Source organism: Ziziphus jujuba, chromosome 8 (assembly GCF_031755915.1).
Source record: "Ziziphus jujuba cultivar Dongzao chromosome 8, ASM3175591v1".
Lineage (NCBI taxonomy): Eukaryota > Viridiplantae > Streptophyta > Magnoliopsida > Rosales > Rhamnaceae > Ziziphus > Ziziphus jujuba.
This window is the reverse complement of record NC_083386.1, coordinates 25,400,906-25,537,350: the sequence shown is the minus strand read 5'-3', so window position 1 is coordinate 25,537,350 and position 136,445 is coordinate 25,400,906. Positions and strand designations below refer to the sequence as shown.

Here is a 136,445-nt window from a genome sequence, read left to right as displayed (position 1 = left end):
ATTTATTTCCTTGGCATCATTGCGCTTCTTAGCAAGATTTTCAAATGATTGTTTGTTTTCAACCTCTAACTTTGCGGATTTTAACTTGCTGGAAAGATCAGATATTTCTTTATTTCTTTTCTCCAACATATCTTCCAGATCTTTCACTACAAGGATTAACTCAGAGTTTGAGTCCTGTGTCTTCTGTAGTTGCAACTGAAGATTGCCATTTAATTTTTTTTCATGGTTAATCTCTTGTCTCATTGATTCTAACTGAGACCTTTTATCCTCAATCTCAGGCTGCAATCTTTTAGGAGCCTCAGCCTCATCAATTCTTGTCTGCAATGACTTTAGTTGTTCACATTGTGATTTAAATGCATCTCTCTCGTCTTCAAGACTAATTATTTGTCTTGTTAGACTCTGCCCTTGTTTGGTCTCCTTTGCAATCTGTTTCCGAAGAGACTGTAGCTCAAGTTCCGAAAGTTCCACCTGCCTCCTTAACATAGTAATTTCATTTTTATCAGTGGAATCATCTGAAGCATCTTGCAATCTTTGTCTTGGACGGCTATTTTCAATGCTGCTTGGTGAGTCAACTAAGCTTCCATCTGAAACTGAATCTGCAGACAAATCTGTGTTTGACCTGTGAAGCATATAATTGTTTGTCACAGGGGCATCTACTGTTCCTTTATGAGACGTGGTACTTGGTCTGAAGTGCGAGAGAAAGCTAGAAGCATCCTGACGGGCAGTAGTTGTTTTGTCATAGGCTCCATACTCATCATTCTTAAATGTGTAACCGGCTAGGTTCCCATCCTGAGAGAAAGTAAGATAATGTTCAACTATAGCTTTATAGAAGAGGCCTTTCTTTCTTACAATATCATGTTTCAGTTATAAGAAAACTGTTTCAAAAGAATATACTAGAATAATTATTACTTCTGTACGGTTGAGGTTTTCCTCATCTATGTTCCAAATGCTCTCTTGATTCTCTGAGCTTCTATCACTCAGAAGCCCTGGTGCTCCATTTTCTTCAAGATCTCTGGAATTCGACACTAAATTTATTCGTAACTGACAAAGCAAAAATGGAAATGGAGAAAAACAAGCCAAAAAAAGGAAAGTAATGCAGACTAAAAGTAAATAGAACTGACTGGTAATGTTCATTTATCACCTTTGATCATCAGCTCCCTGCACTCTCTGAATTGTTACCTGTCTCAATAATTGCATTGTATGAGGAAATGATGACAAATTTTTAAATAAACTGAAACTGAAGCTGTATTGGATGTTTAAATTAATAAAATTTGGATTGCAATGTGATGAAATATGAGAAAATTACTTGTGCTAGTGTGTGCATGGAATGTGTGATAAAGAGTACTGACATGTAAAATTGCCCCAGAATTTGCAAATTTAAGAGGCAGAGAGACAGTTAATGGTTCGGTCACCGCTGCAAAATCTGAGAAGTCAATGGCAGCTTCACCAAGATATCCAGATTTTGAAGAACCCTGCAAGAATCCAGTTAAAATTATAAGGCAACAAGAAGAAACCACACCACAGGAAAAGAGAAAAACTGAAACGCTTTGGAAAATTATTCCATACAGTTGAGACAATAAAGTGGTAAAGTTTCTCGTTGATTTTTCCAGTTTTTGGCTCCCTTGTAAGTTTCATTGATTCATATACAGGATTTTCCCATGTACATGTTCCATCCTGAACCGGAACTTTCTGTAATTTTACCGTCGGTTTCCCAACGTCCTCTGGCACCAAAGATATCATCACCGCAGGTTTTTTCAATTTTGGTACCTGAAAATGGAGATACAGAACAAGGTATGAACTTGTCTCTTAAGAAAATCTTTATATTACCAGATCACATTAGAAATTTGACACACTTTAGTCTCAGTTTAGCTCATTTTTCATTAATCAAAAAATTGAAAAAACTGGGTACAACTCAAATCAGTTAGAAACCCCATTTGAAGCCGAAGCGATATAACAGGGAGACAAAAAACCAAAAAAAACAAAAAAAGAAGGTTTCAGTTTTTTCAGTATAATACCTCAGTAGCATAAAACTGCAATTGGAATACTGCTTTGATCTTGTTCTTCTTGCTCCATGACTTGAACATGTTGTCTGTCTAGTAGTTGTTTGGATCCCAGAAAAAACCTTTGTTCCAGTTCTCTCTAACCTCTTTGGGATTTCGTCAAACAATGCAGCATTTTAGAACTCTTTTCTGTATTAGCTTTAGCGTAATTTCGGTAGAAAACGAGCTGTATTTGAAAGAAAAGAATCTTATGAAAGCAACAAAAAAGTAATGGGCCAGTTGAATTTCGTTTTCTTCTTGACTGAAGATAATACATACGACTACGAGGAGCGAGAGGAGAATTTAGAAAGGAAGACGATTATAGAAACGAAGACGATTATAGTAATGAACTTAAAAAATTAGCCTTTTTTCCCCACAGAACGGAAAAATACAGGAAAAAAAAATTGTTTTTTTTTGCTAAATAAAAAAAATCTTTTGTTTAATACTTCAGTCGACTTGTACATGGATGAAATGAGCAACAGTGAATGGTCATTACTGCTTACTTTTTGCTTTCATAAGGAGCCAGACCCATAGATTTATTTTTTAAATGACATAAACAACCCTGACTTCAGTGGTACAACTTTCGCTATATTTCTCAAAAGACAGCTTTCATCTTTTAGGTTAGAATTCCAATAGAGATGGCCCCGTCCACGACTTGTGAGATTGACTTTCATTTTCATCCAATTATATATTATATAGAGGGTAAAAGATTATATAAGAAAATGATCGTTCATCAATATGATGATTTTTGTCATTTTACTGCCCATAATTATTCTAGCCTCGACTATTAATTGAAATCCAAACTGTGATCAAGAGTATAGGACATGATAACAGATCAACTTCTTAATCTGTAGCAGCGACAATAAATTAATAAAAGCGCAATTTGACCAAAATTGTCATCATGGAAGTTGGAAAATGCTTTGGGCTGATTAATGGTTAATTAGTTGCATTTCAATAATCGCTTTCAAATAATGGTGGACCGAAACTTCCTTTAGCGTCCTTATATTGCCCCATCTGTTAAATACAGCCTTATCATGTTTCCTTCCAGCAGTGCTGAAAATGCAAAAAGATGCTATGAAATTGTAATGTCTGGAAACCTTTCTGGCTGTCAAACACCACGCAATTTGCCTATTAAAATAATCATCAAAACACATGGAGGCATGTTCTTTGTTTTCTCGCTCAGTCGTTCTTATCATGAAACATAATTTCATGACCTTTTTTTTTTTTTTTTTTTTTTGGTGAGAGACTTCGTGAACATAAAAAAAAGTTTAGGATGTATTTGTAAATTAATTAATAGGGATCGAATTTTTTAAACAAACCTATCGTTATGATCCCATTAATTGACAGATAAAAAAATAATATAATATTGTCTATACAAATTACGTAAATAAACTATTACTTTTTTCCTTTGGAAAAAAAAATTATACATTAATTTTCTATAAGCAGTGCTAGATGTCTTGTCAAACTCAAGGGAAACTTTTGGGTTTGATATAATAAATTATAATTTTGCCTTAGACTTTGGTGGTTATTATGTCATTTTCTTGGAAGAAGGAGAGCGGCAATATTCAAGTCTTGCCGTGGTCAGTGGTACGTTGGACACTTCACGTGTTTTAACGCATCGTGCGAAAACAAATTATAGCTAAATTCGTAAAATAGTACTTTTTTTGCTTTTAAAGTGAAAAACTGTGAAATTTCAAAAAAAAAAAAAAAAAAAGTGAAAAACTGTGAAACCGTTAAGCTTAATTTTTTTTTAATTTGTTAATTAAAAAATTCCATCTTTGATTTTTATTTTATAAATTTTTAGTAAAATAAAACCAAATCAAATCAAATCCTCTTTAAACAATTGGCTTAATTGGATATAAAACAGAGCCTTGCCGTGTTAAAAATGATTTAGCTTTTCACATAAGCCCAATTGAATCTCTTTGGTGCCACATAAGGATCAATGAATGCTTGAGGTAGGTGCATTTGCTTCAAAGAGCTTTTAAGGCATTGAATTGAAGGACTGGTGCTACTGCGTTAAAGTGGTCCATCTAATTCTCATGTCTTTGTCTGAAAGGGTATTTCATGTCCTTGCCATTCTTCATAAATCAATGGGTTGTCCCCCATTGGTTAGCTAATTCCTTTCTGTGAACCACATTTCTTGAAGAATCACTTCAGCAAATAAATAAATTGCTCAGCCTTATCTAAACAAATGACAAAAATCACGTACTTATCTCTTGCTCTCTAGATTATATATATATATATATATTTTTTTTTTTTTTGGCTAAAGTTGCTCTCTAGATTATATTGTGAAAACGAAAAACTGCTTATTGTATTTTCTTTTCTTTAGGGTTCCTTCCGTAAACTCGACTCTCAAGTTCATTTCTTTAAACCCAAAAAGTATTGAGTTCCTCTGGCTTCTTTTGACTGGATCCAATTCGCTGCTGACTTATAAAATGATGGAATCTTGGAACTTTCAATGACAACCAGGGTATCACAATGTCATAATTAGCTAAGTTCTTGAAGAAAAATTTAAAAGAATAAAATATTTTAGTCAATTAATTAAAAATAGTATGTGATTTCAGTTGTAATAGGCAATTTAGTACATCTGCACAGTGAGGATCCTTTCATTTTATAACTAGTATGAGCATCAGTCGGTGGGGAGCGCCAATAGAAAACAATGATAATAATGAAAAAAAAAATCATCTTCCTTTTTTTTTTTTTTTTTTTTTCCTTATAATTGAAAATACATCTACCTGTAACTAAAAAAGTAACCCAATGGACGGTATCTGGCACTGGCAAGGCATATTGGGATTTCCATAAAGGAAAAGATAATATAATATATATATATATATATATTTTACTTTCTTACCGTGCTAAAGCTTATTGATGCCCAAATGTGCTCTCGGACTTTACAATTTGTAACAATTAAATGGATCTACTAGTGATGTCTGGTGATTGGCTAATTTGATCCCAAATCTTTCAAGACCTAATTTATTGATTGGAATTCTATATTCTACGTACTGCTACTTTATTATATCTTCAATCTTCAATAGCATTCGAGGAAATAAAGCAGTTGGTTATTGTTCAATCATAAATTTATATCTTTGGCTGTACCTTTTTTTTTTTTTTTTTTTCAAATCCGGACGGTTGGCTACGTTGCCAATCCACTTGCAACATTAATAATAACACAGCCTAGTTACCACGCCCTGCAAATCGAATTTAGGAGATATTACCAAAAAAAAAAAAAAAAAAAAAAAAGGAATTTAGGAGACCCAAAGCATTTTTTTTAATGTATATTTTTTAAAATTTTCCTCCTCCCATTATGTTGACATCGAAAATCAAAGAATTCAATCTTTCCTACTATTATTTGTATTAGTACATTTGTGGCCTCACTAGTTCATGTCTGCACTAGATTGGGCCTTCTTCGCTCTTTTAATTCTTGGTAAGTTAGAAAGGACTTGGGCTGTGTCAAGTCTGAACCAATGATGAGAATGACTCTGACAATGTTGAAATCACCGAAGAATCATCATACACATGAACATGATGAACTTTTTCTTCTCATTTATATTATTCTCGTTTGATAGTCAAATCATCGTCGCTAATGAATAACACTTTGTGCCCATTTCAATTCAGCAGAAGTAAACATTTTTCGAAGTTCTGTTCAGTAGTAACTGGTCTTTATTAAGCCATTATACATTTTTTGTTTTTAATTTAGTAATTTGCACTCAAAGTGGTCAAAATTGAGTAAGTATTAATCTCTGTCATCATATCTGGACATGTTGTAACTTTGGGTGCATAGACGGATAACTGTTTTTACATACAATCTTTATGAATTAGAAAACAAATTGATCATTGTGATTCTTAATGGGATGCATCCAATTAACAAGAGAGCTTCATGTACACATTCAATACGATGTCTCACCATTTATATCACATCATTATTAATCACATTCAAACACTCATAATAATAATCTGAAAACATCATAAATAGCCATGGAAATAGAAGCAAAAGGGTATGTCATGGATTCCTGAATATCCTGATTTTTTTGCTTTTGAACAAATCACTTAATTTACAAACTAATCAAAATTCCTCCTTATCTCGAATGTTCTTATAGGTATATCTATTGAAGCTACCAAGATGCTAATATTTAATTGAGGATTTGAAAATCATTGTACACAACTAATTTATAGGAGATTGCATCAGCTACAATTTGTTTGGCACTCAATATGGTTGGGCTTGAATTGGGTTCCAGTCACCGTTTGGGTCATCTTGTATATGTTGTTTAGTTGGGCTTGTTAGCACGAAATCAGTGATCAATGATATCACTTTGCAAACACCGGGGACGCTAAGTACCTGGACGAATCACGGGGAAAGGGATAGATGGGTCCCATATCTTAAAAATCTGACGTCACGGATGACTTCATATGCAAATCTGGGTAGCTGGGAGAAGACCCGGATCCAAGTATACAACTGATAGTACTTTATGTGAAATTACCATCATTAGATTTGTATTATAGTTGAATAATTATTCTCTGGGATGGATATCGGCATTTTTTATTAATTAGGATTTCTTTCAAATTTTAATTTATTTTGTTCTGATAAAAAAAAAAAAAAAAAAAAAACTCTAACCCAAACTGCACTTAAAAACCACTACTACGCTAATTGCTCAACATGCCCATTCCAATTGCCTTTCAATCAGGTGATTTTCTTATTTTGTTTTCATTTTTAATGTGGCAGATAAATATATGGTTTGTTTAAAAAGTGAGTATTCAGTGCAGCGTAGCCTGGTAGGGTTAAAAAATAAAAAATAAAAAAATAAAAATAGAGAAGTATGAGCATGAAAAATAACACTGACCGTACACGTAGAAGGTGAAATGATAGTACCAAGATTAGCAGGACCGCAAATGAAGTGATCATAGCATGGAAAGGGCATTAATTGCGACAGACAGAGAAAGAAACGGAAAGTAAAAATGAAGGGTATAGAAAAGCACACGAACGTAAGAAATTGGCTTCTAAAAGCCTCCAATAAACCAAATCCACGTGCCATCTATCCTTCAATCAAAGATCAAGGTCTCCATCCAACAGTCAACGTCGACTTCAGTAACTGGTTAAAACGTCTCGTAAACGTGACCCTGAGGGTTATTATATATAATAATAATTATTATTATATAATTTAAAACTTATATCTTCTTTTTATTCAGGCATTTTATTTAAAAAAAAAAAAAAAGATTTCGCGCAGGAACAAAGAAACTAAAAATAGAAAGAGAGAAGAAAGAGCGGAGGAGAGAAGGGATGGCCCTTTCAGCGCCGGCTACTCCGTTTACGTATGTGACGCATTTTCTGGCAATTGCGGGTTTGGTTTTGGTGCTTGTTTGGACTTTGCACTTTAGAGGTGGTTTCGCATGGGATGCTGAAAATAAGAACCTTATCTTCAATGTAATTTCTTCTCTCTCTCTCTCTCTCTCTCTTTCTGGGTTTCTGGATTCTGGGTCTTTAATATAATGAATTTCTTTTTTGATTGGTTGATTGTATCGGACTGGTTATCTATGTTTATGGGTTTTTGATTTTCTGTGCACCCAATATCTGTTTCTTTCTTTTAGTCTCTCTCTTCTTTGTAATTTTCTTGGAAATTTTTTTAGGTTATATGGCTCTCGTGTTCATCACTTTTGGGCTTTAGAACATGTTTGGCGGTCTTTGCTAGTTTTCATTGTTCATATGTTTAGACCCAATTGCTCATTAATGGGATGTTTCCAAATTTCTTAATTTGTCCAGTTGGGGAGAGAATTCTGGTTCTCCGTCTTCCTAGTTATATGTTCCTTATTCCTATCAATGGACATATGGAATTTGTCCTGATTCTATCTTCTTTGTTGATATGTTATAGGATGCCACTCCAATACCAATATGTTTTTTTTTTTTTTTGCCTCTTCTTCCTAACCGTCCTTTTAATGGATTTCAGGCTGTTAAATCATTGAATAGGTTATTTACAGATTTAGTATTTGGGCATTATTTTTGTTTGTATTTATACATTTCACTAGGCTATCACACAATTTTGGAGTTGAGCTCTTATCATTCCCCTGTAACTACTCTTTTGATTGGCAAAATTCGAATTTGAAGTAGCTGAGCAGCTTTGTTTCCTAATCAATTATTAAAGGTTGGCATTTTACCTATCATCATTTTCGAGGTGCTTTTTTGAATTAGAGGACAAAATGTAAAAGGGTAAACATGGTAATTATATGCACCTTTTCTAGGGGGGGTAAAAAGAAAAGAAAAAGGAGAAGTATTTTGTCGGCTTTGATTGTCTTTAGCTTGCTTTCACCAACCATTCATAAGCTCATCTACCATACATTCAATGTTTGATCTTTTCTTCGTCTGTTTGTATTTTTCCTCTAGTGGTTGTGTTGAAATAAATAGGTAAGGCTTTTTATTAAAAAAAAAAATATATATATATATATACATATAAAATAAAAAATAAATAACAAGACGAAGAAGAAGATAGGTAATGCTTTCCTGAAGTTTGGGACATGTTTGGCCTACCATGACATTTTTGAAATATCAGTAGGGTCTCAAAGGTAATTTTAAAATCTCGAGATGATTTTTTTTTTTTTAACTTATTTGGAATTTCATTTGGGACACGTGTACAACTACCAGTCGTTGAATTTAGATGCAATATTTAATTTAACGGTATGGAAATGTGTAGATGAATGGAGACATGGACATGCTTATCCATTATGGAGGTGTCTGAGCGATAAAACTCCAGTAGTCAATCTCTGTTTGTGGTGCCAAATGACAGATGGGGTCATGTATTGATATTCATTTTGAAAACTGTCTAATTGCTTCTAGCGTTTTTGTTTGGTTACTTGGAAATATTGAAATTCTTGATACTCCAATCTCGGATATTCCAAACATTGCTGGACAGTGATAACCTTGTTTTGTTTTCAACTTCATTTCCTGTTCTACGGGCTATGATTACTAGTAATTTTTCAGTTCCGAAGTTGGGAATGATCTCTTAGATCATCGATCTTAAAAAATTGTTATGAATTCTTTAAATCCAAAATGAAATGGAAAAAAATCAAGAAAGACAACAACCGAATCTCTTTCAACTTTGCCAACGGGATTTATTTTAATTATTTTATATAATTCTCGTTGTACGGTCTTTTACTTTTATATATTTTTTTTTATATTATTCGATCATCAATTATTATGCGGTTGTCTTTTCCTTTTATAAAAATTAAAGTCAAAAGTTCTTATCCTTTGTTTGAATTAGATTTAGAAAATGGGTGAGTCTGAATTTGATAAACCTTGACTATGTCTACCAATTTATGAAAGCATAAGATTAATCCATTATCTTTTTTCAAATGTTTTTAACTTGTTCTTGGTGAAGCTATTATAGCTTTCTTGATGTTGTGAATCTCACGTTTCGTTTATATTAATTTGTGCAGCTCCACCCTTTTCTTATGCTAGTTGGTTTTATTGTCATTGGTGGCGAAGGTAAATTTATAATCGTACCTTTCCAAAATCATATGTATTTTCCTACAATGTTGGTAAGTTCCTAAGTCTATGTTTTAGATTTTACTTTTGGGTACTAATTTGGTCTTTGTTCCAAAAATACAGCCATTATTAGTTACAAATCACTTCCATTTAGGAAAGACGTGAACAAATTGATACACCTTGTATTGCATGCAATTGCAATAATACTTGGTATTGTGGGTATATATACGGCTTTCAAGTACCATAACGAAAGTGGGATTGCCAATCTCTACAGTCTGCATTCCTGGCTTGGAATTGGGATTATTGTTCTCTATTTTATTCAGGTAAAAAAACCCATTAAACCCATTTTAGTTATCATGGTTATGGGCCTAATCTCCTCCAATTTCCAATTGGGCTTTAGCCAGCACCCAATGTTTAACATGGCCCAAACGTTAGCGTGAAAAGTCTGGGCTTGGTTCATTTCCTTGATTGTTTTTGCCTTTGAAATATGCAGTGGCTATATGGGTTCGTGGTGTTCTTCTACCCAGGAGGATCAGGTTCACTAAGAGGAGGGTCTCTTCCATGGCATGTGGTGTTCGGTATTACAGTCTTTGCATTAGCAGTTGGAAACGCATCGTTGGGGTTATTAGAGAAGTTGACATTCCTCGAGAGCTCGGGATTGGCTAAATATGGCTCGGAGGCTTTCCTTGTAAACTTCACTGCCATTGTCACTATACTATTTGGAGTCTTTGTAATATTGTCGGTTCTTTCTGAGGGTCCAGCACAAGGAGACCATAGCTACTCAGCAATATGAGAAATAATTGTTGGTGTTATACATTGCGTTTGGGATTTTAAACTAGCTAGAACAACTGACATGCTGGTTAGTTTACTATATGTATTTGTAGCTGGACATAATCTTGTGAATATTTGTTAATAATTGTGGTGTTTATTGGCATTCCTATTACTTATGCTCTTACCTGGCTTTTTTTTTTCTTTTTTCTTTTTTCCTCCCTAAACAAAAGTGATCGATGGGGAAATTCCTCTAAGTGTCTTAATTTACATTGTTATGGTATAATATGGAATATAAAAATCTATAAACAATTTGTTAATTTGGGGGGAAAAAAAAAATTGAACTACGATAGTATTATGGAGTGAATTAATGAATGCCTAGAATAAGAATTGAGGAAAGGCCTAATATAATTTTAGAACAGAACATGTTTGGATTCATGCAGCAGTTTGTATGTAAATAATTTTTGTATAGAGTTCACAAGAACATAAAAGTAGAAATAATACATTCATAAAAAAAATAAAAATAAAAAATGAAGTACAAATAACACATGCACTTGTTAAAAAAAGAAAAAAGAAAATAACAAACCCAATCAAACTGATACTTCGATTCATGAGGAAGGTAGGCGCAACAAGCACAGCCTTAAACGAAAATTATGGCTTTTCAGTTGAATTGAAAAGTAATTATTTCTTTGGCAGGAGCGTAACAATGAATCTTTTGCCAATTGAAACTAATATTGAATTATGTTAAGCAATAATTAAAAACTGAAAGATCAAAATTAGTAATTGTTTATGAATTTGGCGAAAAGGATAGATTATAAGTGGTGGAAGCAGGTAACAAAATTTCAACCTTCATTATGAGCATCCGAATTGCAGCAATTGGCAACCCAATCTCAAAGGCATTGGCCTTCAACTTCACAACTGGGTTTGGTCAAAAAGTGGCCAAGTTCCTATTGGGTTTTGATAAAGCCGAATCCAATACATGAATATGCTTTAACACCTTTTTTTTTCTATTTTTTTAAAGAATTTTATTTCTTTTTTCCTTTCACCCATAATTAAACTTTTGTAAATGATACATTTCACATTAATATTTTAATATTGTTATGTTTATTATTGGAGAAACAAAGCAATATTTTTTATGGCTATAAATGACTGGTTCAATGATAATTTTATTTTAATACAAAGGCATTAGTGATGAGCCAAACGAAGAAAGAGAAAAAGAAATGGATATTAGAGAGCCAATCAGAAAGGCACACGCAGAAAGATAACAGCTGTGTTACACCGCAGAAAGTTTTGGTTTGATTGGGAACACGTATAAACTCTGCTGACGAAAGAAATATCCGGTAGCGCCGCAAGGGGCCACCACGTGGCACTTGTTTCTCAACGTTGTCCGAAAGCCGACAATGACAGTCCTTGTTGTCGGCCGAGTTTTAAAGGCCTGCGTTTAACTCGCCGATAAACGTTCACATCCATTTATTTTTATTATTATTCTTATTATTATTATTTTTTAGGTGAAAGGTGTCTTACTCTTTTCAATTTCATCAACCTTATCCATCATAGTTCTTGAAGAGGCCGAATGACCAATTTTTAGCTATACAGCTAAGAGGACTATTTATTGGATTTACTATAATTTAAATAAATTTGTATAGCTCACCTAAAGGATCAAGTGTTCTGATATATATATATATATATATATATATATCTCCCCCTCTTGAATGCAAAGAATTTTCACATTTACTTGGTAAAATATTATACCAAGTAATTAAGTTTGTACATTATGTTATGTACCATATATGCATGTGGGGTTGTGCATTCCCAACTTATGATATGCGCATGGTGACCACGAATTGAAACAAGTTTTGATGGACATCATTAATGGAAATATCACCATTCATTATCTAACTACTTCAATATTAAATCGAACTGATTTCCATCTTTATGGGACCCATTATTTGGCATTTCCATATATATAACTAAGATCAACAAGATATTACCCACACACCCAAAAAAAAAAAAAAAAAAAAAAAACACTAAGATCCACAAGAGATTATCATTTTGTGGTCGTAAAGTGGGCTTAGAGGCCAAATGCTACCGGTCACGCAATCAATCAAAAACCCCAGCCTGCCAGTGATGGCCGATAGGGATATAATATTAAAAAAACCAAAGACTAGTTTGATATTTATGTAGCTTGTGAAAGAATCACTTTAGTTGTATAAAAGGAAAAATCAGCTGAAAAAAAAAAATCAGAATTATTATAAATTTTCAAATTAGTATTGGAATATTTGATAAATAATGATGTTGTATGTTAAAAAATTAATATTCAAGTTTTTGATAAATAATAGTGTTTAATTGTTGTAATTATATATAATGATTAAAAAATACATTTATTATTGTTGTAATTATTATTTCTTTATTTTATCAAAAAATGATTAGTAAACGAAAAAATAAATAAACAATTAATCATACCTATTGCTTGTAATACATAAATGGTCAAGGAAAAAGTTACAATGGAAGATTACTTTTTAGCATTAATCCGTCAATGGTGTCAACAAATTCAAATGAAGAGATTTATAATAGTGTTCAGTAGAATACTAAATAAAAGCAAGCAAGCAAAAAAAAAAAAAATTAGGACAATAATAATATTAACTGTAAAATTGATATTTCAATTATAAACAATAAAGAGAATCGGAATTAGAATCTCAAAAGTACATTTTGTTATTTTTCAAAATTTGCTGCGAAATAATATAAATTATTATAAAATAAAAAATTTTAATTTTACTAAATACTTAAACTATTAGATTATTTGATTATCGGTTTTAGAGCTCCAAAAACAATCTCAAATAAATCCTAATTTACACATCATTTATGTGGACAATAAAAAGCTCCATTTATAGACTATAGATACATATTTATGTACTATATATACTGTAGAAATTACTTATTTAATATATATCTGATATTTGGTACTTTATTAGTCCATGAAAAATTTCATATTCCAAACTGATAATTAATACCAGTCGCTGATATTAATGATGCGTGGGATGCATATATAATTAATATATTAATTATATGGATTCTTAATACTTTTTTTTCACAAAAAAAAAGAAAAAGAAAAAGAAAAAGAAAAAGAAAGTTAAGTACTCTCTCGTTATATAGTATATATGCACCTCACAAAATTTGAAAAAAAATAAAGATGCCAGGATAGCTGTGTATAAGTTTTTATTTATTTAAAGCAGCTATATATATAATGATAAAAATATAAGTTGGTCCGACCGATCAGAAAATGGCAACGCATCAGAAAATACAAAAACATCAGCACTAGTTCTTTTCTCTTGCACTTAATTTGTCACAAAATATTGCATTCCGAAATCAGTTTAGATAATACATAATCAGTTTCTTCTTATTTTTTTTTTAACGGAATAGTTTCTTGTATTTATTACCACTGCCCTGTAAATTAATTAGTAATAAATCTAAATTGAAGAATTTTAACTACTTTTAACATTATTATATTAATCATGATCTACAAAGTTGATATTTGAATTATATATATAAGAAAATTAAAACTCATATATATGTTAATTAATTGTAAAAATGAAATCTTATCTTAATCCTGATTCCAAAGTTGGTGATCTATTAGTCCATCCATATATATCCATATACGCACAAAAAGTCAGAAAAGATAAAGAAAAATATCCACCTTAAATTAATTCTTTTGGGGATATTGAAAAGGGACTGCTCAAATCGCATGTATATATCCCCAAATTCTGTTCGTTTCAACGCTTTCTAATACAACTGGTCCAACATGTCGCGGGCCTATACGAGGTCATCATCATTTTTGGCTTCTATATATAAGAGAAATAATATATACATACACACACACCCCAATATTTCAAGCTTGATTATCAAAAAAAGTTATAGAAAAAAAATTTATAAATGGCTTACTTCATCTAAAAACAAGGTGTTTATGAATCTTGCCGCTTCAAATTTTCTTAATTATTAACCTCCATTAAAATTAATCAAATAAGAAACTTGTGAATTAGTTTTCTGATACATTGCTTCCACTGAACTCATGGAAGATTTAAAACAAATAGATTTTTCTTTGTGTAAGATACAAAGGAAACAACCATCCATTGACTATTCTCATCGTTAGGTAAAGTTTGTTTTATTTGATAGAAAAGTTTTGAAAATTTTGTTAGCTTAAAAGAATATTGTATGTAAAGTTTTGACTGTCTTATGGTTTTTGATTTTGATGTATAGATTTAGAGAGGCCGAAATTTAAAATCTTTAGTAAAATGAAAATTGATAAGGAAAAAGAATAACGATCGGAATGAAAAAGACGATTTGCGATTTTGGTAACTCGCCGATGTAGACGACGTGGATTGATTAGGAAAGGATCGGAGAGTCACTTTTAAACCTGACCCCACAAAAGATTCCTTCACCAACACGACATGAAAGAATCTCGAGTAAGTTCATATGAAATAATGAATGAATCTAGCCGCTCCTGCAAAGCCTAAAAACGATGGCGTTTTATCAGACAAGGAAGTGGGTTTACTTTGTGTTTGAGGAATATCAAAGTTCCTAAATGAAAACTGTGGAAATTCTCTATTAGGGTGTCGTTGTCTATGAACAATTTTGTAATTACTATTTGGACCAGAACAATAGGTTTCCATTGCCTAAAAAAGATAAAATAACTACAAAGTTTTTTCCTTTTTTTTTTTTTCTACTTTTACTATTTTTCTTTAAAGTATACCTTATTACTCAGATTCAACAGGTTAAAATATAAAATGAACCTTTTAATTAATTAATACAAGTTAGGATAGTAGCTTAACAACAATGATGCGACCACTATGGCCTGTTAAGGAATAATTGGGGCCATTAATAGAAAATCAGTAAACTACAAATTCTTTTATTTTACCAAGAAAAAAAGGAACAAGAAAAAGGGAATACAGAGTAGCTGGTAGGTTAATTATTTTTCATAAACCCAAAAATAAAAACTGCAAAGGGCCAAGTTCTACTTTACACATAAAAACAAAAGGAAAAAAAGATATAATTACATTGAAATATTCATTTGACCACACAATGTTAACCCCCCAGTAATTTTCACGAAAACTTATACTCCAATCAAGCAAAAGTACAAAACCAAAATAAAAGAATGTAGGCCATATTGATAACAAGATGGAACAAGAAAGATCCAATTCTCACAAACCCCCCACCCCCCCCCCCCCCCCCCCCCCCCAAAAAAAATAAATAAATAAATAAAACAACAATAAAAATAGAAATTGGAAAAAAAAAAAAAAAAAAAAGAATTTCCAGTACAAAGCACCAAAACTTATAAAAAAAATGGAAATAGTATGTTAAGTAAGTCCAGCTAAGGCCAAGAAAGAAACATAAAAAGCATTGTTGTACTCTTCATTTTGAGAGTGTCATTGTAAATCTCACCCAAGACACTGTGCCAACTCATGGTAGGCCATGTGTACCAGTCATCCAGCTTACTTATTTCAAAATAACTGTTACCTTCCTCCCAACGATAATATCACAACCAACTATTTTTTTTTTCATTTTTTTTCCCTCTATAGAGCTTATCTCTTTCATTTCTTCTAATTATTGAAAATTTTCTCCTTTTGACAAACTTTGTTGAGGTTGTTCTGTCTTTCTACATAGTCATAGACTGGTTATATTTTTTATAAGGATATGGCTGAGGAAGAACCCAAAAAGTTAGAATCCGAATCGCTTTCGGAGCCTCCAACTGTTCCTTCTTCTGCTCCAGAAGAGAAGCCCCCTCAAGAGGAAGCTCCTAAAGATGTCACCGAGGAGAAATCTGTAATCCCACCACCTCCTCCTTCAGAAAAGTCTGATCAAGAATCCAAAGCACTTGCTGTTGTTGAGAGTAATTAATCTTTTATCTTTTGGCTCTTAATTATAATAAATCCCTCGTTTTGTTTTTGTTTTATGTGTTCCTCCCCTTATTCTCTTGTTTTATTTATTTATTTTTTTTAAACTCTTAGCCAGGTAAAGGTTGTTCCTTTGTCACCTTTCGAGGCTTTTTATTGACTATGTTTCTATGTTGTTTATTTTTCCTGCCCCTTTTTTTGGGAAAAGCAAACAGCGGTGCTCTTTTTTCTTTTTTTAATTTTTAATTTCGAATTCTTTGACTGTCTAAAATTGAAATAGCAGCAAATTTAAAGGAAAGTTATATATATGCATATGAAATTTTAGTTTTGAAATTCTTGTTACCTTCGATTGTTTCGCTAATTGTGTTAAGGATGTATATTTTGGACCCATTTGGGATTGGAAGAAAAACAGAAAAAATGGTGTCTTTTGGTTTGGAGTTGGAACTTCTTTTAAGTTTCCGTTTTGTTGTAGCTTGGATATTTCCTCTGTAAATTTTCCTTTCTTTTTTGGTAGGAGTTATTTTGTTCACTTAATTCAACTGAATTTTCTGAAAAGTTTTAGTAGTAGAGAATTCGTTTTTTCATAATCATGTTTTGTCGACTCTTTTTCTCTTATCCATAAGCTTTTTGTCATCTTCTTTTTTTTTTTTTTTTTTTTCTCTTTTTTAAATTTATTTAAAAAGAAGAGAAAAATAACATAATTTTCTTTTTCTTTACAAATTTGCCCCGTTCCAATTTTAGCTCAAATTATTCTACTCTTAAGCTAAGTTTCCTGTTTTTATAATTTGCTTCTTGAAAACACACAATCAATTTCCTATATTTGCTTGCTTTTGAACCGGCAAAACTTTAATTGAAACGTATACATATATTATTTTTTTGAAAGTAGAGAGGCACGATAATGAACTCTTATAACCAACTTCACCTATTCTATATAGCAACACTTTCAATTTAGCTTTAAAACCAAACAAGACTATCAATATTAGATTTACCAGAACATCTTCTGTTTATATAGTTGGTGATTTTATAAAACTGTCTAAATAATATTTCTTTTACAGAGACTCCTGACCCTGCTCCAGAGAAAACAGGGGAGGGCTCTACAAATAGAGGTAATATTAGAAGTTGTTAAGGTTTTTCTTTTTTTCTTTTTTTTTTTCCGTTGATTTTTGTGCATAATATAACCACCGGTCTTCCTATATTATTCGTCAGATTCTGTCCTTGCAAGAGTTGCAACAGAGAAAAGGCTGTCACTAATCAGGGCATGGGAAGAAAGTGAGAAGTCTAAGGCAGAGAACAAGTAAGACCTTTTTTATATTGTCAAATATACATCATTTTGTAAACACCCAATTTTAAACCCTTTTTCATTCACATTTTTCACGTTTCCCTCTATTTGAAATGGTTATGCTAGGAAAATATTTGGTTTTTTGCTTCAGTGAATTTGAACTAGTACACATTTAATAGACTGGAGGATATGCTGCAGTTGATGCTAAAATCTTTAAACCTAAGGATTCATTTTAGTAGGGCTGGATTTTTATTCTGAAATCATAGTTTTACTTCCAAGTTTAAACCTGGTATTTTCACACGGAACTGAGTAAATGGGTGCCATTGAGCAGGGCTCAGAAGAAGCTATCTGCCATTAGCGCATGGGAGAACAGCAAGAAAGCATCTATTGAGGCTGAGTTGAAGCAGATTGAGGTAATTTTTCATTCATTTTCAGTTTATGAATTGAGTGCTTATTGTTCACCTTAAAATGTTTCCTACAAGGTTTATAAATCCAAACCCAGACAAAGGAGAAAACAAAGAAAAGTGAAACAAATCGAAAATATTTAGAACAAAACACGCGCCAGATCCGTTTTACTTCTACTTAGGGATAATACAAGAGTGAAACATAAGATAATACGTAGTAAAGAATAAGAAAGAGCTTAATTTAATAAGAAGAGATGACTTAATATCTTTTTGACATATGCATGTGGCAGGAACATTTGGAGAAGAAAAAGGCAGAACATGCTGAGAAACTGAAAAACAAGATAGCTCTAATCCACAAGTCTGCAGAGGAACAGAGAGCAGCCATTGAAGCCAAACGCGGTGAAGATAATCTCAAGGCAGAGGAGCTGGCTGCAAAATACCGTGCTACTGGAAGTGCTCCGAAAAAGCTCCTTGGTTGTTTTTAGGCTAAAATTCTCATGTCTTATTGCCGACTTAATTTAATTTTTGTTATTTTTTTGTTTAATCTTAATGGAAGTTCATGTGATAGTTGAAATATGGTTGTTTTTACTGTGGGACAAGCCTTGGTGGAAGTTTATTGCTTGCATAGTGTTGTATTTTGTGTGTAAATACAGTTGAAGAAAAATCAACTTAATTTATTTGTGCAAAAAAACAAAAAAAATGATAACTATTTTATTTATTACATCTTGGTTTTATATTGAACCATGAAACTTTCTGTGGTAATCAGTATGTAAGATTAATTCATATTGATATAATACAATTGCTTGCTAAAACATATATATAAACACAACCATTTTTCACACATTTCTGATAAGGAATATCTAAAATACATAGATCGAATCAGTCGAGCAGGTCTTATGCCATTTCATTATTAAACTATCTTGTTCTGAATTATGATACATGTTAACTGTGGTACAACCGGTCTTCATATTTCCTCCATGCATTATACCATATGGTGAGTTACCGGGAATTTGGATTCTATGATGCGTGACTCAGATTGGGGGCGAAGACCGGTAGTCTCCATGGTTGTAATCTGACTAAATGACACCTTTTTTTATATAGCAGTGTTCTAGTAGTCATCAAGTCTCATCTTCTGTTCTTCCTCGAAGCTGGGATACTATGACAGTCCATCTGATGTTGTAAGTTCGTTAATAATCAGGAGCAGTCCAATAAAAAAGGTTTAACATTATATACATACATAAGGCATCCAAATTCATTACAATCAAACAAGAACTAGATAGTCAAAACCTTTTACATATTATATAAGTATATTTTACAGGAAATTAGAAACTTATATATTTGCTGCATAGTCAAGTGCATAACTCCCTTTAGTCTTTTTAGGCAGACGTTTAAAGTGCATATATTCTTGTAAAATTTCCTGTAAAACAAATATTCGGCTGGTATAGGAGGAGATTTCTGCTTGTCTGGTAGGATTTCAAGGATTACACAAAATTTTCTATCAGATGGATGGTAGGTTGTGCTTAGTTAGTTGGAATGGCATGGAAAACCTACATGGAATTAGCCTAGTAAAAGTAATTATCATTCTAATTCTAAATAGTTTTATGATCTTAATGGAAAAAAGACAAAAGAAATGAAAACGTAACAAGGGAAAGAAAGAGTCGCGCTATCAAACACAGAGTTTGTCACCATCCAGGGATGAAATGTGACCGGAGTCTCTGGGGGATTAATATAAAATACGAAATTGTCGTTTTGCTAAATTGCCTTGCGTTACACGACCAAAACAAGAAAACAAAGAATATTTGCCTTTTTACAATTAATTAATGAAGTAGACGACAATTAATCTTGCTAATCATCTCTCAGGGAGGATTCAAAATTCGATACTAAAATTATATTATTACCGTGTTTAATTTATTCGCAGACTTTGGATGATTTCTTCTTCTTCTTCTTCTTCTTCTTCTTCTTCTTTTTTTTTTTTTTTTTTTTTTAAATATTTCTTCATGCCGATCCATTTTAATTCTTATGTTATAATGCTGCTATATGAATTAATTGCGAAATCTTTTGCTTTCCTAAATCTTGAGACTAAATAGATATAGAAACGTAAAAAGAATGAGAAACAAAATAAACAGAGAAAGGAAATGTATATTCTTATGGCGTCTCAATACTGTTTTACTTTTAGAAAACTTTTGCCACCCCTTAATACCTTTTGGTTTTTCTTCCACGTGGTTTTGCTTTTTTTTGCCTTCTTGCAATTTGCTAACTCAGGGAATAACTTCTTCTCCAAGTAACTTCCACTTTCTTGGTCCCCTATACCCGTTCTATAAAAACAGATTTTCTTTAATCTGCAAAAACCACAATAACATCAAACATTGTTAAGCCAGCGCGCAAGCCAATCTAATTCAGAAGCTAGGTTTTTTGCAACATATGGTGAAGCTAACGTTGGTTGGAAGGGTAGGTGATGGGCTGCCTTTAGCACAAGGACCAAGGTATGATAATGGAGAAAATGAGAGATTCCCATTTTACAAGCAACAGGGAGAGTTCATTCTCAAAGAAATCTCAAGGGGATCTTTGCCATTCCCCAAGATGACCATTCTTTTTGATCACCATTGCTTCAAGTATCCTTTTTCTTCGCTGTTTTCATCGATATCATTGCTCAAATTCATTATAATTTCACATTAATTTAAATTCCAAAAAAATTTACAAATTGTATTAAGAAAAGCAGTCCATGCTGATTGATCTAGTTGATAATAATTAACCATCATATATACATATATATATATATATATATATATAAGCAAGAAATGAAGGGTTGTTTTTTTTTTTTTCTGTTGATTTTTGCTAATGTTTTTGACATTACTAAGCTACTTGGTCGAGAATGGAATCGCTTTCATTACCTTGTGTGATTCTTCATATCCAAGAAAATTAGCCTTCCATTACCTACAAGATTTGCGAAAGGAGTTTGACAAGTTTGATTCTAGTTTGATAGCGAAAATCACAAGACCTTATAGCTTTGTCAAATTCGGTAATTAATTGGTTCTGTTAATTTCTAAGTTAATATTTATTAATAAGCACGCAGAGATTAAAATGTTTGGTGCCTTGGACCGCAGATAGCATAATTGGGAATATAAGAAAGCAATACATTGACACAAGAACACAGGCCAATCTATCAAAGCTGAATGCTAATAGGCAACAAGATTTGGATATTCCTACTCAAAACTTGGCAGAAATTTTAGCGAGGAGGAGGAATTCAGGTAAACATTTACATCTATTTTCGTTAATTTTTGTATATACTTTTCCTTCAATGCTCCATTTATGTATCATTCATGAAAACATTAATGATAGAGATGTCTGAAAGATCATCAATGAGTACTAATCAACGTGCCACCTCATCAATATGGGGCTCCCCACTCCTTGAGGTACAATATTATTTACCCATATAATATATGTTGTCAGTGAAAAATTAATTTAACATATTTTAATTAATTTCTAAAATATATATGTTACAGGTGATTGCATTGAAATGGACGCCCATTTCGATCATACTTGTGGTTGCCATCGTCTCATTATGGGCTACTATAATAATCACAGATAGCTTTGTAATTTGACCCAAATCTAAAAGATCCGTTTAAGTTGGGCTTCATATCCAGATCCAGAATATTATAACCAGATGTTGGAAAACATAATTTCTCTTTGCACTTATGCACCATGGCAAGAATACATTCGTAACGCCGTATTTCTACGACATAAAGATGTGACAAATATATATATATATATAAAGTGGGGTTTTGATATGTTGCAGTATATAAATTTATATACAATGTAATTACTTTTTTTATTTTATCATTAATATAAGAGACATATAAAGTGGGGTTTTGATGTCTTGCAGAATACACACACACACATATACATATACATATTGATGACTTGATCAGCTGTGTATCCCAGCCAAAAAACATGACTTTAATAATATCTAATGATAAACAAATTAATGAACAATTAATGTGAGACCATATCGACCAGTAATGCTTTCCGACACACACTGAAACAAATAAACAAGTAACAAGAAGTATATGAATTAATATATTTACAAATACTTTCAAAAGAAATGTATATATATATATATATATATACACACACAAATGCAAGTTGCGAGTTTTTAATCGTTGTTTTTGTTGTATTTAAACTAATTTAAATAGATATAGATAGCTAGATAAGCTAATTAATTGTTAACTTGTAAGTAGATCCCACCACTTGCACATAGAAAGTAACAGTATAATCATAAACTTTAAAGATTAATTTTTAAATCGAAAAATAAAAAAGAATAAGTTGAAATTAAGTTTTAAAATGTATGTCAAAGAGATCAAACCTTTTGTGTGCCTAACTCAGTTGATCAGTAGTTTGTCTAGCTAGCTAGCCACTCCAATTGATAGCCTCAAGAATCAGAATATAAATTATTTGATACTTTATGGTCTCAATTTAATAGTTTATAAAAGAGAGTTATAGTGTGCATATATATACATTGAACGTACACCAAATGAAGAAGATATCAACAATATAATATACACTAAAAAAACAAAATAATAATAATAATAATAATAATATTCACTTAAAATGGACAAGAAAGTTGTTGAATTCCATGTAACAATCAAGTGGTTTACCAAAACCAAGTGCTTCATATGGAAGAATAACCTCTAATTAAACTTATTCAAATCTGTACAATCACAATGAAAATACACTCCCTTTTTCTTTTTTTTCCCCAACCAATTGTAATGACCTTTATTTTATTACACTTTAAAAAGCTATTCCTTAAGAGTATAATTAGAGGTTATTCTTCCTCACTTTTTTTTTTTTTTTTTCGCACTTGGAAAATAAAAGATATATTCCCTTTGTAAATAATTTATATATACATTACATCATTTTGCATGCTGAAATGAGCACTACATACATCAACGGCAGGCACAAAATCAACAAACCCACTTCCTGAAATTTGATCTTCAAACTTAAATTGGGAATTGAAAATCTCAGCAGCCGAACCTTGGCTGAAACCATTTTGAAATTCACCACCAAATAATGTTCCTTCATTCAATAGAAAACCATGTGCTTGAATATCTTGGAAACTTGAATTTTGATAGAAGGCTTCCCTAGGAACCGCCGGCCCACTTATATTATCAGTGAAGTTTATTCCACCATTAGCATGGTCTAGTGAAAGCCACTCAGCAAATATAAGCTTGGGTGGCAAATTCGAATTTCGTTGAGGCTCTTTAGAGAAATCATACAGTTGTGGAACAGATTGATCAGTATTTGTTGGAGATTTTTCCATTTGTTCCAATGACTCATAACTCGAAATTGGAGCAGTTTCTTTTCCTGAAGATGGTGAAGCAGAATCTAAATTTTCAGAGCTTGATCTTGAATATTGAGTTTTGGTTTGAAGAACATTGTCATTTTCTTCAGCTTTAGCTACTTTCTTCTTCAAATAAGAATGCCAGTAGTTCTTTATCTCGTTGTCTGTTCTTCCTGGCAAATGCTGTGCAATTTGAGACCACCTGAAAGATTGAATATAGTTTCTAATTAAAAAATATGGTCATGATTAACCTACTACTAATTATTGTCAGATTAGTTGTTTCTATGACATTTTTTTTTTTTTTGGTCACTTTTTGTATGTTTATTTGATTAAAAATTAGAGCTATGATTGAAGCATTAATTTCTAAATTTCACTGCCACATAGTCAGACATGGGTTTGGTATCAAATACCACGAAAAGCATGCAAATTTTCTTTTTGTCTTCGTCACGAATAACTTGTCTTCACCAAAAAAAGAATAACTTTATCAACTTTCCTTCTGATTGGATATATTTGAGATAACTTATTACGATTAATTTGCTAGCGGTTTTTAATTTTATATAATAATATCATTGACCAACAAGAAGAAAGACTTTACTCCCTTCACTTTTCCTACAAATTATATATATATACACGTTCATCTAGAACTTGTATTGTAGAAAACGTGAATTATGAAATACAATATAAAATATGTAAAAACTTTTTCCTTTTTTACTTACTTGTTGCCTAACATGTGATGAAGGGTCAAAATGGTCTCCTCCTCTTGTTTGCTAAATGTTCCTCGTTTTAACCCTGGCCTTAAATAATTAATCCACCTTAGCCGGCAACTTTTACCATTCCTTTGTAAACCTGCATGTGAAAAAAATATATATATATTTAATTTAACTCACTTTAGATGAGTTGGGGGTTGAGGGGATAGACGAAAAAATGGCCAGCTAAAGAGGGTGTATGTCTTTATCAAGATGCCATTTTACTAGCTGCCAAAAATTAAATGGATAAATTAAAATATGTACGCTAAGTGAAAAAATCATTTGTTTAAACTTCTAAGCAGCCGGAAAAAAAAAAAAAAAACGAATTATTTTAAGTTAATTAATTGTCAACAAAAACAATAATTAAAAATTATACATGAAAGATGTTTCTTATATGGGACAAACATGAACTGCAACACTATGTAATGTAACACTAATCATGCCACATAATCTATAGTGGCTGTATATGGACTTAGGAATATGGTCTCTGTTATTATTATAAGTATTACTATTTGGATTAAACTAATTACTAGAGAATAAAACATTAAAAAAATAAAAACTCCTAATTATTTTGATCTATAGATTATTATTTGCTATAAAAAAGATAAATAGATAGCTAAACACACATCTTTTTAGAGGCAGCATAGATAGCTAACCATTAATATTAAACTTTCAGATTCTCTAGCTTAACACATAGCATTACAATGTAGTTGGTATCTCAATATACAAATCTGGCTTAAATTTTCTACCATTGACCGTTCTTCAAAAGCTTTAATATCCAAATTCCAATTAATTATGCAAATTGTTTCTATTATACATACTCCTTGTAATCCCCTGAATGCATTGACAAAACAGAGGAGAAACTCTTTTATTAGGTTTTCTTACCTTTAGGAATATTGTTTGAGTACTAGTAGTGGATTCCCTATGAATGTGATTTATAAATCCACCCAAATAAATGCCATTATCATATCGCAGAAAGTGAAACAGAGGCACAGAGCAATAAACCCCGTCTAATTAAAATTCAGATTAAGTCAATGAATTTCAAACGAACAAAGAATTAACGCAAAACAAAAAGCTATCCCAAGAAATGCCTTGTAAAAATGCAAATGATCAACAACAAAACAAACATAGCTATTAAATTAAGAAATGCATTTTTCTAAGAGAAATTTTTAGAGACATTAGGAAATATAAGGCTAGAGGGCGATGGTAAAACTCACCAGCGTTAATGGGGACAGAGCTCCAGCATCCATGGCCGTGTTTGAGGATGTAGTTTCTCAGCCTTTGGTCTTCGTCAGGTGACCAAAGTCCCTTCCGGTGCTTTGGCTTTGGCTTTTCCGATGACTTGCAACCCATTTGGCCACCGAAAAAAAAAATGATTCGGAGAGTTTTTATTGTTTTAAAGAGTACCAATGAATCACAGAGAGAAGAGGAGGTGACGACTGTGATGGGTTTTTTGTTGACAGAAGAAAATTGGCTAGGCAACCATATTCCGCCTCTGCTATTTAAAGCAAATGATTAATTGAACTCTTCTTATTACAGAATTTAAAAAAAAAAAAAAAAAGACTGAATTTTTTATTCTTCCTTATGAAATTATATTAAATAGAGTATGCTTTCTTTTATGCGTTAATTCTATATTTCATATGTCATTAAAGAATAATATTCAATGCTTTTAAAAAAAATGTCAAATATTAGCCAATGGTTGCTTGCAACAAATTGACTTTGAGATATAAACCTAATTCTCATAGGTTTTAACTTGTAAAAAAAAATAATGGTAGTATGTCACACCTCAGAACACCAAGAGGATGAGGAGGAGTTGGTCCCCCCCCCCCCCCCCCCTGTAGACTATAAATCCCAGCAACCAACCTTCTCTGCACCACTTCTTAACTTTAAGGATGAATTTATTTGAAAAAACAGAACGTATTTATATGTAAATTAATCTTTTTTTTTCTCTTTATATTATATATAAGGATGAAAAAAAAAAAAACAGATATTCACAGTTTATAATCATCAACCAAGATAATATCTAAATTGTTTCATAATAATAATAAACGTGTCAAATACATGTCTATGATAATTAGATGTGGTATTTAGATCTTTATAAAAAGATATTTTTGTAATTAAATTTTTAAAGGACCTTCTAATTATTGGTACTATATGATAATTACAACAAATTTGGCTTGACTGGGTTTTTCTCAACATGCAGTATGCACTTTTGTTTTTTCGGTTGAAGCTAAAGTTTAAATATTCAACAACCTTCATCTCCATAATATTTTAGTGCCAAATAAAAAATAAAAATAAAATTAAAAAAAAAACTGTAGCATACATATAGTTAAATTGTTTTTAGAGATCAAAGTGAAACCGAATAGCAATAGGGTGACGATGGAACATAGCTCATCTCGTTTATTTCATCAGCCTCCTACTAAACAACCTAGAGAATCTCCAAATATTGTCACCCAAAAAATGCCACACCGGAACAGAGTTGACCCTTTAAAGTCAGTATTAGAACAAGTTCTTTTCAAGACAATCCCTAATCTCATATATATATATATATATATATTAAAAGAAAAAATAAAAAGAAAAAGGACGCTGATGATAGAGCTATATATATATATTTATATAAGTGATGTGGTGTTAATTAATTTCATCTATATATAATCTGATAGTTTAGGTCATCAATATATGAGAATGGTACTGAATTTTAACGAGCCACAAAACACATACAAAGAAATTAATTAGTTTTCAGAAGCTCTAGCCGGTACGAAAAGCCAAAAGGCGGGCTAGGGGATTATTCTTTTTACTTTTTACTTTTTTCTTCTTCTTTTTTAAAGACACTGTGATATCAAAGTCGTCACTGTTGCCTGTTGGTACTATTCAATTTGATTACAAATTATAATTGCAGAGAAAACTGTGCGAGGAAGGAATTAAACTAATAATTTATGCTACCGACAAGTTGGGTTTTTCAAACAATAATAGACTAAACGATCATTTTGATTAGGATTAGTTTTGATAATACTGGAAAATTCAAACGCTATTAAGAACATGATTTGTAAATCTTGATTAGCAAATAGGATTTGGAGACGTGGAATAGAACGACAGGCTCAAGTGGGACATATTAAAGGATTTGGAATAGTAATCCAACGCATACCTTGTGGTCTATTTTTGAAATTTATAATTGGGGAAAATAATATATACTTTTTGTCTTTGAATGGGATCGATAAGAGAATATCAATGCCTTTGATGATATGTAGGACAGGCAATTATTCCTCAATCATTATTGAGAATTGGCCGGTTCAAATTTATTGATCAAACAGCGAAAAACATGGAATTAACTATTCTTTTTATAACCCACATAAGCTGTTTGACAGATCGTATTTTTTCACTTAATTATTGCTATGAGCAATGGTTTTTTTTTTTTTTTTTAAATTTTTCTTTTTTATGTATAAAAGATAAATATATTGCGCGTGCCTTTTCACATGGTACTGTATTCATACTTGTACAATTTTTGTAATAGTTTCTCCCTTTTATATCCGAAGAATTTCTTCCCTCGCTAATTTTTTATTATCTAACCAAAGTTCCCCTAAAAAATTAATTGTTTAGCCAAAAATATAAAGATAACTTAATTTTCAGATAATGTAAATATTATGTACACTTTTTTTTCCCCCCTTTTACGTGACTTTTCAGACTATACGTTTTTTTGATAAATCTTTGCCGATTATACTTGCCAAATTGAAAATGTAAGGGGATTGATTTAATTTCCTCTCTCTCTCTCTCTCTCTTTTGTTTTTCAATTTTTGGTCGGTTCAAGTTTAATTATTTTATATATGCGTGAGAGAATCTGCACTTTAGTAAGTTTACTCCTTTCCTTTAAATTGCTATGAAGAAAACAAACTACATAATAATTAATCAAATTACAAATTTGTCTATAAATTGGGAAATTACATATCCATTGGTTTTCTCCCTAAATCTCTATAGACTTATAATTAAAAATAAAAAAATAAAAAAATCTATAGGCCATTTGGGATATAATGATTTCACTCCTGACATCTTTTATATTGCGTCATTACCGTCTTTTTGTTTCAGTTTGAAACTTCGCATTTACTCTTCTTTTTTTTTTCCAAATAAAACTTTTCGTTTACCTTACTTATGATTTTAATAGGTTTTCGAAATTAATTACATTATAGAATTCCTGTTTTGAACCCATTGAAATGGAAGTTAAAGAAAGTTACTCTGCATTTGAACCCTATCAGAACGAAAGAAAAGATACTTTATATAAGCAATCTATTTACTACGTGGATAAGCTAATGGTCATTGGGCTGTATAGATTGGTATAGAATTCTTATCATAGTGTCTGATTATATGTCTATCTGTATTTTTAGTGTGCTGTACATTTATTGTTTGATGAATTTGATGGCGTAAGGGCTTATCCCGTGTGCCAGTGCTCAGCTGCTGACTTGTATTAATTTTCTCAACATCAATATCCAAAAAAAAAAAAACGAAGAAAGAAAAAACATATTTTTAATTCTGCTCAAATCCTTAATTTCAATTTCATAGTAAATTTCAATTTACATTTATTTCTCAAAATCCAATTAATTTTCAAATTAACTAACAGGAAATTAACAGTTTTGGTACACACTTTTTCACTTTTGTTAAAAGGACAAAAAAGAAATCAATAGAGGCATAAAATTACCAAGAAAGGATTTTCAGACTTCTCTCATTAACTTTCCCTTAGTCACAATTTAGAGATTGAACTAATATAAAATAAATGTAAATTTAAGTGTTTATTATAACCTTAGATTTTTATCTTCTCTTCTATTTTCTTTTCATTTCTTTTTATTTTTATTTTAGTTTTCAGATTAATTAAGGTTTTTAAATAAAATGGGCATGAAAAAATTTTTCAAATAATTGTGACTTTCAAACAATTATGTTTGATAACTTAACAAGTATATGTATATATATATATATATATATATACATATAAGATTTTAGAAACAATAACTTGACAAGTCAAGCCAAAGTGAAAGGGTTTAATAGTTTTGTAGTTGAGATTAGCTTCATCGTATAGAATATTCATAGTACATCATTATCACTACAGTTATACATATGAATTTTTGTAATACTTAATTTACAAACATTTATAAATGTAGGATCGAAACTGGCTAGCTTGTGGATAGAATATATATATATATATATATGGAGAGAGAGAGAGAGAGAGAGAGAGAGAGAGAGAGAGAGAGAGAGAGAGAGAATGTTATTGTAAATCTTTATAAGAAATCTACGCTACATACTCTAATTCCAATATTTAAGCTCGATGAAAACAAAATGATAATGCTAAACAAACGCACACATGAATTGAAAGTACAAAATATTTTAACAAACCAGAACATCATTGCATTTCACATAGCTACGTAGAATAGGGTGTTGAAAATTAAGACGATTGGACGGAACTCTTTTGATGAAGTTTAAATATTGGTTTATTACATATGAACCAAAACAAAAACAATTAAACATATAATAATATAATTTATTAACATAAAATAATGTGAGATGTCTTCAAACAACTACGTAATTCTAAGACCAAGTAATTATTTAAGTTTATTATATATTTAAATTTAACTTTATCCATCTAAGTTTATTGTACACCTAATTTAACTTTATCCATCACTTACTCTATGTACTTCTAATATGATAGGAAACTAATTAATTCTATTACAATCATTAGCTCAGGAAAATATATTTGCCATGATTCATCCCTGTTTAGCATCATTAGATTGAAACCCAATTCATTTTCTTTTCTTTTGCCACAGTTTGTCTCCATTCAACTTTTACGAAAGCTTGACTAAGGATGTTAGAATTTATATAAAAACATGGATATTAAATTAATATTCTGGTGATGATATCATATTAATTCTACGTAGATTTATTTATTTTCTCTCCAAATTCAAGGCTTTCAAGTGAAAGAGGCTGGAAGCTCACCATCAACTTTTCCTTGATAGCAATACTTGTATAAATAATATATCCTTTGAGAAAGTTAGAAAGAGAGAAATCACTTAGTTCGTAAGAGTAAAAACTTTACTTCGTAAGCAAAAACGAAGAATTATTCAAAAATAATAATAATCATAAAAAAAAAAAAAATGACAACCAATTAGGATTCAGGAGGCGACAACTTCGTTATACATATCCAGAGGAAAATGACTTGCATCTGATTGGAAAAGCTATTGTTAAAAAATTTATAAATAAAAAATTTATATTTAATCAATACATAGATATTTCAAGATATTATTGCCAATACTAAATATATTTATGATAATTATTCTAGCTTGATTTTCATAATTTATTACTCATCACTTATTTCCATCACCTCCTGTGCAGGTAGGAACAAAAGAAGGTTCCTATGCCAGCCACCATTTCTTAATCCCACAATCATAATTACTTCTTAAACAAAGATTTCCCTATTTAAAACTTTCTGTGAGATTCTGCAAAAGATCCTTAATTTTATGCATGTGGTACAAACACATATATTTATATATATAGCATTAATAACGTGTTCTCTTATGCTTGGTTATTCCATTAACTCCTTTCTTTGAGTTTGATGCTAAAATTACCAATTATATATATTAATCAAACTTCTAGCTTCAGAAGAGAAAATATAAAATTTCGAACCCAAATAACGTGAAAATCAAAATATATATTATTTTTTAATTAGATAAGTAATTTTATTTTATTGTTAGTTTTTTAGAATCCAGTATCTAATTATATTGCTCTTCCTTAATATGCACTTCCATTATGTAGACTAGTATTTTAGAAAGGAAACTGTGATTCCCGTAAAAGTCAAATTTAACATTTATCTATTGAGAATGTTTTTCTTGACGCCAGTAAACCTAACTTTGGGTTATATTTTAAAAAAATAATAAATAAATCTAACTTTGGGTTTGCTTAGGAATCATGCTTATTAATTTTGGTAACCATCAAGATCATTGTTAACATGACAATTGTAATAGACATTTGAAAACATTTAATTATACATAAATTTCTTATTCTAAAACTCTAATTTAGAAAAGTAAACAATTTTAACAGCTAATTGCTTAAATCTTAAAATAATATATAGATCCGTTAATGATTTGTTATTTTTCTTCAATTAAAGATATTCTAACAACCATCTATATCCTAGTCTAGCACTTACTTTTTTATAAAATAAAATAAATTAGATTATTTAAAAAAAAAAAAAATCATCCCAAAGTTTACAGGGATACACCAACTCCCTGAAAATAATTAAATATCTTAGTCACTTGTCGAGACACGCGAATAAATAAAGAAAGCCATGATGAATTCTATTGGAGATATAGTTTTATATAGCACCAGAGGGGGGAAGGAAAAGGAATATTGGTTATACATATCTAAAATTGTTCTGATCCTTTAATTAAAATTTGGTCTTTATAAAGCAAATTTTTGACTGCATCAAATTTTTTGGTTGATTTTTTAGCATGCAGTGGCTAAATAGGAGTAGGTGTATATGTTGAAGGTTTCTATGGTTGTGATTCCCTACAGCGGAGAGTTATTTTGTTAACATCGTTTTGAGAGAGTAAAATTATGAATTATATAGTGCAAAGAATTAAGATGGAAAATAAGAATCCGCTTGCTAAAAACACACAAATTGGCAATGCATACATATTGACTCCATTAATAAACAAGTGGAAGACTTGTGTATTTCTGTAGGAAGTAGCTAGCCCCATAACAAGTTGTCTATATATAAGCTTTGCATCGCAGCTGACTCAATTAATATTCAGTTACTAATAATGCATTGCAATATTTTCTGAAAAGGACGTTAAAGAAATATATATATATATCGTACATGAAATTAGTTGGAGGTTGACATCCAAATTGATCAAGAGCAACCATATATTAGAGCTAGTCTAACTTACAGAAGCAGAGACTTAAGGGAAGATTGCGAAAGAATGAAATAATAGGCTGAGAATCTGGTAGATTAGTTAGCAAGCTGATAGAAACAAGTAATGTTTCTAATATTCGTATGGGGCTGCAACGAGAATTACTATGTATAAAATACTATATATTTGTCTAAGATTTCTTTATTGGAGAAAAATTACTGTATATAATATGTTGGAAATATTGATATAACAAGCTATCAAAGTTATCAGTTACGTAACTAAATTTTTAATTTTAAATTATTAATTAGAATGATATCTTTGACATTTAACATATCAAAACATATTCACCATTATATTTGTAAATATGTTTCCAAACAACCATAACTCAAATATATATATATATATATATATGCAAAATTCTCTAGTTAGAGGGATTCTTATAAGACAAGTGCTAAGTGTTGCCAATATCTTATTTAGGATTTTATAATTGAATTTAAATATTAATTATCATTTTATTCAATAAGTAAACAATTTCTACATAAGCAATTCTTATTTAACTTAATCAGGAATTCTTTGATAGAAAACTTACCTTTTATATATAAAGTTAAATTCAAATAAAGCTTTTAATATAAGGACTAACATTAGATCTTTCTTTGTTAGCTTTTGGATTGCAACCAAAACTGAAATTTAAAATTATATTTATTAATTACCGAATTCTGATAGAGTTCACTTTCCCTCAATAAGGTTTTTAGTATGTCACTAAACTCATATTTAATCATTTTTTTTAATTTTCAATCCTAACTTTTGATGTAATCCAATGATCATTAAAGATAAAAGTTAGTTTAATAAAATAAGGTATATCTTATATGAGATTGATTGTATTTATATATACATATGGTTTTGCCACAAAGAGAACAAGTTTTCCTCTATAAGATGAAAAACCTAATATTGAACATCATTCTAGAAGGGCTAATTTTGCGTAAGAGTGAACAAGTATATTATGTAGGCATATTACTTGATAGAGTGTACACCTTGATACAAAGTTAGCATTTTTAAAATGATATTTAACATGAGATTCTCACGTTAAATAGTAGATTTGGTTTCTTTATAGCAAAATTGTATGTATATGTATATATATATATATATATAATTTTTTTTTATATGTATAACAATACAAAAAGGACATATGTTGTTCCAAACAAATTCTTAATTCATCACCCTAGCTAAGAGAATACACACACACATACACATATATAATTAGATTCATATTAGAATGATTTAATAATTTTAATATCAAGTCATTATTTATTAACCATTAAATTATACTAAAGATTAGGATTTAAAATTTAAAAATAATCAAATTTGAATTTAATAAAATATTAAAAAAATTAAAATTCTATTTAGAAAAAAATTAATCATGTGTGATATAATAATTAATAAATATAATTTTAAATTTTAAACTTTTAATTTGATTTAAGAATTAAATGAGAAAGTTCTAACATTAATATCAAATATGATATTAAAAATTTGCTTTGAACCTGATTATATATATATATATATATTTTGAGTGTTTTTGGATGATTGATACTTGATCTCAGTTAAAAATCATGAACACCATTCGTATTTCCTTTGTTAATGTATATATTTATATACAATTGCCAGACTACAAGGTATTATTATTTGAGAACCATCTTCAGCTTCGAATTATAATTAGTTCTGTTGATTAGTATTTTTTTGGATAGAGTTCTGTTAATTGTAAGTTTTTTTTTTTTTTTTCACTCTGTTTTGTAAGATAATTAACAAATAAGCCAGATAGCTCATCGTCTAATAATTACATAGCTAAGCAAGACATCAGCTTTAAATAGCTAATATACTGCATTAATATATATTAGTTGGAATAGCTCTTGTTGAAAGAAGAAAAAACCTATTAATAATTTAATCCTTCGACAGAGATTAAATACATATTTTATTATATATAGAAATAATCTGTGATCAAAGACCTAAAATTATTTCTCTCTTTCACACGGGCACACACACGCAGAGACACAATTTTCTTTTGCTTTTCTACAAATCAAATCAAATCGAAATTTAAAAGAAGTTTTTTCGACTTAGCTTATTTTTTGAAACAAATTTTCTAATGCATAAGTCCTTTCTTCTAAATATATATATATGGAAAAAAAAAATTTATTGGAAACTTCTTTAGAGTATGCAACGAGAAAAAGAAATCTGTATGCGTGTGTGTGTGTAGTTGGTGTACCTTCCTGATGGAGACCTTTTGAATTCTGACATACATGGCTTCCAGATTGAATGTATCACGAAGACAATATAAACACTTTAATTAAAAGTTGATTACGCAAAAATATTCGATTCCGAGGCATAACAAGAAGGCTTTTGAGAGAAAACTAAAGTCTCTGCCAATGTGGACATGCAATGTGTTGGAAATCAATTCGACTCGAGGGTCTTGACTGGGGACCTACCCAACTATGTTTTCTAACACTAAATTCATTCGTTGACCATTTTAGCCAATGACCGTTTTGATACAACATTTTGGGACATAAATTGTGACGCATGAAATGCACGGCAACATTATTTACTCCAATTATTTTACTAGAAGACGCAATTAATAAAAATAAAAAAATGTATTATATTTTTGGTTTTTTTTTTTTTTTTTTGATAAAGGTATTATATTTTTGTATTAAATTTGTTTTTACCTTGTAATTTAGTAACAATTGAGCTACAGCAAATAATAATAGGAAATATGCTCATGAGGTACCACTGTTTGGTTATCTGCCAGGAAAAAGGAGCAAGATTACCGTAAAAAGAAGAATATCAACTGTTTTAAACTGCATCTTAGAACCAAAAACAGAAAATTAGTTTATGAATAATATCATATGGGTTATTCCTTAGAGCTAAAAATCTCAAATCTATTGCCCAAATGCACATTCAAACAGTTGAAACAAATCCATGCCCAACTCATTACAGCCACCCTGTATCAAAATATCCAACTTCTTTCTAAATTTCTTCGTCGCAGCACCGAGTTTGGGAATATGGAATATCCAAGTCTCATATTTTCTCAATTTGCTGATAAAGAAGAAATCATGCTTTGCAATGCCATGATTAGAGGTTTTGCACTTAAACGTAGCTTCGTAAAATGCATCTCACTGTACGATGAAATGCCTCTGAGAGGCCTTAAACCCCATAATTTTACCTACCCATTCGTGATAACCTCATGCTCTGAAATGGGTTGGTTCAGAAAAGGGAAACAAGTCCATTGCAATATTGTAGAGACTGGGTTTGAGGCGAGTTGGTCGGTTGCGAACGCACTTTTCATTATGTACATTAAAATGTTGGATTCTTGTTACCCGGAATCGATGAATAAAAGGAATTTGTATGATGCTCAGAAAATTTTTGAGGATTTGTGCCCCAAACCTATGGAAGCGTGGAACCGGTTGATTTCCGGTTATGTAAGCATTTGTGCTGTTGAGAGTGCAAGACGCTTGTTTGATGAAATGCCTGAAAGAGACGTTGTTTCTTGGAATTCCATGATTTCAGGTTATATCAAAGTAAAGAAAATAGACAATGCGAGAGATTTGTTTGAGCGAATGCCAGAGAAAGATGTTGTCTCTTGGACTCTGATGATTGGGCTGTATGCCAATGTGGGGGACCTTGTAACAGCAAGAAGGTTTTTTGAGCAAATGCCATGCAAGAACGTCGTTTCTTGGAATTCTATGATTTCAAGTTACACCCATCATGGACAATTTGAAGAAGCATTGGATCTATATCTGCAAATGCAAGTAGAAGACGTAATTCCAGATGCACATACATTTGTTTCTGTTCTATCCGCTTGTTCTCAACTTGGTGCTCTAGAGTTTGGTAAATCTATACACTACATGATCAAAGATTGGTCTCAGTTGGGAATAATTTTGAGGACTGCCCTAATAGATATGTATGCCAAATGTGGAGATATTAACAGAGCTTTTTCGCTGTTTATCAAGGTAAGAATGAAGGATGTATTTTGTTGGAACGTTATGATAAGATCACTAGCTATCCATGGACGGACAGAAGATGCCATCAAAATATACTCCCTGATGCAAAAAGTGGGACTCAAACCGAATGACTTCACCTTTACTGCTGCTCTCTTTGCCTGTAGCCACAGAGGTTTGGTAGATGAAGGTCGAAGAATATTCTACGATATGGAGAAAGAATTTGGCGTTAACCCAAAGGTTGAGCATTATAGTTGTATAATTGATTTATTCAGCCGAAATGGCCAGCTAGAGGAAGCGTTGGGTGTAGTAAAGGAGATGCCTTTCAAACCTGATATTGCTATTTGGGGTGCTTTGCTTGGAGGCTGCAGTGTAAGAAGCAACTTCAAGTTGGCAGAGGAGGTCATAGATAAGGCAACTAAGTTACAAGCAAATGAATCAGGAGTTCATGTCCTGCTGTCTAATATGCATGCATCTCTAGGGCAATGGACAGAGGCTCAAAGTGCAAGAGAGAAGATGGAAGAGGAGAAAATTTTGAAGAAAGCAGCGCGTAGCAGCGTTATTTATTAGAAAGTGTACCACCCCTCCTATGTGTAAGGAATCTTATAACGATCGAATACTTACAAAAAAGTCCTAAACATTTTGAGATCAGCATTTGTAATGGTCTGCTCATTGTTTAATAAATTACTTTAGGCTTAATAACAACATTATAGTTCGTATTAGAAATATCAAAGTTATTGATACCATGCATAACGGCTTTATCCATATGAAACCAATCAATAGGTGCCAAAGCAACTAAAATGAACCAAAAGAAGTGGTATGCAGCCTGATACATGTTGGATTATACTAAAACGAACCAAAAGAAGTGGTAAGCAGCCTGATACATGTTAGACATATATCCCCTAGCTATATTCTCGATAAATTATAAAACTGAAGCATTACCAGTCTGCCAAAAAGTTATCAAGCAGATGCCAAAACAGCATTGAAAACTCCAAATTCCCAATACTATAAGAGAAGAATCAAACATGCTTCTTTTCTTGCTAATAAACAGTGAAATTGTAAAATATAAGATTAATGACACCCAGAACTTGCACAGCACAAGTTTGGTTGAACATGATTTGAAAAATAACACAATGACACTACAATAGTCCCTACTGATCATAAATAGATGAACAGGATGTCTACGCTTCACTCATCTGCATAATTGAAGAATCCTCGAATAAATCCCAACCTAAAGTTAAAGTTACAAAATAAAGTCCATGTGTGAGCTCCAGCATTCCATGAAATACTACTGAGGAATGAAACTCATTAAACTGAGTAGTGCTGTCAGCATAGCTTCTGAAGGCATGCTAATTCAGGTAGCGATCATGTTGAATTGAAATCTGGAAAGCTGCTGGGGAATGGTGGATATAACCGGCCCATATCTCTGAAAGGAAGTAAGCCACATGACTTATTAGAAAAATACCAGTAGGGATACAAGAAGTAATTTTTCAACCAAAAAGCAAAATGACAAACCGACAAGAAAAAGAAAGGTCATTTCTCCAATCCAATGGACTACAATATTAGAACACGAAAGTATTGGAAATCTTAAAATATCATGAAAATCCTATAATGGTTAATATAAAAATTTATTCTGATTGAAGAGCCGCATAAGTAAACCCTTGATGGTTACTCATACTGCATTTAAACAGTTTTCCTAAAGAAGAGTTTCTCATCAACTTTACCACTACAAACAAAATAAACCAAGTTAATTATAAAAGATATTGGAGATCTATAATATCACCATACCTGAACATTATCATAGAGTTCAAACAATGGTACAGCAAGAAGTTTCAAATTTTTTGGCACTGCAAAGTATTCCCTTTCAGATAAATGAACAAGAAAAAGCTTCTTACATTCCTGCATAATATGGGAAAAGAAAAACTTTATAAACTCAGAACCAGAAGAAGGGAATGCAAGAATCATATATGACACAAGATACAAACAGCATGAAAGTATTCCATGCAGTCTTCAGATGGCACTTACCTTGGGTTTTGTAATGTGGGGAGGGCAATATGGATACATTATCGTTTCAAAGTTTGGTCTCCACCAGATTGCCACACATTCACCTATCTGTCAAGGACATCAACAAGATCACACAACAAATTAACAAAACAAAAATTTTAAGTATCTACACCAGGCTAGTATTATAGCGATAGGACAGTCTCTGAAAATAATTTCTTCTGAGTGGAAGAGGTGTGCTTTTTTTTTTTGGACAAAAGGAAGATGTGCTAGAAAAATGGAAAAATGCAGTTTAACTCAACACATTAGCTTGCACATAAAACCATGGGAAAACATATTGTAAAGGCTTAAGTGTCTTGTAATTGCTTTCTCAGCTTATATGGATCTTTTTCATGTTTCAATACCATTTTCCTTTCTTCCCTGGTCACTCAAGTCATATTTATCAGTCTCCTGTTGCCCACACAAGTTTAACATTTCTCACTAATCTCTATTGTCTAATCGTACATACAGACTAAAACAAGTAACAGTACCTGCCAATCTGGCACAAGAGCAGGTGAGTTAGCACCAAGCTTGCTGGTCAGCTTTCTTTTCAAGCCCTCAATTTCTGAAGCACATAGAGACCCCCATAAAAAGGAAAGAAGAAAAAAGAATCACCTTTTTTACAATTAGAATGAAGAAAAACTCATAAACCTGATAATGAAAGAAAGATAAGTCATACCATTCTCGCCTGGCTTCAAACGCCCACCAGGAAGTTTGCAAAATGTGTTTCCAATTTGCAGAAGAAGTATATGGGGATGATTATGTTCTTGTACCTGAAAGGTTAATACATATGTTGATATTAGATTAAGAAGGAAAAAATGTTCTAAATATGTCCTTAGAAACGTTTGTTCTTCCATAAACTGTGTCTATACATGCAATTAAGAATACATGGACCGCACCATATTTTGAGATCCAGATGGAAGACACTTAAATTATGATCTATTCAAATGCCCAAATGAAAGCCAATTGCCAATATAAAATATATATCTATATCTATCTATCTATCTATCTATCTATCTATATATATATATATATGGAGCCTTTTAATGAGAACAACAGGATCAAAGAAATTACATATGAGATTCTACATGATTCCCCAAATAACAAAATTGGCCATTGTAAACAGCTGCTGTTAGTGAAAAAGAATCCTCATTTTGTTAAACCACAAGACACCCAATTGAAAAAGCACCCTTACTGTTCTGGTGTTCATACAAAATCAAGTTCCAAATTCAGCAAAATGGTCCACGATTTGGATGAGTTAAAATAGCTAGTATTACACAGAAAATTTAAGTACATACCAGCAAAATTGCTTCTACACTCGTCCTCATTCCCTCTTTCATATAGCTGCCCAAATTCAGAATCAAAATAATCAAAAAAAAAAAAACAAATCACATACCAGAGCCTTTAACACATCAAACTGAATAAATTTTCAAAATAGGGCATTAAAAAAAAAATAAAGAAAGAAAGAAAGAAAATTGTCGAGCTGCCCAACACGAACAATATTTTCTAGGGTTTCAAACAATTTTCCAGAAAACACTAATAAAAAATTAGAGTTAAAAATAAAATTTAAAATTTAAAAAAACAAAAAAAGGAGCATACTTGACTTTCATACGAGCAAGACGATCAGCTACAGAAGTGTCTTTCTCCATCTTGGGCTCTTTGGTCCCGAAGGTGTAGCTCGACAGTGGGTACGTGTTCACCACCGGCGACGTCACCATCTTCTTTTTTTCTCTTTCTCTCTCTAAAAATCGATTTATGCTGCTTCTCTCTCCTCCTCCTCCGGGAATGTTCGACGGGACCACGAGAGCGAGGCCAACTGATTCTCACCGGGAAAGATTCATACTTTGAACCCACAAACCTCCCAGCCCGAGTCCCGCTTTTGAGACTTATATATTGTGGCACTGTTTAGCACTATTCATAGCTACGTCCATGACCGTTGGATTGATTGGGGTCCATGATTTGCTTTATGCTGTTCCGACGATGATTTTTATTTACATCTTTGACCGTCATGGTCCAACAAGGGGTTTTTTTTTTTTTTTTTTAAATTATTTTTTTCTAAGGTCGTTTAATTCCCTCATCCACTAATCAAGTGTGATAATTATACAATTTTTCCAATTAATTAATTACTAATTTTGATAAAGGTTAAGGAGATTAATTTTAGTTGAGCTGGAAGGGGTATTTTAACTTTAATTTGCCGATAAGTTATTGGGACAAATTCTTTTAACTTATTATATTTTTAGAAAACTATAGGTTTGTTTGCTTACGTACTTAAAGAAAAAAAAATTGTTTTTGATAATAAATAAATTAAAAACTGTTTCAACGGTTTTAACTTTTTATTTTTACCCCAAAAACAAAACCAAAAAAAAAAAAAAAAAAGTAAGTATTCACAAAGTCAAGGGTTAATTTGTTATAATGAGGGTAATGCCAAAACTGTGATTGAAAGCTTGAATAAGCCTGAGAGTTTCTCTTTGCATTGCACTGGTTTGCCGAGTTTTGCAAAATGTGTTTTTTGAAGTTGTGTCCTTTGGTTAATGTTGTTTCTTTTGTCTGGATCCCTGGGGAATCAATTGATTAACTCATCTCTTTCATGTCAGCCGGCTACTAAGAATTTTGTAATGGGGTGCTTTAATCCTGAGCAAATTTCTTCTTCTTTTTATAAACATCATGAATCGGAGAGGCGTCCTCTAAAAGAAAAGAAAAGATGTAAAAAATAATAATAAAAAAAAAAAATTGAAATAAATTACCAAAATATAAATTATTTAATTTTTCTACTTTTCATATATGATTTGAGCTAGTGTTCTATCATTAAAGCTAATCCATTTCGTAGAAAAAAAAAAAAAAAAAACAAAACCTTTGTCAACATAATTTGATTTTGTTATATGATAGGAAGCACCATTGGGTATCAAGAAAATAAATTATTTGGTGTATAAAATATTATCAAAGTTGTTTCTTCAAAAAATACATAAATAAATGAATATTGTTTCTCTAAAAAGTTAAATTATTGGTTTTTCTCCTTAAATGAAAAAATTAAAAATTAAAAATTTAAATTGTTATTTTTAAAAATTAAAAATTAAAATATAAAATCCAACGATTCAAAGTACAATTAATTTAAAAATTAATATTAACAAATTCAGGGATTAATTTGTCGTAAAGGATTTTACTTGCTAATTACATGAGACTCACCGACCCCTTTTTTTCAACCAAACATGGTACTTTTTTTTTTTTTTTTTCCCTTGAAGAATCATGAGACTCATTTTTTTTTTCTTTTTTTGCTTTTTAAATTATAAAATCCAACTACTCAAAAATATCAAACTACAATTAATCTAAAAATTGATATTAACAAATTCAAGGATTAATTTGTCGTAAGGGATTTTACTTGCTAATTACATGAGACTCACTGACTCCTTTTTTCCAATGAAACATGGGACTTTTCTTTTATTTTATTTATTTATTTATTTATTTGCTTGAAGAAACATGAGACTCATTTTGTCAACATATTTTGGTCTTTATTATAACGGAGAGTACTATCGAATCCATAAATTAAATTATTGGGTGTACTAATGTATATTTGTTTCTTTTTTTTTTCTTTTTTTTTTTCTCCTAAGAAAGTTTATAATTTATAAAGATTTAAGCTTTTAATTTTTTAAATTTATTAATATTGGTGTAATTCTATGAGGATGTATTCAATTTAGAGTTTGATAGATTTAAAATAAGTTATACAGTTTAAAAGATTTGATGGATTGTTATAGAATTCTAAAGATTCCATAAAGATTTTATAAGAATCCAACGAAATCTTTGGGTTTAAAGCTGAATTTTATATTGACAATTTTCTTCACAATTTTACTGTTAAAATTTTTTCAAATCCATTAAAATCCATTATTTTTAAAAAAATTTTAAAATCAATAACTTTTTGAATTACATCAGATTTTAAAAGAATTTTACAAAGTTCTAATTGAATACACCTAAATTTTAATAGACTTTTATAAAATCTATCAAAATCTCAATTGAATATCATTAGATTTGTATGGATTCCTTTGAAATTTAAATCGAATACCTCTAAACTTTTAAAGATTTTTAAAATCTTTCGAATTCTAAATTAAATACACTCCATTTCCTAACTTAGATAAATAAATTGGCAACATTTTTTGTCCATATGATTGCTTTTAAAAAAAAAAAAAAAAAAAACCCTCGTTGAGTAATATTTTAATATTTTTTCTCTACAATTTCTTGAATAGAATATTATTAATTTATTCAAAGTATAATTAATTTAAAAATTAATATTCACAAATTAAAGGTTAATTGTCATAACGGATTTGACTTGCTAACTCCATGAGACTCATTTTGTTGACATATTTTGATTTTTGTTATAATGGAGAGTACTATCGAATCCAAAAATTAAATTATTGGGTGTACTAACATATACTTTTTTCTCTTTTTTTTTTTTTTCCCTAACAATGTTTATAAATTTTATATTTGGAAAAATTGTAAAAATTTAAACCGTTAATTTTTTAATTTTTTATACATTATTTTAATTCTAATTTACACAAACAAATTGGTAAAAAATTTTGTCCATGTAATTGCTTTTTTTTTTTTCCTCTCATTGATTGATATTTTAATATTTTTCCTCACAAGCTCTATTGCAAATTTTGGGATAGAATGTTATTAATTTGGTTAGCCAAATTAGAAACTGAACTAATCTATAAAAAAATTAAAAATTAAGAGTTCAAACCATTATTTTTAATTATTTGAAGTCTAAATTACTAAATCCAACAAATCAAAAGTATCAAAGCACAATTAATATAAAAATTAATATTCACAAATTCAAGGGTTAATTTGTCATAATGGATTTTACTTGCTAATTACATGAGATTCATTTTTTTTTTTTATGAAACATGAGACTCATTTTGTCAACATATTTTGATCTTTGTTAAGATGGAGTGTACTATCTAATCCAGAAATTAAATTATTGGGTGTACTAACATATGTTTGTTTCTCAAAAAAAAAAAAAAATTCCTAATAAAGTTTATAAATTTTACATTTGTAAGGCCAAAATTGATCCACATTTTGTTGAGCGCTACCAAGAGAGGGCCGGTTTTGCATGCATGTGCACCGTCTTAATTAATTTTTATTAACTTGTACTCACTTAGTCATTCTTTCTCTATCTATAAATAGAACTTGACGAGATCATAAATCATTATTGTGTTTAGTTTGGAAGGATATCATTCTAACTCCTTCCTTCTCACACAGATATTTTAATCCAGATAAAAACAAAGAACATAAAAACTATACATGAAGAAGATTGTTTAAGCAGTTGATTTTTTATTGTCAATATAATTATATCTTATGTTGGGAGCACGAATAAATATCATCATTTTCTTCTCTCTTGTAACCTTCTTTCTTATTTCAACTTCTAATTTAACAATATTGCAATGAGGAATTGTTGTTAAATGATATATCCTGCAAGCTTATTCACCCCAAAAAAAAAAATAAATAATAAATAATAAAAAATTAGTATATCCTGTAAACTTCAACAACAATATTTCACGAATACACATATAGCAGGGACCATTTTTGAACTCATTGTCTGCTTAGAATAAACCCATTTAATATTTGATCAGCAAAGATCCATGTGTCTTAAAAGGACAACGTTATTTTACGTACATGCTTCCAACAGTTACTATTGGACAACATAGGCAGAATTTGTTACCCACAAAATCATCAATCTAAACTTAATTAGTTACTTCATTATCTCTATAAATTAACAATTCCAATTATATATATATATATATATATATATATACACTTTTAGGAATAATAATAATAATAATGCTAAGAATAGCGCAAATTAAATTTGGAAGAGAAATCTATAGAAAAAAAAATTGTATATATATATATATACTAGTTAAAATAATGCTAAAGATATTTAAAAAACTACTAACATATTTATAAAATGACATTATTTTATTAATTTATATTTAATTACAATTACCTTTCTATGGATTCATTAATTTTATTTATATCTAAATTATTAATATTTCAACCGATAGAATAAAATTACATTTAAGCTTTCCATATAATCTTGATAAACATGTATCTCTGGTAGTAATCATCTATAAATAGAACTTGACATGTTCATTTACCATTTAAGCGTTTATTATGAAAGAATATGCGTTTATTATGAAAGAATGTCTTACAACTCCTTCCTTCTCCCACAAATATTTTAATCCAGAGAAAAAAATAAAGATATAAACTACATACGATGAAGATTGTTTAAGCATGTAAGCTTTTAGGTTATATCATTTGTACTTGACACATTTTGATATTTCTATTTTATATTGGGCTCAACACGAGGAAAGAGAGAACACAATTTCCATATATCTGTTGCAATCTTCTTTCTTTCATACCTCTAATCATAACAAGATATATTAAAATGAAGAAAAAGATTTTGTTGTTAAATGATACATCCTATAAGCTTCAACAAAAATATTTAACCAATACAAGAGGCCATTTTCAAACTCATTGTTTCAATCAAAATAAACCCATTTAATCTTTGATCTACAAAAATGGATGTGTTCGAAAATGACAACAATATCTTGCATATGTGCTTCCAACAGGGTTAACATAAGACACAACTTAAAACAGGCTACAACCAGAAGTTGCTCACAACCGCAAAATAATTAATCAAAACTTAATTAGTTAGTTCAATATTGTCTCTACATATAAATAATTCCAGAATCTAATATTTTCAAAAAGTTAACAATAACACAAATTAAATTTGGAAGAGAAATATGCAGACTATATATATATATATATATATATTATCCAAGAGGAAAGTTAGAATTACAATCTGTATTATTTGTCAAAAACAAGAAAAGTATTTCCAAAACCTCTAGAAATTAAACATATTTGGCCGATGAGTAACAATGACATTACAGCCTAGGTCATGGAATTACCAACTGCAGCTGCATCAATAATATAAAAAATTGTCAGTAAATTTCTGCAGAAGCTCAGGAAAATTGGCCTCTTAACTTCTTCATCCTTTTACTCTCTCTGTGCTAAAATTCTCGGACCAATATTTTATATTTTTAGTATGTAGTATTGAAGGGGAAAAAAAAAAACTTAAAAATGGGGAGCTGAGAAAATAAACTTTGTGTTTTCGCAATTATTGAAATGATTTTCTTCTGCCCACAAAAACCTGCAAAACCCCATTCGATCCACCTGCCACTAGTGTACACTGGTCCACTTCAACTTGCCTCCAACACAAGCAGCTCACGAACCCACCATCGCAACAGGCTCGGGCCACTGTTCCGAATTCATGCACCCAAATGGGCTGACCCCACCTTGTATCATACACGAACACCTGGTTGTTTTCCGACCCGCAACCCAACAACCCGCCATTCCTCCAAACGGATAGTCCGACGAAGCTCCGACGGTTCGTGTGCCCTTTGTACGTGCGAATCACGCTCGAATCGTCCGTATTCCAAAGCTTTAAGCACCCGTCGGTTCCGGCTGACACTATTTTACTCCCGTCGAAGAACCTCACGTACGACACCGTTTTGTCATGCCCGTCTAGGACTAAAACCGGGTCCACTAACCTCCTTACGTCGTAGCCGTAGGCTTTTCGATCCGCGCATCCTACGGCTACCAAAGGGCCACCGAATGGGTTGAACTCCACGCAACAAACGGAACTTCGAGCTCCACTAGGCTGCACCGCCGCCATAGATTTCCCACCGTCACAGCGTGGGTCCCACATTTGCATGGTCCCATCGTCCGACCCGGAAGCCGCCACAACCGGACCCCAATGCGAGTAGTCCACGCTCCAAACCCGACGACCACCGTGCTCGTCGCGCTCGAAAACCGGAACCCGCCTTTCGAGATCGTACTCCATCACGACCCCGTCGTAATCTCCGGACCCCAAGATCCGCCCGTCGGATCCGGGTCTCCATCTGAGGCTGCTAAGCTTGGCCGGAGTGGTCATGTAGTAGTCGCATGCATTGGCATGCTCAAGACGAGCCACGTCATCACCTCCTTCATTATTCGATAACAAGGACTGCAATCTGTAAATCCTTATTTTCCTCGCGATTCCTCCCGTTGCTATGAGTTTCTCCGACTGGTCGAATTCGATGACGCCGAGAGCATCCGATATGGCTGCGGCGGCGAAGGCGGAGGAACTTGTGGAAACGACGGCGGAGAGCTTGAAATCCCATTCGCTCCTAGCTCTTTCATGTTCTTGTTGTTGTTCTTTAAGTTTTTCCTCTACTAATTCAAGTTGTTTATCTTCATCATTGGTATTTTCTTTTTCTTTTCCTTTCGTTTCTGGGTTTTGGTCTTCTTGGGCATCTGGAAGATGAAATTTCGTAAGGAGATTTTTCATTTCCCATTCATAGATGCTGTTGTTGGAAGATTTTGTGGTTTTGGGCCAATGAAAGGCTCCCATAAGAAGTACCTAACTAGCTATAGTGGATAAATAGGATTTTGTCATCAAGAAATTTTTTAGAAAAAAAAAAAAAAATTATTATTATTTCTTTTATAAGATAAGATTCTTTGCCCTTCTTCCAAGGTACATAATAATCCTTACTGTTTCTTGTTTTTACAATAGTGCCATTCCTCTTCCCATCATTGTTGTACTTCCCTTGTGTATTTTCTACTCCTCCTCTCCCTCTCTTTCTATTACCTTTTCGGTTTTGCTTTTGCCTATGCTCTATGAGTGCTTTATAAGAAGGAAATTATTCTTTTGTCAGTTTTATTTAGAAACTCTTCTACATACCGGAGATGTTTTTGGAAAATTATCTATATAATTTTTTTTTAATTTTAAAGATTACTTGTCGCTTTTTAAATTTTTTGCCCAATAGTGGCTTTGTCCTCTCTCATACAATTCATGTAGAAGAGGATTAGAGCATCTCGATTTAAGTTTGAGAAATAATATTCAATCAGAGTAGTTATAAGTTATAACAGACTAAACAATGTTAGAGAAAGCCAAAAATCTAATAGATCATAACACGTTCGAGGCCTTTTGACCATGAAAATTAAAAGTTTCTTTATGGATTAATTTCATGAGTCTAACCATTAAGTAACTACTAAAAGATTTTCTAAACGCCCAGACCCAATTAGCGAGTGCTTTGTTTTTTAAAAAAGATGAGTGCCTTTGAAAGCTATATGCGGAAAATCTTTGTGGTCATTACCAGTCATTATCATATCTTATTATCTGTCATCTTTATCAAATTTGTGAGCTAATTAAGAATTAATCCTAACTTGTTCATTTTCCCAAATAAGGCAAAGTTAAAACTAGCTTATTATTCCGAAATAATTGATAATTATTTTACTCAGAATTAATCTACTCGATGTGGTAAATGATATAATTTTTTTTTTTTGTTTTTATTTAGGTGAAATGGGCAGATATGGTATTTGAAGAAAATAAGAATAGAATTTGAAAATTTCCAAGTAGTAAGTTGAATAAAGGAAAGGCATAGGATAGAGGAAGGAAGAAAGGGGAGATTGTATTAAATGAAAAAAATGAAAAATCAAGTGGTGGAAGATGCGAAAGAGAAGCGTTGGTTGCTTTTGTACCTCATTTTGTGCGATGGAATGGTGTGGATACAGGCTGTTGGCAATACATGCCTTACGTGGTTTAAGCAAAGCCTTTTGTCCCTTCAAAACATCCTCTGGCCACCTTCGCAGCCTCACTTTTCATATATTAAATAAATAGATGGTATTCATATAATACATTCAATTATCACAATTAATTACTTTCACATCATGGAAAATAAAATAAAAAATCTTTAATTAAACTTGCAGACTTTTATAATATCCATTTTTTCAAATTACGTTTTCTTGCATTAAGTAATGTAGGACATTTACCTTCTTTTTTCTTTTTTTCAACTTTTGTACATTTTATTTTTTATTAGTTGACCCGGAAAGAAGATCTATGTATGCTATTGTAGATAGATTTTAAGAACAAGAAGAGAAAAATATATAAATATTTGTTAATATCGGCTTTGCTAGTAGGGTGTTTAAAAGAAGAATAAATCTTGTTAGTACTTTGTCAGATTAACTGATTAAGTTGTTGCAAATGACAATCCCAGCATTTGTCAAGTAGATTGTTTTGAATATGAGGTTGGAAATGTTATTCCCATTTTCAACTTTTATGTACTTCCTTCAACGTGTATATATATATATCTTCTTTTTTTACTTTCTCTTCCAAAATCCCTTCCATCTCCTGTCTATTAATCTCACTGTGAAAGTTCTCTATCTTTATTTTATGTCTTCCTCGTTTCTTACTAAAACATTAAACCAGATATAAAAATTGAAAACAAAACTAATTTCTAATTAGCATATCCATTAATTGTTTTTCTGCATTGAGATATTTTCAGTTTCTAATTGTGGAAACATTCTGGAGTAGCAAGGTTTTTTTTTTTTTTTTTTTTTGTTTTTTAATAAAATCTGGAGTAGCAAGTTAACGTAAAGGGAAACAATTCGACATAATTTTCAATATCCACGAACCACACGGAAGAACAGAAGATTAATAGATTAATAAATTATTTTTGAAAGGAAAGGCTAACAAATACACATGATAGTTTAATGAGTTGTCATTTCGCAGAGTATACTAATAGTAATTGCTAAGAGACAACTCTGCTACTGTACCCTGCAAATAGCTTAAAAACAGTACGTCACTCTTTTCCTCCTACTTTGTTGTCCATGCATTTTTGCAGTGTATAGACTCAGCATGACCCCGGGAACATCTAATCCATGAACTTTCATGGTAGAAATTTGTTTTCGGACAAAATATATGTTCATTTTTCTTACAAAGAATATATATATACATATATATATATATATATATATATGTTTTTGGTATGTAATTTCTTTTATGAAAAGATAATAAATTACAACGCATATTTTTATAATTTATTACTTAATGAACTACTATGAGTAAATTTTCATTGTATATTCCCATTAAAAAATGACATTTAATGTATATCAAAACATTACGTAATTATTTAATAACATATCAGTGAAATTCATGAATTAGTATCGTCGTGTTAGATGATGAGCGAGATCCTGTATTTCCTATTAATCTCACGTACATGCAGTTGATATTTTTCGTTTTAATTATATATAGGGAACCACCAGCTACCAAGAAAAAGCTAAATTTGGAATTATCAAATATAATTGGGCAGGGTCCCGCATGAATGAATGACTTAAGGCAGGGCCCAACATGAATGACTGATTGACGACTTTATACATTTAATTATCATATTTATGTCTAACGGGGTCCAAAATATGTAATATCTACGCATTAGTATTTTATCCGAATTAAATTTTAAAGTTTAAAATTGATTAAATAAAATTTTAAATTTTGTTGTAAATTATTTTAATTGACAACAATGTTAATTTTATCAATTAGATAAGGTTAATATACTAATATTATAATTTATTTTTTAGCAAAAAATTAAAAAATATATATATTTTTTTATTTTTTACTTATGAATTTTTATCTGAAAATTTCTATTAATTCCTATTTTATTTAAATTAAAATTTTAAAAAATTAAATTTTTTTATCTAAAATTAGACCAAAAAATAAAAATAAAAATAAAACCTAAATTTTTGATATAATAAAAAAAATTTATCAGACCAAAATTTAAATTAGACTAAAAATTAATAATTTTTTTTATGCCTAAACAATAAAAAATTAGACCAAAATTATGAAAATAAAAATTAGACAAAAATACAAATAAAACAAAAATTGGAAATTTTGCTCTTCTAAAAATATTCTTATTAGAACAAAACGTAAATAAAATGAATTCAAACCAAAAATTTATAATTTTTTTTTATGATCAAATAGTAAAAAAAAAAAAGCAGATAAAAAATAAAAATTAAATTAAATTTTTATGCTTTTTTAAATTTGGTCTAATATAAAAATAAAAATAAAATTATTATTATTGATTTATTTTATTTTATTTTTATTTGGGCTAATAATTTGTTTTTTATTATTTTTAGATCATTATCTTTTTAAACAAAAGCGGTTCATTCTATAATTGGTTTTTTATAATTGTTCATTTTTTATAAAATCCAGTGATTCGCAGATAAATGTAGGTAAATCTACATCCCTTTCTTCTTAGATCAAAATAAAAAACATAAAAATTAAAATTTATTTTTATTTTTGTCTAGTTTTTATTTTTTTCATTTTAAACTATTTTTTTTATGGTTTGGGCATTTTTGGTCCATTAAAATAATTTTATTTAAGTTTTGGTCTAATAAAAATATAAAATTTCAATTTTATTTTAAGTTTTTATTTTTGGTATAATTTTAGGTCCACAATATTTAAATTCTTTGCAGTTTTAATTTAAATTAAATAGGATTAAGTATAATTTTTTAAATAAAAATCATAATATAAAAGGGAAAAAAATTATTTTTTAAAGAAATATTTATTTTTGTTGAAAAACGAATTACAGTAAAATTAACATTGTTAATGAATTAGACTAATCTATAATAAATTTAGAATTTAAAATTTTAATTCAAACAATTTTAAACTTAAAAAATTCAATTTATATACTTTTACAATTTTAAAATATTAATCAGCAATTAACTAAAAAAGGCTTTTTAAAACATGTATAAAAAGACTTAGGAAGCGTGTAATAAAATAGGTAGAGTACTAAAGATTATCGTGAAATTGTGAAAAGGAAAACAATGAGCGTGGCAAAATACTGGCCTAGAAAACATGCAGAAATAGGCAAACGCAAGTGATCCAGGGAAGGTATCGTTGTTGGGTTAGTTTACTTCCTTAGGCATGAAAGAGAGAACATAAAGATATTTCAGTTTGTGCTTTCCAAAGTCTTGCTTGTTTTTGCTTTTATAATAATTTCAGGAATATTACAAAATGGAGGTAGAAAATAAAATATTATGCCCCGCATTCTTTTATTTTTTATTTTTTTAAAGGTGGTCAGAGACATCGGTATGTGCTAATTATGTATTTTAAGTTGGGTTTGCAGAACAGAACTTAGTAAGGTGCACTCTTTTTTTGGTTTGAGAATCTAAAGTTTGAACCTTACAGATAGAGAGTGTTAATGTTGATGATGAAGATCATAAGGTGATGATGATAAACAGATCAATAAAAATTCATAGAATAATAAGTTTCACCCCAAAAAAAAAAAAAAATTCATAGAATAAAGGGTTGAACCTGGAGGATCCGGCTACTTATAGTTAACGGGGCATTGCAGCTTAAAGCCCAAATTCTTCGTGGAAGTTACTGGAAAGGATACCCTACCCAGTAGACTCAAATTGGGTTGGGCTACAAAGGTAAAATTTGATGGCCCAAAATAGAGTGTTATTCATTATTGTTACTAATTTTTAATTTTTATTTTTTGGGAAGTTGGGAGTAAAGTTCAACTCTTAACAAATTCCAATGACTGAGGGATGGAGCAAGCGGTACAAGTAGGGAAGAAAAAATCATCGAGACGGTGGAAATATCGGCGACAGTTTCTGTTGTCGACCCTGTCCAACACCGACAGGGGGGAAGAAGTTTCTTGCACCCGTGTCGTTGACTTGTCGCTGGAATCGATGGAAGTCGACGGAATCGTCCATTGTCGGTGAAGATTTCGGGTTTTGGGTGGATAAGATGGAAAGATTGGCCGGTTGTCGACGGAAGTAGGTGGAAAAAACTGGTTGGATGTGTTTGTGTTGATTTGTGTGTGTGTTTGGTTTGTGGTAATCAGCCGGGAGAAGAACTGAAGGGGGAAAAGATGGGGGATACATAGAGAGAAGAGAAGAGAGGAGAGGGCCGAAATTGAAAATTTTGTTTTTTATTTTTTATTTTTTTGGTTGTTAACTGATCTGGCAGAGAAGAGAGGGAGGAAGAGGACGAAAGGAAGAGAGGAAGAAGAAGAAAGGATAAGAAAGAAATCTTTCTTCCACATGGGGGGAAGGAAAGAGAAAGAAAAAATAAAAATAAAATATGATAATATTTTATAATAAAATAATAATATGATAATATTATATTATATTTTATATGTAGTATATTAATACACATTTTTTTATTTTTTAATCATAGTGTTTAATTTAATTTTATTTATTTTTTAATAAATTTGCTTTTATCTATTTAAAAATAAATAAATAATATTGTTAATTTTTTTGTTATATAATATATAAAATTTTAGTATATATGCTTAATTAGATGAGTATTTTATTATATTTTATTATTATTGTACTCTAATTATTGAATTTTTATATTATTTTATTATATTAATTATTTTATATCTTAAAATTTGTATTTTAAATTAAAAAGTTACCGTTTCTGTAATCTTATCGATATTGATATTTTTATCGATATTTCTGTAAATTTATACCTTTGATATTTTTATCAATATCAATATTTTTTCCACTTAATTCCCATCACATCTGCTTATAAAAGTTATGGGTTTGAGTTTTAGTAATCCTACATGCTCTCATATATTGTGGGAAGGAGGATTGAGATAGCCGTGAGATGGTCTACTGTCTCAATCTTTTGGGCCAATGATATCTATTAGAAAATTTATTTTTTTATTATCAAAAAAAGAAAAAAAAGAAAAACTCTTAACAAATTCCAACCCACATTTTTTAAAGTTCTATCTTTGTGATCATGTCCCTTCCCTTTCAATTAAGAGAAAAAAAAAATTGTAATTCTAATTTTAAAAAAAGTCCAACTCTATCGTAAGGAACGGCGTGTGTATTATCATAAAAGTGTAGGAGTATTTTGCAAATGACCCAAAAAAAAAAAAAAAACAAAAGGTGTAAAAAGCAACAAAAGTTTTTGTAAAAAAAAATTTACAGTTAATTTTGGCATGAGTCAATATAAAATCTCGTGCAGAAAGTTCTCTTTTTAGCTATGGTATTGTGTCGTAATTTTCAGAAAAAAACAAAAGAAAAAAAACTATGGTATTGTGTCTGTATTAGGATAATTGTAAGACAATGACATGAAATTCAAAGCAAGAGTTTGAAAACATATAGAAACAGAATCAAAAGGCGAATTTATAATTTACCAACGAAAAAAAAAAAAAAAAAAAGGGAGAAAATTGGAAAACACAAAATTGAGAAACAAGACAAACTGTTTTTTCATTAGGCACCAATAATATAGAAACTCATAATGCAAAGCGCGCCAAATACTTGGTGTATATACATATAATTGGATTCCCCAGTGAGTGGAAGCCCAGCCGAAGAGGTTTTCGTCAGTGCCGGTGCCACCACCATGGGAAAGCAGAAGCAACAGGTTATATCGCGCTTCTTTGCTCCCAAAACCAAAGAACTGCCCTCTTCTTCCTCAACAACACCGCAAAACCCTTCATCTTCTTCATCGATTCCCTCTTCTTTCCAAAACCCACCAACCCCACCTCCCAAAATCTCTGCCACCGTCACTTTCTCGCCTTCCAAACGCTCACTCTCCTCCCACCTTGCCTCCCAATCTCCCAAACCTCCTAAACTCCCCAAACTCTCTCCTCACACCCACAATCCTATACCCCTACAGTCCAATCCCTCTCTCCATCAAAAGTTCCTCGATAAACTTCTAGAACCACCCGGCCCTGATCATCCAGAAAATTCCTCCACTCAAAACCCAAAGCTTTCTTCTTCTAACCCTTCAGTCAAATACACTCCTCTGGAGCAACAAGTGGTTGACCTAAAAGAGAAATACCCAGATGTTATTTTGATGGTAGAAGTTGGTTACAAGTACCGATTTTTCGGCGAAGATGCTGAAATCGCTGCACGGATTTTGGGTATTTATGCCCACATGGATCATAATTTTATGACTGCGAGTGTGCCCACGTTTAGATTGAATGTACATGTTAGGAGGCTGGTGAACTCTGGGTATAAGGTTGGTGTGGTGAAGCAGACCGAAACTGCAGCCATTAAAGCCCATGGATCAAACAGGTTGGGTCCGTTTTGTAGGGGATTGTCGGCATTGTATACAAAGGCAACACTGGAGGCGGCTGAGGATTTGGGAGGAGGGGAAGAGGGCTGTGGGGAAGATAGTAGTTATTTGGTTTGTGTTGTGGAGAAGAGTGTTTTGGTGGAGAATGTGGATTGTGGAGTGGAAAGTGGGTTTGATGTGAGAATTGGGATTGTTGCGGTGGAAATATCGACTGGGGATGTTGTTTATGGGGAGTTCAATGATAATTTCATGAGGAGTGGACTTGAGGCTATTGTTTTGAGCTTGTCTCCTGCTGAGTTGCTTCTTGGGGAGCCACTTTCCAAGCAAACTGATAAGGTAATAGCTTCTGGTTGGAACATGTATATGGTTCTATCTTTTAGTAAAAGATGAAATGAACTTACCCGGATTAAAATGTTTTATCAAAGTTTGTTGGGTTTTAAACACAAATTAGAAATGATAATTTCAACTTTATAATATGGTCTCCAATTGACTCCCTTTTATTCTCAACAGTGGTTGATATGCCCTTCTATATGTTTATATGAAAGCATCTTGATGAAAAATGCAATTTGGTTAAATCTTTGTTGAGCTGTTTATTAAGGGAAACATTACTGCTGGAGATTTCTATTCATTGAGTGACCTGACGTTTATTGTTACTCTTCCCAGTTTACCTGATTTTTTGGGTACTTTTTCTGATTAGTTATTACTTGCGTATGCTGGACCTGCCTCACATGTTCGTCTGGAGCGTGTCTCACGAGATTGCTTCAAAGATGGTGGTGCACTTGCTGAAGTGGTTACTTTATATGAAAACATGGATGAAGAGAGTTCGTTAGATCATTCAAAACAAAACTCAGAGGCAATAGATCGGGGAGATTGCCGTTTGGCAATTGAGGTATGATATTTTTTTTATGAGTTGTCTACATGAAGAACCTTGGTGTTAGTTTTATTATTATGTGTCACTTGCAAAATCTTTTAGTATAATTATACAAAATCTTCACTCTCTGCCTCGACCAATTAGTTGTTATTTTTTGTGCTACCTATTATTTTGTATTCCCCGTTGTCTATGATTGTAAAACATTCTTTTTGGATTTGAAGGCAATCATGAACATGCCAGATTTGGCCGTCCAAGCTATGGCCCTGACCATTCGTCATCTGAAACAATTTGGTTTTGAAAGGATTATACAACTAGGAGCCTCTTTTAGGCCTTTCTCAAGCAAGCTGGAGATGACCCTCTCAGGCAATGCGCTTCAACAGTTGGAGGTATTGGACTCTTTTAATGGGAAATTTCTTTTGATTACCAATGGCATTTACCGTTTACTTTCTCCTGCTCCAAACTGCTGACAGGATTTAATTAGCATTGATATTGGGGTGATGGATGATGGCAAATAATCTTAAAGCAAGATACATTATATCAAAATTTTTAAATCTCACCTTGGATGATGGCAAATAATCTTAAAGCAAGATACATTATATCAAAATTTTTAAATCTCACCTCATTAATTGGACCTGGCTTACTAACAGCGTTTGAGGTCTTAATTATTTTATCTTCATTCACTAATTCGCATATATTTTGGAATCTAAAATTGTTTCTTTGATTGTATCTTATATATTACTCTTCCCTCTTTATACCTTGTTTTCAATTTCACACCAGAGAAGGATGTTCTATGTCTTTAGATTTTGAAGAACAACAGTGATGGCTCTGAGTCTGGCTCCTTGCTTCAATCTATGAATCACACTCTTACTATATATGGGTCAAGGCTTCTTAGGCACTGGGTATGGGTTACATATTTTTTGTGGTTTCCATGCAATGCAGTTCTGTTTTCAATTTTTGTATTTAATCATTCCATTGCATGATACAGATTACTCACCCTTTATGTGATAGAAACATGATTACTGCTCGCCTCAATGCTGTTTCTGAGATAAGAGAATCAATGGGATCTTGTAAAGCTTCTCAGGATATTGGAGGGTTAGATGCAGGAGATGGAAGAACTATACACTCTGAGTTTAATTATGTACTTTCTTCAGTTTTGACAACTTTGGGAAGGTCACCTGATATTCAACGTGGAATAACAAGAATTTTCCATCGGACTGCCACCCCATCTGAGGTAGTGAATGGTTTCTCATCTAGCTTGCCACTTCATGCAGCTTAATTTTTTAACTAATATATATGTATATAATGTGTCATTTTCATTATTGATGGTCAATTATCTATTCTCTATATTCCCATACCTGTCCTCAACTAAAAATGAGTTAAACGAATACCAGTGAAAAATATAAACATCATTATCTAAGTATCTAATGACACGTACTTGAACCCAGGAGCAACTGACCGCCTAGGATGGTTTGTGTCTCTGGCATAAACTTACAATTATTAAACATTTGGAAATATTGTAGTTGCTGTGAATACTAAATTCCTGATGTAATTATATGGGGTTAAGTTACCACTAATCCCAACAGACTTAAGTTTGTAGGAAGTGATGAATCCTTTTGTGGCCTTATATGAGAAAGCTATTCACCATTATTCTGGAAAAATTAAAATGGCCTAAATGTTGGGTTTGAATTTGCTTACAATGTTGAAATCAACTGTAAGTCTTATTATACACAGAAATCTGGAATCAAAATTTTGTTTTTCAACTATGCAATTCCTTGACCACTTTACTGCTATTGATTGTTAGTGCCTGTCCATCACGCTCCATTAAACTGCATGCTGACAGTTTCTAAACGATTTGTTGGTAAAGTTTGTTGTAGTTATTCAAGTAATTTTATACGCTGGAAAACAACTTCAGCAACTTCACATTGAAGAAGAGGATGGTGACCAAAATTTGAGGGTAAAGACCGTGCATTCTGAGCTATTGAGAAAGCTAATACTTGCTGCTTCATCGTTCAGTGTAATTGAAAATGCTGCTAAACTATTATCTACCTTAAACAAAGAAGCAGCTGAACAAGGAGATTTGTCAAACTTAATTATCATATCTAATGGTCGATATCCTGAGGTCTGTATAATGAGTTGCACCACTGGTTCCTAATTATTTCTTGTTAATTGATGCTGCCTTTCTTCCATTTGTTTCATGCCTTGCTGGTACAACTATATGTGTAGGTTGCTAGAGCCCGAAAAGAGGTTCAATTAGCAAAGGAGAAGTTGGATTCTCTGATCAGTTTGTATCGCAAGCAGCTTAGAATGAGCAAGTTGGAGTTCATGAGTGTGTCTGGAACAACACATTTGATAGAGGTAACACATTGAATACTAACTTAAAAGTGCCAGACGCATATGGTGTGTTGTTTCTCATAATCTACGTATATACTTTTTTGTTTATTAAGGCACCCATTAATATTCCATTCAATACTCCACAGTTTGTTTTGTTGGTGGATTTGATGCATTATTTTGGTTTAGTTTAAGGCATGTGCATCAATAGTTAAGTTTTTTGGCTGCGATATCTGAGAGGTAAATTTATCAGACTGCAGTAAGTGTATAAACTGAAGAAATACTATTGAAAACAAAAAGATGAAAATTTGCTGTTGGTGTTGATGATAGAGTAGAAGGTATAACATGTTTTCCTGTTATGTTTCTCATGGACTTATATTAGTAAGTTTTGGAATTTTAGTGGCATCTCGACATTGTATTTTTTTTACACTGGGAACAAAAATGGACGGAAAATAAAGTAACTTTGTATTTCTGTTCTTGATGGTATTTATTTATTTATTTATTTTTCTTTTTCTATTTTACCTGTTAACTTAATAGCATAATTGTATACTTGATGAGTGTAGCATCTCTGCAGGTTTCCTGTGATGTAAAGGTACCTTCAAATTGGGTTAAGGTTAGTAGTACCAAGAAAACAATACGTTATCACCCACCTGAAGTGTTGACTGCTTTAGACCAGTTATGCCTGGCAAACGAGGAACTCACTGTTGCCTGTCGAGCTGCTTGGGATAGCTTTTTAAGAGCATTCAGTAAATATTATCCAGAGTTCCAAGCTGCTGTTCAAGCGCTGGCCACTTTGGATTGTTTACATTCACTTGCCATTCTTTCTAGAAATAAGGTATGCACTTGAAGATTTTATTAAAATTTTGTTGCCACTCTGCAACTTCTTTTTTATTGTTTTCAAATCCTGTCGGCTCATTTTTGCAGAATTATGTTCGTCCAGTTCTTGTATATGATGATGAACCTGTTCAGATACACATCCATGGTGGTCGTCATCCGGTAGGTATTTAATGCTTATTAGGCTTAATTATTGTCAACTATATTATAAACAACGATCAAAGTGTAGTTACAGCTCTTATCATATGGCGTCTGCAATCTTTTTGGGCTAATGGGCATAACTGGTTGCTCCAAATATTGTAAATTCTGTCAATTTTAGCTATCATTGAAGTGTGAATTGGTATGTGAATACATTGACTGATATCAGAAGATATTAACTTTCATTTGAAATCTCTTAAACTGCCTAAAATAAGTCGGGGTAATCATTGTTGAAATTATTGAAACCCTCAGTTTTATGACTACAATCCAATTGGTAGGTCAATACATTGTAAGGCTGGGCTATTTGTATATTGTTGTGGACTCCTCTTTACAGATCAACAAATACTTATCAGCTTCTGTTTTTATTTCATGTGGGGGGGAAAAAAAATAAAAATCCCTCAGGTTCTGGAGAGTGTGCTACAAGACAATTTTGTCCCAAATGACACAGACTTGCATGCAGCTAGAGAGTATTGTCAAATTGTTACTGGACCCAACATGGGTGGAAAGAGTTGCTACATTCGTCAGGTTGCTCTTATTGCTATAATGGCACAGGTAAAATGAGAAAATTGTTACTTTCGAAATAAAATCTTGCACAGCATCTCAAGTTATTCTTGTCTACGTAAATAGAAAGCATGTGATTATCATCAGAACTGATATACATATATGTGTATAAAGGTACATGTAGTTCATATCCATTTTTTCTTGTTCTTTCCAAGTTCATCCTTTTATGAAGGATTTCTCACTTGAATTTAAGATTGATCATAGTTTTGGATTGTTTAGTTTGCGTTAAAATTGAATTTCCTTAATTCAAAACATAAAAACATTAATAAAAAGGTTGAGTGTTGTTTATCCTGATTTGCTCTGATCCCTCTAGGTCGGTTCCTTTGTACCAGCATCATCAGCAAAACTGCATGTGCTGGATGGCATCTACACCCGAATGGGTGCTTCGGACAGTATTCAACGAGGACGAAGCACCTTTCTGGAGGAATTGAGTGAAGCTTCACATATACTCCGCAATTCTACTGAACGCTCTCTTGTTATCCTAGATGAGCTTGGAAGAGGGACAAGTACACATGATGGTGTGGCTATCGCTTATGCGACGTTGCATCATCTTATAGAGAAGAAAAGATGCATGGTTCTCTTTGTCACGCACTACCCTAAAATTGCAGATATCACAACTCAATTCCCAGGCTCTGTTGGGGCATACCATGTTTCATATCTGACTTCGCATAAAGATGAGGATGCAGTGAGCTTGAAATCAGATCAAGAAGATGTTACTTACCTATATAGGCTTGTTCCTGGTGTTTGTGAAAGGAGTTTTGGATTTAAGGTTGCTGAGCTTGCACAGGTAACTTGAATCTCTTTCTCTCTCTCTTTCTCTCTCACTTGCTGCAGTTTCTAAATGCAAAGTTGAATTTTTATTAATTTAAACATTCTTCTGCAGCTACCTTCTTTATGCATCAGTAGAGCCTCAATCATGGCTGCTAGGTTAGAGATGATGGTAAGCAACGAAGCAAGAAATAGATCTGCAAAAAGGGAGTTGGTAGAACCAACATTAATATATGGGAAAGAAGAACAAGAGAAGAAGCAGGAATGTAGCAATTGGTCCGGCACTGGAGGGGTAGAGATATCGGAGGAGATAAACAATGGTTACAAGGAATTCTTTTTGAACTTGAAAGCGGCAATGGCTGATCATGACCATGCAAACAGCTACCAGTTTCTGAACCATGCTAGAAACATTGCGATGGAATTAATAAGCAAATAAATAACGTTTCTTTTTCCTTCACAGATAAATGTTTTTGAAGTTAACCAATCCCATGACTACGTAGCCAATGTGGGGTGGAAGTTTTTGTTCACGAGCAATGATGGTCATGCTCTCCAATTTTTTTTTTTTCCTTCCTTTTCAATTTGGTCTGGTTATCTTGTAATTATTAGTATGATCAAAATTGAATATTTTGGCAAATATATGGAAAGCGCTAATTCATTCAATGAGCTGTAAATTATTACAATGTTACAAAAAGAAAATGGAATTTCTTCTACCTCAATTTTCTTGCACGGTACTTGACAAAGGAAAAAAAAAAAAAAAGTTTCATCAAGGCTGCTACACAACATTGATTTCATTTCAAAGCTGAATCTTCAAAAAAAAAAAACTTAAGAATTAAGTGTCTTTTACACGTTAATCCAAGTCAAGAGTTGTCATTCTTGATGGTGGCTATAAACGATCTCAAGTCTCTAGCCTTCCTCTCATGTTCAACTGACATTTCCGTTTCTGAGTCACTCAAATTTATTACATCAATACGCTGCACGTTTCCATTTTCATGTTCAGATACTGTACGATGTCGTATTTGTGGGGAAGGGCTTAAGAGGTCAATAATCTCACATTGAGAAGCACTTTGACCAACTTCATGGCCAGATATGGAGGAACCATAATGGTGGCTACTTTCCAACTTCATATGAACAAGTGGGTCTCTGATTGTCGGATTTGCTTCTCTGGCAGGCATTGCATTTGCCGAGATCACTGCTCGCGTAGCAAGAGGGCATTGCGCACTATTGCTTCCAGATTCAGTGTCAAGCAAAAGATTTTGAAGTTTCTGATAAATATTATCGTCATCCACACAAGACATGTTTCTTGATTTTTTTGGTTTTGCTTTGGGGTGATTCTGTTTCTTCTTTTGAGCTCTTCTTTCTTCAAACTCCACAATCTTCTCAGGACATGCACTGGAAAAAAAAAAAACAAAAAAACAAAAACAGCTTCATTATTGAAAATATAGGCTTTCAAATAGAGCATTTGGTTGTTTATACAATCCCCCAAAAATTATACCTGCTAGATAGAAAAATAATCAGATATCACTATGAGGACCATAAAAAGGAAAATTTGTAATAAATATGAAATGATGGTAAAGCCATTACCTCTCTAACAGATCTGCTGGTACTACAGAGGTTTTAAGCCCATGCATCTCTTCCCATGAAACCTCGTAGCATTCCTTTCCCTGTACTTTTCTCTGCTTGATGATTTCAGACACAGGGCACTTGGTTGGCATCTAAGAATAGAAAAATAATCTCCATTGATATATAAGCAGGCATAACAACATGCCAAAAATCTAATATACTGACTCTCCCCATTAAGTCTAATATGTTACAATAGCAATTTAAATTTCATATTATTTTTCTTAAATAATAGATGAGAATGTTTACAAGCAGAGAGGAGGACAAAAATCACCTCATGCAGAAGCAGCTTTAGTCCAAGTTCTAATGAAGTTGACCGTAAATTGGCAAAGCGTCGTAAATCTCTTTCAGCAATTTTTGGGAGAATATATTTATCTGAACCAAAGATCACAAATAAGCTAAACAAACAAAATGACAGATAAGCATCGCTGGGTGACTTTCAGGTTTGTGGATGGATGGTAACTTAATATTTAAAGTATAACCCTTCGGCTAGTTACTAAAGCATTCTAAAACACAGGAATAGCAAATTCAACATAGTGCTTCATGCTTGCACATGTTCTTATGTCTGCATGCATGTATGCATGAAGATATAAACCAAATAAGAGTAAGGAAAGGTGATGAACCTGTTTTCTCAGGAGGCCACTCAAAGAACTGACCACATATCTGCTGAAGATTGACATGTTGAAATGGGTGCTGAGCAAGAACCCTGCAAAGATGCAGTTTAACAGCTGGTTCACTAACTGGCTTTGATGGACTAAGACCCATGTTCTAGATTCCATCATTGAAGAGTTCAGTAAACATATATAACCAGCCAAAAGTGGCTGATCACTCGAGTTTTATTTACTTCTTTGCAGTCAACTTAATTACAATTTGTTTTTTCCTGTCTGTATTCTGTAAGAGTGTAAGAAGTGAAAACAGCTTAACTACTAATTATACCTATGGACTGCATCAGAATCTGCCGCGTGGCACTTAGGGTTTAAAAATGCATCGATCACTTGCAAGAACTGATCATCCCTTTGTGAAGTATTCACAGTTTCTACACAACCATCAAATATTTAAAAGTTTAATTCCATATAACAAATAAATAAGAAGCTTTGAAGAAAATCTGACTGTGGTGCCCTCATGCAATGATATAAAATCAAAAGCTGCAAAAGAAAAGTATTCTTCCTGCATTACAATAACCATTTTATACACTTTATTAAACACATCGAAGGAACTTACATTTCTATTACTGCAATTTTAAATAATCTGCTTAAGGATACATCAAAAGCCAAGCGGCTAATTATTGTCTTCATGTCTTGTTTTCCAAAATGGCAATTTGTATCTACCTAGCTCAAGCTAGATTGTCAAATCTGATATATGTTTAGATGTGAAGAAATCAATTCAGAAGGTTTACGCTTTATACATTCACATGCATATTTATAGTATGTACCATTCACTTTAATCTTGTGATCCAAAGAGTTCTCCTTGCTGCAATTAGAATTTTTTGGCTGTTTCTTTGAACCATTTTTTGGCTGTTTCTTTGAACCTTTTGTCTTCTTAGCAAATGCAAGACCCTCTGATGCTATTTTTTGGAGGACAACATTGTCTCCAATAGATTTAACAATCTGACATGCTGATTCCTAAAGCCAGGAAAAAAAATACACAACTGAGCATTCATCTGACCATATTAACTGGAGATCTGATAGGTACTTGGAGATTTAAGCAAAGTCGAAGCTAATAAAATAACAGAATTTAGAATTTACAGGACCCAATCCATGAACTCCATGAGAATAGTCACTGCCAATTAGTACGGCAAGTGTAATCTGTGAATCACAAGTATGAAATGGAACAATCAGAAAGCTAAACTATACTCATTGAGAAACTATTCTATGCAGAAGACAGGCAACTCAGTTAAAATTTAAAACAGCAGAAAGCATACATAGATCAATCTTGGAAGTGGCTCAGAGGACCAAGTTTCAAGTAGATCTTTAATTATTTCCCATCTACTCTAGACCACTGTTACTAAAGGAATAATTAATAAGCTTCTTGCCAGTGGAAATAACTCAAAGTGATAATAAAATTCCATCAACCTTTCATGGTGAAATTTCTTTAATAACAGCGTGAGGTTGAACAATAACTTAGAAGATACCACCAGCAATTTGAATGCAACTTATTCAATTGCAAAAAAAATAGTGTAAAGAAATGATAACAGCTTAACAGATGGAAATCACAACCATGAGAATTCACAAGGCAACCAGAAAGTACCAATGAGTTCCTTCCAAATCCAAGTTGTTTCTCTATGTCTGCCATTTCATAGCAGACTACATAACCGCCATCTCCTATTTTATTTTGCAAACAATTAGCATAGTTAGTAAAATAAAGCAAAATTTATTGTAGACCAAGTCAAGAGGTAAAAAATTTCCTTCGTCTCACCAAGGCAGATATCTCTGTACACAGTCCGACCACCAAAAAGGAAAACATCTGAATCTGAAGTGAAGCATCCATCCTGAACATCATGACCATAATGTTAATGAAAATTTAATGATGGCAATTAGTAAGGAATTATAGTGCACAAATTTCTGGCGGACGATAGATGAACCAGATAAAGTGGGAGTAAAAAGTTTTTTCTACTCACACACAATTTTTCCGAGTTTAGCAATGCACACTGCGCTTCAGCTTCTTCAATCCTAAAAATGACGGATAAATAGATTTACTGAGTTAGCAAAGGATTTTCCTAAATAAAAAGCTGAAATTGGAATGTTCTTATCGTATTCACATCTTCCTTTTGTTTCCACTTTCCGGAGAGACTTTAAATAAGCTGGAGTTATCGATACTGAAATCTGCTTTTTATAACACGAGAATAGTTGGTGAATAAACTATATACTGTCACTATGCAATCCTATATTGCCAAATTTTCAGTAAGTGATCACACTTATAAATTATCATATACATTAAATATAATATATCATGCCATTAGCTCTCTAAGAAAATCTCATAATTTAAAGAGAAGAAGATTTTAGTTCCTAAGAGGAAAAATTGGATTCTAACTCTACACCTAACATGATGACCCTCTCTCTCTCTCTCTCTCTCTCTCTCTCTCTCTCACTTTCGTCATAGTTTTATCCATCTTCATCAAAAGAAACATAATTTAAGCTTCTAAAAGGATAATATGATTACCCATCTAAGCAAGGAATACCAAGTGCCATGCCCAAAAGTTTCGCCTCCTTTATCATGCATGAAAACTCAGATCCCATATTTCTTCGTAGTGAAGACACCTTTTGTGGGTTTATTCCATCATGACTAACCTGCCTCCATTAACTATGTTACATTATCAAATACATACATGCATGTGTGTAGAAAACAAACATTAAAAGTCACTAAACAATAAAAGTTGTTACATAACATTCTCACTTCACTCGGTAAATTCAAGCGGCGTCTATAAGTTGATATTTTGATAGCAGGAATTGACCCATCTACAAAAAAGAGTAAAGACTATTCTTTTACTCGTAGAAACAAGGAAAAAAAAAAATTAACTAAAAAGGAACCAAAAAGAGATGTAAAAGAGGAATTTATACCTGTAACGAAAATAAGGCTGCAATTCAAAGCAATGAGAGCTCGAAGCCGGTGAAAAAGATTTTTAAGATAATTCTTCTCCTTCAAACAGTGTGATTTGCTTACATTTTGCAGTTGAACCATCCAGCAAGAGAGATCTATACATACCCTTTTGTTCCTATAACCCAAAATTCAAACATGAAAATAAATTCTAGAAAGTTAAAACGGCAAAAAAATAGAGTAGGAATTTGCAAGGGGGGAAAAAAAAAAAGGAAAGGAGAGCGGGAAAACTCACTGAAGATGATGAAGTGGAAGGGTTTTCTTGCAGGATTCAAAGATATCCCATAAGTTCTTCACACCCATCTCTCAACTCTAACGGAGAGATTTGCAAAGCTTACTGCTTTCTTAGAGGGAAAAATCTAAAAGCTTTCATTTTTCAAAAGAACAAAAAACATATTTACAATATATATATATATATATATATATACACTGCAACCCGCAATAATAAGAAATTATATATCAATGTCCAACCTTCGTATGGAAAAAATAAAATAAAATAAAAATTTAATAATTAAAAAAATAAAAAATCTTCCACCGAGTTCTGCTAATTCCGGTGGTAACATGGCCACAGTACATACGACGACGTTACATCCTTTTTGATGGACAAAGAACGGGGCTCTTGCTAAAAGCCCATCACTAGATTGGGCCTGGATCTGGTATTATGAAAATATGGGCGCGAGTGCATGGTTCAGAAAAGCAGATACAAATGGCCACAAAATAATTTTGCATTTTAGTTTTTTTTTTTTTTTTTTTGGAGAAAACATTTAATTTAGGTAAATATTGAAAATATTAAATTTATTTCATTTTATTTTGATCCTTAGAGAAAAGGAAAAAAAATTAACATCTATAATAAGTAATTTGATATATTGCTCAAGCGAGATGACGGTTGTAGTATTACAATATATATTATTTGTATTTATATGTAACTTGGCGTCTTTATAATTACAAGATCGTGCATTATGATTTCAAATTTACAAAAAAAAAAAAAAAAAAAAAATCTTATAATTGCAAACTCTAAATTCATGTCTAAATACTATACTCTAGTATTTAAACAAAATTCTGATTGGAAGTTTGATTATTATTTTGTTTTCTAAATTGAGAAAATAACAATTCAAACACACATTAATAAATTTGTTTATAAGTTGCATCTCGAATAATATACATGCATACACAAATTTTATAAATGGTGGTTTTAAATAAAGTTCGTTTTAATGACAATTTTAAGGATTGCATTCTCCCTCTTTAATTTTGCATTTGCATTTTTTATATGAAGTAATAATTTTGTTATAATCTGTAGTACCTTCAAATTAAAGTGGATATATCTGATTAGTTATGTGTAAATTATCAAATATTTATCTAATAAAATATGTGTAATTGAATTTATAATAGATTACATGTAATTAATTGAGCACGTTCATCTAATTCAGCACATTCATCTTAATTTGGAATATGCATACATATACAACTATATATATAATGTTAGTGAGAACAATTTTTGTTTACCATTAATTTATAATTTAGTTTTTTTTTTTCCAACTATTTAATCTTCCACTAGGTGAGTTAATTTTGGCAGTACCGTATGTTTATCCACCATAATGATGGATAAGTAACAAATGGGAGATAAAATATTATCCAAGTTGAACTAAAAAACAAAAGTATATATAGTCACAGAATAAACTGATAAAAAAAAAAATTTAAAAATCAAACAATAAAACAAAATATAAATTACAGATGGACTAAAAAATGGGAGCAACTAGAATGTTGAAGAAAATGAGACAAACTAATAAAATATTTAAAATGATCAATAACAAAGTCAATTATTAAGATCCGTGGAAAACAATTTGGTAGAGTTGTAGAAACCTCTAGCGTTATTAAAATGGAATATGCTCAGATTTTTACTTGGATTTCTTTGTTTATTATTCATAGAAAGTCAAGGCTCATAATACAGAAAGAAATGAAAATCCCAGGTGCTAAATAGTAAATGATTTATTTTGAAAAACTCTGTGTATTTATTTAATATTTATGCTGTTATATGATGGTTGCCATATACTGAAACACCATGGTGCCATGCATTTAGAAGATCATCGGTGATTGGGCCACGTGTCACGATGAGTAGTTTGGGCCTTTCTTTTTTTTTTTTTTTTTTTTTTTTTTTTAAAGTCCCTGACTTTTGTTCTGTAGACATCCATCTCAGACCCAGAGGCGGCTTCTTTGGCAGCGAGAGAAAGAGGGAGACAGCAAAGCCAAAAACCATCCCTGAACAGTGCACACACACACACACACCCACATAAACTCTCTGCGTCACTGAAATTATATTTTCAAGGTCGGGTTTGGATTTCCGCTTATAAAGGAAGGTAGGTCATTTTTGTCTTTTCATGGTGCTCGGTATCCGGTTCTTTCTTCTTAGTTACTTGTTTTGAATTTAAAAAATATATAAATAAATAAATAAAAATTCTTAATTTCCATTACTTCGTTGCAGCTAAGGAATCATCAGCAAATCATTAATCATTAATATTACACTGTTCGAAGGTCTCTCTTTCTGTATTCCTCTGCCTCTGTTTGTCTCTCTCTCTCTTTCTCTGTACATATCATATGTAGGTATACATACACGTGTGGTTTGTTTGTGTTCTCATGTTTCGAGTGAAAATTGGATCGAAATTTTGGTAGATCTGCTAGAAATGACATAATCCAGAAATCTTCGAACACTGAAACACGATTTCGGCTTTTGGGTTTTTTTTTTTTTTTTTATAAAAAAACAAAATCACAGAGCATTCAGCGTCATTTCTTGAATTATTCAATTTACAATCGAATTTTGATTTTTTGATTTTTAATTTTTTTTATTAAGATCTTATTGTTGATCTTTTCATCTGGCTTGTGCAAATTATGATTTTCGGCATATTAAATTGGTAGGAGATGGAAATTGAATAAGAATTTTCAAAAGCTTCACGCAATTATTGTATCTCTATCTGTGATGTATGCCATTTTTTTTTTTTCCCTTCTTTTTGGGTTGTTTAAATTCTCTGATTCAATTTGGTTTTTTTAGCTGTTACTTAGAGGTTTAATTTTGCCACACAAAGACAGTTCTTGAGTCCAAACCATAATATTCTAATTAATATTACAATCATACAATTTTTATGCCTATATTTTTATCATTTTGCGTGTGATTTGATAATTATGCAAATTAGAGTTGATATATTTTTTGCGTTTCATGATTTGCATCGCCACCCTAAAAGCTTTGGATTGACACTGCACTCCCTTCTAACTGTTGGTTTCTGTCAAACCTCACATTCTTGTCAGATCACAATGTTCCTTGCTATGTCTTATGTCATAGAAAAAATGATCATAGCTTACTCGGCTTGAGTGCCTTCCTAGTCACAATCAGTGTGTTAATTAATCTTTTAAATGCCTTCACCTGTTGCTGTCAATAACTCTTCTTTTGCTTTTTTCCCCTTACTTGGTTAGAATGTCCCATTTACCATTGTCTGCAGTATGCATCTTATCTGCTACTAGAAAATAGCAATTGGGCTGCATGAAGTGCTATATTATTAGGTAAATTAATTGAGTTTTGGTGTATATAATGCACCGCTCTTAGGACTATAAAGTCAACAAAGCTATGATCTATCTTTTCTGTATCAACTATTTATGCTTGAGTTCATTTAAGTGAAAAATTGTGATCAAAGTATAGAAATTTTTTGGGAACTCCTCTTCATATTATGGAAAACGAAGTAAATTATAAGATAGGAAGAAGATATAGTTGAGTTAGTTACAACCGTACAACTAAAATTTTTCTGTCATCAGGGAAGTGAAAAATTGGGCCATAAATTTCTAATTGCATGTAGTGACTTGCACTTTGTCTTGGTTACAGGTGACCCCCTTTTTTTTTTTTTTTTTTTTTTGTCCCTGAAATCCATTTGCCTGACTTTGACTAGATGTATGAGATAGTGAGCTGTAATATTCTATAGATTGATCCAGTTTGGTCAGAAGGATGTGAAGTTAATCATCTTGAGGCTTCAAAGAGCGAACTGAAACGGTTAAAGATGAAATATAATCTTGAACTCTTAACTAAGAAACATACAGTTCTCTTTCTAGTCCAAAGCCCAGTAATGCTCTTACTCCTTGTGGCTCCTTGGAGTCTTACCAGAACTTAGGAAGCTGGGGTCGATGGGTCAGGATCCTTCCTTTACTGGTTGCACTTGGAGAACACAGAGTTTAGTGTGTGTATCATTCGCGTATGGCTATCTTATGTCAAATTCAAGCGCTTGTCTTATGCAATTATTGTATCAGACAAGATAGGAATGGCCCAGTGGTCAAAAATAAATCTTTGGAGTTCCTTCCATTAGTCATGGTGATCTTGGTCCCTTTGGTTGATTGTTTTAACCCGAAAGGCTTCAATACTAATCCTTCATAAGGATTATTATCATAATTCACTACTGGTCAGAAGATTCTACTTTTCAAGTTTCTGAGATGATTCCGCGTTCCTTTTCACTTTTTGTAGGTATGTAGCATTAATAATCCATGTATAACCATAAACCAGTTTGGTTTTCTGATTTATCCCCATTGAACTACTCCCTGTTGATGGCATAGGATGAGTTTTAATGGTATTTCAGTTGTTACCTGCCATATCATTTACTAAAAATATCTAACTGATGACTGCTGCTCATATCTGTTTTAGGTTATGTTCAGAGCTTTTGGCTTCTGCTTTGATTGTATATTATCATGAATGATAGACTAAGAATTAGGCATTTTTTCCTAGTTAAAACTTTTGTATTGATTCCTTTTACTTTCTTATGTAGGTATTATAATGCACTGGAGATATTGGGGCAATTTTTTGAAACCTGGGTGATATGGAAGACTGTGACTTCGCTGTGAGAAGATGGAATGACCTGGATATTGACATATTAGTGAAGATTTTTCAATCTTTTTCAATCTTTGAGTTGACTTCAGGAATTGCTCATGTTTGTAGCGCATGGCGTATGGCCTGCTGTGATCCCCTACTTTGGAAAACACTTGACTTATCAATTTTGAAATCGAATTTCATCAAAATCCCGTTGGAGCCCTATGTTTATGTTGATGGTCGGTCTGATAAGGAATTGACTCGTGTGTTGAAGCTTTCCTTGAGTCTCAGCCGAAGAAACATTCTGACATTGATTTTCCATGTTAACTTGTATGTGAGTGATGATCAGTTGACCTATACTGCCGAAAGGTAATTCATTAAACTAAGTCAGATGATCTGATAGTGTTTCTGACCTCTCAATTTTGTGAATTTCCCGTTTTCCATAATGTTTTAAGAGTAAATTTGAAATATAAAATATATATTTATTCTACATATTTAAGGTATTGAGGAAGAGAGGTGGGCTGATGAAGTGTTTTTTCTTTCCTTGATCGTCATTTTATATACAAGTAGCAATAATAGTTGATATTTGTTTAGTCAATTGTAGGTTTACTTGGAATTTTATTTATTTATTTATTTTTTTTTGGGGGGGGACATACTAATTGTTCATTAGATGTGTTCAATCAACTTCCAAATTGACTTGCCAGACATAAGCAAACAACATCTTGGTTCCTTCCTTTTATTGCAGGTGCCCAGAGCTCAAACGGCTTGTTCTGCCAGCTTGGAACAGAATAAAAAAGAGTGGAATATGCAAGGCCATTCAAACCTGGAAAAACCTCGAGTCCTTGACAATGCCTAGCATAGCAAATCCGCCATACCTCATGGAGGAGATTTCCAAGAACTGTAAAAATTTCAGTGAACTCAAAATCATGGGTCCTTGTGAAATTTTATGTGCTTCTAGTATAGTTACATATCTTCCAAAATTGAAGGTTTTAAGCCTCCGGTGCTCGATGCTCCTTAAGGATGTTCTGATTATTCTATTGGATGGCTTGCAACACCTGGAAGTTCTTAACATATCACATTGCCTTCTATATGAAGTCTCTCCACCCCCAGCAGCTAAAAGACTTGTTAGAGAACTTGACCATTTTATTCTCGAGAGGGCGTCTCGGTTACGTAAGTTTATAACATGCATGAAAGACACTTGCATAATGTGCCAGAGAACAAAAAATGACGAAGGGCTTATGAGGTGGTACAAATATGAAGAAGGACTTTGGAAAGCTGATGAGGTGAGCTCTCTTGCTCTTTGATTAGAGCATTATAACTGTATTTTTAGTGGGGTAGAAGTTATAGCTTATGTACCTGTTTTTTTCCTTTGATAATTGTATTTTCTTTAAATTTATGCTTTAAACAGAATAAATTATCACTCAATGAATATAATGACAGCTGCCTTTGTGAAATCAAGTAATTCTGGTGGCAAAGGCGTTTTCCCCTTCATTTGTATAGATGGGATGGTAGGAGAAGAGAGAGAGAGAGGGGCAGTTCTGAAATTTTGACTCATAAAATGCCGTTTTGGCGTAAGGTTGTGCTAATGTCTGTGTCTGTATTTGTACATATAGGAAATTCTCCTCTTTTTTTCTTTTCTAAAATGTCATTACGATTCTCAATTTTTTTTTTTTCTTTTTTCCTAACCATGAAAATTAGAATCCGTTGTTGATTACAAAGATGTGATGGAAGAGTTCTATATACGTATAATTCTTTCACTTCAAATGATTTGCAGTTTGGCATTAACTTCGTTGTCCTATTACAATATTAAGGACAATTTGGAACTCAAATTCTTTGTCCAATGCCACTCAATATCCTTGGTAACTGCAAACAGCAAGGTTAAAAAATAGAACAAGAGGCTCTGTATGAGTACTAACTAAACCATTTGCATCCAACTAATGAATTTTGAAGATCATTACTGGAGTTTTCTCATCCTGAGATATTTATTACACAGTTTATTCTTAAAGCTTCTTTAGGTGCATCCCAAATTGCTATGAATCTTCTGGTTTTTTTGTTTTTTGTTTTCTTTCTCTTGATTTGTTTAGTTGGTCCCGTTGTTGGTTTTGGCTATGTGGTGGAGTATGTTCTAGACTTTAAAATAAAGAATGGGATTGATACAGCCTTATTTATTTCTTTTTTTTAATTTTTAATTTTTAATTTTTTTTTTTTCCTAAATACAATGTTCCAGTAAACCTTTGTCTGGTGTGCTAAAGACCAATTATGATTGACGATTGATGACTACATTTTAAGGACCATTCTATCTAACGTCAAGCTCTTAACCTTTTGTGGATTTAAAATATTTTCCAAAAGTAAATGACGTTTTCAGAGTCTAGAATAGCTGCTTAACTTGACTTTGAAATCCATAACACACATTTTTGAATTTCAAAAGGTACAAGGAGAACTCGGAGATGAGGAACAAAACAACAAAAATACCTCCTTGCTTTATGCTTGCACTCAAAAGCATAAATGCTTTGTTACAACCTCGATGCACAAAATTTAGGCCGTGCTTGCCATTATTGTTGCATTTATAATTTAGTGGATACCAGACAAAATGTTGGCTGTTCTACTCTTGCATCTATTTTTTTGACTTACCACCTCTTCACTTGAGTAAGTTGGTGACGTGAAATAAAATAAATAATTGGGGCATTTGGGTCGGTCCAATCCCAGCCCATATCAAATTTGGATTTGGACATTTTTCTCGCGATCATGATGCTTCGTTATTTTGATTATTAAAATTTAGAATTAGGTCTGCGAAAAAAAAAGTTTTTTTTTTTTTTTTTTGGTTTTTGTTTTTCGTCTTTGTTTTTTATTTTCACCGATTAAGGGTAATTTGGGGGGACAATCAAGTGGCCATATTTGGCATACCATTTTCAGCTTTACCAAGGTTAGATATTTTACGTACGCCTACCACGGACCTGTCTTTTCCCAAATGACCTTGGATGCCCCTACCGTTTTTTTGTCGCTGGTAGTTCCTAAATGGCTGTTTTCTTTAATTTTAAAACCTGTGTTCTAGAGTTTTCCATATGATACTTAACAATAACTTGGGTCCACGTACGTTGATCTAACCCCAAATTGAATGATTTTAACCCCAAAAAAACCAAATTGAATGATAAAAAAAAAAAAAAAAATTGGTTTAAATTGGGACTGTTGATGGATTCATTTTAAAAGTTGGTCTATACATATTAAGATACTATTTGCTATAATTTTTAATTTTATTTTTTAAAGATATTTTATGAGAATTATTTTCTTTATTGATTTTGATTAAAAATACTCTTTGAGGATAAAAAGTATTTTTTAAAAATATTTGAATAATTTTTAAAAATAATTTTTAAAAATTGTTTTTGATTTTTTAAAAGATATATGAAATAGGACCTAAATTCAAACTCTTTGTATTTGAATGGATGATTAATTTAAAAAGAAAAATTATCTAAAGATCTGGCAGAATCAAATAAAAATATTAAATTGTGACTAAATAATTTGATTCAAAAGAGGCAGGTTTGACAGTTTTGGTATCCCAAGAAATCGGCTATTTAAAAAGAATACTAGGGAAGGAGGAAGTAGACCTTGTTGGACTTCTCTATATTCCAAGTATTCAAATGTTAACAAACACATCAGGTTTTGTTTTACCCAAAAAAAACAAAAGAAAGAAAAGAAAAAGAAAAGAAGCCTGCGAGTGCTGGTAATCAAAATTATGAGAAAAGTTTTTTTTTTTTTTTTTGTTAAATCCATAAATAAAAAAAATGGAACTGTCCTCATGAAGGGTAAACAAGTAATTGTGCAACCGCAGAGGGTTATTTTCTGTAATTTCAGATTGTGAGAAAACGGCAATTAAAAAAAAAAAAAAAAAAAAAGTAAAAAACACCCTGTCTCTATCGGATAGGGTATGGAAGTGGGTATATTGTAATAATAATTTTTTGTGACTAAAACGCACAAAACTGTTTAAAAAAATTCAACAAGTAAAAAAGGGAAAAAAATCGAAATTAAAAAAGAAAAAGGAATATATATATATATATATATATATATATATGTGTGATTTTTTTATTAAATTTATATTTTTTATGTTTTTATATATTTGGGTTAAATGCAGTTTAAATTTGATATCTTTTAAGTTACATTAAACTTTTAAATATAGTTAAATATAACAAAAATAGTTTAAGTTCATCCATTTTTTAATCTAAATTTTATTTTTTATGTTCATTTTGTACACTAAATAGTATTTTTGAATTATCTTATAATGAATTAATAAAATTAAAAATTAAAAAAACCAGATTTAATAAAATAAAATATAAAAAAAACCAGAATTAGTGTTAAAAAAACAAATGAATTTAACGGTTTTTGTTAACATTCAACAATTTGCCATTAGAATCCAACTTTTTAAACTTTAAACAATATCTTTTTTTTGTTTATTACAAAATTTAAAGGATATCAATGCAAAAGAACATCGTAGAGATCCAAAAATAAAACTTTTCCGTAAACCAAAGGCCATCAAGGTAGATTTAAGCCTTTTCCTTTATTCGGTTTTGGTTTTTGGCTTTTTTTTTTTTTTTTTTTTTTTTTTTGAATTTTGGTAATAAAAAGGAAAGAAAGTGTTTCTGTTCTTTTTGGTGGGTTGGTGAGTAAAATAGTAAGGAATTAAGACCAAACCCTCTATGAGTGGATAAAAAATAAAAAAAATTCTCAAATAAGCAGCCGGCCATCTTTGGCTTCATCGTCTATCTCATTTCTCTTTCTTTGCAATTTCCTTCTCTTTCTCTCTCTAGCCAAAAATGGCTCTGCAACTGTGGGAAACGCTCAAAGAGGCAATCACCGTTTACACAGGCCTCTCTCCTGCGGCCTTCTTCACAGCTCTTGCTCTTCTTTTTGCTGTTTACTATGTGATTTCGGGTCTCTTTGGTCCGTCTGATCAACATCTTCATCAGGAGTCCAGATCCTCGGAGCACATGCAGCCTCTTCCACCTCCTGTTCAGCTCGGTGAGATCACTGAAGAAGAGTTGACGCAGTACGACGGCGCCGATCCCAAGAAGCCTTTGCTCATGGCTATTAAGGGTCAGATCTATGACGTCTCTCAGAGCAGGTTTTTTTTCTTTTCAGCTTTTGGTCTTCTGGGAGTGAAATTCTTGGTAATTTCTTTTTTTTTTTTTTTTTTTTTTTTTTGTTTTGGGATCCTAGATCCCACTAGAGGATTTTTCCTCTTTCAGTATTTTTTTGGGGGTCAACTCGGCGACTTGGCTACTGGGTTTGTGGTTTTACTTTTATTTTTTTTCATCATCTGGATATGATATGTGATTTTTTACTTTTTGGATTATTCCTGTCGGCGTAGTTCTTTTTCAGCTAAAAAACCATCCTTTTTCTTTTCACTTTTCTCTTTTCTCATTTTATTTTTATTGTGCTGTTTGTTGTTTCTTTGATTTCTACTTATAGTTTTTTTTTTTTTTTTTTTGGGGGGGGGGGGGGGGGGCTGATCTTTTAAATCTGTTTGTGGAACTTTTTTTTTTCTATGCTGTTGCTGAAACTGTAATTCTTAATGGATGGTATGCCGTTTTCATTATGTGTCTCTAAATTATTGTTATTAATATTATTTTCTCAGTCGACCATTACATATAGGCCTTTGGTACCATTCAGAATATCAGCAAAGTGCTGGCTTCAAAACTCAGAATCCCAGATTTATTTGTTCATAATTCTAATAATTTAACATCTTAAAATTTCTATATAACTATTCACTACTTTATTTGGAATTGTGATTTTCTATGTTTTGGCAATTAGTATCAATTTTCTTGCTTTTTGCATTTTGTAGCCTTCGTGCTGTTGTTGTTATATTTATCCGTGATTTATATTGTTCATAACTTGGGTTGCTCATTTAGGAATTATTGGATTGTTTTCTTTCTGCTAAGAAATCTGTGGCTTCTTTGATATGATAATCTGGACTAGAAAGGAACTTGTTATTTATTCAGAGCTACACAGTCATGAGGGATAAAGCATATATAAGAAGTGATGTCTGTCCAAGCAAAATAAATTGGAAAAGTGAAGTGACTGGAATTTTCTTAATACATTGATTTTTGATCTTGTCCATGCCTTTTTCATATGCCTAATCCCTGAACGATGTTTAGGTAGAATTGGTAAAGGCTAAATCTGGATGTAAATCATGTTGTACTAACAAATAGTGCCTTTTCCTGACTTAACGCAGTAGTTATAGTTTACTGAGCCTTTGAACACTCTTGCATTTAAAATAAGTCTACTTTGTTTTCTTTCTTTTTTTTTTTTTTTTTGTTTTTCTCCTTCTTCTCTACCTAGTAAGTGACCACTATATAGTGGTGGTTTCAAGTTTCAACCCAGCATAGGTTGTGGAAGAATGACACTTTTGCCACTAAACCTGTCCCCTTAGGGGCAAGATCTACTTGCTTTTGTTTATTTACATTCATTCCATGGATTTGCAAATTTATTGATAGTAGAAATTTTTATTTTGAGCACGCTGTATCATGTGCGGGTATAGCTTGATATATTTTTATTTCTCACATGGTTTCTGGTACACTTTTTTAAGGGAGAGCTATTGGTTTGAAAAATTAGATTAAAAAAAAGAAAGGAATCCTTTTGTTTTGAAATGAAAAACACTTGTTGGCATTTCTTGCCATGGATAATACTTTTCTGAATGTTACGTCTTTCACTAGGCTTTTAAGGTGCTCTGATTTCATAATGCAGGATGTTTTATGGACCTGGCGGCCCTTATGCATTGTTTGCCGGAAAAGATGCTAGCAGAGCTCTCGCAAAGATGTCTTTTGAAGATAAAGATCTGACCGGTGACATCTCTGGTCTTGGTCCATTTGAACTTGAAGCGTTGCAGGATTGGGAATACAAATTCATGAGCAAGTATGTTAAGGTCGGAACTATCAAGAAGACAGTTCCAGTAACTGATGGAGCATCAAATGGAGAACCCGCTAAAGCTGACAATGTTGCTAAACCTGCTGAAGATGGTCCATCAGAAAGTCCAGCTGTTAAATCCGAGGAAACACCTACAGGTGATGATGCCAAGAATGAGTAAATTTAGTTGGTTATTGAAGCACGGCTATTGCAAATCAAGAAAAAATGGAGGTACTGCAAAGGTGGGATGTTTTGGTTTGCCGTGCACGTACTTGGTAAATCATGTTTCACATACAATATTATATTCATAGTCTAGGATCTTTATGTCATAATCATATTTCCTTAAATGACTAGTTAAAATAATATTTCAGCAATAGTAACAACTTTGGGACATAAGGGTTGCAGTTTCTTTGTGTGCGATTTGTGTTGAAGGAATGCTATAGAGATGAATCACATTTATAAAATTGCTTTCTAGCCTTCATGATGTATTTCTTCTCATTCCAACAGAGAAATCTGGCTTCATGATGTATTTCTTCTCATCCCAACAGAGAAATCTGGCTCTATCTTATGCGTGGTTTTAGTATTTCAATGATTTGGCAGAATTTGGTGTGATGATGGTTTTCGAAGCTTGAAACAAGGCCGGGTAAAGGGTAAAGCCACTAGGCTAATTCGTAGTAACCTACAAATAGAAGGGTGGGAAATGAACTTCTAATTCATTGGATGTATTTTACTTCTTATCAAAAAACCAGCGAATAAATTTTCTTTTCACATGCTGAGCTTCAAAGTGAGATATATTTTTAACCGTAACGATTTATCAAGGACGCTATAGGAGATTCAAGTCAAGCTTCTTCCATACTTCCACTGCTCGAAGTGCCTGAACTGCTTTGAATTTGAATTGCTTCGTTTAGCAAGGTTGCATTGAAAGTACTGTACTCTGTGTTGTCTTATGGAAATGATAATCAGATAAGAGAGGTTTAAGAGCGCCAATAATAAAAAATAATAAAAATAAATAAATCTATTCATAGTTGTGTTGCCTTCTAAAAATAATAAGAGTGTGAATTTAGCACTAGTCAATTTTTAAGCGGTTATAGGTGGGATCTGTTCCCCCAATCTTGCTGTATGATGTGTATCACTATGGTTTAATCAATTCAACCCTTAAAAGAAACACATAAAAAATAAAACAATTTTTTAATTGACCTTGCTTCCAATTTTAAGCGGGTTAAATTTGGCTTGGTTGGACAAAGTATTTTTTCATTATTTATTATACATGATTCATTTGGTTTTCTTATATAGAAAAGAGATCTATCATATCATAGGGATTTTTCATTAGTTTTTTTATTTTATTTTTTAATTTTTTGGGGGTTTATTGGAGTAAATTAGAGTATTTCCAATGGTTCTTTATATTGGAATTTATATGGCATTTATTTTGAAAAGTATTTATGTTTATATGACATTTTTTCTATTTAATAGATAATATTTTAGATATTTTTTTTTCAATGGATTCTATTTAAAATATTTTAAAATGTTAATATATAATTTTTTATTTTAAAATTATATCTAATTAAAAACTCACGAGTTATTTTTCTTTTAACAAAAGTCAATAAAAATAAATAAAATGCTAACTTAGTCTGTTTAACAAAGTTTTCAGTAGAAAACAATGTCCTTCATAGTTACTAATTTTTTTGTTACCACATTAGCTTGACAGAACTAATGTACAGAATTATTAAAAAAAAGTATTTTAAAACCTTATTTATTTATCTGATGTGATAAAAGATTTTTAAATGAACAGAATCAATGGAGAGTGGAGATGCTCTTATAAATTGTGCTATTATTTTGAGAATAGCATATCTTTTGCCAATCCAAATAGGGCGTATTCGACCTTTGGACCATAGTACCAAGGACAGCTTCTTAAAATGCATATTTCGCTTTCATGGCTGGTTGCTGGGACTACGAGATATTCTTCCAATGTACAAAGTGTGTACTCTTAATTAAAATGCATCTTCTTTTCTTCTTCTTTTTTTAATCTTAAATAGCCAAATTCCATTTTATTATGAAGTATAAACATTGCCGGATCAGAAAGTCATTGACATCTCAATCTGACCCCAAGACAATGAAAAACTTGTGTCAGGAAGCAACGTCCCTATGAAATTTACGAATCATTATGTACGCAAACTCTATGATTAGGTCCTTCATATATTAAACGGCTCCAATTGTCTAGCACATCCTGTTTAACATGTATTTGATAATTCAACCCATTTATGGGTTTGGCATTTTTTTATCATTTTCTCAAGGAATACTCAATTATTTCAGGTAGGGTTAACAATGACTATAATGTGTGTTCCGTTTATTTGAACATGATTGATAGTGTATTTTGGCTCTGCCCCTGCACCACAAGGTTCTTGATCCCCTAACTGGGAAAAAAAAACAAAAAATAAAAAGGTGCTTGATGCTTTATAAAAAGACTTTTCTAAGTTTCAATCTTCTAAGACATGTAGAAACAGCTTGAAAGATTCTCTTTAGTCTCACTTTTTAAACTACTTTTGCTTGGTTTTCTTTCCCAGTTTGAGTCATGAAATTCCACAAACGTTCCCTTCTGTATCTAATTGCTATTTTCGTTCTAGCAGTAGTTCATCTTTCTAGTTGTAGGCATATCAGCAAGGCTGCCAGTGAAGGAGGAACAGAACAAACACAAAGAGCTGAGTTTTCTTATCTATTTTCATCGCGTCTTGGTCCTGGTTCTCACCCTGCAGAAATTGGAGATAGGATCAACCAGGTAAATACTGTTTCAAATAAAGTTGTTCCGGTTGGACCAAACCCTCTTCACAATTGAGTGAGATTTTCAAAGTCCATTGTGCTCCCAGTAAATGTATAATTCTCCTTCTGAATGATGCTGAGATACACCTTGGCAATTTGAAGAAACCAAGAGAAAGGAAATGGCAACTAGCAGCTTCCTCACTTGAGGATTTGAAGCAAATTTTCTTTCCCTCCTTTTTATGAACCAATTGATGGTTTAGTTTGTATATTATTATTACATAGTATGCTGCTGTATATATCAGATCATTTTGTTTGGATGACCAATTTTTTTTTTTCTTTTTTTCAATCAATTTGTTTTACATGAGTTTAACAAAAATTTGCAGTTGTAAGCATTTCAACTTGTGTAATTCAATAAAATTGTTCAGTCATATGCAGCATGACATAATAATGTAATGCTTGGAAGGAAAAAAGGGAGGAACAAGATATAAATGCAACTATGGGGATTTGAAGTTTGAGGTTGTTTAAATAAAATTCCAGTTAGAAGAAAATTTTCAAAAAGATGGTTCTGTTCCTGGTCTAATTCAATGAATGTATCAATGGAGCAGTGAATCTCTGACCAAATGTACTTGGTGAAAAGGAGGTAAGTCAAAAAAAAATAAAATTACTATTTACTACATTAAATCTGTCAATAATGCATTGCTAGAATGTCAGAAACATGCAATAATTTGAATCATCTTCCTGCTCGTCCAAGACTATAGAAGTCCGAAGTCTGTAGGAGTGGGGGTGTGCACCCTTTCGTTCAGACAGGAGAGACCAGTCCTGGTGCGCATAGACCGGCCCGCACACTCTTGACTTTTAAACCAAAACAAACGAAAAGTTCCAAAGTCTCTTTATGATCGATCACTAAAGGGCTCTTCCTTGGTTTCCTCTGTTTTAATTTTTGTCCATTACTAAGCTGGATTTAGTCAAAGGGGGAAAAAAAAGAAAAAATGAATTGAATAGAAAACAAAAATGGTCAAATCTTAGGACAGCAATGAATTTCAATCAATGCTGTTTCCTGAATCAATCTTAAAAGTCATTTTCCGGTTAATTTGATGAGAAGCCTGCAAGCTGACAGCATAAATTTGGCCCCCTTACAGATTAAAATATTTAGGGAATTCAGTACTAATGTTGAATCCTTATTGGGCATAAACTTTTTTATCAGTTTCATAGGCTAATCTATCTTGGCAGCATTGCAGATTGTCTTCATTTGAGAAAATATTGGAGTCAATTTTCTATTCTTATATATATATATAGGAAATGAATTCCAAATTCAGGGTATACAACTCCAATGTGGGACATAGAGGCATGGAATTACCTGAACAAAGTTTATGTTTTGGTTAAGTAATACACAGAGAAGCTTTCAAGAGGGCTTAAGTCAACACTTTTAAAATGCTCTAATTGTATCATTTTAGCTGGCCTGGTTTCGAGAAACCGACTTCCGCCAAAGTCAACTTTTGTCACACGTAAATGTGCTTGCAACAAAGTATTCATATTGTTTACTTTTAATATTATTATTATTATTTTGATTTCAAGTATCAATAATGTCAAGAATGACGGAACTGATTGTATATTTTAATTAAATCTTGAGGCATAATTGTCTTTCACTGCAGGCAGCTGATCCCTCTTATTAATACACTTTCAGCCAGCAAACAAAAACAACTCAAAAGAATCATATCTCCTTTGCTCTAGCATAGCTTTCTGGCATCTTAATCATGAGAGTTCAAAAATTCGTGGTCCTTGTTTTAGTTGTTGCTGTTTTTCTAGTGCTTGTCCCATGTTCTTCTTGTCGTCCTTTTGGCCGAGTTTTCAGCAGATATGCAGGTCAAAGATTAAACAAGCAGTCCTCCATGTTTTCAAGAAGCTATTCAGTCATTCTCAACTCTGCTGAGTCATGGAAAAAGAAGAAGCTGATCAGCCCAATTCACAATGTTTCACACAGACTAGTCCCTGGTGGACCAAATCCTCTTCACCATTAGCCGGAACTGGAATAACACGCAATTTTTGTTTCTTTTTGGGAGGAATACAGTAAAACCTTTTTATATTGATATTTGTAAAACCCTTTTATAATGATATTTTATATAGGAATAATTTTTATCTCATCATGAAAAATTTTGGTTTAATTTGAATAAGAATAAAATTCATATTGTAATAAATTATACATATATATATATATATATATATATATATATATATATATTATGTTTCATTAAAGAGCTTGTTTCCACATATTGAAAAAAATATATGAAATAAATTATTTATTTAAAATTGTTTGGGACAATGTATTTATAAAATTTACAATGAGACCTTTTCTTCATCTAACATTTGCCTAATCTTTTAAAGATCTTTTGACAAATGGAGTTTACAAACTATATGGTTAAAAGCTATTCTCTCCATTTAAATATGGTTATGGTTATTTCTTATTAAGTTAATATCATTAATTACAGTACACTAAAATTCAATACTATTTTTCTTTTCTTCCATAGAAAGATCAATATTTGTTCAAAACATAAAAAATAAAGTTTTATATGTGTGTGTATATATATATATATATATATATATATTTATGTTTCTTTAAACAGCTTGCCTCCACATATTTTAAAAAATATATATTATATTACATTAAAGATTTTAAATGAAATAAATACACTATATTTATAAATTTTACAATGATATCCGTTCTTCATCTAACATTTTGCCTAATCTTTTAAAGATCTTTTGACAAATGGAATTGCAAATTGTATGGTTAAAATGTATTCTTTCCATTTAAATATGGTTGTTTCTTATTAAGTCAATATCATTAGTACAATACTCTAGAATTCAATGCTATTTTTCTTTTTTTCCATAGAAAAGTCAATGTTTGTTCAAAACATAAAAAATAAAGTTTTATATGTGTGTAGATATATATATATATATATATATATATATGTTTCTTTAAAGAGCTTGCCTCCAAATATTGTAAAAGATATATATTATATTATATTAAAGATTTTAAATGAAATAAATTATTTATTTAAAATTGCTTGGGACAATGTATTTATAAAATTTACAAGAGATCCTTTCTTCATCTAACATTTGCCTAATCTTTTAAAGATCTTTTGACAAATGGAATTGGCAAATTGTATGGTTAAAATCTATTCTCTCCATTTATATTTCTTATTAAGTCGATATGATTAATACAGTACACTAAAATTCAATGCTAATATATTTTTCTTTTCTTTTTTTCTCCATCGAAAGATTAATATTTGTTCAAAACATAGAAAATAAAGTTTTTATATGTGTTGTGAACTTAGTTAAAAAGTATAAAAATGTATTTTGAAAATAATAAAAATTTAAAGTTTGAGTACAAGTACTATTATATGTAAAATAAATAATTTTTCAGAGAACATGACTCACCGAGGACAAAGAAAAATATTAATAATAACAGATAAAATTATAGCTATAATTCTTTGAAGTTTTTGACTATCAAATGATTTGTAAGTGTTTCGTTAAAAAAAAAAAAAAAAAATCACTTCAACAAAGAACCTTTCAAAAAAAAAAAAAAAAAAAAAAGAAGAAGAATAGAAAAGAAAGAAAAGAAAAAAGTACAACGGGTAAAGTTGTCATGCAATATATTCTTTGAAACTCTATTTAATATATTTTAAAATATATATATATATATATATATATTAAAAATTTGCAATTAGTGCTTGACAGATTATTTTTTTAAAAAAAAAAATACAATTTTTTCATCTCCATAACTTTTTTCAAATCTTTAGAAACGGTATAGATTTATAAAATATATTCATAAAAATGGCTTTTATTATTTTCCAAAGAAATAAATTAGCTGTATTAGTATTTGTAGAATATTTAAAGCTATTATAATTTTTGACAATTTATTTTAATGAGTTTATCTTATTAAAATAATACACAAGGCATCAATAAACTAAAGAAACGGAATGCTAAAAGAGAGAAATAATATTAACCAATGATTTACTTATTGCCATGTATCATTGGATTATAAAAAGCTTAAATAGAGGTTAAATTAAGAGAAGATTTGAATTCTTGGAGAAAAACATTAGAGCGAATGGGAAATTTTAGACTTTTAAATGAATTTGCATATTCATACACTATATACTTACATGTAGTGATTTTTAAAACTATATCTATTTCTTTTATAAATGTCTTGTACATACTCCATGAAGCTAAAACAAATAATTTTTATAACCATACCTCTATGATTATTAATTTATTTGTAATAATAAAATTAGTTTGATCTTAATTAAGACTATAAAAAAGTTTTACTTGACGATACAAAATCATTTTATTTGTTTGTTTTTCATTAGAAGTTGAGAAATGATGAAGAGTGTTAGCAAAAAATAGGTATAGGAGTCTTTCATTCCTTGGAATATAAGGCAATACAATGATGAAGAGTTAGAAAAAAAAAATATATATATATATATATATATATTTATATATATATATATATTTGCTTTAGTAAATAATTGAATTAGAACTTTGTTATTTCGGTAAGTTACAGATTAACAGAATATATTAATTCTCAAGCAAATGTTAGACTATGACTTTGGAGAGGTGTACCAGGGGACCCATGCCGTGGTGCAAAGCAAGATCGATACACGAGGGATCCAGTAGCAAGCTACGGTTGTGGACCCTCCTCTGGAAAAATTAATTTAATAACATGTGGATCATTGATACGCGTATCAGATATTAAACTGAAAAGAACGGACACTACACTTCATCTTAGCGAAAAGGCCGAGAAAGGTATGCTTTCAATTTTCTATTTGCTTCTTTTTTATGCCATCATACTTCACCTTCTTCTATCTTTTCTGAATGATAGCTTCTGTTCTTGCAACTTTGCATTGGCAATCAATATGCTTTATGCTTTTTTTATTTTTTTCTTTTTTGTTTTTATTCTTTTGTCCCACATGATGATCAATAAAGTGATGTGGCAAGAGGCATAGATGATGATCAATAACAAAGTTGGAAGGTAATTTCAGGTTGATCATCGATATGCTTTAATTCAAAAGGACGAGTTATAGAACCAGCTAAAACATACTTGGCAGAACTAAAACATCATAGATGTCAATGAAAATAAATGAAGAATCATCATTGTCATCACAAATACAGAAAATTGGTTTATTGCCATGCTTGATATAGCTTTAACATGTGGGTAATTTTCCATCAATTTACCCGTAGAGAAGTGCATATAGAGTGATATGGAAAAACGAAAAACAGGCGAACTTTGTCACCATATATGTAAGGTTGCCACCATGAGTCTAATCCCACTAATATATAGTTGCAAAAGAAAGGGTTCCCAATTACTAATCTTAAACGATTGGATTTTTTGCTTGATTTTTAAATGAAATCCTTTTACCAAGCCGTTGATTTTAATACATAATGTTATCCATCGTGTTGGGTCGAAAAATTTTTATATATCAGAATGGAAGTCAACTTTGAGAAACGAGTATAAACTCATAATTTTCCTATCGTATTCATACTACGATGTACTTTGATGGTTGCACAAAATACCAAAAAAATGGAGAAATAAGATAACAGAAGAGCCTGTAGATGACGATGATGTTTAATTGGGATTTTCCAACCACTGAAAATTGTAAATTGGTTTTGCATTCCTATCTTGGCTTGGCATACTTGTCTTTAGGTGGTGAAGAGTATCTCTGTGTGGAAACCAATTTAAATTTCTATTTTCTCTCCCCATATGTTGAATAAATCTTTTTATAAAGGAATGGCACAGTGCGCAAACACACAAAGTCAAAGGTGGAATATGCATAATAATGTTGTTGAACTTTGAACAAGAAAGCAATCAAGCTCCATCAGCCAAACCAAGATTCACTGCCATTTTGGTACTAAACTATAACGGACTAAATTAGCCTGACAATTATAATGGAGTGAATTCTAAGTTTGTTTCATCTTAATAAAGTGACTTTCAAATCGAATAATTTTTTCGTTTCTCGACAAAAAGATAGAAAAGTTAAACCAACCACAACATACAGATTGGAAAAAAAACCCAATTCAAGACAGTTTAAACTACGATCAAAATATCACAAAATGAAAAACAATCTGGTCCTTTCGTTTTTACCCACAAAAATTCACCGATAGAGGCAGATAAAAAATTGAATGTAGCTGCACAGGATAAAGACCTAAATGATTGAGCAAAAAAAGTCTATATCCTAAAGAATGTGGGAAAAAAATTGCAAATTAGCTTACTTTTGTCGCAGAAACTACAACATCTTTGAATTTCTTTTTCAGTGTTGTTAGCCGGCTATTCAACTAATACAGAGCAACCACCACCCCCCTCCTCGGGCAAAAATGAAAAAAGGCAAAGTTAAAGTAGAGACAAGCATCGCCCCCTACGAGCACGTACCCAAGAAAACAGTACTGATCTCTCTCTCTCTCTCTACTGTCATATAATTAATTATACCGACACCTATAATGCATCCAAAACAGTAAAACGCCTTGGAATTTGATTAGAACAGCCACACGCAATATATTCATGAAATGACTTTGAACATCAATGCTTTACATATATTAGTTTCTTAATCCTCAAGCTAGCTAGCTGCGTACTAAAGTCATATAAATATATATATATATATATATAAACATTAAGCAGAAACAAGAATTGGAAAAAAATAAATAAATAAATTAGCGAGAAGTCAAAAATATTGGCTAGCTAGATAGATCATAGATGGACTTCTTTTTCCAACTTAAAAGAGGGCCAAGAGTAACAAAGGTCTCAGCTCTCAAGCGAGGAGATAAAAGAAAATATGTACCTTCTTCAAAATCAACATAAAGGGTATATTAATTTAACATAAAAAAAAAAGGGGAACGTGAAGGGTGTAATATTATGTTTTAATCTGAATTATGAATACATTATCACCAGAAAAAAAATTATAAAAAAAAAAAAACACAAAAATTGAAATTTTATACTTTCTTGTTTGCCCTTTAAAGTGATTGAGAAGGCAAATAAAATAAAGAAAAGAAAATATAGGATAGCACAGTCACAGAGAGTACTTTTGTTTATATAAATAAAACTGAAAACAGTACAGGAACAGTGGACCCAGAACTTAAATCTAAGCACCAACAACAGGAGCTAGAATCCAGTGTCACTGTCATAAATTGCTCCCACATTTTACCTCCATATGGCAAAAACGAAAAAGGAAAGGAATGAAAATCCAAAACTGTCCAAGACAAAATTATCATAGCCATGTGTCAAACTTTGATTGGATAAGTTAGGTTACCCCATTGTTTCGCGCACTGTTGGTCTGCTATGAAATAGTGGAATGTCCTTTTAACTGAAAGAATATTATCTACTTTGCTTGGCGAATTGTACATCAGAGTAGCTAGGCATATTAATGAAAGATAAGGGCATTTTTTAGAAAGATGTACAAGCAGATTATGCAGATAATGAGAATTGTTAGAAAAAGTAAAAATGCAGAGTATAGAAAAACTAACACCCGAGTTGGACACCGATCTGGACCTCACACACACAGAGGGAGTTGGGCAACACGTGGGTCTCAGAAGTGCCTTTGTCCAAATGCGCTCCATTTTTAAAGAGGCCATTTTAACTCACTTCCAGACACGCACAGCACAAACGGGTAAGTTTCATAGGAAAAAAAAAAAAACCACACGGTTTTGAAACCCAGAGAAGAAGGCAATTCTTTTTTTTTTTTTTCGGGAGAATCTTTAGCCGGAAAAAGAAAAGACTTTGAAATGGCCGAAACTGAGGACTGGCTTCCGCCGGGTTGGACCGTGGAGGTTAAAATTAGAAATAACGGTAGAAAAGACAAGGTAAATATCGAATTTAATCTTTTTTCTTAAAAATAAATAAAAAAATTCAATAATTATTGCATGCAATTGGAAAGTTGTAATTTGAGGTGGTAAATAGGTTCGTAACCGTTAGATCCTTGTGAATCTTACCGTTGGAACTTCGTTTTTCAGGTCTTTGTTGATTGTTCAAGTTGTTTTGCATTTTTTTTTTTTTTTTTTACAAGAAATAGGTTAGGTGTAATATTTGTGCTTGTTAGGGTTATAGTGCAGTTTAATAGCTGAGGTTTTAAGTTGATTTAAAAGTTCTGAGTTTTGAAACTAGTTCTTTGTTCCTTTGAGTTTTGGAAGTCAAATTGTGGAAATTTGGGCTTTGGTTCTGATTATGGGGAGTAAAATTTATTTTTTTTTAATTGCATAGTTTTAAATTGTTATATTTGATGAGATAGATAGATATATGCTGTAACTTCGCATGTCCTAGAATCTGGCAATTTTCAATTCAATGAAAACCCAAAACAAAAAAAAAAGACAAAAAAAAAGGGGCTAATTTTGTAACTTTGGAGGATAAAAACATTTGTCAATTGGTTTTAAAGCAGTTTTTGTTCTGCAAAATAGAAAATTATTTCTAAAATAAAAATAAATCCATTTTGCCATCAATTTTTAAAAACAGTTTTAGAAAACAAATTAAAAAAAAATTCAAAAACAGTAAAATAATGTTTTTTGTTTTCTGGTTTTTAGTTTAAAAACTGTTTCAAAATACCATTTATCAAACGTCCATTGTTTTCATGAAACAAATAAAAATAATTTTCTATTTTTTTATTTTTAAAATAATATTTTGAAAATGGAAAGTAGAAAACATGGCTAAACAGTAACAAAGGAACGCCTAGTTTTGTTTTTTATTTTTTCATTTTTTCATTTTACTCAAAGCAAATATGTACACTGCAATAAATAATTTGACTAATTCTAGGACTTGTGGTCAAATTATGCAAAGGACTTCGATTTGACTGGAAGGTTCTGATACTATCAAATTGTCACAGTTTTATATATCAGCTAGACATCTATAACAATTGATATCAGTGGTAGTGTAGTTCTTCATGAAAATACTATGGTCATGCAAAATATTTATCCTGTGAATTCCCACGCCTTCCAACTTAAAACACAGAGTAGTTCAAAATGCACAACATGGTTTTTATCAAAATGCAATTGATATTATATCCAAATTCCAGTACAACCTTATCAACCAAATGTACTTGCGGTATTGTACTTGGTTGACAACGTTATTAGTCATTCCCTTGTGTCGCAACAGGAGACAAATATAACTATCATTCTGCTTGACATTTGATTATAATGATATTTGCCGATAAGAACAAAAAAGAGATAAGGTCACACCATTGCCTTTATTCTTTACAGTATTACCATGCTCCTTTGGATGGACCAAAGTTCAATTCCAAGGCAGAGGTATCACGCTATCTCAGCTCCAAACAGATCATTGATGGTAAAGGCACTTTCAAGCGATTTAAGAGAAATGTCAGTTGAGAAAAACCTTTTCTTTTATTAAATGATTATTATTTTATTGGCTATTTTTTATGGATTTGAAACAGTTTGTTAGTAATGCAATATAGGTTGTGGTGGAAAAGGTTATACCTAAAGGGTTACCACCAGGGTGGATCAAAGAGATTCGAATGACAAAAAAGGCTGGAAAGATCAGGAGGGACCCGGTACTTAACCTTTTATCATCCTGATCCTCTTCTCTGATTTACATAAATAATTATCCATCTTTTTTATTTTTCTATATGCGCATAGTTTTTATTGCCATTTGATTTTTGCAGTACTATATTGATCCAATAAATGGAAAAATATTCCGTTCTATGAAGGACGTATATCGCTATCTTGAAACTGAGGAGCTAGGAAGTCTTGGAAAGAAGTTAAAGGGCAGCAGCGATGAGGATTTGGAATATGATGAAACCTCTGTAAGTGTGCTCAAGATAGGATTCTCCTACTTATATTTTATTTTATAATCACCAGTTGTAACTTTCATGTTTATACTTAAGGTCATTAAATGCTTGATTTATATATGCATCCCTCTTTGCATTATGAAAACTGGAACTTAGGAGGTTCATTGTTCTCTGACTGAAAATTAGAAAAGAAGAACAGATTAAGTAACCTTAAGTGCAAGCCATGTATGATGTATCCTCAGCAGGCATCTAAAATTTTCAGCTTTAATAACAAAAGAATGGAGAATTTTATAAAGGTTTTTCTTTTATGGATCTGGCAAAGGGAATCATGTCATAAGTAAACACTTCATCCTTGAACTTTGTAGCTCAAATAAGTCCATGATCTCTGGCAGACAAAAGTGTAGTCTTTGTGCAGTTATTATCTATTCTATTATGAACCTTTTTTCAGCATCTATCTTAACTGCACCAAAATACTGCTGCTGTTAAAATTTGAACTGTGTGTTACGATACACTACCTAATCATCTGCTTCTTCCTTTCCTATTATTTGACTTCCTGTTTAGTTCCTTTTTTTTTTTTTTTTTTTGACGCCAGAAGTTGTACTCTCTATGATTTCAGCAGGTGAATTTCTGAACATGTGGAGAAAAGAAATAAAAGATTGAAAGATAAAAAAGAATAGAAAATGAATCTTGCACTCAAATATTAAAGGATCAGATGTATGTCTAACTAATCATGTCGTGGATGAAGACAACCAACTTGAGGCTTTTAGTTGATTATGGGAAATTGTAATGAATGTCAAACTTCCGGGAGTATTTTGACTGGTTAAAGCTAAATGAGTTAGATTTTGAAGTTGTTCATTAATAGATCCATAATCTTTGGTCCTTGTTGCAAATTTTATAGCACGCACCTAATGGGAAGTAGTGTTATTACATCTTTAAGTGTGTAAAGTTTTATCAACCTCAAGATGGTTACCCACTCTGCAATGGTGCAACAAGAAACAAGTAACTAATTCAAAATTGGCAACATTCACTTAAATAAAATTTCTTTATTTAAATTGATACAGAGACGATGCACATTAAATCAGCGTGCTTGATCTATTGTCATTGTTCAATAAGTTGGTGACTTAGGCAGCTGCATTGTCAGTTCAACCTGTCAGTTTAGACTAATTGATATCATGATTTCTAAGTTTCTTTTGGTTTTTTCTCTACTTTTTCTCAGTCACCTGTTGTAAGCAAGGGACAAAAATTAGCAGTCGGCAAAACAAGGAGACAGATTGATTTTAGTCAGAGCTCAAACTCGAATGAGATGTTGAAGGATGAGCAAATACCTAATTCTACATTTACTGGACAATGCCAGTTTCCCCTTGAGCATACTTCTGATCAGGGTAAAGTCCTCAACTTTCAAATTCATGAGAAAAAAGAAAAAAAAGAAGCCCTCTTTGTATTGTAATGCTAATTATCTAATTGGGGTAAGGGAGGTAAAGACCAATTATCAATTCAAAGATTAGTAAAATTCTAGTTGTTGGTGGAGTGCAGAAAGTGTCTTACACTAATTAATTACCAGAGTGCTATTCAAATTTATAAATTATGATATATAGCAAATTAGGTTTGTTAATTTGTGTGGATAATCCTTGCACAAGTTTACTTTTTTAGTATCTTGTGCCTGATATCAATTTGCTACTTGCAGGTAGGATGAGCAATGAATTAAGAAACTCAGACATTCAAGAAGCTAAAGTTTCAGAGCAAGAATTGCAAAGCAATTCTCCCAAAAGTACATCAGCTTCGTTTCCTGCAGGAGATGTTCTTCAAGGTGAGCAATCTCCAGAATGTGTGTTGGCAAAGCATGAAAGAGGAAGGACCAGACTAGGCCTGTCAAAATCCAAAGCCAAGAAAGAGACCAACTTGCCACGACGTGCTTCAAAACGTCTTGCTGGACTTGAAGTTGATCCAATTCCAGAACTAAAGCCAAAAACGCGAGCACGCCGATCTGCAGTGAAACAATCGGGTGATGATGGAGTAAATCAATCAGGTTCAAGTTCTACCCCTGGTTCAGATTGTGCATTTGAACAGCCTGATCAGCTTGAGGTTGAGCCAGAAACATATTGCATAGTCGACACTTCCGAAAGCACAGAATTGCCATTGCAGTCAAACAAAAGGAGGCGTCTTCCTGTTGACTTGGTTACTCCAGAAAAGCAAGTAAGCGAAGCAGAAACAGGGATTAATTGTGATGACAGAGCCAATGAGAAACTGGAACTTCCTATCGAATTGCCTCTTGGGGAGTTATTGACTGACCCATGCATCGCATTTGCAATAAAAACTCTCACAGGAGTAGCCTTTGACACTTACAAAAGCTCAGAAGTGGCATCTGCAGGGTCAAACAGTAGGGATCATTCTTCAGGAAACTTGGTTACCCCGATAGAGCTTGCTGGAAATGTAGAAACAGGAAAAGAGGCTGAGAGGGAACTAGGACCCTCCGTTGTTTTGCCTATGGGAGTCCTTTCTTTTCCAGAAAGGCAGGCGGGGAAAATCGACACTGACAAAAATGCTGATGAAAAGTCAGGATACCCTATTGAGTTCCCTTCGAGCTGTTCATGGCTGGATCCTTGTATCGAATTTGCGATAAAGACTCTGACTGCCGATGCAGTTCCAGATATACAGAATTACTTCCAGCAGCAACTAAGCTCATCAAATTCCCAAGAACATAGTAGTGACTTGAGCATGAAGAATGTTGGTTTACACAACTTCAGCCAAACCAACGTTTTGCACCCACAGTTTTATGATGTGGAAAAGCCTGTGCTTGAGCAGCAAGTTCTGGTGGAGCATACATTACCGCAAAGCAGAAACATCAGCATACCGAGTTCCCGTGCTTCTTCTCAAAACCATCATGGACGAGGGAGACATTGAGGCCAAGGAAAGATGGCAATCCACTAGCATCGAGGATAGATTTTTGTATAGTTTAGTATTAGTAGGACAACAAGCTCCTTTTTTTTTTTTTTCTCTTTGTTTTTTTGTTGGGTTCGGTTCTTGGGTCATTTTGTGGTTTTGCCATTAGGATAATCTCTTTTTGTGAGAAAATGATTGTCCTCTACAAGTTTTATGGTTAGCTTGGCACCGCAACCTCCCACTTTTTCCTAGCAAATCTGTTTGCTCTTAGTTTCAAGGTTTTTTCAATTGGCGGTGCAAAACCCAAATTTCAAGTGCTCTGCACTGCTATCTAATTCGTTTCTTTTTGTTGGGTACGTATGGTATTCTTTGTTAGACTTGGACCCTTCCAACTAATGTATTTTAAAGACTTTCTAAACAGACTTATTTTGATTCGTTATTTCACATTTTCGATCTCATCATTTGTAGTGTACATGGGCTACCGTCCGTCTCTCTTCTATGCTAATGAAGAAGAATGTGTAAATCACGAGCAGGGGGATGAAACGACGTCGTTTCTTTACTGGTTCATTGTTCAAGCTCTAAACGCGGGACCTGTTGCCGCCAATTCTCACTTCCCTCACCCCACACAAATATAAATAAAAGTAGACCTTTTTTTTAGGTATTTAGTACGTACCCCTTCTGCTTTTTTGGGTTGGGAAATTGAAAAATATGGAGATAAGGGTAAAGTGCAGTTGCGGAGACATGTGCCCAGAGTGGGCGATCGTAGAATTACAAGGCGTGGTTGAAGTTCAGCCCCAGTTTCAAGACCGCCTTCAAAACCTGCAAATTGGCCATCTCTGCCGCCCTTCTTCTCAGGTTTTACTCACACCACCTCTAAAGCCCCCTCCTTCATATCCATTTTTTCTTTTCTCTCTTTTTTTTCTTTCAAGAAAAAAAAATTAATATTGATTTGGATTTTTCTGATTTTCTTAAAGGAAGTATATACCTTCACCGTTGGATATCATGAATTAACGGGGACGAAAGTGCCCTTGAAGAAGCCACTGTTGGTGCTGAAGAAAGTGAAACACCCGAGTGTTGATGCAGCAGATTCGGCGAGGGCAGAGTTGGAAGTTATTGGAATTATTCGGCACAAGATTTTGTTCAAGACCAGACCCATGGCCCTCATTTCCAGTAAAGCTCTTTTATTTCTTAAATTACCCTTTATTTTCCTATTCCTTCTCAGTTTCTTTTCTTTTTTTCTCAGACAAATTAAAAATCATGTTTTTATTCAAGACAAAAGTACACGGGTAGCACAATATATATATATATATATATATATATATATTTTTTTTTTCCAATTTTCTTTTTGTTGTGTAAACAATGATGTTGAGTGGTAGGTTTAGCAAATCAATGAGAAGTCAATGAGGCTGTCCTTGGCTTTCTAGCAAATTTATATAATTTTTTTTCCTTTTTTTTTTTGAGAAAATAGACTTGGGAAATTGATGAAGCTGTAAAATTATAAACAGCATTTTATTTTTAACTTCTCAAGTGAATAGGTTTTGGTTCATTGCAGATATTCCAATCAATTTGATTATGGTTATCACGTTAATTGTTTCAGAACCACAACCAACAGTGAAGGGAAGAGCTGGAGCACCAGATTCGATTCTGTCAACCAAATAGAGCATTTGGAAGTCAGCAAAGCAGAATTCTCGGGCTTTTTTATTTCTTTTTGCTATTTGCTTTTAACAGATTACAACTAGTCTAGGAATATGATATTGCTTTTTACCTTTCCTGTTAAATTTCATATTTCAAAGCAGAAACTCTGTTATGTATTTCCTACTTTGTAATAATAAGAAAAAGCAGTTATGAAGGAATACGGCTCTTGTAAAAATTCATATATCCTTTGCTGTTTTAAGTAAGAATATAAAAAATAAAAAATAATAATAAAATATTAAAAAAAAAAGTTTAATGGAATGAGGAAGAAATTCAATAATTTGCTAGGATAAGCGTATATGCTTCTACATGAATGTATATTAGCACTACCCCACAGGTATCAAGAACAACATTCCAAAAACCCAAACTGACAAAATCTCTTTGCGGAGGCCCAAACCCTGCGTTCTTCCACAATCATCCGAATCAAAAGGGGAAGAAATAATACATTTGACTATTAACTTGCCAATCAAAACTAAGGAAACAAAAATTGATCTTTAATCATGTAATAATCATTAATCAGTTTAAACCTGATTTATTTACAGGGTTACAGAGAAAAAAAGAATAAAACTATGCTTTAATTTGGTTCTTCTAAGCAGGAGGGCCTGTTAAACCTGCTCGAGCTCTCAACATTTCGGTTCTCTTGCTCCTTTCCATTACCTCCACCAGCCATTCTACACTTTGTTTAATCCCCAGCCTGTGATCAAAATTCCAAACGTGAGTTGTGTCTTTTGCACAATTTAGTCTATTGTTGAAAAGGGCAATGGGAAGAATAACAACATTTAAATTTTGGAATAACCATTGATGCAGACGATTGTTAGATTACAAATTGTAATTTAAACAAATGGAAAGTCGGTAAATTCACTAACCCATCATATGCTGAAACCGCTTCAAACATATAGACTCTTTCATCCAACTTCTTAAGGTCCAAATATCGAGCCAGTTCCTCCCTTGATACAGCTTCATCTAGATCCTGCTATTAGAAAATGATGTATTCATACATGGCATTCTGTTCAGTGAAATATAAAAGAGATTGAAGCTCCTACTTTATTGGCACCCAAGATTCATTACTGTGAAATTGAAAATAGATTTTCAAAGTTTGGAAAACCTTCACAAGGTGTTGAAGAGTAAAACAGAAATTGATTTTAGAACAGTAAAGCATGGTCAATTACACAAATACAAAATGAACTGATTTGAATTTTCCCATAGGATAAGAAGTTGAGGAAGAAAGTTCCAAGCATTTTAAAACTTCAAAACAAAAACAGAAAAACATTGTAGAAATTCTCTATCCTCAAACCTTCAATCATATACAAGCTCAAAATGCCAAAGAAAATAAAAGGTTGACACGATTTTTGATTGACAATTATAAAATCAATTGGATCTGAAGAGGACATCCATTACTCTCACCTGCTTGTTTGCCAATATCAAAACAGGAGCTCCTTGCAAATCTTCATTCCGTAGAACTTTTTCTGGTTTAACAAATAGGGGAAATTGACATATCATTAACTTTGTTAGTTTTAACGTCTAGATTTGAATCAAAAGGATATCATGAGCCAACATAAAAATTAACTCATAATTTATAATCAACTTTATAAATGAAAAAATAAATACATAAATTGAAATAAAAATAAAAATTCAATAATCAAACATCACCTACCCAATGCAGATTTTGAATCTTCAAAACGTGATGGACAAGCAGCATCAATGACATATATCACTGCATGTGCTTCTTCATAATATTTCTCCCAGATTGAGCGAAGGCCGGGCTGTTAAATAAATAAATCAAGAAATGTTCTGTCAGTAATTATAAAACCAACACTCAAAGATGGGAAAGAAGGGGTGGGAGTGCCGTGAAATAGTATAACAGCGTAAATTCAAACTAGCAGCAGCTCCCCTGGTATATTGCATTTAAACACACACACACACACACACACACAAAAAAAAAAAAAAAAAAAAAAAAAGAACCTTACTGAGGTAAAAGTATAACAACAAGACATGTTTATCTTTTATTGAAAAAAAATAAAATAAAATAAAATAATTTCCATCCACCAATTTACATACCTGACCTCCAAGATCCCAAAACACAAGTTTTGTATTTGAAACTTCTATACGACCTATATTAAGACCAACAGTTGGAACAATTCGATCAGGAGGGAGGCCTTCCAGATTTGAGTATGTTGACTTCAACTTCTCCAGAAAAGTCTACAAATTAATCAATAAAAACTAGTAGTGATGCTTCTGAAATATGCCAGAAGATAAACATCCATAGAGTCAAGTAAGCACATTTCATGACCACAGACAAAGCTCAGTAAATAAAAAGATAGAAGATCCATTACCGTTTTCCCAGCCTTGTCGATTCCAAGAATGAGTACATGAAACTCTGTCTTACTAAACATATATTTCCAGAGACCATAAAACAGCGAAAACATCTCGCTATTGTTTAATCTTCCTTAGAAATTGTTCCTTTACAAAATTCAAGTGCAAATAGAAAAGGACTTCATCATATCGAACTCGATATCTCTCAAGCACACAATTTCAAAATTCTGAAAAAAATTGAAATTGGCAAAGAAAGAGAGAAGAAGGGTTAGCAAAGTTAAATGCAAAATACCAAGATTTAAATCCATATTCATATAGCTGAATCTTTGTGATACCTTGACCTATTTCAAAACTTCACAGTAAATCTACAAAGAATGAACCCTTTCAACAAGGCATGAATAAATGCTTCCCCACATTTTTGCAATCAATGACTTTCGTAGCGACACAAAAAACATCCAAATCCAATAAAAACAAAAGTACCATAAAGAATAAAAAAAGAAATGTGCATACAACCAGAAATGAATTCTTCACCGACAAAAAAAAAATCATCTAACCAACACAATTACACAGGAACCAAAGGGGATCTCTTTACCAGAATCGTGAAAACGAGCAGAACCATAAATCAATATGATACAAAAATTGAAAACTAACACTAACCCAGATGTTTTTCTGCAGAATAAATCAAAGTCATCACGGAAAACATCCAGATCAACAGATAATAAACCATGCATGATTCATATCTATAATTCAAGTAGAGCAATATTGGATCCACAGCATAAATACGAAAATTACAGAGTCTAGTATAATTGAGAATCCTTACTCATAGCTCTTTGCAGGATGTGAACGATGAAAGAAGAGCTGCTTCTAGTCTCTGGCTATTGAGCCGGCAACTAGAGCTTCTTAAAGCATACAACTCCTCTCTCTCTCTCTCTCTCTCCCCCCGTTGTTCCCCTTTTAGATTTGTCAATTGCCATTCCTTCATGCCCTTCCTGTTCCTATGATACCCTTGTGGGTTCCGGGTCCACGTTCGCTTGGAAGTAGGACCCACCATTGGTGGACTTGCTGACGTGTTCATATACTAATGGTACGAATCCGACCCGAATGGATTTGTTCGTTCGGTTTACGTTTCAAGATGTTTACGTTTCAAGAGGTTTAGATTTGCGTGTATAAAATCATAAAATTTACTTTAAAGAGAAAGAGGCTCAACAAAGAGGTCATTTTCTCAAAATTAAGAATCAAGTTAAAATAAATAAATTTTACATATTTCAATTTCTCTCAGAGTTTTCTTTATTTATTTTTTACACTTCAGCTTAAAAAAACCAAAAAAAAAAAAATTGTAATTGATACTAAATTTTATACTTTGGCAGTTGCAAGTGTATAAATATTTTAAAATATCTAAAAGTTATTTAACTTTTTTAACATAACATCTAAAAAAAGATTTGCAAAAAAAAAAAAAAAAAGGTATGGTTATTAGCGTTCTATCTCCTAAATTATACACTATGATAGACAAAATTTGTTGAAAATCAAATACGTAAACAATATGTAAATCTTGTTTTCTTTTTGGTGAAATAGACAGCAGTAAATCTATTTGTTAAATTTACTAGATGAATATTAAAAATAATAGACAAAGTGTAAAAGAATAAAAGATAGGAACACTTTTTTAGGAGGCGAAAGTAATTTACACTGTGCAGACAAAACTTGATTTGAAATTTCTTACTGTTGCCACATTTCAAAGGGATGTATTCCCACGTCAGACAGTAAACAACCTATTCAGCTTCAGGCTCAATCGTCATTACATACAAGTAACGAGGACAATTTTGGAAAACCATAAATCAGAAACTTATAGTATATGGCATCGTAGCAGAGCAAAATTTTAGACCTTTTGGAGCAACCAGCGGGCGAAACCTCTCATTTTCTGGACAAGGTACAAATTGATTTCTTAAATTTTTTTTTTTTTTTTTTTTAATCTTTCAGGTTTTGATTGCTTAGATTCTGCTTGTTACTTAAATATTTATCTGTTTGATTCCCGCAAAAAGGTAGGAAAAACAGCAAATTTGGACGCTTAATCAATGTCGGTGTTGAATGAATTGGCCGTTCTTTGTTTTTCAATGATTCATCCTCAGCTAGTTTTTTCTTCTTCTTTTTTTTTTTTGTTTTTCTTCATTTTCTCAGAACCTGACCGAGTACGAGGGCGATCTATGTATTATCTTTGTATTTGCAACTCTCATCTTTGATATTTTCGAAGCTATTGATCAGTTTAGGGCTTTTCATGTGTGCTGATCTTTGGCTATAATGAAATGGTTGATTAACAAGTGTGATTTGATTAGTCGATTTTTTTGTTAATGCAAGAGCTATGGTTTCAATTATTTGTTATGATTGAAATAAATTGTTTTTTTTTTTTTTTTAAATCAAGATGGTAGAGGGACAATTAATCACTATGAGAAAATTATGGTAGAGAGACTAAAATGGTAGAGGGACTAAAATTGAAAATCATTCTTAGTTTTTATAGATGGTACAAGATGGTACAAGATGGTACAAGATGGTACAACTATTTATCATCACTAATATGGTAGAGGGACTAAAATTGAAAATCATTCTTAGTTTTTCAGTTGTGGAAACCTTAAATTTAGCTTGGCGATTTTGGATTTACTATGATATATGATTAACATTAATCTTCCATTTCAGCAATATGAGAAAATTACCTTTGTGCGCCATTTATGTGGGAGTTGACAATTTTTGTGATATGTGTTTAGTTTTTCACTAGTTGTATGCTTTTGTGCCATGGAATTTGGTTACTTTTATAGATGATGAGAAAGTAATGAGAAGTTTGCTAATTGTTTCAGTGAAAGAAAGTCAAGGTAGCTTTTGGTTGGTGAAGAAATCACCTGTTCAGCAAAATGAGGTATGTTACTCTGCCTTCTTAAGTTACACTTATCATTTTCTTTCAGGCAGTTTTATCCCTTCTGTTCATGTAAGGCAAAATTTTGAAAATCCAAAGTAACAACTGTCATAAGTTTGCTGTCAAGGCTGTTGGACTGATAATTGTTGTGGGTTGAAATTTGGATGGTCAGCTTTCCCTTAATCCCTTCTTCTCTCGTGGCATATTTATTTGTGGTTTTATTATTATTAATATTTTTATCTTTTGTAATGTATGAAATTTGAATCTTTCTTATGTAGGAAATATATAAATATACTGATTTCAGCTTCTTATTTTGTCATTTATTTTATTGATAATAGTAATAGGGGCCGTGTAAGATGGGATGAGGCTAATTTGGGTGAAATTGAAGCAAATAAACCTGTAAGGCAGAAAATTACTGAGCCTAAGACACCATATCACCCAATGATTGATGATGATGGTAGGTTGATTTCTTTGTTATTTTCCTTCTATAGAGGCCTTTCCAATTTTCGCATATGTAAGTATACGAAGTGTTTTGCAAATATTTGTTCAAAACAAAAAAAAGTGTAATTATTTGGGTATAAGGTGATGTGAGCTATTCCTGTCAGCAGCTCTGTACTTAAATTGGTACCACCCCCATACCCATCCCCCCTCCCATCCCTGAAAAATAGAAAATGAAAAGAGAAAACAATGTAACCATTGTTGTTTTGAGTAATGCAGGATCCCTGTCTCCTATACGAGGTAGCTTTGATGAAACTGTTGGTGATGCAGTTGATGCAGATGCTATTCGGACTGCTTTGAGTGATGTGGCATCATCAAGTAGAAACAATGCTAGGCGATCTGGTGGCTGGACATCATCAGAGGATGAGGCAGATGCTATGGAACAAGATGATGAAGGTCTTCTTTTTATTTATTATCTTTGGTCTTTTTTTAATTCAAATTTTTAAATAATTTCCTATTCAATTTTCTCTGAGTTGGATTTTTCTTTTGATGCATGATTCAATTATTGGTTGCCTTTATATGCATAAGATCAATGTTTTTAAATGTTGAAACGACTTCAGTAATCCCCTTATTGTTAAAGCTATCCAATTCAATTAAGTATTTTTTAGACATTTCTAATATGTATTTTGTCTTGGGTGAAATATAAATTACTTTCAAATTGGATTGCGTGTGGATCTTGTAGTCGTCATATGTTATATGACTGATATAAAATATGGCTGGATTATTATAAGTGCAATGAAGTTGCTTATATTACCAAGCTGGTCATTAGCAAACATACTTGGAGGATACTATGCTAATGCTTTTCTTAATTTATCTATGTTGCATATTCTTAAGTCTAATAATCATCTCTCGTATGCTCAATTCAGAAATATAGATAGACTTCTCTTCCTACCTTGCTCCCACTGTTTGAAATCATTGATTCGCTCTAAATTTAATAACTAGTTTTGGATTCTGCAAATCTAACTATGACATAATTTGTCTGCTCTGCCTTTTTCTGCTGCAACTAATATCAGATTCTGAAACAGATAGGAGCGGTATGAGTTTCAGGGAGCATAGAAGAGCTCACTATGATGAATTCCGTAAAGTAAAGGAACTCCGAAGGAAGGGTTCCTTGTTGGAGTATGAAGATGACGATGATGAGTTTGTCAGAAATGATTCATCGTCATCATTGAGCGCCGGTGTGAAGGACATAGACATCGAGGAAGATGATAGTGCTCCCCCTAAAAAATCTTCCTGAGTTCCAGCCAATGGAGCTTAAATACGAGCCTGGCAAAGACATTTATTCGATGAGTTCACCAACATTTTGGTTTAAGTTTTTATGGTTGTTGGGACAATTTTACTCGCATGACTGCTGTTTTTGTAAATAGTCTTATGCCTTGTGTCGGTTTCTCTCGAATTATGTTTTGGTCATATGTGACTATTGTTTCAACTGTTTCATATATTCTTCTGAAAAAACAAATACCAATTCCCATTTTCATGAACAATTATTGGATACCATAGCCACAAGTGTTTGAGCATTTGGTGGATAAATTTAAACCTTAATTATTTAAAACAAATAAATTTATAGACCTCGATAATTCTCATTAAATGAACTATTTTTCTCCAAGAATATATAATATTTGGAAATTTATTTTTTTTTTGGCTAAGTTTCCAAATTCTTCATTCTTGCATGTGAATCTCTGGATGGAAATATCTTTGCATTTACAAGTGTTGCATTTAGCTTGGCACCAATATGTAGACGTATAGAACAAACAAAAAAGGAAGAAAAGCAAGGAAGAGCATGGTACCCAATGTTTATGTCTTCTTCGAAGCTTTTGCAATCACATGGATAAAGTATTACCCCCAAAAAAAAAAAATTCAGCAGATAAAGTTTATCATATTTCAATGTGGCCCACTGGAAGAGTTTTGGATTGGAAAAAAAAAAAAAAGGAAAAAAAAAAATTGTCCCATTCATTGTGCACTTACTGCCCAACTCAAATCACCCAATTCTCCACTCCTTCCCACCCATTCATTCTCTTTAAAGATAAAGCAATCCATAATTCAAAAAACACAGAGAGGTAAGAGAGAGTGAAAGTGTTTCTATTTTGAAAATAGGAATAGAAAACAAAAAAGCTAAAGTCAAATTAGAGAAATGGCTTCCCAATCCCAAAACCCTTCAATGGCTTCGCTTTCCTCACAAATATGCAACCACATAGCCTCCATCTTCTCCAAACCAACCCACCCCCACCCACCAGTCTTAGACATCTTAGTCGCCGAGATTTCCTCCACGGCCGCTCGAAATGGCCGGGTCTTCCTCTATGGGGTGGGCCGAGAGGGCCTCATGCTTAAGGCCTTTTGTATGAGACTCTTCCACCTGGGCCTCTCGGCTCACTTCGTCTTCGACGTGACTACGCCTCCAGTTACCAGCAACGACCTCCTCATCGCCTCCGCTGGCCCAGGCGGATTCTCCACCGTCGACGCGTTATGCTCCGTCGCACGATCGTACGGTGGCAGAGTGTTATTACTGACGGCTCAGCCGGAGACAGGATCGTGTGTGAAGCATGCGAGTGTGGTTGGATACATCCCCGCGCAGACGATGGCAGACGACTCTGATGATGGAGAGGTGGCGAAATCTAGGCCGTTGCTTCCGATGGGGAGTGTGTATGAGGGAGCTTTATTCGTGTTGTTTGAGATGGTGGTGTACCAGTTGGGCGATGTATTGAATCAGAGCCCCGAGGCTGTACGAGCTCGCCATACCAATCTGGAATGATATTAGGCCACGTGTATAGGAATGACCTTAATACTTTCCCCCACTCTCTTATTTTATTTATTTAAATTGGTTTATCCCAAAAACAAAAATAATAAAAAATGGTAATTGTGAGAATGGGGTTTAGCATTTGGAAGGTGAATAAAACTTTGTAATAATTTTGTCTAGATGTCTTATTTTATTTTATCTGATTAATTTTGCAATGCATTATGTTATCTGAAGATTGAATTGAATATTTTCTTTTTGCATTCTTTTTTTTTTTTAAATATTTCCTTCTTTTTTTTTTTTTAAAATCCCAAAATGAGATTATGAACCTTTTCGTTGTTTATGCACGAAATTTGTCGACCCCAAAGTTCTGCCGTTTATGTGGGCTTAATCCGAAAGAAATGGAATATGGGACAAAACTTTATTTGCATTGATATTTTTCTTTCTTTTCGTTTGCACAATGGAATTTTTTCCAATCAAAAAAAAAAAAAAAAAAAAAGGAATTTTTTTTTTGGAGAAACATATAATTCGGGATTTTAAAACTTGTGTCTGACAAATCACGTACTAAGATGACAAGTGTCATATTAAATAAATTCTTGATCAATTTATTCCAAATCTAAATGCAAGAGAAATTATAGCATGAAATACTAAAACATGGCGTTGAACAGAAAATTAACAATCTGATTCACATGTTTTCAAAGAAAACTAATGCTTACAACAGAACCGCATGTATTTCTGAGCTTGAGGCTTGACCAGCGAAAAAAGGATAAATTCGTAAATTCAAAGGGACAACGAGATGAGAACAAATAACGCCAAGACAAAAATAAGGATGATTGTCAGCATCATAGATTATTATAAAAACAACTCATCAGATTTTTATACAAAAATTAATATTTCTTTTTCTTTTTTTGTATTTTTTTAATAAATAATCTGATTCTGGAAAAGGATTCTTTTTTCTCATCTCAAAATATCTCCCTCACTTCCCTAGAACAAAAACGGACTCTAATAAAGCTTTTCAGATATTTTTCACCCCCACCCCCCCTCTCCCCTTTCTCCTCCTTTTTATACCTCCTCATCCACACAAAAATTTTTCCTGCTTGCTTTTATTCATTGCATGGACTTCATCCTCCTTCTCTATTTACACTTTCCCTTTTTTCTCTTCTCCATACCCAGTCAACATCCATTTTATGATCCATATTTCTCAATAAACAAAACCCCACCTGGAGCTCTATAAACATTCGCTTTTCAAAACTCAAAAACTATCAAAATTAGGAAGTTGTAGTTTTTTTCCTTCTTTTTTTTTGTTTCCAGGCTTATGATATGGACTCTCATGCGATGAGCAGCGAAAATGAGCCATGGACAGATGAGAAGCATGCGAACTTTTTGAGTTCCATGGAGGCTTCTTTCGTACAAGCCATGTTTGGAAACAATGGTGGTCTTGTTCTTCGTCTGGACCGTCACTTGCCTGACAGTTCCGATTCAACCTTGGATTCGAAACCTCAGAGAAACAAAAAGCATGGTATTTCAGGTAATGTTGTTGTCCTTGTACATTGATTTTTTTTATTTTTTTTATTTTTTTTTAGGAGCACCAATATTTTTTATTTTTTTGGTGATCTGAAGGTGTTTGATGGATGGTCACCAAGAAAACATTAATGTGGAACTTTTTTTTTTTTTTTTTTTTTTTAACGAGAGGTTAAGATCGTATATATCTAGGGTTGTAAAGACGTGTTTGGCTGCTAATCTTTGTAATAAGTATACCTGGTATTTTTGCTCTCAAAGTAAAAATACAATTCATTAACATGTCTTAGATTTGTGAACTGCGGGATGTTAGTTTTGAATTTTGACTCTCAAATAATTCGTAAACCAAAACGTGAGAAATGAGTTTTGAACCGCCACCCAAACGGTGCCTAAAAAATATGTGCCCTGCTGCCCGAATATGCCTCCAGATATTTATGGTGTATATTTTCATCAAAAAAAGATATTTATGGTGTATAGTAATAAATTTCAGCGTCACGTTTAATTTTCTTTTTAACTTTTTTACTTCTTTTTTTTAATATATATATATATATATACATATTATATAATTTATATTATATAATATATAATATTTTCTTTCTTTATGTCAGATCTTATTTGTAAAAGAAGCAGAAGGGACGGTAGAACTGGGAAGAGAACCAGGAGAGTAATGCCATCTCAGCCGTTAAATTCATCAGAAGATCAGGTCGGTTTTAAAGACATGCATATGCTGACCAATTTACTAAGGTGGCCGTATTATACGATAATAGAACCGCACCATCCGATCGTAATCAAAAGGAGGCAATAATTGTAGCAATATACATACATACATATCCCACTCAATTTTCCAATCAACTAGTTTCAAATCTAGCATTAAATGATAATTTGATCTTTTTTCTTTTCTTTGGGGTAATATATCATGGTCATTAATCATGAATGCATATAAACATAATTAGTTGGATATGAATAAAGTCTGTGGAGCGTTGATCTATTTATCTGATCTTGATGTGTGATGGATGGAATGTCTTCACAGGTGGTCCCACAGTTTGAAAACAGAAGACTTGGTGATAAAGATGAAGAGAGAGAGCCCCCAATCGTACCACTGCCACCTGCCACCTGATCATGGAAAGGATGTCCCCAAAAAAAAAAAAAAAAAAAAAGAAAAAGATTCTTTTCTTGTAATTGGGTTTTTTCCTTTTTTTTTTTATTTTCTTTTTTTTTCCTTTTTTTTATTTTTCTTCTGCTTTTGTTTTCTTTCATTTTCTTTTGTTTTTGAAGTTCGTTGTATGTAGTTGTAATTGTACAGCAGTTGGTGAATGGTGATGATGACAATGCCTGCTGATATTTTCTTTTGTACAGGAAATATTGTAGCCTTAGTTGGTTTGTTGATCAAAATGACCAGTCACCAAAATACCCATGTAATAACTACTTCATGGGTGCTTTTCTTTAAAGGCCAGAAATTTAATTTTAGGTTTTCCTCTTTTTTTCTTTTTTTTTTTTTGTTTTGGGTAAATAATTTTGGGTTGTTGGTCGTCTACATTGGTGAATGGTGATAATCACTCTCTTTTTTTATTTATTTTTTTAATTATAGTTTTTTAGACAATGATTTTTGTTTTTTTTTAAATAATGGGTAATTTTTTGTTTTTAATTTTTTTTGGTATTTTGTGTTTTTTTTTTTTTTTTTTTTTCAACTCAAGCGTTTTGGTATGGTGAAGGGTGAGTGATACATAATTTTTTTTTTTCAATAATAATAATTAGGGAAAGAAGATTGTAAACACAAGATTTTAAATCATGCAAGTGATCATCATCAGCTAGATGTTTCAAAAGCACATAAGTTCTTGATACATAAATACATGGATGATATTTTTTAACCATGTCAAAGTAAGAATTTGAATAAATTTATATATTTTCAAGTTTAATGAGTCATGGTATTCAGAAGAAAGATTTTTATGAATGGGTTAAAGATAATGACAAGTATGACAGAGGCTACTCAATCTTGATAAGTTGGACCGAGACAGAGTTGGTTGCTTTATCTTTTCATGTTATAACTTTTTGTACACTTACTGAGTGGTCTCGGTTTGGAGAGAGATTTTTATTAATTATTATTTAGTGAGATTAATTTTGACAAGTCAGTACACTTTGAATCGAGTTTATCCCAAAAAAAAAAAAAAAAAAAGTACTCTTGAATCTTTCCTATCCCGAAAAAAAAAAAAAACAAAAAAAGGACTCTCTGAATCTTTCTCATATATGCATGTAGTCGTTCTTACGGTAATGGGTGTTTTTATTATTATTATTATTTTTTTTTCTATAAAATGGTAATGGGAGTTGGAACAGATTTCAAACTCAAATTTTTTTTTTTTTTGATTGAATTAAAGAAGGGCAATAAGAAATATATTACTCTGAATATAAACAGATAAAATAAAGGTACTATATGATACTGGCATGATTTGTATCCTTATATGCGTTTGGACTTCGCACAACATAAATTAATTTTGATAAAACTTCACATGGTAATAATTATGTACTAGTAAGCAGTAAATATTGTTTATTACACACGCAAATTCATGTCTTGTTTTTAAATTTAGCAAAGCAAATCTTGACCCAAAACAAGAAAAAACTAGTTCCAAATTGAGTGGGAAACCCACTTCTATATATTTTCTTATGACTTGTAAACGCGGCTTCTTGGACAAACAACACATTGTCATTTATGTTTGATAATTAGCCAACCAACCGTGTGGAGTCTAAAAACTACTCTTTTGACAAAATTACATTTTTATTCTTTACTCTTCTTTGTTTTTTTGGGACATATTTTCGTAAGGTGTTTGATGGAGGGACATTCTGATGGACGACGCTTGTTTTTGAGTACATTAATTACTTGCTCCAATTTTAATGTTATTATTATTTTCTTTAAGAGAGAGAGAGAGAGAGAGAGGTTCGTCTATCTTTGTTGGTAGTTAAGGAAATGGAACCAACTTTATGCAATGCACTCAGTAGGACCCCGCTATTTGCTAAGATGTGCTTCCACATTGTTAGCTTCAGTGCACATGTAGTTGAATCCCCTAAAAAGCTTGGGCAGGAGACGACAAGTCGTGCCTGAAATTTTTCATGCACATCTTGAGGAGGTCTTGCCGGATAAATCTCAGGGGACAGGCAAAAGTAGGGGCTTGCCACCTACCATTTATAGTGTCATTTTATGTTTGATCTACTTAAATAATGGTGTTCTATATTTGATGACTTTCTTGCTTTTGAATTTTTGAAGCAAATAAGCAACAGATCCTATTACACTCTCTCAAATTTTTTTTTTTTTTTGGATCTAGCTTATTTTTATTTTTTATTGTAATAATATTCATGTATAATATCACATTTCATACTAAAAATTGGTTTAAAACATTTAAATTTTTTTTAAAAAAAAATTGATTCACTAAATATGATAAGCTCTAAAATAAAGTATTTGAAAGTTTTGGTTAACTAATTTTATCAATTTTTTATAAATTCTTTACAATATATATCCCAGTAGTCCGTGATCAAGATCAAATAAACATATTCTAAGCAATAATAATAATAATAATAATAAACAATATTAATGTATATGACTTTCCAATGAATCTGACACGTTTGATTTTTATAGAAATTTAATTTAAAATGAAATGACGAACACAAGCGCAAAATAGCAAAGCACGCGGAGGGTTGATGATCCCGTTTTATTTGACGAACAAGCAAGCTGTGGAGGTGGAGCTCCATTTCCACTCCCAAAAGAGACCCAAGAAGCCCAAAAAGACTTTCTGAGATCTCAAGGACAAAACCAAGCAACCCCCAAAATCTCCATCTGCCATCACCGTCTTCACCGACTTTGAGAACCCAAAACGAACACCATGTTCCCAATTCTCATAACCTACAAGAATCTTTTTCTCCATGCCTCACTCTCCTTCTTACTCACTCTCCTCCTTACCTTCCTCAAAATCCCAGTCTTCTTCCTCCATGGTCTCCATACTTATATCCACCCAGATAATCTCAGCAATGGCGTCAAAGCTGCTATTCGGAGACCCGATGGCTCCTCCGATTCGGCTTCGGGGTTCTCATCCAAAACCAACGCTGAGATCAGAAAGAGAACCAAATCCAAGGACAACAAGTTTGAGTTCGATGAAAGCAATGCTCAGATCTTCAGGCTAAAGCTCGACGATGCCCATCTTCAATCCCGCCTCTATTTCTACGAGTATCGGAATGCTTTTACCTTCTCGCTTGTGGTTATTTCTTCTCTGCTGCTTGAGAAATACTTGAATGGTGGATCGGAAGAATCTGGGTCTTTTGCAAATGGGGGTTTTGTTCCGGTTCTGCTAGGATTTGTGGGTGTTTTTAAGTTTCTGACATTGCTCGCCAAGGTTTCTTTTGAAAAATCTGCGTCGAGGAGGTCGGAGAAGCAACTGAGTGTTCTCTTTGGGGTTTTGGGAGCCATAGTTGGGAATATGGTTTGCTTCCTAATTAGTCCTTCAGTTCTGGATTTCAATTTTGGTCCAATTGATGGTTTTGGTAGATTTTCGATTGCTGTTTTAATGGGTTGCTTAGCTGGTTTTCTATTTATGCCTGCAACGAAGAGTGCCAGGGCGTTTTGGCTTGGAACTGATCAGCCCAGGTCTAATTTGGCAATGATTTCATGCGGATGGTTTGGTAGACTAACTCTCTATGCAAATTATTTGGTGATTCTATTCGCGGCGATTCTATGGATTAAACCTTTGTCAGAAATGTTGGTCAACAAGAACATTGCTGATGGTAAAGATGTGCATTTGGACAACAAATTTGGACATTTAGAGAGATTGTTTGGAAGTGTAGGAATTTTGCCTTCTGATTTTGCTAAACTTAGGATTTGGTGCTTATTGCTTTCGGGTTTCTTGCAACTTGTTGCTCTGCGACCGAACTTGCAAATGTACTTGAACGAAGCTCTTTTGTGTTGGTACCAGAGGTTGCATGCTAGCAAAGTCCCTGATTTGGAATTTAGCAGGGCAAAAGTTTTTCTTCACAATCACTTCTTATGTCTCGTAGTTTTGCAGTTTCTTGCACCCCCAGTTTTGTTACTTGTCTTTCTAGGATTATCTCAACTTGATGGTAATTCCATCGAAGATTACCAATTGGTTTGTGGTTTACTGCCTTGCTCTGCTTTTCTTAAGGAAGTGGCTTTATTTCTGGCTTGGTGGGTTGTCTTTATTTGGGCTGTTTATACTTCAGTGACTCTTTTGCTGTTTCGTCGTGGCAATTTATATGTTTCTTGATGACTTTGATCCTGTAGCATGCAACTTTTACCATTGGTTGTTCGGTTGGATTTTTTGTTAGTTTTGAGTGAAGAGTGTTCTACTTGTAACGAGAAATTTATGAACGCAAATTATGGGGCAACATAAGCACCATCTAGTATACACACATCCTCTGTTTGATTTGTTACAAATGATTATTTAGACTGCTTACAATATTCATTTGGCATCCAATATATCATTGTTAAGACTATGTTCATAGTTTTTTATTCTCTAATTGAAACTCTATGGTAATTAATTCATAACTTATGGTGAACCTAGCTGTAGTTTTGTTTAATTGATGGGCATCGTTGCATGTGATATTGTTTAGCACATTAAGATGTTGCAGGAAGTTATTTGGGAATATGTCTAACCGCAGTCGTTTCTGTTTATAACAAATAAGATATGTTTTCTTCATAACCTTTGTATAATAACTTCTTGAAGGAAATTTTGTGATATTTAAATTCACATTTTTGAGCTAAAAAAGTAAACAAAAATCTTTCTAAAATGTCCTTTTATGGTTTATTGCTTTTGACACATTGGCTTACCAAAGCCACTACTTGCATATTATGGAGTTGTCTTGCATCTATAGGCTCTAGGTACCATCCAGTTTGCCCGATTGTAAGGTTGCCTCCGATGACCGACATGTCAAACGCATCCGAAGCAGAGTTATAATATACGTGGTTTTTCCATAGTCCCCAGTCAACTGTTGCTTGCTAACTAATCAGCTTCTGATTGTAGAACTTGTCCTTTTGGGGAAGACACAATTTGCTTCCTAACACCTCATTCTAATCAACAATGTAATCAGTTGAAGACTCAGATTATAACCTTTTCCTTATTAAGCATTTTGTTCGGTTTATTTAAGTTTCTAATGATGCTTCTGGTTCTTAGAAACATTAAGAAAGCATGACATGATTAAAAGGTATTTGTCTTTTTATCAACTTAAATAGAGTGTTGGTTTCTGACAACCCTTGAAGAGCCTGATATGTGTTTGCATTACATGATTTGGTTGTTCAAAGCCATCAACAGCAAGATTGGCCGTACAACATAGATGGTTCAGTTGAAGCCCAGTAACTTCTTTGTTGGAATCATGGAAAACTCGTCATTTTATAGATTTGGGCAGCTATTATTCTTGTCTTTGAAATTTGTTTACCTTATATATTTGGTAATAATCACTAAATAAACCCAATGCAATGGGTATTGTTCTACTCTGCATATCACAGACTGCAATTTTTTGGCTCATTTATAGAAGTTTGTTGCTGCATTAAGTATTTATAGTTGGTGACTAATAGATAAACCTCATACACTGCTGGCCGTCAGCTCGTGTGTACTAAATAGATGCTGATACTTTGGTATTAATAGCTTAATCTCTGATCTGTAACTGTTGGATTTGCACTGTAATGATTCTTTAATCTGTATGCATCTCATATTGCAGTATGATAATTCTCCATTCTTGATAAGTTTTATATGATGATCTTCTTACGATCAGAGCAGACTTTGCAGGAAGTGTTTCAACTGCTTTGGTATTGAATATTGGTGTGGAAGGCTTTACAGTTCAAAATTATTTTCTTTTCCGTGACAAAGTAATATTAGAGTTTGTGGTGGGAGGTTGATTCTTAAACTCTTTTAAGATGTTGACTGCCTCTTTTTGAAAAGGAAAAAGAATGAGAAAAACAGTCAAGTCTCCATTCTTATTGTTTACATCATGAAATTTCTATTAGCCATGAGCCTACTTTCAATTGAGATATACAACCACAACCAGATGTTCCACTCAGTTGGGAGTCGATGAATAAGACATTAAAACCACTGACTATTTTGGTCCTTTCTGAGCAGTTCAAACCCTCTGAAAATAGCGGCCTCGTAAGTACTGTGCCCATTCTTGGATCGTCCTACTACTAAAGAGCTTGCTTTCTTAGTCACGCTAGAAATAAATAAATAAAGTGCTTGCTTTCTTAAAAGAAAGCTTCTCAGTGGTTTTGGTTAAGTTAAGAGTTTTGATATGGTTATATTAGACTTTGATTTCTTTTTTTGGGTATTGTAGGAAATGTCTTACCTCCGCTGCAATACTAGTTTTAAAATTGGATCCGTTCTTTGTTTTTTTTTTGGGGGGGGTGTAATATTAGAATTTGTTCTTTCAAGTCACTGTGTTGGTGGCTCAATCTATCACATTATAGTAGCCAAGTAACATAGGTATTGGGGGTTGAGTAGATATCTTTATTTTATTTATTTATTAATTTTTTAATAATGTTCCATTACGCAACCTGTTATATCCTTCTTTCTTCCCTTTGACCGAATATGGAAGAGATGTGGAAAGAAGGGCCTCTTTTTTCTTCTTCTAAATAAAGAGTTATAAATGGTTAGGAAGGAATATTCATTTACTGGTTAGGATACATTTCGTATGGTTGACGACGTTCTCAATTCCACTTTCTTGTGTATATCAGAATTTTTACATATTTTTCTTGGAAAATGACTCCTATACAGGATGGGGAAGCAAGTCACTTTCAATTTTATTAGATAATTATTAGATTTTCTGTCTTGTTTGAAAGGGTGAGCGTAGAATGAATTGGCAACATTTTTCGTACACCCCAAAATCATGCATGGATGGTCATGGATTTCCTTCTAATGGGGGCAATTTTGGATCCAACATAGGGGGGACCGAGAGGGAATGTTTGGATCAGATATATCATACCCCTCACTTGTCCTAACCAGCCAATATTTTGCACCGCAAAAAAAATAAAAATAAAAATAAAAAAGATTGAAAAAAGAACCAAAGAAAGGTTTGGCAGCAAATTTGGCTAAAAAAAAAAAAAAAATTTGATTATCCAAAACCAAGAATCCACACAAGATTTAAAGAGACTAGCTAGAAGAATCCAGGAGACATGAAAAATGCATTCAAATCCAAGTTTTAGAGAGTATTTTGAGGGTCGTCTAAAATACTAAGAAAAACTTAATTCCCTTCTGGATCCCAAACATTAAAAGTGGATAAAACAAAAACAAGGGGAAGAAAAATATTAGATGAGAAATAAAAAGAGTGCACGTGTTGGAAATCAAATCTATCAAACATGTATGTATATTGTTATACAATACACATCTTCTCGCATGCTTCCGGAAATGTGTGTTGCGTAGAAGATGAAGACACATCTTGAAGCCATCTCTTTCTTGGGAAAGCTCCACTATTAATATTGCTTTTGCTTCTCCATCTTGTCAATTTTGTCATACTGGTCAAACCCACTTGTAAGTTAAGGCTCTACCTTCTTTTTCCTTCCATGTAACATGTGTTTGCGCTTTCGTGATACACTTTTTTTATTTTATTTATGGCTATCTTTTTTTCTCTATTCCTATTTTAATTATTATCAATATTGGTGTGTAAACGACAATACGTGCTCAGAGTGAGAACGTGGATTGCCTAAAACCGGAATAACAACATACACACCAAAGTCACGGGTGCAGCACGTGATACGAGTTTATTTGCTTATTATTATTTGCTTATTATTGTTATTATTTCTTTCAAGTATTTAATTTCTTAGGACCCACAATGAGCTGGGCCGCAATCCCCAAACATTTTTATTTATTGTTTATAATCTGGTATTTATTAATTAGTCCGTTGGAGCGCTCCTATATATACATATATATATATATCGTAACCGAAAGTCTGAAAATGCATTCCAGTTTTAATTGAAGTCGATATATGCTTGAATCAAACGGACATCTAAATGGGAAATAAATATATAGTTGTTAAATCAAAAAGACGAAAACAGCCCAAGAAAAAATAAAGTGGAAAAAGAAAAGTCTAAAAGCATATAAAAAAAATATCTATTTACAGGCCGTCTTTTTGTTTGTTCTTTTCCCAAAAAATAATTGTTGTCCATCTGCTGACTATCTCCGTTTTGATAAGAAAAAATAAAGATTTTTCGGATCAATTCAAATCCAAGCCATGGACCTTGCTTTTGATAAAATCTTTCTAAATAAAATCATATAATTTTTCCTTTGAATTGTAATCTGAAATTGAATCTTATCTAGTTGAATATTATTTTGGTTTGAAAATCCATGCGTTGAAATTAATAAAAAAAATTGATAATTGTCTATGCATTTTATATTGGAATTATTAAACTAAAAATATCCAACTTGTGGCATAATTGCACGTCAAATTTATTGTCAACAGTATATTTTGTATACGTTGATGGTTTATGTTCGATTGGAGTAATTAGACATTCGGATTTCACTGTCTCTAATGCTTAGAACTATTGCAGAGAAACAATTGAATTTAAAGAATAAGGAAATTTCTAAAGAAAGGATATTATAAAAGCATAAAAAAGGATGAAATGAAAGAAGTTACTATTTTAGTGCTTCCAAAACCGGGAAAAAAAAAAAAAAAAAAACGTTTTGGCTATGGATAATACAAATAAACCGCACAAGTTGCATATACCTGCCAGATTATGAAAACTAAAATCTTCAAACATTTTCCATTTCCCTCCATGCTCTAGCTTATCAGACAATAAACAAACTCTTTAGCTGATTCCGATCACAAATGCCTTTTTCTTTTTTTTTCTTTTTTAAATTTTGCCAAAGGCACTTAAATTAATTCATCAATTTTTTTCGTACCGTCCACAGGTACCCAAAGTTAATTTGATAAAAAAAAAATTGAACGAAAATATTTTCTAATGAAACAAAACAACAAAAAAAAAAAAAAAAAAAAAAAAGAAGAAGAAGAAACGAAAATACAAACGGAAGAAAAGTAGTAAATTGTAATTGAGTAAAAAATACCGGTTAAGAAGTGGAAATAAATCAGGACAAAAAAAAAAAAGGGGGGTAAAATTTAAAAAAAAAAAAATTAGCCTCTCAAGAAATGCCACGTGTAGAAAGAGAAGGAGAGAGAAATCTTGGAAGGAAGTTTCTCGAGGAAAAACGTAACGTAGTAGATGCTTCTGGTGGTTTCGTTTCTATTTCCCTTCTCCACCATTTTCCTTGGCTCACGGCCCTACCCCTATCCCCACCTTCCCACCCTAAGTCTTTCTTATCTCTTCCAATCCTTTCTAAGTTCCAGGAGAAACTTCTAGAACTGCCATAAATCCAGCCCACCCTCACCCCTTTCTCTCTATATTCTTCCACCACTTCCAAATCTCGCTCTTTTCCCTTATTTCTTAATTAACCCAAAAAAAAAAAAAAGAAAGGAAAAAAGATTGTCGATTTCAAAGTGTTTTTCTATTTAATTTAATTATTGGTTCCGTCAGAGCTCCACCTATGGCTCCGCCGCCGCCGGGGGAGTCAAACTCCGACACCACCGCAGCCGGAGGGGGAGACTCTCAGAGAACGTTACCAACACCGTTTCTGACGAAAACTTATCAACTCGTCGACGATCAAACAATTGATGACGTGATCTCTTGGAACGACGAGGGATCTACCTTCATCGTTTGGGATCCCACCGTTTTCGCTAGAGATTTGCTTCCCAAGTATTTTAAGCATAACAACTTCTCCAGCTTTGTTAGGCAGCTCAACACCTATGTAAGGCCTTTCAATCTTTATCTTTCTTTTTCTTATCTTTATCAATCTCTTCTTCTTCTTCTTTTATTTTTTTTTTTAAGGCTTTTTATTAATTTTTTTTATGGTTGTTTTTTAGGGATTTAGGAAGGTAGTACCTGACCGGTGGGAATTCGCCAACGAATACTTCCGAAGAGGTGAGAAACGGCTCCTATGCGAAATACAACGCCGGAAAATCACGACACCGGCGACAGCGGTGGCGGTTCCAGCTGCAGTGGCGGTTCCATCAGGAGTCACGGTGGCGGCAATTCCCACAGCAAAGCCTATAATTTCTCCGACGAATTCTGGCGAGGAGCAAGTTATATCATCCAGCTCCTCGCCGATAAGAGCTTCGGCGGAGCTTGTGGACGAGAACGATAGGTTGAGGAAAGAGAATCAGCAGCTCAAGAAGGAGCTTGCGGACATGAAATCTCTCTGCAAAAACATCTTCAACATGGTTTCGAATTACGCTTACGACCAGTCGGAAAGCGGTTTCCAAGCGAGGGAGAGCGGTTTCCGGGATGTGAAACCTTTGGATTTGATGCCGGGGAGGCGGTCCAGGGGCGAGGCGGTGGAAGATGCGGCGGTGATGGAGGATGAGACGGAGACGAATCCGAGGCTGTTCGGCGTCACAATTGGAATGAAACGAGCGAGGGAAGGTAGCAAAGGTTCGAGGGAGGACGACGAGACGGATCTACGGCTGCATCAAGCAGCTGAAGCGGATGTGAAATCAGAGCCGTTGGATGCCGGTCATAAGGAAACGCCGTCGTCTTGCCTCAAGCAGTGCCACCGGGCTAATCAAACGGTGTGTAATTGACGATGAGAGCTCCGATTAAACGGTTGGTGGGGGGTGGCAATGGGGGCCACCTGTTAATTGTAACCAGCGTACCCGCACTGGATTGGAGTCCTTATTAGGAGTGGGCACACGTGGCAAATGAAATCACGTGCGTCGATAAAAACTCCCTTTTGGGGGACCCATTCCAAGAAGTTTCTTGGACGGACCTTTTCTTTTGCCCTTTTAGAAAGAACACCTTTCCTTTCCTTAATTATTTTTGGGAAAAACAGCGACCCAAAAAACAAAAAAAAAAAAAGGCTTTTCATCATATCAGCGCCTTAATGTGGAATCTAAAGTGGCAATGGGCTTAAAAGAAGCTGAAAGGGCCTGGTCCAAGTTTTCAGTTTTAGGGCAGCTGCTATAGTTACTTGATCTTCACTTTAGTTGGGGAGAAATTAGTGAATGTTCTTTCCATTACTTCATGATGTAATTTACTTCGTTAAGTCAAAAAGCAACAGAGCTTAGTTTACAAGATTCGTGAGAGAGTTGTTAACCAAAAGCAGCAACAGCTAAGTGAGTTAGAAAGTTTAGTGAATATTCCTAGCATGTACAATTGTTATTTGTTGCTCTATGAACCATTTCAAACTCCCATCGGCTAGCTAGTAAAATCTATTCATGCTTGGTGAGTTATACAAACTATAAGGGTTGTGCTCACACTATAAATCGATAAAAAGATCAGCGTTACTGGAAAATGGAAAGAAGAACGTATAACAGTTATTTTAGCTCGAACTTTTAATTTTATTTTTTTTAAAAAAAAGGGGAAAAAAAAAGGTGTTTTTATTTTATTTTATTTTTTTAATTTTTGCTACTACACGTGCTTAAGCCTTATATAATATGGGCATGATGTTCATGTCAACTTGACGATGACATAGCTTAATCATATATTCCATTATGGGACAAGGGATGCATTTTTGGGCATTCAGGTTAGTGTGACAGCCATTGATTACATTACTACATTAAGGGTTTGGTTCTTGTAATTTTTGGTGGCATCACGATGTTTGTGAATTTGATATGCTGCTTATGTTCAACACTAAGCTGGGGTGGTGACTCAATTGGGTCAATCGGAATTCCAATGGAAATTTGGATTTGTTCCTGCCGTTCTGTTATTGGGTCAGTGGCTCTGTCGCTGAGTCAACGTGAAGAAAAGCACCAGTAAGGTCAAGCACATGTGACTTGTGAAAATTATGGTCGGTCATGTTTATATGATGCCACCTATCCAGGTGTTTATCAGTTTTGTAGGCTAGCTTTCTTCATTTCATCTCCATGCACTTGGGTTTTTGCCATGATTTGAATCATGGAATTGTTTTGGAACGCGTAACATATAGTTTATAAGATAGCTAACTAGGAAGCAATAACAAGATTTATGGTTAACTTTTTTCAATTTATTCCCATACAATTTGGTTTTTGTCATGAATCCTGGAATTAGTTTGGGAATCCATCTCATATAGTTTATAAGATAAGCTAGGAAGCTATGACAAGATTTATGTTAAGAAGAGTATGAAACCCTTAATCGTGATATTAGATTAGAAGTAGTCCAAGTATTGCAACATAAAATCCTGACTTTTCCTAAACAGACTTTACAGTATTATTATTAAAAGCTATAAAATTAACCTAAGCTAGCTAGCTAGCTAAGACCCTGATGACATAATTAAAATCTTAACATGTTACTCATCTTTGATAGCTTCCAAGAACTTGACCACTTGGAGCATGGTGGGCCTGCTCGCAGGATTATCAGCCAGGCATATGCAAGCAATCTGCAGCATTTGAAGCATCATGTGCTTCGAGTCTGCATTCAGTACAGTTGCATCAAGAACATCAACAGCCAACCCCTTCTTAATCTTTTGAAACACCCAGCCAATCAAATTCCCACCTTCAATCTCTTTGAAGTCGGGTCCGGTGGGTTCTTTCCCTGTTACCAATTCAAGCAATATCACACCAAAGCTATAAACATCCCCCCTTGTAGTAGACTTCCCGCTCTGTCCATACTCTGGAGGAATGTAACCTAAGGTTCCTGCAACATCAGTTGTAATATGAGTTTCACATGCACTTATCAGTCTTGCCAACCCAAAATCTGCAACCTTTGGCTCGAAGTCTTCATTGAGTAAGATGTTGCTGGCTTTAACATCCCTATGAATTATGTGTGGAATGATTTTATGGTGAAGAAAAGCTAGTCCACGAGCAGCACCAGTTGCAATTTTGAAGCGTTTACCCCAGTCCAACTCCAAGACTTCAAGTGCCCCACTGCGATTTCTAAGCCAAAGATCTAGGCTCCCATTGACCATATATTCATAAACAAGGACCTTCTCCTCACCAAAAGAGCAGTACCCCAACAAGGGGACGAGATTTTGGTGCTTAACCTTTCCCAAGGTTTCCATTTCAGCAATAAATTCTCGTTGACCTTGGTTTTTAGCCTCACTTAACTTTTTAACTGCGACTGTTTTTCCATTAGGCAAAGTAGCTTTATACACCGTCCCAAATCCTCCATCTCCAATTATGTTCGTCTTGCAGAAGTTGTTGGTGGCTTCAAGAATATCGACCAAGGTTAATTTCAAGAGAGGCTGCTCAAACATGGCGACATTGATGCTTAAGGGTTCCTTTGATCTGCTGCTGCTGAGGAAATAGAGATTTTGATCCGTGAAACTGTTGAGCTTGCTTTCCTCAGTTTCTTCAGGGTCATTTTGCCTGCTGTTTCTGGTAATACATCTCACAAGCGCAAAAGCAGTGGTAAGAATAATAAGAACGCTTCCAACTACGATCCCAGTCAGTCCCCAAGCATTCAACAATGCAGATTTATCAAAACCTTTGATCTGGCAATCTAAACCCATACTTCTCCCACACAGATATTTATTCCCATCAAGCAAAATTTTTGACCCGTTTTGGCAAATTCCACCTCTGGGAATAGGCCCTTCCAATCTATTTTCTGCCAAATTCAAACAAGACAGATTGATCAGACCACATATCTTGTCAGGAATTCGTCCAGATAACCTGTTCCTTGATACATCAAAATATTCCAGTTGCATCAGATTCCCAAGGTCTGCAGGAATGACCCCCACAAACATATTCGTGTGAAGATCCAAGAAAGTCAGGTAGGAGAGATTGCCCAAAGCCTGTGGCAGTTCCCCTTCGAAGAAGTTTTTACTCAAATTTATAGCTTCAACCCTCCAAGCTATGGAGTTCGAGAAGAGCTGATTAACTTCACCAGATAGCCTGTTCTGCTGAACGTAAAGCCCCACAAGGTTCAGCATGCCCGAAAGAGATGAAGGAAGCTCACCACTGAGCTCATTAGAGCTTAAATCTAAGTGGGTTAGCTCTTTCAAGTTCCCAAAAGTTACTGGTAGTGAACCAGATAACTTATTACCAGTTAAATTTAGCTTTACCAAACTAGCCAAACCACCTAAGCTTCTTGGGATGCTGCCTCTGAGCTGGTTATTTCCCAGATACAAGCCCTGAAGTTTAAGGGACTCACCAAACTCCTGAGGAATTGAACCAGTAAGCAAATTCCCAGATAAATCCAAGGTTGTAAGATTTGTCAAGAGAGAGAGGGATCTTGGAATTTTCCCAGAAAGCAAGTTGTTACTCAGCAGAAGATCTACCACAACAACACAGTTCCCCAACTCCTCTGGTATTGTGCCAGACAACCTATTGTGAGATAGATCAAATACACCATGATGTTGAACAAAGCTAAGGTCAGGGATAGAAACCTGACGGAAATATGAAGATGGCTTTGACGGAATGGACCCAGACAGATAATTATGAGAAAGGACAAGGCATTCTAATTGAGCCAGGTCCACAAGACTTTCCGGAATAGACCCGTTAAGGAGATTATTTCCCAAGTCCAATGTGGTAAGTGCAGTACACAAGCCGAGCTCAGATGGAATTCTCCCTTCGAGAAAATTTGAATTCAAGTTAAGAACAGAAAGAGACGTAAGATTGCCAATCTCTTTCGGTATAGTGCCTTTCAACTGGTTGTTGCTAAGGACGAGAGTCTCCAATGCCACTGCCTTACCGATCTCCTTCGGGAGAGAGCCACCCAACTGATTATGAGCGGCAGAGAATTCCATCAAACTAGTTGAATCCCAAATACTAGTAGGAATTGTACCCGTGAAATTGTTGGAATCAAGGTCAAGCACCAAGAGTGGAAGCTCCGAAAGGTAATCAGGTATTGAACCAACAATCTGATTATTCACCAAGGTCAATTGAGTAAGATTCCTGCACTTTGCAAACGTGCGTTCGATTGTACCAGAGAGAAAATTGCTGTCGAGTTCAATCTCCATCAGTGACAGAGCACTACAGAGCTCTTCCGGTATTGAACCAGTCAACCAGTTATTGCTCAAACTAAGGTGCCTAATCATAGAACAATCCCCAATCTCAGGTGGGATTTTCCCAGAAAACCGATTGCTCGAAAGCAAAAGAGAATCAACCTGATTCCATTTTCCAAGCCAAGAAGGTAACGTCCCGGAAAGCTGGTTCTTTTCAGCAGCAAATGTCAACATGGGAAGCTCAGAAAGCTCCTCAGGCAATGTCCCAGAGAGTGAATTAAAGGAAAGCATCAAAGTCTTCAAATTTCTACATTTTCCCAGCTCAGGAGGTATGGACCCATTGAGCTCAGAATCAACCAAAATCAAAATACTCAGGTTCTGCAATTTCCCGATTGATTTTGGTATAGAACACTTCAATGGGTTGTAGGAGAGGTCAAGCTTACTCAATGACTCTAACTTAGACAATTCCTCAGGCAATGGACCTGTTATAGAACAATAAGGAGAAAAGAAGTTCTCCAGACGAGAAAGTTCACCAATTTCACGAGGCAACTGACCAGAAAAATGGTTAATTCCAATGTAGAGATCAGTGAGATTCTTCATGTTACCAATTTCAGACGGTATTGCACCAGAAAACGAATTGTTCGATACGTCCAGCGAAGTTAGAGACTGAAGATTACCGAAGAGAGATAAAGGAAGAGAACCTGAGAGCATGTTGTTGCCAAAGTCCAGAAACTGGAGCTTGGTCAAGTTGCCTATCTCTGCGGGAACGAGTCCTGTGAGAGCATTGCCGGAGAGGTCAAGAGTCTGAAGCCGAACCAGTTTCCCAAGCTCCAGTGGGATTTTCCCGGTGAACAAGTTGGGACCCAGTTTAAGGACCTGCAACTGAGTGAGCTCACCGAGTTGACTCGGGATCTCACCGGACAACTGGTTGTCACCGAGGCACAACTGCGTTAAGCGTCTGAGGCTCCGAACCTGAGGTGGGATTTCGCCGTCGAAGAAATTGGAAGAGAGGTCGAGGACGGTGAGGCCGGTGAGAGAGAAAATGTAGTGAGGGAGAGAACCTCTCAGGGACCGAGTTGGTAGAGAGAGAGAGGTGACTTTGCCGAGTTGGCAAGAGACACCATCCCAGTTGCAGTGTGGGGTCGATGGGTTCCACGAGGAGAGAAAATGAGGATTTTCAAGGGAGGCTTTGAAGGAAAGAAGGGCTTCTCTTTCTGGGTATTCATTGTTCTGGTCTACAATGGCGTTTGAGACCAAAAAGAGGAGTGGCAACACAAAGTGAACGGGAAAGAGAAGCTTAAACGCCATGGAGAAAATAAAGAGAAACAAACAGAAAGAGAAGAAAAAAAAGAAAAAAGACTAAAGCTTTATAGCAGAGAAATGGTTGCAGAGAATCTCAAGCTCCATAACCATCACACAGTACAGAAAGATAGAGGGAAAAAGGCGGAGGAGGAAAAGAGAGAAGGAAGATTAAACGCCATTGCTGTCTAAGCGAGAGAGGTACAGTGCCAAAAAGAAGTTATGTGTCAGAGAGAATTGCACGCAGCTCACGTGACTTTCTCTTTTCGTAACGGCAATTCTGTTTTCCTTGCATATAAACCCCTCAAGTCCGCTATAATATTTAATTTGTTTTCACATATTTGTCCCCAATACCAAAATCTTTATCAAAATTTGGAAATGCCCATACATATGCCTTTTGCAGCTCGCTCCCCTACCCCTTTTCCTAGACGATGGAAATCCGGCTGTTTGTCTGCCTCTCTTTGTGCTTGTTGAATCTCTTGCTTTTCAAAAATAGCCTTTTTGTTTTGTCATGAATAATATTATTTTCTTAGCTTTTTCTTTTACTGTGGGTGGGTTTTGCACAATGAATGGATGCAATAAGATGATTGAGAAGATTCTTTGTACCTTGTATTGCTGTTGAACATGATGATGATTTTCTTATTGATAGATGTACTTTTTAGGTTGTTTTTTTTTTTTTTTAAATGTTAGAGATAAATTATGAAAGCTATGGCTTTGAAATAATTAAAGTTTTTTCAATTGTAGGGTTAGCCGCATCTTTTACCCTTTTTATGATACCCAAATGTGAGAATTTGTCAAAACTTGAGGTGTTTATTATTATTATTATTATTATTTTGTCTTATATTTAAGGAAATTATTTGAATGAAGAAAATTCGTAATTATTTACAAAGTTTGTGGCTGAAATGTGACATCTAAAACTTCTGATCCACCATTTGGTCCTTGCAGTCGTCATTTTCGTCAATCTTGTATGTGAAATGAAGAAGTAAGGAAATTTGAATGTGCTACTGCTTTCCAATGAAATAGCAAAAAATCAAACAGACTTTTAACAAAAAATACTAACTTAATTAATAGAATTCAATAGTTCCATCATAAATTATTCACATCTAATAAATAAAGTTGTTTTAAGTTTTGAATAATGAAATAGCGACAGATTTTTTATTTTTTATTTTTTTTTGAAAAATTGATAAGAGTACTTAGTTGGAACAATTTTAAGTATTATATATTAACAAGCGACTGTTATAAACAATATCAAGCACCACATGATTTACTCCACAATTGCATTTTCATATATAAATATATACAAACATCTATGGACTAGAAATTTAATACCCATTTCACAAAATGAAAATAAAAAAATAATATTTAACTTTTTTTTTAATGAATTTTTAACTCTTAAAACCTGTGTTATAACAAGAGCTTTGAGTTTATCCCACAAAAAAAAAAAAAAAAGGGTCGGATTTAGGCCCCACGATTTTTTGCGAAGAGAGAAAAATAATTGGGCAAGAAAATCCAAAACAAAGATTTGGGCCCATGAACGCTTAAACTGACAGAAAAGCTCTCGAAAGGGACCAAGGTTGGAATTTGTTGTATATTTTTTTTGTTTTTAATGAATTAAAAAATTTGGAAGGACAGAGTGCAAAGGTTATATACCATTTTGCAATCACGAACAGTAAAATCAATCTACATTAATCGGATAATCTTATATATGCATTTATAATTCTAAAAGTATGAACGAAATATCCAATTCAAACAACAGTGGTATGTAAATCTCCAAGTCTTGGTCAGAATCCAAATTGAAATTTGATGGTTTTGGCAATTAAGGAAGGGCAATTAATATTTGAGATGGATAACAATGTAATATGGATATGGATATGACAAGAGGGTGTTGAGGTTGGTGAACAAGTGCAAGGTTGTTTTCGTCATTATGATAATTTAATTTTTGACTTTGATTGAGATTTTGATGAGACGTGCGAGCAGGAAAGGAAGAGAAGAAAAGACAGAAGAGAAGGGCTATGAACCATGGTTGAGCTGTCCCTTCAGAAGGACCAAACTCAGATTGGGAATTTTCTCTTTTATGCTGCACCTGCCCTTTTCGGATTTTTAATTTTTGTACTTATTATTTTCTTTTTCTTTTTTATAATATGAAAAAATATATATATATTTTTGTTAATTTTTCAAATATTTGAGTCAAATTTTTTGCTTGTAGTAATATATTTTCAATTAATATTTACCTTTTTTATTTCCTTGAATTATCCTAACTAAGATAAGTTTACCCTTTTTTCTCTTGATTTATCCTAATTAAGATAAGAGACTAAACCTTTGACAGAGGTTTGAGGCATTAATTTCACCCCAAAAAATTAAAAAAAAAAAATATATATATATATATATATATATATTTGAAGCATTAATTATTGAATAACACACTTCTGGTCAGAATAACACCCTTCCTTTAGAGGAAGTATTGTAGATTTTTTAACTTTTGGAGGGCTACTACAAGGGGAAAAAACTTTTGATTGGATAGGGTTTAAGTTATGGTACTGATAAAAATCTTGATTTCCTTTTTTTTTTTTTTTTTTTTTTTTAATCTTATTTCTTAGGTTGAAACTAAGAGGAAGATAGATGCAAAAAACATCTTGATAGAAATGTATTTTCGAACTCATGATTCTGAATTTTTTTTTTTATCAGAAATTTTAAGAAAATATATAGATTATTTTTTTCAACTTTCAGTTGGTATACCATCATTCTTATATCTATAAAGTTCGTGATTTGAGATATCTAATTTTATTTCGCCTTTAGATTAAAAATATCATAATAATAAAAAGAGTTTTTTTTTTCTTTTTTTTTTTTTTACAATTCCAAACCAAATTATACACAGTTCCCTTGTTAACATGTTGATCAAAATATCTTCTCATTCTTTACTTCACTCTGAGATCATTTTTTTCATTTTCTTATTATTATTGTTATTATTATTATTATTATTTCTCTACTCCATCACAATCACCAATAATAAGAATTACCAACAATCAGTCATTGAACCTGCAAGTGACATCGGCCCCAGCTGCATTCCTCCACCAGTAGAATTTGCAATTGTTATTTTTTTTTTTAATTCCATTTAAAAAAAAAATAGTAAAGTGGTTGAACAATTAGCCACTAAACATGAAAAATATGTGATAGCAGCTTTCAGCGTAAGCCTTCTCCAACACCCTCAAAGCTCTGTTCGTATGAAGGCACCTGACACAAGGCCAAGGGTAAACCTTGTATCTCAATATATTTTTTCTTTTTAATATTAATCAAACGTTGAAAAAATTTAAGGTTTATGAAAAAGAAAGATATTTTGATAAAATAATTTAATGGAATCCTATAAAGTTATTTTTAAAATACAAATAGAAACTTCTCTAATAAAAAATTAAAAAAAAAAAATCTTATTAATAATGATTTTAAGCAAAGGCTTTCAAAACTGTTACACTAGTTTTTCAGCATAAAAACATGAGTGTAAGTTTGTAACTTCACTATAATAAGTTAATAAATATATTTTTAGTTTGAAAAAAAGTTAATAAATATATTTAATTTGTTCGAAATCGAATATGAAGAAAGCTGCAGATTTCAGATTCTCTTACGCTGTTGAGGTACCTTTTTACCTGTTGAGGAAACTTGCTCTCGGGAAAAAAATAAAGTGAAATTAGGTTAAAATCGCCAAAAAACTTGATCATAATTGAACTGTAATGTTCACCGTACCATGAGCTGTCTATTGGGTGGTCCACTGCTCATATCAGATGCTGACTCTAATAATACCCATCAGATTAATTATAACAATTACTTCAAAAAATAATAATAATAATAATAATTAATTATATAAAGATTTCAAATTTCTGAGATTTACTTTTTCACAGAAAAAAAACTTATAGTTTTTTTATTTCAGATTTAACAAGACCTTTTTTTTTTTTCTTCTTTTTTTTGTGAAATTAACAAGACCTTAAAAGTTCTGAAGTCTTTGCTTTTTCTAGTTTACTTGTTTTTCTCAGTATAATGACTTTATAAGGAGCAGAATTACATCAGATATGTGCATTAATGTATGACCCTGTTGCATGCATTAAAAACCTTTCTTAACAAAGCAAACAAAGCATTAATAATCACAAGACTTGTCTTTGGTGATAGAGAGTGTGAAAGATACGTGCACGTTTAAAGATTTATAAGATTTTAATATGAAAAAATAAAATGAACTAAAATAACTGAGAGACTAGACTACCAAATGTATTAAGCTTTTTCTTTTCTTTTTATCATGGGTTTTTTTAACCCAAAAATTAATACCAAAAATGGAAGATTGAGAAAGATTGTGAAGTGACTTTTGCGTGCCTAAAGTGAAATCAAATTTCCTTCCTGGAGTACTGCTCTCCTCATCTCTCTCCCTCTCTCACACTCTTTTTTTTGTCCCTCTCACACTCTCAGGAGCAATGAATATATATATATATATATTATGTAAGAGTTCCAATATAGAAACTGGCAGTGCTAATTGATGAATAGAATTGAGGATAGAGATTCTTCCACTTTCTGGTCTTTGATGGATTGATGGGCTTTGATTGATATCCAGAAATGGATGCCTCGGGCCAGGAGTTGTAGTTTTCCATCTTTATGTTCCAGGTCCTATTGATGTTGCTTATGTAGTTTTCCATCTTTATGTTCCAGATCCTATTGGTGTTGCTTACACTCTTTTTAATAATTTTATGACACTTGAAGAAAATAGTACAAAAAATCCTAGCTTCAAAAAAATTGTTTGTATGTATGTAGCTAAATATATAACCCCATAGTAGGTTTCTATATACATATATATATATATATATATATATTATTTATATATTATATTTTGATGAGTCTCTATTCTTTTTTTTCAGAAAAAATTTGATCGACCTCTTTCGAATTTTGATAAAACATGGTTCACCCATTTAGATTTTCAAATTCATCACTCAACCTTCAAGTAAGTATCAACTTCTGCTAAGAAATTTCAAAATTTGACACGCTTGAATTGTATAATGTCTATTTGCTTTTACGTGGATCAAAATAAATATTAAAACAAATATTATTTTTTATTATTGATGAAAAATTATTAATATAATTTACATATTAAATTACTATTAAAGAATTTATTTTCAAAGTTTTAAAATAAAAAATAATAGAATGAAATATCAAAATTTAAATTTGATACTAAGATAGTGATACCACCATTGTAACAAATAGTAAGATTCTAAATATTAATAAACTAATACTTTTTTTAATCATCAAATTATGATATATATTATCTTACATAAAAAATACAACTCTACTAATTTTGAAAATTCTAATATTCATATTTATGGTATTCATTATGAATATTAAATGGAGTAACACATATAAAACATTAGCTAAAAAAAATGCAAAGCAATCTAATGCATAAATGCAAAATAAGAAGTACAATTTTTTTTTATACCAAATATAAATACATTTACCAAATTGATCTTTTATTGTTAAATACTTAAATCAAACGAATGGAATTAACAGCTGAGGGTGAGTAGTAAATTTGAAAATTTTAGAGGGTAAATGATAATTTATCAAACTTGAAGGGGTTTATGAAATGTTCCCATCTTTTTAAATGTAAATCAATAGCTTTATTTTATACATCATCTCTTTTTTGTTTCAATAACTGCAAGGCTTAAATTTAATTAATTTCTTCGTTGTATATATACAGAGCATTTTTAGCAGCTAAACTTCTAGACACAATTATAATAGCATACCCATCGAGTACACTAATATATAGGCATATCTTGAGCCCAACCCAAGAATCCAATTTATTAGCTAACTCTCATCCATTACCCATCATTTTTCTTTTATTTTTTCATTTAATTGACTTATAGTATATAGTATAAGATAATAAATAAAATTGTTTTAATTCGTGGTTCATGACTAAATTCAATCTTTCTCTACACGTCAGAATTTATAGGTTGAGACCTCATTTGATTCATATGAAATTGGGAGTGATTGTGTTCAAGCTATTCAAATATAGGATATGATAAAGAAGCTCACCATCTGGCTAAATTTCCACTTTCTTGTACTGATCATTTTATATGGTTTGGCTGTCTAGATTGTTAAGATTGTGATGTATTTGCCATTTTTTTTTTTTTATCAATAGTGAAATTTTAGTTATCCATAAAAAAGAAAAGCTTACATGGAACCAAAAAACACAATAAAGAGTTAATTTTTGTCCACTAAATTAAAATATATAAGGGTCAGTATCATTTTCAATATTAATTTTATATAAAGTAGGAAAAATCTGATATCTAATGTTAGGAATTAATAGCTAGCTAGGTTTAAACTTTGGTGATATGGAAAGCTATGAGGAAATAAATAAATAGAAATTGGCAGGGATGAGGAGAAAATAGAAGAACAGCAAGGGGCTGCCGATTAAATATTCAAGCCAGCTTGATCCCAAAAAAGCAGGACTTTCTCTTTAAGTCTTTGGATTCCTTGCTAGGCTATCGCAGTTGACATTGTCCTAAACATATATAACGGGCTTAATACTGCAACTTCTGCTATATCACCTTTCTTTTTTTCCTTTATTTATTTTATTTTTAAGTAGAATCGAAATATTCATTAAGAATCAGCAAGATTTCGTACACCTGCAGGCTGTAAAAAGTTGTATGGACATGGCCGTATTTTTTTATTTTTTATTTTTGGGTTTAATACAGAATTGTTAAGCAAGTTCATAAGGAGCTGAGTGGGAGAAAATTGACACTCAAAAGTGTTTCAACTTTCAAGTAGGTCATACAAGATTTGATGTCTTTAGCTAAATGGCATTTCCACGGTCATTGGCTCATCGTCAGTGGCCTTTGGTCATGTAAATTGCATTTTATGAGTCCATATCAGTTTCACATAGTATACACACCAAGGCCCAAGCCCACTTGTTTAGCCAGAGAGACTGCTTATCCAATGGTTTTCAAATATATTCAAGAGAGGAATTTAATGCCAGTGATCTTGGGCATCTGAGTGGTTTTCAAAAGTATTCACACAAAAAAAAAAAAAAAAAAGAATAATTATAATAAATAAATAAATAAAAGGAGTGGTTTCCAAAAGGACAATTTGATTGCTTGGGGTAATAGTATTTCATTAAAAGTTATGAAAAAAGTATCGCTTTACATTCTGGTTAAGAGGTGAAAAAAGGTATATAGAAGATAAAACAAAACAATCAACCTTCACTAAGATAAAGGTAATAATAAAATCAATAATTTTCTTTCAATTATAGAATCGAAATTTTTATACACAATCTTAAAAAGAAAACTGATTATAAATAGAGGAAAACCCCCAATTCTTCTTGATTGGGTCAAAGAAAATTTATGAGTCAAGTATTATATCAAGAAAGTTTTTATAATCTTTTATAAACCAGAATTAGTTATTTGTCTATCCCTGCAAAACCAAATATTTCCGTACGTTCTTTAACCCTAACGGAAATATTTACGATAATACCTGTTCTTCTGCCACGGCGATTCGTCAATGAATAACTCAAATTGTTCAAGTAATTTGGCGGCGTAAAATCTTTCCTGAAATCCGAAACAGGAATTTCCCTGAAACCCAGTACCTTAACCTTCCCGAATCGACTTCGTTGTTTAACCTCGATTCTCATACTTTGGACGTCGGTTCGAAACTGAAGATGCAGCTTTTGGTTCCACCGACAGTCGGCGTCGGTGTCTGTGGTTGCGTGGTTGGAAGCTCCGAAGTTGACGGCGGCGAATATGTTCCTGTTCGGCCAACAGCCGCCGAAGTCGAGACCTTCCGCGGAGAGAACGGTGACTTCTAAAGACGATGGAGTTTGCATGTCTTTTTTTTTTGGGGATACAAGATAAATCAATTTAATTACTGTTTTGTTGGGGACTGAAGTGGGAAAAAAGGAGTAACCAATACCCATTTTTATAACTTGTTACACAAGAAACAAGATGGTAAATTCCCATAAAGTTCATGGAAAGAGCATTAGTCAAAATAACTAAATGATAAGTATCCTAATAAAATTAAAGTTTAATTCTAGCTTTCTGTAAATTATTAATTAGACCAATATTCAAATTTTTTTTTTCCCTTTTCAATATTGGGATGTGGAGATTCAAACTCTTAGCTTTTATTGAGAGAAAGTAGTGGCTTATATTGAGTATTAGAATCTGAGTTGAACTCAATTAATCATTATTATAATTTTTCGACTCATATAATAATTTAAATATGAAATAATGTTTAAGTTATGAAATAAGTACAAAATAAGCTCGAAATTCAGGAATAAATAAAATAGAAATTATATTGTTATTGTAAGATTTGTTTAAAATTAAGATATATAATCAATTTTATTTATTAGTTTTGGTCAGTAATGTTATTCTTAATTGAAGGCAACAATATAATAATAATAATAATAAAGGCAACAAAATTATTATGAATAATAGGCATGACCAGGACAATATGATGCCAACGCCATTAATTGTAATGCATTAATGCTTTCTATCTCACAGACATTGTTCATTCAAAATTAATAAATACACCACCATCTATTAGTACAAGCGATGTGACGAAACGAACACTACTTTGTCTTGTATTGTCTTTTCATCGCCCATTATTCATAACTCATTAACACTTGGACCTCTGAACTAGACAGATGGCTTTTTAGCAGTTTAGGCCGAACATGTTCAAACCCAAAATATTATTCGCAGGCCGGTGGACTGGCCCATAGCATAACGTATGTGGGCCCAAACGACAAACCGTATGTGGTCGACCAAGTAAATTTGACAACGCGTTTTAAAAATCTTTGTACCGCAAAGATCGGTTCTAAACCTTTGGAATCTGCGTGTAAACTTTTCTCAACGATCGTCTACTACATAATTGGTGAAAATTTTGATCTAATTGGATGATCATTTATATCTCTCTCTCTTTTTTTTTTTTTTCCTCATCTCTTTGCTTTATATATGTATGGATTTCTCCTTATTACATTTTGGCTGAGCGAAATTACAATAATATATGATAACAAACCATTAATGAGATTCAAAACTGCATATATTATATAAGATGAACAATAAAATAAGAACTGAACCCAGGGAAAAAAAGAAGAAAGAAAAGAAAAAGGAATAAGTAGTGACATGTAATTAGGTGGAAAAGAGGGCGGGTGAAAAGTGTAGGGTGAAGGTTAGGAAGCTGAGTGTACAAGGAAGAAACTAATTAAAGAAGCCGCCTGGACAAAAAGGCAGTGTGAGTGAGTGTATGCATGGCGCATGCGCAGCTAAGCAGGTTCAGTGGCCTGATTTGATAGGGAGCGCAGGTTTTAAACTCCTCACCATGATCATACGAGTCAAACTTTCATTTGTCCACAGTGGATAACATCATCTTCCCTCTTCCACGCTTTCTTGTCTAAAATATGTTAGACCGGCCACCTGGCCGTAGGCTTTTAAGCTACTTTTCAAATTCTTTAATTATCACTTATTTTTAACCCCCAACAAATTATCTTCGTGTTTTTTACTATGCAGGTTACATTTAGGCTGATATTTAAAAAAAATTTATATATATCGATTTTATTTTATATATATATATATATATATATCTAGTAAAATCGATAGATATGGTTTGCATACCGATCAATTCATACCGTAATTTTTTTTTCTTTTATCTATATATATATATATATATATCAGCCACAATTAATATATACATTTATCAGGTTTGATTGCAGGTATATTATTTAATTCTATTTATAAAATATATTATTCAAAACCATATGCAATTGGACAATATACCAATTAGGACGTAATGTTTGAATGTATTATAACAAAATTATATGTGCATATATATATATATATATATGTGTGTGTGTGTATTTGGTGAATAAAAGTATATGCATGTGTATATATATGTTTAGTATGTATGAACTGTGAAGTACATAACTATAACAAACAAATTAGACACTAGTAGTACTAGTACTGCATGCACTGCAGAGCTGGGTTTATGTTTGTTTGTATGTTTGTTTTTTTTTCCCCCTAATAAATTACTCCTTTTGTTTTTTATTTCTCATATATATATATATATATATATAGAGCTTAATCATAGTGGATGTACACGTTTATGGGGTTAGATTACAAAATTTTTAAATATATTACTTTCTTGATTATATTTAACTATTCATAAAATATATTATCTAAAATTATATGCAATTGGATACCATATCAATTAGGATATGAATGTTTGAATACAGTATAACAAAATTATATATGTATATATATATATATATGAATGTTTGAATACAGTATAACAAAATTATATATGTATATATATATATATATATATATTTGTGAATAAAAGTATATGCATGTGTATATATGTCTAATGTGAAAAGAATTATTAACTATTAATTAGTATGCATGAATTGTGAAGTACATAAACATAACAAACAAATATTAAGCACAAAAAAAAAAAAAAAAAAACAAATAAGACACTAGGTAGTACTAGTACTGCATGCGATGCAGAGCTGGGTTAATGTTTTTTTTTTTTTTTTTTTTTGGGTTGTGGGGGGGGGGGGGGGGCGGCGGGGGTGTAAAAGAGCTGGGTTAATGTTGAAAGGGAGACAGACGAACATTATTAGCTCCGGGCTCAGCTATGATTCTCTACAACATGATAGCAAGAGAAAAACTGACACATGGCCTTTACTTTGACTAGGAATATTTGAAGCTGATAACAGTCGTGAGAGGACAAGAGAAACGTGTCGAATCTCCAAGACAAAAGGGATTCAGATAAAATGGAAAGGCAGGCCTTAATTTATGCTGGTGATCATTTGAGAAAGTGATACTCTGTCAGTCAAGGAAGAATAAAAAAATGAAGACTCAAAACTTATATGTAAATGCAATATTATTCTTTAATTTGTTGTCACGTACGTGTCAAGTTTGGAGATGTTCTTTCCATACACTTTCATTTTAGACCAATGGATGAGAAGCTACACCCTCTTGAAATTACTTTGGTCTTTTAACTTTTTGCACTGAATATGTATTATTCATTAATGGGTACTTTCATGGTCCGCCTCCACTGCTATAGTTCTAGCCTTGCAGGCAATTAATGGGTCCTACTTCATTAAACTGACTATCAAACTATTGGATTATTAGGGAGTCCTAGTTTCCGTTGGCTGCGCAAGATTCTTCCACTGCTCTCGACCTTTTCAGTTCTTCCGTACTCTTTATTTATTTGTTTGTTATTATTATTATTATTTTTAACTTGACAATGTTGTTTTCATTGTATTAGGTCGATGTTGATACTAGATACAAAACAAATATTAACATTCAAATTAGAACTTAATCTAAGTGTGAATGGTGGGGATCGAATAAATTTAATTATGGCAGACCGATGAGAATTAGATCCGCGATGTAAATTACCCCATGCTCAAGTTGTATAAAAAAAAAGAAAGAATAAATTTGATAATGGTTAAATATACTTGGTTTGGGAGCAAATTTAAACCGTCTGAAATATATAATACTTGGTTTTATATTTGTTTTTCCTCAAAATAATATGATTCTTGGTTTTAGATTAAAAAGTTTAGTAGTCTATATAAAAAACATAAAATCCACATGTAAATATCACAAAGTGATATAATTTATATATGTATATATAATACCATTTTAGAATTGGAGATTCAGACATAAACTTTTTTGTGGCGAAGAGCATCCAACCATTCCCTGCCCACTCTCCCTTTCTAATCTCTCATCTCCATTAAAATTAATTATTGGAGTAGATAAATCTGCTTTCTGTTTTTCTGACTACCTTTGACGAGTTTATAATATTGCTTTTCAATATCAACTTTAGACCTGTGCTGAAAATTTTGCACCATTAATGCTGTCGCCTTTCGTTCTCCATATCATAAATAATATTAACCGGACAAACATACGGGTCGACAGAATTTGTCCTTTACCCTCTATATATCCAATTAAATTGATAATTTTCCATGAATAGATATATGTAGTTTCTTTAATCCAGATCTGTGGGACTAGCAGACATTAACATCTATTATTATTATTATATGTATATAATATATGAACCTAATAAAACTATATTTTTTATATTAGGTTGTTCTAATATATCAAAAAATATTTCTGAGTTTAATGTATATATATATATATATATTTTTTTTTATGATGATATTTTAACTGAATTAGTGTTTCAGAACCACGTTGTAAGTTTTTTACTAAACTGTCAAAAAGGATTTTGAAAAAGTGAAAATTTAATTACAAACATTGTCTTATCTAGTACTACGTCCGGGGCTAGCCTTGAGATGAGACACAAAAAAAATGCCTAGAGATTTACCATTTAGGATATTACTCCTGTAAGACGTACATTTCACGAAACGAGGCATATGTGTCGGGCACAAAAATGCATTTTTTTAGACCTCGAATAACGAGGCATACTTCTCACAAATCTTGTTATATCTAATCTTGTTTATATTTATTTTTATAAAAAAAAGTATCTTATCCTTATAATTATAATTTATAAATTAAAAGTGTACGCTTTAATGTATATTTATTTTAACTCAAAAAAAATTGTATATTTATTTATAATTTATTAATTTTATATTTTTATAAATTTTAGTTGGATTATTTTGCAATTTAAAATTTATTTGTATTTTTATCTTATATTAAAATTTAATTTCGGCAAATTTTATACCTTAGCGCCCTAAGGATTATGCCTTGTTTCAGAATAGCGAAAACGCATCGTCTTGTGCTTTCGTCTTTTGAAATATTGATTACAAGGATAATTTTCTAAAGTAAAAATAAAAAATGGCACTGGTAAAAGTTATTATATAAAGCTAGAAAAGTTTTCTCGATTTTAGATTATTATAAAAATGTCTAAATAAATTTGTTAACTGTAATTCACAATAAGAATTTTCTTCATAAAAAACAAGCACATCAGTGCTCTGGAAGGTACATTGATAGAAATAAGAATATGTCTTCTTCTACATATAGAAACTGTCTTCTTCTTTGTGCAGTTGTAATTGTTCTTTTTGGTTTATATACACATATTATTGTGATCAACCATGATAGAGGCCAACTTTCTTAATCCAAAATTTAAGCAACACATGTAATGCCCGACAGTTTGCATCATTATGTTGTTTTAAGAATATAGGTACATTTGTATTTTCTTTTTTCAATTCTTCTCTTTCATAATTGATAATTTAATTGGCTTTTTAATTTGAATACGTATTCCAGTATCAAACTACGGAAATTGCAATCAAGGCATATTTTTCTCTAGTTCATTTCTTATTCTTCCTTATATAGATCATGTACATACATGTACATATGTTAAGTTTTGCTAAATTACTTATTTAAATGATTTGTCAAATTTTTTATACACTTCAATCCAAATTCATTACATTTTCTTCTTCCAAAGAACTTGTTGTAATCAATGGATGTTTTGCCAGACTCATATGCTACTAGTTCTCTGCAAATTTAGATTACAATACCTTGAAAGATATGTATATATATATATATATATAGATATATATATGTATTTTAGAGGATCTTGAAAGACATATAGAGTCAAGGTTTTTCAGGGGAAATAAAGTTTATGTGGTTAAAAAATCAAGATATAGATATGTGGGGGACCAAAATACGAATATATACATAAAATTTCTGGTTCCTTCTTCTTTCTTTTCTTGAATGCGTTATATAATTAATTAATTAAAAGATTTTCGAAGTTGATAAGATATACATGGATATAATATTTATCTCTCTTTTTTTTTTTTTTTTTTTGGATCTTTTATTTCCTTTTTACATATTATTCTTGGAAAGTATGTTCAAGTAGCTAGCTAGCAATCGAGAACCTCAAAAGCCGAATTCCCATTTGCACCAAAGATATTGTTTTTAAAGTGAGAAAAAAAGTTTATATTCTTGATTCGCATCCAGCCAATGAAACACTGCCGAGTTAGATTCCACATTAGAGACAAATACAATCATAATTTTTTTCTAATTTTTCTCCATATAGCTTTAAGCTTCCAATTGAGAGGGATATCTTAGGACAACACTCAGCAAATTAACTCACCATCTTAGATATGCTCCTCCCCACAATATATATATACACTACACAATCTTATAAATAAGCAATTAATTTATTCACACATGTCATTTCCCTAAATAGACAAACTTTTCCGGAATCTTTTTGCTTCTTAGTCAGGCTCAATATTAATCTCTCTTCCTTTGTGCCTATAAATTCCGTCGCATAGTTCTCATACCAACTTGCATCAAAACCAAAGCCAAAAACAAAAACCAAAAAAAAAATCCTTTGTTTACATACACAAACTCTTTTTTCTTCTGAGATCATATTTGTCTTTAACCATATGGCAAGAATCATGGAACCATTAGCAGTTGGAAGAGTAGTAGGAGAGGTGGTGGACATTTTCTCACCAAGTGTAAGAATGAATGTCATTTACAACTCCAACAAGCAAGTTGCTAATGGTCATGAGCTTATGCCTTCTGTCATTGTATCCAAACCTCGTGTTGAGATTGGTGGTGACGATTTGAGGACTGCTTATACATTGGTATTTATATGTTTTATTTATTTTATCAAACACCTTTTTCCATTGTGTATTGTCACTATTCATTAATTGTTGTTATTAATTTACCTCCTTTTTTTTTTTTTTTTTTAAAAATTTCTTGAAGATTATGACAGACCCTGATGCTCCAAGCCCTAGCGACCCATACTTAAGAGAACATCTTCATTGGTAAGCATTATATATATATATATATATATGCACATTTTCTCTTAATTAATTCAACCATTTTGCTAAAATGCACAATGTGAACAATTTTTGCTTTTCAGGATGGTAACGGATATTCCTGGTACCACTGATGTGTCTTTCGGTTGGTTTTCTTTACCTTTAATGACAAAATTTAATTTGTCTTTTTTAGTTTTTATTATTATTATTATTATTTTTTAACTTTAATGGGTTTTTGTATATATATATATATATATAAACAGGAAAAGAAATTGTGGGGTATGAAACACCAAAGCCGGTGGTGGGTATTCACAGGTATGTATTCGTGTTGTTCAAGCAGAGAGGAAGGCAAACTGTTAGAGCTCCAGCTTCCAGAGACAACTTCAACACTAGGCAATTCTCTGAACAGAATGGGCTGGGCCTTCCTGTGGCTGCAGTTTACTTCAATGCACAGAGGGAAACTGCTGCAAGAAGAAGATGATGAATGAACAAATGAATGAATGAATTTCAAAGACGGAAAAAAAAAAATTTAAAAATTTAAAAAAAATTAAAAAAAAAAAAAAAAAAAAGATGAGGAAATATGGTCTATTTTTATCTTTATCAGCAGTTTATTTCTCATGGTTTTAGGGTTTGGAATGATATATTCTTTTTTTTTGTTTTTTTTGGGTTAAAAAAATATTATTGGTGGGAAAGGAGTTTTCATCAGACAGCTTGGCAGGCTCTGTGGGGGTAGGTATTCAACTGTTTTACTTCTAACTAGGTTTTGGGACAGGTGTGGGTCCCACAACCTAAAGGATCTCATATGTGGGTGATTGGACTTCACATATATAGAGTATCGTAGCTAGATACGTCCCCTTCCATTAGACACGTGGCATGCAATAAGAACGTCTTCAGGTATTTCTACGACTTGGTTGGACTCTAATATGCTATTTTGTCGTCCTCAAATAAATGGAAAATGTAGCAGAGCATTGCCATTTGTATTTTTGGTTAATTTTTTAGTGGTGAAAGCAGAGTATGTTAACTGCTAGAAAAAAATATAAATGAAATATAATTCTATATTTTGTTAATTTAAAATTTTAAAATAAATAATATTTTAATATAATATTAGAATTAGAGATTAGAAAGTTATAAAGGTTAAAATTTAATAATTTTATTTAAAATATAAAAAAATAATAATTTTATTTAAAATATAAAAAAACAAATATAAAGATCTAAAAATTTAAAA

The 136,445-nt window shown here is 32.4% G+C and overlaps 22 protein-coding genes and 1 non-coding gene across 42 annotated transcripts in view; 15 read left to right on the top strand and 8 right to left on the bottom strand.

Moving 5' to 3' along the window:
- The window catches only part of LOC107414490 (uncharacterized), a 4,146-nt gene extending 1,540 nt beyond the window's left edge, over positions 1–2,606 (bottom strand). The window contains exons 1-6 of the mRNA XM_025071709.3: positions 2,016–2,606; positions 1,567–1,767; positions 1,350–1,472; positions 1,142–1,179; positions 910–1,012; positions 1–789 (exon numbers count right to left, since the gene is read on the bottom strand). The exon at positions 1–789 is cut by the window's left edge and continues 1,540 nt beyond it. Of these exons, the coding sequence (XP_024927477.3) occupies positions 1–789; positions 910–1,012; positions 1,142–1,179; positions 1,350–1,472; positions 1,567–1,767; positions 2,016–2,084 (1,323 nt within the window). The 5' untranslated portion in view covers positions 2,085–2,606. The remainder of the gene's footprint in view (positions 790–909; positions 1,013–1,141; positions 1,180–1,349; positions 1,473–1,566; positions 1,768–2,015) is intronic.
- Positions 2,607–7,218: 4,612 nt separating this feature from the next.
- On the top strand, positions 7,219–10,453 carry LOC107409910 (transmembrane ascorbate ferrireductase 1). The gene is made up of 4 exons (XM_048469818.2): positions 7,219–7,458; positions 9,462–9,510; positions 9,634–9,833; positions 10,004–10,453. Exons 1-4 carry the CDS (start codon positions 7,315–7,317, stop codon positions 10,301–10,303), a joined length of 693 nt encoding a protein of 230 aa, XP_048325775.1. The 5' UTR covers positions 7,219–7,314; the 3' UTR covers positions 10,304–10,453.
- A 5,256-nt stretch (positions 10,454–15,709) lies between these two features.
- LOC107414491 (remorin) lies at positions 15,710–18,570 on the top strand. Its single transcript, XM_016022619.4, has 5 exons — positions 15,710–16,162; positions 17,222–17,272; positions 17,373–17,460; positions 17,777–17,858; positions 18,140–18,570. Exons 1-5 carry the CDS (start codon positions 15,967–15,969, stop codon positions 18,332–18,334), a joined length of 612 nt encoding a protein of 203 aa, XP_015878105.1. The 5' UTR covers positions 15,710–15,966; the 3' UTR covers positions 18,335–18,570.
- Positions 18,571–20,219: 1,649 nt separating this feature from the next.
- LOC107414488 (25.3 kDa vesicle transport protein SEC22-1) lies at positions 20,220–21,665 on the top strand. The gene is made up of 4 exons (XM_060820024.1): positions 20,220–20,868; positions 20,954–21,097; positions 21,189–21,262; positions 21,353–21,665. Exons 1-4 carry the CDS (start codon positions 20,688–20,690, stop codon positions 21,449–21,451), a joined length of 498 nt encoding a protein of 165 aa, XP_060676007.1. The 5' UTR covers positions 20,220–20,687; the 3' UTR covers positions 21,452–21,665.
- Positions 21,666–22,587: 922 nt separating this feature from the next.
- On the bottom strand, positions 22,588–25,474 carry LOC107414486 (MYB-like transcription factor EOBI). The gene is made up of 3 exons (XM_016022613.4): positions 25,151–25,474; positions 23,904–24,033; positions 22,588–23,389 (listed from the first exon to the last, which is right to left on the bottom strand). The coding sequence occupies exons 1-3, from the start codon at positions 25,284–25,286 to the stop codon at positions 22,744–22,746; spliced, it is 912 nt and encodes a 303-aa protein (XP_015878099.2). The 5' UTR covers positions 25,287–25,474; the 3' UTR covers positions 22,588–22,743.
- A 9,389-nt stretch (positions 25,475–34,863) lies between these two features.
- LOC107414485 (pentatricopeptide repeat-containing protein At3g29230-like) lies at positions 34,864–36,369 on the top strand. Its single transcript, XM_016022612.4, has one exon. It carries the CDS (start codon positions 34,864–34,866, stop codon positions 36,367–36,369), a length of 1,506 nt encoding a protein of 501 aa, XP_015878098.3.
- A 412-nt stretch (positions 36,370–36,781) lies between these two features.
- Positions 36,782–39,720, bottom strand: LOC107414481 (pre-mRNA cleavage factor Im 25 kDa subunit 2). Its single transcript, XM_016022608.4, has 7 exons — positions 39,439–39,720; positions 39,138–39,183; positions 38,519–38,612; positions 38,331–38,404; positions 37,825–37,911; positions 37,588–37,698; positions 36,782–37,225 (listed from the first exon to the last, which is right to left on the bottom strand). The coding sequence occupies exons 1-7, from the start codon at positions 39,555–39,557 to the stop codon at positions 37,154–37,156; spliced, it is 603 nt and encodes a 200-aa protein (XP_015878094.1). The 5' UTR covers positions 39,558–39,720; the 3' UTR covers positions 36,782–37,153.
- A 4,927-nt stretch (positions 39,721–44,647) lies between these two features.
- LOC107414436 (WD repeat-containing protein RUP2) lies at positions 44,648–46,305 on the bottom strand. The gene has a single exon (XM_016022546.4). The coding sequence runs from the start codon at positions 46,274–46,276 to the stop codon at positions 45,002–45,004; it is 1,275 nt and encodes a 424-aa protein (XP_015878032.2). The 5' UTR covers positions 46,277–46,305; the 3' UTR covers positions 44,648–45,001.
- A 6,541-nt stretch (positions 46,306–52,846) lies between these two features.
- LOC107414469 (DNA mismatch repair protein MSH3) lies at positions 52,847–59,957 on the top strand. Its single transcript, XM_016022590.4, has 12 exons — positions 52,847–54,073; positions 54,435–54,626; positions 54,830–54,994; positions 55,409–55,507; positions 55,594–55,839; positions 56,473–56,727; positions 56,832–56,963; positions 57,511–57,771; positions 57,861–57,932; positions 58,371–58,520; positions 58,843–59,316; positions 59,413–59,957. Exons 1-12 carry the CDS (start codon positions 53,060–53,062, stop codon positions 59,731–59,733), a joined length of 3,381 nt encoding a protein of 1,126 aa, XP_015878076.3. The 5' UTR covers positions 52,847–53,059; the 3' UTR covers positions 59,734–59,957.
- A 110-nt stretch (positions 59,958–60,067) lies between these two features.
- LOC107414429 (single-strand DNA endonuclease 1) lies at positions 60,068–64,973 on the bottom strand. Of its 8 annotated transcripts, none has more exons than XM_016022539.4 (14): positions 64,744–64,973; positions 64,472–64,626; positions 64,308–64,369; positions 64,074–64,201; positions 63,532–63,583; positions 63,330–63,402; positions 63,162–63,235; positions 62,660–62,719; positions 62,347–62,536; positions 61,851–61,950; positions 61,538–61,620; positions 61,189–61,289; positions 60,879–60,970; positions 60,068–60,686 (listed from the first exon to the last, which is right to left on the bottom strand). In XM_016022539.4, exons 1-14 carry the CDS (start codon positions 64,809–64,811, stop codon positions 60,155–60,157), a joined length of 1,770 nt encoding a protein of 589 aa, XP_015878025.2. In that variant the 5' UTR covers positions 64,812–64,973; the 3' UTR covers positions 60,068–60,154. The 8 variants fall into 8 exon arrangements, with proteins under 8 accessions (XP_015878025.2, XP_015878024.2, XP_024927301.2 ...); XM_016022538.4 differs by having other exon boundaries at positions 60,879–61,009; positions 64,744–64,968; XM_025071533.3 differs by lacking the exon at positions 62,660–62,719 and having other exon boundaries at positions 60,879–61,009; positions 64,744–64,969.
- A 1,708-nt stretch (positions 64,974–66,681) lies between these two features.
- On the top strand, positions 66,682–71,896 carry LOC112490925 (F-box/LRR-repeat protein At3g48880). Of its 5 annotated transcripts, XM_048470378.2 has the most exons (5): positions 66,682–66,862; positions 66,988–67,037; positions 69,302–69,711; positions 70,088–70,625; positions 71,771–71,896. In XM_048470378.2, exons 3-5 carry the CDS (start codon positions 69,353–69,355, stop codon positions 71,879–71,881), a joined length of 1,008 nt encoding a protein of 335 aa, XP_048326335.1. In that variant the 5' UTR covers positions 66,682–66,862; positions 66,988–67,037; positions 69,302–69,352; the 3' UTR covers positions 71,882–71,896. The 5 variants fall into 5 exon arrangements, with proteins under 5 accessions (XP_048326335.1, XP_048326334.1, XP_048326339.1 ...); XM_048470377.2 differs by lacking the exon at positions 66,988–67,037 and having other exon boundaries at positions 66,683–66,862; XM_048470382.2 differs by lacking the exons at positions 66,988–67,037; positions 71,771–71,896 and adding an exon at positions 70,783–71,060 and having other exon boundaries at positions 66,683–66,862.
- A 2,096-nt stretch (positions 71,897–73,992) lies between these two features.
- On the top strand, positions 73,993–76,724 carry LOC107409747 (membrane steroid-binding protein 1). Its single transcript, XM_048470176.2, has 2 exons — positions 73,993–74,455; positions 76,078–76,724. The coding sequence occupies exons 1-2, from the start codon at positions 74,148–74,150 to the stop codon at positions 76,415–76,417; spliced, it is 648 nt and encodes a 215-aa protein (XP_048326133.1). The 5' UTR covers positions 73,993–74,147; the 3' UTR covers positions 76,418–76,724.
- A 6,872-nt stretch (positions 76,725–83,596) lies between these two features.
- Positions 83,597–83,794, bottom strand: LOC125421696 (U2 spliceosomal RNA). Its single transcript, XR_007240007.1, has one exon. It is a non-coding gene; the product is annotated as a U2 spliceosomal RNA (small nuclear RNA).
- A 2,730-nt stretch (positions 83,795–86,524) lies between these two features.
- On the top strand, positions 86,525–92,085 carry LOC107414453 (methyl-CpG-binding domain-containing protein 13). 3 transcript variants are annotated; one of them, XM_016022565.4, is made up of 6 exons: positions 86,525–86,835; positions 88,222–88,338; positions 88,434–88,529; positions 88,641–88,781; positions 89,983–90,148; positions 90,451–92,085. In XM_016022565.4, the coding sequence occupies exons 1-6, from the start codon at positions 86,758–86,760 to the stop codon at positions 91,665–91,667; spliced, it is 1,815 nt and encodes a 604-aa protein (XP_015878051.3). In that variant the 5' UTR covers positions 86,525–86,757; the 3' UTR covers positions 91,668–92,085. The 3 variants fall into 3 exon arrangements, with proteins under 3 accessions (XP_015878051.3, XP_060675562.1, XP_060675563.1); XM_060819579.1 differs by lacking the exon at positions 86,525–86,835 and having other exon boundaries at positions 88,413–88,529; XM_060819580.1 differs by lacking the exon at positions 86,525–86,835 and having other exon boundaries at positions 88,230–88,338; positions 88,421–88,529.
- An 89-nt stretch (positions 92,086–92,174) lies between these two features.
- On the top strand, positions 92,175–93,499 carry LOC107414455 (chromosome transmission fidelity protein 8). Of its 2 annotated transcripts, none has more exons than XM_048469784.2 (3): positions 92,175–92,501; positions 92,621–92,816; positions 93,199–93,499. In XM_048469784.2, exons 1-3 carry the CDS (start codon positions 92,355–92,357, stop codon positions 93,303–93,305), a joined length of 450 nt encoding a protein of 149 aa, XP_048325741.2. In that variant the 5' UTR covers positions 92,175–92,354; the 3' UTR covers positions 93,306–93,499. The 2 variants fall into 2 exon arrangements, with proteins under 2 accessions (XP_048325741.2, XP_048325742.2); XM_048469785.2 differs by having other exon boundaries at positions 92,196–92,501; positions 93,244–93,499.
- Positions 93,500–93,811: 312 nt separating this feature from the next.
- On the bottom strand, positions 93,812–96,594 carry LOC107414454 (uncharacterized). Of its 3 annotated transcripts, none has more exons than XM_016022566.4 (7): positions 96,472–96,594; positions 95,672–95,878; positions 95,397–95,537; positions 94,993–95,101; positions 94,743–94,804; positions 94,205–94,311; positions 93,812–94,032 (listed from the first exon to the last, which is right to left on the bottom strand). In XM_016022566.4, the coding sequence occupies exons 2-7, from the start codon at positions 95,762–95,764 to the stop codon at positions 93,927–93,929; spliced, it is 618 nt and encodes a 205-aa protein (XP_015878052.1). In that variant the 5' UTR covers positions 95,765–95,878; positions 96,472–96,594; the 3' UTR covers positions 93,812–93,926. The 3 variants fall into 3 exon arrangements, with proteins under 3 accessions (XP_015878052.1, XP_048325740.1, XP_015878054.1); XM_048469783.2 differs by having other exon boundaries at positions 95,672–95,798; XM_016022568.4 differs by having other exon boundaries at positions 94,205–94,308; positions 96,472–96,588.
- Positions 96,595–97,474: 880 nt separating this feature from the next.
- Positions 97,475–100,532, top strand: LOC107414448 (protein phosphatase inhibitor 2). 4 transcript variants are annotated; one of them, XM_048470148.2, is made up of 5 exons: positions 97,475–97,575; positions 98,495–98,553; positions 98,889–99,007; positions 99,319–99,444; positions 100,062–100,532. In XM_048470148.2, exons 2-5 carry the CDS (start codon positions 98,549–98,551, stop codon positions 100,283–100,285), a joined length of 474 nt encoding a protein of 157 aa, XP_048326105.1. In that variant the 5' UTR covers positions 97,475–97,575; positions 98,495–98,548; the 3' UTR covers positions 100,286–100,532. The 4 variants fall into 4 exon arrangements, with proteins under 4 accessions (XP_048326105.1, XP_048326104.1, XP_048326106.1 ...); XM_048470147.2 differs by having other exon boundaries at positions 99,268–99,444; XM_048470149.2 differs by having other exon boundaries at positions 97,476–97,575; positions 100,074–100,532.
- Positions 100,533–100,978: 446 nt separating this feature from the next.
- Positions 100,979–102,042, top strand: LOC107414447 (uncharacterized). The gene has a single exon (XM_016022559.4). The coding sequence runs from the start codon at positions 101,180–101,182 to the stop codon at positions 101,795–101,797; it is 618 nt and encodes a 205-aa protein (XP_015878045.1). The 5' UTR covers positions 100,979–101,179; the 3' UTR covers positions 101,798–102,042.
- Positions 102,043–102,798: 756 nt separating this feature from the next.
- Positions 102,799–104,781, top strand: LOC107414449 (uncharacterized). The gene is made up of 3 exons (XM_016022562.4): positions 102,799–103,307; positions 103,906–104,000; positions 104,328–104,781. Exons 1-3 carry the CDS (start codon positions 103,100–103,102, stop codon positions 104,412–104,414), a joined length of 390 nt encoding a protein of 129 aa, XP_015878048.1. The 5' UTR covers positions 102,799–103,099; the 3' UTR covers positions 104,415–104,781.
- A 2,167-nt stretch (positions 104,782–106,948) lies between these two features.
- Positions 106,949–108,703, top strand: LOC107414399 (uncharacterized). Its single transcript, XM_025071317.3, has one exon. The coding sequence runs from the start codon at positions 107,167–107,169 to the stop codon at positions 108,556–108,558; it is 1,392 nt and encodes a 463-aa protein (XP_024927085.2). The 5' UTR covers positions 106,949–107,166; the 3' UTR covers positions 108,559–108,703.
- A 4,839-nt stretch (positions 108,704–113,542) lies between these two features.
- LOC107414457 (heat stress transcription factor B-2b) lies at positions 113,543–115,514 on the top strand. Its single transcript, XM_016022572.4, has 2 exons — positions 113,543–114,075; positions 114,191–115,514. Exons 1-2 carry the CDS (start codon positions 113,815–113,817, stop codon positions 114,905–114,907), a joined length of 978 nt encoding a protein of 325 aa, XP_015878058.3. The 5' UTR covers positions 113,543–113,814; the 3' UTR covers positions 114,908–115,514.
- Positions 115,515–116,404: 890 nt separating this feature from the next.
- Positions 116,405–121,159, bottom strand: LOC107414458 (leucine-rich repeat receptor protein kinase EMS1). Its single transcript, XM_048469402.2, has one exon. It carries the CDS (start codon positions 120,490–120,492, stop codon positions 116,590–116,592), a length of 3,903 nt encoding a protein of 1,300 aa, XP_048325359.2. The 5' UTR covers positions 120,493–121,159; the 3' UTR covers positions 116,405–116,589.
- A 13,471-nt stretch (positions 121,160–134,630) lies between these two features.
- On the top strand, positions 134,631–136,211 carry LOC107414430 (CEN-like protein 1). The gene is made up of 4 exons (XM_016022540.4): positions 134,631–135,043; positions 135,165–135,226; positions 135,325–135,365; positions 135,484–136,211. Exons 1-4 carry the CDS (start codon positions 134,843–134,845, stop codon positions 135,699–135,701), a joined length of 522 nt encoding a protein of 173 aa, XP_015878026.2. The 5' UTR covers positions 134,631–134,842; the 3' UTR covers positions 135,702–136,211.
- Positions 136,212–136,445: the final 234 nt, after the last annotated feature.

What these genes read in the sequence shown, in the direction of transcription:
- LOC107409910 (XM_048469818.2), top strand. Translation starts at nt 7,315, where the DNA reads ATGGCCCTTTCAGCGCCGGCTACTCCGTTTACGTATGTGACGCATTTT. An exon ending in TATTGTCATTGGTGGCGAAG is followed by an intron (nt 9,511 to 9,633) that starts GTAAATTTATAA and finishes CCAAAAATACAG; the next exon opens with CCATTATTAGTTACAAATCA. An exon ending in TTGTTCTCTATTTTATTCAG is followed by an intron (nt 9,834 to 10,003) that starts GTAAAAAAACCC and finishes TGAAATATGCAG; the next exon opens with TGGCTATATGGGTTCGTGGT.
- LOC107414491 (XM_016022619.4), top strand. Translation starts at nt 15,967, where the DNA reads ATGGCTGAGGAAGAACCCAAAAAGTTAGAATCCGAATCGCTTTCGGAG. An exon ending in AGCACTTGCTGTTGTTGAGA is followed by an intron (nt 16,163 to 17,221) that starts GTAATTAATCTT and finishes TTTCTTTTACAG; the next exon opens with AGACTCCTGACCCTGCTCCA. An exon ending in AAGTCTAAGGCAGAGAACAA is followed by an intron (nt 17,461 to 17,776) that starts GTAAGACCTTTT and finishes GCCATTGAGCAG; the next exon opens with GGCTCAGAAGAAGCTATCTG.
- LOC107414488 (XM_060820024.1), top strand. Translation starts at nt 20,688, where the DNA reads ATGTTTTTGACATTACTAAGCTACTTGGTCGAGAATGGAATCGCTTTC. An exon ending in TTATAGCTTTGTCAAATTCG is followed by an intron (nt 20,869 to 20,953) that starts GTAATTAATTGG and finishes CTTGGACCGCAG; the next exon opens with ATAGCATAATTGGGAATATA. An exon ending in AGCGAGGAGGAGGAATTCAG is followed by an intron (nt 21,098 to 21,188) that starts GTAAACATTTAC and finishes CATTAATGATAG; the next exon opens with AGATGTCTGAAAGATCATCA.
- LOC107414486 (XM_016022613.4), bottom strand. Translation starts at nt 25,286, where the DNA reads ATGGGTTGCAAGTCATCGGAAAAGCCAAAGCCAAAGCACCGGAAGGGA. An exon ending in CTCTGTCCCCATTAACGCTG is followed by an intron (nt 24,034 to 25,150) that starts GTGAGTTTTACC and finishes TTTCACATGCAG; the next exon opens with GTTTACAAAGGAATGGTAAA. An exon ending in CATCACATGTTAGGCAACAA is followed by an intron (nt 23,390 to 23,903) that starts GTAAGTAAAAAA and finishes TCAATCTTTCAG; the next exon opens with GTGGTCTCAAATTGCACAGC.
- LOC107414485 (XM_016022612.4), top strand. Translation starts at nt 34,864, where the DNA reads ATGGAATATCCAAGTCTCATATTTTCTCAATTTGCTGATAAAGAAGAA.
- LOC107414481 (XM_016022608.4), bottom strand. Translation starts at nt 39,557, where the DNA reads ATGGTGACGTCGCCGGTGGTGAACACGTACCCACTGTCGAGCTACACC. An exon ending in CTTGCTCGTATGAAAGTCAA is followed by an intron (nt 39,184 to 39,438) that starts GTATGCTCCTTT and finishes GAATTTGGGCAG; the next exon opens with CTATATGAAAGAGGGAATGA. An exon ending in CTCTTGTGCCAGATTGGCAG is followed by an intron (nt 37,912 to 38,330) that starts GTACTGTTACTT and finishes TGTCCTTGACAG; the next exon opens with ATAGGTGAATGTGTGGCAAT.
- LOC107414436 (XM_016022546.4), bottom strand. Translation starts at nt 46,276, where the DNA reads ATGGGAGCCTTTCATTGGCCCAAAACCACAAAATCTTCCAACAACAGC.
- LOC107414469 (XM_016022590.4), top strand. Translation starts at nt 53,060, where the DNA reads ATGGGAAAGCAGAAGCAACAGGTTATATCGCGCTTCTTTGCTCCCAAA. An exon ending in TTTCCAAGCAAACTGATAAG is followed by an intron (nt 54,074 to 54,434) that starts GTAATAGCTTCT and finishes TTTTCTGATTAG; the next exon opens with TTATTACTTGCGTATGCTGG. An exon ending in AGGTTGCTGAGCTTGCACAG is followed by an intron (nt 59,317 to 59,412) that starts GTAACTTGAATC and finishes ATTCTTCTGCAG; the next exon opens with CTACCTTCTTTATGCATCAG.
- LOC107414429 (XM_016022538.4), bottom strand. Translation starts at nt 64,811, where the DNA reads ATGGGTGTGAAGAACTTATGGGATATCTTTGAATCCTGCAAGAAAACC. An exon ending in GTACAGAGATATCTGCCTTG is followed by an intron (nt 63,236 to 63,329) that starts GTGAGACGAAGG and finishes AAAATAAAATAG; the next exon opens with GAGATGGCGGTTATGTAGTC. An exon ending in CCAGCAGATCTGTTAGAGAG is followed by an intron (nt 60,687 to 60,878) that starts GTAATGGCTTTA and finishes TTTTTTTTCCAG; the next exon opens with TGCATGTCCTGAGAAGATTG.
- LOC112490925 (XM_048470378.2), top strand. Translation starts at nt 69,353, where the DNA reads ATGGAAGACTGTGACTTCGCTGTGAGAAGATGGAATGACCTGGATATT. An exon ending in TTGACCTATACTGCCGAAAG is followed by an intron (nt 69,712 to 70,087) that starts GTAATTCATTAA and finishes CTTTTATTGCAG; the next exon opens with GTGCCCAGAGCTCAAACGGC. An exon ending in GACTTTGGAAAGCTGATGAG is followed by an intron (nt 70,626 to 71,770) that starts GTGAGCTCTCTT and finishes GAATTTCAAAAG; the next exon opens with GTACAAGGAGAACTCGGAGA.
- LOC107409747 (XM_048470176.2), top strand. Translation starts at nt 74,148, where the DNA reads ATGGCTCTGCAACTGTGGGAAACGCTCAAAGAGGCAATCACCGTTTAC. An exon ending in TATGACGTCTCTCAGAGCAG is followed by an intron (nt 74,456 to 76,077) that starts GTTTTTTTTCTT and finishes TTCATAATGCAG; the next exon opens with GATGTTTTATGGACCTGGCG.
- LOC107414453 (XM_016022565.4), top strand. Translation starts at nt 86,758, where the DNA reads ATGGCCGAAACTGAGGACTGGCTTCCGCCGGGTTGGACCGTGGAGGTT. An exon ending in ATAACGGTAGAAAAGACAAG is followed by an intron (nt 86,836 to 88,221) that starts GTAAATATCGAA and finishes TATTCTTTACAG; the next exon opens with TATTACCATGCTCCTTTGGA. An exon ending in TGGAATATGATGAAACCTCT is followed by an intron (nt 88,782 to 89,982) that starts GTAAGTGTGCTC and finishes ACTTTTTCTCAG; the next exon opens with TCACCTGTTGTAAGCAAGGG.
- LOC107414455 (XM_048469784.2), top strand. Translation starts at nt 92,355, where the DNA reads ATGGAGATAAGGGTAAAGTGCAGTTGCGGAGACATGTGCCCAGAGTGG. An exon ending in TCTGCCGCCCTTCTTCTCAG is followed by an intron (nt 92,502 to 92,620) that starts GTTTTACTCACA and finishes ATTTTCTTAAAG; the next exon opens with GAAGTATATACCTTCACCGT. An exon ending in ACCCATGGCCCTCATTTCCA is followed by an intron (nt 92,817 to 93,198) that starts GTAAAGCTCTTT and finishes GGTTCATTGCAG; the next exon opens with ATATTCCAATCAATTTGATT.
- LOC107414454 (XM_016022566.4), bottom strand. Translation starts at nt 95,764, where the DNA reads ATGTTTTCGCTGTTTTATGGTCTCTGGAAATATATGTTTAGTAAGACA. An exon ending in TCGACAAGGCTGGGAAAACG is followed by an intron (nt 95,538 to 95,671) that starts GTAATGGATCTT and finishes ATTAATTTGTAG; the next exon opens with ACTTTTCTGGAGAAGTTGAA. An exon ending in GCGGTTTCAGCATATGATGG is followed by an intron (nt 94,033 to 94,204) that starts GTTAGTGAATTT and finishes TTTTGATCACAG; the next exon opens with GCTGGGGATTAAACAAAGTG.
- LOC107414448 (XM_048470147.2), top strand. An exon ending in CCCAATGATTGATGATGATG is followed by an intron (nt 99,008 to 99,267) that starts GTAGGTTGATTT and finishes TGAGTAATGCAG; the next exon opens with GATCCCTGTCTCCTATACGA. An exon ending in TATGGAACAAGATGATGAAG is followed by an intron (nt 99,445 to 100,061) that starts GTCTTCTTTTTA and finishes AACTAATATCAG; the next exon opens with ATTCTGAAACAGATAGGAGC.
- LOC107414447 (XM_016022559.4), top strand. Translation starts at nt 101,180, where the DNA reads ATGGCTTCCCAATCCCAAAACCCTTCAATGGCTTCGCTTTCCTCACAA.
- LOC107414449 (XM_016022562.4), top strand. Translation starts at nt 103,100, where the DNA reads ATGGACTCTCATGCGATGAGCAGCGAAAATGAGCCATGGACAGATGAG. An exon ending in CAAAAAGCATGGTATTTCAG is followed by an intron (nt 103,308 to 103,905) that starts GTAATGTTGTTG and finishes TCTTTATGTCAG; the next exon opens with ATCTTATTTGTAAAAGAAGC. An exon ending in TAAATTCATCAGAAGATCAG is followed by an intron (nt 104,001 to 104,327) that starts GTCGGTTTTAAA and finishes ATGTCTTCACAG; the next exon opens with GTGGTCCCACAGTTTGAAAA.
- LOC107414399 (XM_025071317.3), top strand. Translation starts at nt 107,167, where the DNA reads ATGTTCCCAATTCTCATAACCTACAAGAATCTTTTTCTCCATGCCTCA.
- LOC107414457 (XM_016022572.4), top strand. Translation starts at nt 113,815, where the DNA reads ATGGCTCCGCCGCCGCCGGGGGAGTCAAACTCCGACACCACCGCAGCC. An exon ending in TTAGGCAGCTCAACACCTAT is followed by an intron (nt 114,076 to 114,190) that starts GTAAGGCCTTTC and finishes GTTGTTTTTTAG; the next exon opens with GGATTTAGGAAGGTAGTACC.
- LOC107414458 (XM_048469402.2), bottom strand. Translation starts at nt 120,492, where the DNA reads ATGGCGTTTAAGCTTCTCTTTCCCGTTCACTTTGTGTTGCCACTCCTC.
- LOC107414430 (XM_016022540.4), top strand. Translation starts at nt 134,843, where the DNA reads ATGGCAAGAATCATGGAACCATTAGCAGTTGGAAGAGTAGTAGGAGAG. An exon ending in TGAGGACTGCTTATACATTG is followed by an intron (nt 135,044 to 135,164) that starts GTATTTATATGT and finishes AATTTCTTGAAG; the next exon opens with ATTATGACAGACCCTGATGC. An exon ending in TTAAGAGAACATCTTCATTG is followed by an intron (nt 135,227 to 135,324) that starts GTAAGCATTATA and finishes TTTGCTTTTCAG; the next exon opens with GATGGTAACGGATATTCCTG.